Genomic DNA, 144,179 nt, shown 5'->3' on the forward strand with positions numbered 1-144,179 from the left:
TTCTTCTGATTTGGTCAAATTCTGATGATCTTTTTTTTAAAAGAAATATTTTGATTTTGAATTATTACGGTTTGGACCATCAGCCAACAAAGAGAACTTCTTGTTAATAAGGCCTTCAGCCATGAGTGTAACTTAAGAAATTTTAACTAGACAAAATACCTTAACACTGAAATTTTCATGATTGTTCTTTAAAAATCTGCGAAGAAGTTTGATTGCTTCTCAAAAATTTACTATCCAGGCCTTCAGCCGTCAGATTGTTTTTGAGTTACTACTGTTGGGGCCTTCAGCTGATGAATAATTTAAATTTCTTGTCAATAAGGCCTTCAGCCGTGAATGCAATTCCACTTAAGATTTTTTAATTAGATATTGTCTCTTAATAGTGAAATTTTGATGACTTTTTTAAAAATATTTTAACATCTCTTGGAGAAGTTTAACTGGTTCTTAAGAATTTGCTATCCAGGCCATCAGCCGTCAAATTGTTTTTTGAGTTATTACTATTGGGGCCTTCAGCCGATAATTTGAAATTTCTGGTCAACAAGGCCTTCAGCCATGCGTGCAACTTGCTTAGGAATTTTTTAAATTAGACATTATATCTTAACAGTCACATATGATAATTGTTCCTTATTGTCAACTTTATTTGCAATTGTTTCCAAATAAAGTACAAGTGATTTTTTTTTAAAAAAACTGAGCAAGCAATGAGTACTGATTATGGCGTCATCCACACCGAATCCTGCCTTTCCCTAAGTACCAGGTCACAATTGCAACTGGTGAGCTGTTTCTTGACATGGGATATCTTGTTATTCCATTCACACCGCCATTTCGCAGTACAATCGGGCTACTTCTTTGCACCATCTGTAATAGCTTCACACAGTCAAAGAGAAAGACCTGACGTGAAGAACGCTCGAAATGTAGTAAGATTCCTTCACACAGTGAAAGTAAAATTATGTTCTACTGCAGCTTCAAAAGAACAATTTCAAATATTTACCGGAAATTGTGAAAAAAAGTATAACATAAAATGATATTAACATTTCGATATCGATATATCGGTGCAGAGATGTCCGATATATATTTTCTGGAAGGATTATCGATATTCTATCAACAGCTCTGGTAATTACCATCCAATGTGTAGGCTGCCATTAACACAACAACACAAACGACTGCGTTTGGTGTGGTGGCGTGTATGGACTGCTGATGAATGGTGTCTCGTTGCGTTCAGCGACGAGTCGCAGTTCTGCACTACTCAGCATGGCGGCGATCTGTGGACAGATTCCATGGTCTGGGGAGCCAAAGGATATGACTTCAGGTTGCAGTTGGAGGTGACGGAGGCGCAACGGTATTTCACAGGCATCTTTCGTCCTCGTCTGTTACCTCTCACGCGACTGTATTGTAGTGCCATTTTTCAACAAGACAACGCCCGTCCACACACGGCACCTACCTCTGCCAGTTGTCTGCGTGCTGTTGACGTACTGCTGCGGCCAGCGAGGTGCCCCGATCTGTTCCCCGTAGTACACATGTGAGATTAGCTCGAACGTCAACTCCGTCCCATTGCCAGTATTCAGGTTTTCAAAAACCCGTAACAACAATTGTGGACCAGCTTGCCTCAAGAGAGGATACAACAGTTTATGACATCCTTCCCAACCAAATCAGTGCATGCGTTTAGGCCAGAGCGGGTGTGACGTCTAATACTGATAAGTGGACTCATGCTGACAAGTTTCTCGTAAATTTGACTCAATTTTGTAATCACTGTAATAACACCACGCACCCTCTCAACCTATGAAGTTTCATTTCGTTTCCGCCTCAACCTCACTCCGGGTTCTTATCATTTTGTCAGGCAGTGTATATGGGAGAGGAAACAAAATCTGATAAGATCAGAGCAGGATAGAGGACGCAGACTCGTGAAAAATTTCCCAGAGAATGACAGGTCCGAAATGCACCGTAGCGGAGCTATGGACATGAGTCATCAACCTATCAGCGACGAGCGCACGAATTCTGTCTGAAAGTGTCTCTAGCAATGTGAATTTGTCCAGCTAAGTTGCTGTCGTATTAGGGCTTATGCTGTGGTTCTTTTGCTCTAGACTTGTTTGAATAAAATTTCATTCATTCAGTCTGTACATTTGCAAAACTTTAAACATGTGGCATTCGCTTTTCATTATTTATAACGTTGCAACTTACAGTACCGTATGTCGAGTATCTTTCAGCAGAACTGTTTCTTAAACGCAGCTCGTTATCGTAACAATTTAATGAAATTACGGTACTTTTAGCGTAACTGATTTAATAGTCAAGCTTTCACAGTAAACATCAAAGAAAATTCGCAGCTAACGTAAACAGCCATGGACAGGTGTTTAAAGTTTGCCTCACTGTGACTGTTCAGTTAATTTGTTTAGTAACTGCAGTCTTTGCCACATCGGTTATTGGCTGGAGTTTGACTGTTTGAATGCACACATCAGAGCACGCGCGATGGCGATTGGTGTCGTTTTATAAAACACGCACACACACACACACACACACACACACACACACACACACACACAACCCCGCAAATACACATACTGCATAGGTGGAAGGGATTCTATTACGTTTTTTAAGAATGCAACAGTTACGATAAATAGCAACAGAAACAGTTAAGCTAACAAATAAGTTCATATCGCCGTTTACAACCTCCACTGTCTCCTCCCGTCCTCTGCCAGTCAAAGACTACGACTTCCTTCATTTCTTTATCCAAGCAGTTGGGTGGTCTGCATTGTATTCTTCGCCTTTCCTCAGCACTTCACTGTAGTACTGCCTTCGTCCAACTTCCTTCTAATTTTCGGGCGATGTGTTTTGTCCATTTCGATTTCAGAGCCTTTACTCTTTCCAAAACATCCTGAACTCCTGTTCTTGCCCTTATGTCTTCACTTCGTTTCTGTTCCTCCTTAGTGAGACCTAGAAGTGACCTATCCGTAGCTCACTGAAGTGTTCGAAGTTTTCTTTTGAAAAACTCGTGTCTAAACGAAGTTTTACAGCCATACGTTAGTATAGGATTAATAGAATAAAAGTTGCCACCAAATAATTGTGGTGAACATAAATGTGTGAAGCCAGGCGGAACTGTAGATATTCACAAAATCATCGATACACAGCAAACTTGTATCAAGTATCAGTCAAAGCTGTGGTGCTGCAGGGATAGTTCACGGTCATAAAATTATAAAAAATGCGCACTAAGACAAAAAAAAAACAGAAAAACAGAAAACGCGCACCACGAAGGAATTATCCGAATGTTACGGGGATTGGTAGATGTTATGTAGACCTACAGACAAACAAATGATTACCATTTCAGAAAAACTGGATGATTTATTCAAGAGAAAGAGCTTCACAAATTGCGCAAGTCAACAACGCGTTGGTCCACCTCTGCACTGTATGCAAGCAGTTATTCGGCTTGACATTGATTGACACAGTTGTTGGATGTTCTCCTAAGGGATATCATGCCCAATTCTGTCGAGTTGTCGTGTTAGATCCTCAAAATCTTGATCTGGCTGGAGACCTACCCATAATGACAAACTGCCTATTGGCTTCTGTCTCGGGTTCTTCGGCCGACGTTCATCTAATGATTTTTCTAAAGTAATCGCTGACAGCACGAAGGATGTCACGCGACTGTCGTGCTGTCAGCGATTACTTTAGAAAAACCATTAGATGAACGTCGGCCGAAGAACCCGAGACAGAAGCCAATAGGCAGTTTGTCAACAAGTGGCCACGAAAGCCTCAACAATTTTGTACTACCCATAATGCTCCAAACTTCATCAATTGAGAAGAGTTCCGGCGAACTTTCTGGCCAAGGTGGGGTTTAACAAGAAAGAAGACAAGCAGTAGAAACGCTCAACGTGTGCGGGTGGGTATTATCTTTCTGAAATGTAAGTCCAGGAAGGTTTACCATGGAGAGCCGCAAAACGTCGCGTAGACTATCGTCGGAGTACTGCTGTGCTGTAAGGGTGTCGTGGATAACAACCAAATGCGTCTTGCTATAAAATGAAATGACACCCCAGACCATCAGTCCTGACCAGCGACGGTCAGGTTGGTCTTCCATCAACATCTGGGGCTTCTCCAAACACGTCTTCGCTGGTAATGAGGGATCAGTTTGAATCGGGGCTCATCACTAACGAAAATTCTGTTCCAGGCCGAATGCGTCCGACATCATTGTAAAAGGGCTTGTCGGTGTACAGAGATCAATGGTGGTTGGCGCTCAGGGCCCTGTGAGTTCAACCCCCTTTCTGTGAGCCGTCTATTAAGCGCTCTTGAGTTCACTGAAGTACCAGTTGCCCGTCGGATGATGTTGGTGACTCCGGGACTCTGAAGACGTCCCTGACGATTGCTCTGTCCTCTCGTTTGTCATCTGTCTAGGTCGACCTCTTCCATCTTGACACTGTATTCGGCCGTGGTACACCCATTTCTGTCATCTTCGACGAATAGGGGTATCGCTCCTATTAAAAACGTCGAATGGTTCCCCGATCACTCCAACCGGCTTCTTTGAGCCCAACTACACGTCCTCTCTCAAATACTGACATCTGCGTGCATTGTTCAAGCGCCTGTCTGCGAGGTATAGTTCCTGTCCAACTGAGTACACGGAATGCAATTTGTAAGAATTTCATGCTTTGGTGTGAACATGTACTCTGTTTACTATCCTTTCCTGCCGTAGTTTACAGTTTCGAATTGTCCGTCGATACCTGTATAAATATCAACTTGTGAACAGTTTACATAGCTTTTTTCGTCGTGCGCGATTTTATTTTGTTTCGCACTGTATTTTTTATCGTCGTTTCGTTTTCAAAGGCGACCCGTTTCACCATGGGCTGTATAGTGTGACGCTGGTTGACCTCTGAGCATTTAGAACGGCGTATTTTACTTTCAGAACGTACGCACAGTATTTACCAGAAACTAATGACTGCCATTGACAACTTCACCCCAGCCTCAACTGAACAGCCAGTAACAGGTACTACACTGCAGTGTTCACTGGGCTTTCAGCGAAATTGGATGCAATAGTTAGAAAGGATACAGCTCTTTAAGGAGAAGCGCAGCGTCAGAGGAACCAAGGTTACTGGAATACGGTCACTCTGACAGCATTCTCATTACACTGATAAACAAGCTGTACGTAGTGGTAGCTACTTTTTCTGACGTAGTTTTCTATGCTGATTACAGAAACGTAAACGATTTTGCTCTGACACGTCTGGCATTGAAGATAACGGCAAAAATTAATATTACGGGAAACGGTTCGTAAGTTTTTTTTTACCCCCACGTTTTTAGTAACTTTTCATGCAATGTCACTCAGCACCTTTGTCGTCTATGGAAATAATAACATTTAAGGAAATATGTCAAACATCTGGATACCTCATTACTAATCTTTCAGTTTTTCTTATTTATTTGTAATTCAAGGCGACATTATGGCGTACAGAGGCTGCTTAAAATGACTAGATCTGTTTCACCATGTGTGCCGGTATTTAACAGATAAATATCGCAGGGAAACATTTACATCATTCCTGAAGAAAGCATATGAACTGTACTGCTATTCAAAGGTGGACTCTCATAAATCGGCAGCACCACAGTTCATCTGTTTGAGATGTGCATGCTTAAGGACGGGTAAGGAAGGAGAAGAAGAACAATGATCTGGCATTTGGAGTTCCTATGATACAGCGTGAGTCGAGCAACCACACCACAGACTGTTATTTCTGACAAATTTCACAGCATTTTCTACAAAACTCGTGTACCTCTAAAGCATCCAGGCGTCCCCTCTGTTCCTGAAACAGTTCCACATGATCCTATCGTTTGTGCGATACCAATAGCATCTACTTAATATACAACTAACGAAACACAGCAATAAGAAAGTTCTCCTTCATCTTCCAGCAACGTATCAGACCATTACTACCAATATGGAGAACTTATTCATTTAATGAACAGCACTAATCTTTGTGATCTCGTACGGGGCCTGGCACTAATAAAAGGTCAGGATGAGCTGCTTAGTTCACGCGTTTAAGTATTTAATTTGCTGACACGGGGTGATTTTGACTGAGCACAGTCGATGCAGCGGTATTGTTAATTAACTGTGTAATATTGATTAGTCAGATAGAAGATTTGGTTGCACAAATTTAAAACAATTTAAACAATATCACTGTTATAGGATCAGGTGTTTATGGCATAACTATCGATGTGATCGGTAGACACTGAAGTTATGATTAAAAGAACACTACAATGCTACACTGCGCTTTGCTTTGCTATTTGACGCTGAGAGCGCCACTGTGGACAAACTAGTGCACCCAGCTGGTAGCCTTAGGCTCATTTTGATTTCACGTTACTTGCACCGTCAGTCTGCCTCTGACAGTTATGTACTCAGCTAGTGCTGAACACTGTGATGAACATGGTATATGTTCATTATGTTGTAACAAATGTTTGTGTTTCTTCATACGGCATGTCACTGCTGTTAGAATTTTTACTTTCACGGCAATGTACGCCTTTATTTTTTTTTAAGTCATCTGCTCTGACTGGTTTGATGCGGCCCGCCACAAATTCCTCTCCTCGGCCAACATCTTCATCTCAGAGTAGCACTTGCAATCTACGCCCTCAGTTATTTGCTGGATGTTTTCCAGTCTCTGTCTTCCTCTACAGTTTTTGCCCTCTATATCTTCCTCTAGTACCATGGAAGTCATGCCTTAATAGATGTCCTATCATCCTGTCCCTTCTCCTTGTTAGTGTTTTCCACATATTCCTTTCCTCTGATTCTGCGCAGAACCTCCTCATTCCCTATCTTATCAGTCCAATAAATTTTCAACATTCATCTGCAGCACCACATCTCAAATGCTTCTATTCTCTTCTTTTCCGGTTTTACCACAGTCCGTGTCTGTGGTTGGTTATTCTGCTGCCAAGGTAGCAGAATTCCTAAACTTCATCTATTTCGTGACCATCAGTCCTGATGTTGTTTCTCGCTGTTCTAATCGCTGCTACTTCTCATTACTTTCGTCTTTCTTCGATTTAGTCTCAATCCATTTTTGGTACACATTAGATTATTCATTCCATTCACCAGATCATGTCATTAGCGAATCGTATCATTGATATCATTTCACCTTGAATTTTAATTCCACTTCTGAACATTTATTTTATTTCCACTATTGCTTCTTCGATGTACAGATTGAACAGTGGGGCGAAAGACAACATCCCTGTTCTATATAGTTTTTAATCCGAGCATTTCGTTCTTTGTCGTCCACTAATATTATTCCTTCTTGGCTCTTGTTGTATATTAACCATCGCTTCATGTAGTTTACCCCTATTTTTCTCAGAATTTCGATGATCTTTCATCATTTTACATTGCTGAACGTTTTTCCAAGTCGGCGGATCCTATGAACGTGTCTCGCACTTTCTTTTTCGGTAATCTTGCTTCCATTTTCAACCGCAACGTCAGAATTGCCTCTCTTGTGCCTTTAACTTTCGTAAATCCAAACTGATCGTCATCTAACACGTCCCCAATTTTCTTTTCCATTCTTCTGTATGTTATTCTTATTCTACTTTCAAAATATTTGATCTGATTTTGTCCATTCTAAATGATTTTTTCGGAATCTTGAGACTCTGAGAAAAATGGGTTTGTTTATAAACAACTTTTCTGCTACCACTCTCAATTTTCTTTTATTCATGTATCATACGATTCTTTTCGGGAAATGATTCTCATTTTCAAGTGCATTTTCTCTTTGTAGTAAGCCATTTTTATGTACTGTTTTCGGTGTGTGTGGTTCTGCTTCTTTTTGTTGACTTTACCGCAACGTATAAAAATTGCGCAATTTTTAGCTGGTTAACGATTTTTTTATGTAGTTTAAATTTGGAAGAACTTGAACTTACAGTTTTCTTATGGTCCATTTCTGCAGAGTCTCATACATGTTAAACGTCACACACAATTTTCAATGCACAGTATACATCTAGAATAACTTACAAAAACAAATATTTACGAAGATGTTTTAAGATGTAGTTGACTGAGATAATGTTATAGGTCTTGCATATGGTATATGCTTTTGTACAGAAGATATTTATCATAACAATATGGATTATAAATTACTTTTATCTATTCTACAGTGGTGCTTATTTTTGTTTGATTATATTGTCAAAGCACCTGAAGATATTCACTGATTCCCTTTCGAGTTATTCATTTAACATTTTGTCTTCATATACCTTCTGATGTGAATATGTCTCCAGTTCTTCTAACAAATCTATTTTATGCCTTTATTTAGTCGTTGGAGTACTTTAACATTTTGCTCTATATTTCCAAATGGATGTCTGTATTGCGTGTGTTTGTAACTATTGCTAATGTTGTGTGTCTGTCGTGTGTGTAGGCTTTAATGTGCTCTGCGTACTTGGCATGATTGGCCCTGTGGTGTATGGATTAATTCTGGCATGTTACTTTGTACAGTCTGAGTACAGGTCGTGATTACACGCTATATTATGTATTAGCTTTTGTTGTAGTTTATTTGATGTATGAAACCCAACTTTCACTTTGTGATTTTTGAAAATATTTGCAATCTTCTGTGATATATTGCCGATGTGTAGGTTGCTACATATACATTTGTTTTTGTCTTTCTCTTCTGTGGTGCTTTTTGTGTTTGAATCGTTATAAAAAGTCATTTGTCCACGAACTGATGACATTTCATTAGCTTTTGTTGTAGTTTATTTGATGTATGAAACCCAACTTTCACTTTGTGATTTTTGAAAATATTTGCAATCTTCTGTGATATATTGCCGATGTGTAGGGTGCTACATATACATTTGTTTTTGTCTTTCTCTTCTGTGGTGCTTTTTGTATTTGAATCGTTATAAAAAGTCATTTGTCCACAAACTGATGACATTTCATTCAGTGACCTGTCGAGCATTTTTGCCCTACAGTGCAACTTATGCATTTTGGTTGCATGTTCCTCACACGACTTTTTTAGCACATACAAGGTGAAAGTAGGTGCGTTCGTAGGTGCACAAATAAAGAAGGTAATTGCTTAAAACAACATCCAAGATTTACTGAATGATACTGAAAGAAATGCCTGAGTGGTATACTAATCAGTTGTAGCCAGTTTCCCTGGAAATTTTAAATCTGATGACTAAGTAAATGTTGTGAAGAAGTGCATCAGAGCATACAAAAATCTTAATGTCAACAAGTCCCTAAAAATTCGTCTCGTCTTCCCCGAAAAGCTGAACATTTTCACCAGGACATCTAGGTTATCAGGTCACGGTATGATGGTCTGTGGAGTGCAGCAATGTTTGCTGACTACTGCTGGACGCCACAGCTTGATACGCGAAATGGTCAGCACAAATGCCAGTCTACAGCAAAAAATGAAAAAAAAACACATCGTAGATCAAGAAAGTCTTTTCAATTTGTACGCATTTTGTATGTGTATTATATCTTGAACTAGATATTACTATATAATATATGTGTCATGTGAGCCAGTCCCACTATTTTCTTAGCTAATGCCATGTCCATTACCACTCCAAATAACTGTTCTAGTGAAACATAATTGTTCTAGTGAAATATAAATGGTTGGAGTAGTATACCTAAGCAACAATGAGTGTTGGAGACAAATGGTTTAGATATTTGGAATCCGCATGTTTCAATTGTCTTAAAAAATGTTGAATACAAAGATATCCGTCAATTTTCAGAATTTGTTTTCCAGTGTTATCTGTGATATTGTGCCGTATTTTCAGGATCTCTTAGTTCTAATAGCAATGGTGAAGCAGAATGAAACTAATATTCTTTTCCAAATTCCTACCTTTCCTAGGTGTGAAGGTTCCTCGGATGGAATCAGTTCATTCAAAAGTTTTCTGTCCATTTAGTGACGATTATCTGACAACACGAGCGGCTCTATACGAGGAAAACCTTTTTTTTTTCGCAACTGGACGTTTACACTGCGTCTCGTGTACATGCAAAATGTTAAACAGCGTCAGTCACAGAGTAACGGCGCGCAATGAGTTAGATTCGGCTCTGCAGATGTGAAAAATTAATTTGAAACTGTAATACTGACGTGGATGCTTGCTTCTGAAATGAATATTAATAATACAATTAGAAAATAATGTCTGAAGCTGCAAGTTGTGTTTACTTTGTCAGACGAAACAGTGCTCAGTTCATATTACAGTTTAAAGTTGGCTGGGTATCCCATATGTACAATAACAAACATTCAAGACGCTAACTTCTATCACGCTCCAGACAAAATATCTGCTGAGACGAAGATACCGTCTATCTATAATCTTCAAACAGGAAACTGTTTGGGCACCAAAACACATGAGTCTTTGTAAGCTTGTTGAGAGTAGGAACCGATGACTTCGGGTGTCGAGGAGACACAAGTATTACCTTTGTGAGAATAGATATCTCTTCCCCAGATGACCGTGAATGAAGGGCAACAACCTACTCCCGATGAGCTGTGTTGCTCTGGGCAATGCGCACTACATCATTCTTATATATGTATCGTGAAGGTCTACTGATCATTGCTATCGCATATTACTCATCGGCTGTCAGGGAACACGGAGCCCAAAACCAGTTGTATATTGCCTTTCTAACGGTTTCCAGCGGCAACAAAAATTTGATTTTCAGTACTCGTGTAATTATTGATCGAATTAAAAATTTGATGTGCTGGTATAATCTACTCTTTAAGAGGCATAACACTATGTTAACACAATAAGACAGATGGCATGAAATATCTGGACTTACTTGTCCTTTATTTGAGGAAGAGAGCACTTACCGATTTCCGACAAATCTTTTCTAAAGTTTTTCTCTCTTACATGTTAACGTCAAATATGTAACACATTACCTAGTTTGTAAAATAATCAGGTGTTTAAAGCTGTGTTACACATGGGAGTTCGATTTCTTCAAAATCGGGGTTTACTGATTACTTGCTATATCATTAAAACTGAAACCACGTTCTGAAAGATAAGTTGGTTCTATGAGTCATAGCTTCTGGAATTCAATTTTCGATGCCTTTTTATAGTTACAATCATTTTGAAGGTTGTGAGGCTTGCACTTTCTGTAAAACGTGGTCACGTATTGTGTGTCCGTAGAATTCGGCCACGTCTATGTTTACATTGTGATTGGACCCCTGACTGGGTATGGGTTCGCCTCAGTATAGATTAATCTGAATTTGTAGTCACTAGTCCACACGCCAACTGCATAATCTTGCCTAATCCTCGAGTTACTTGTTCCCTTGCTCAAGATTATGCCGTTTGTATTGGATTGTGCCGTACTTCAACACACCAGGTAGACAAATGTTCTTTCGTTCAGCGTATGACGTACGTTTGTCACTGTATGAATCACTAGATGCGTAACAGGTGCAAGGAGACATCCCGTTGCACAAATTATTTTCGGATGTTGATTCTCGTCAGGACTAAGAGAGTTGTGGGACTCATCCAGTTGTGGCGGTAGTGTCGAATCTCAACAAGCAAGTAAAAGTATAACAGTTTCACTCACCTACCAGCAAGAAACCAAGCAATCACAAGTAAATTAATGAAAGTTTCAGTGTTCACTTAAAATAGAGATGTGTAGTTATAAAACTTGCCTCTAGTAGCGGCACAGTTCACACTAGAAACACTCTTTTAAAATCATAGTTATTGCCGCAGCGTCGTCGTCACTTAGATTGGAATATCCTTTTATTTCTTGGTTTTGCTGCATTTGTGTAGACATTTACGAGTGTATGGTAAAGCCCGCCAAACGGACATATTTGGGCTACAGTCGAAACAATATTTTATTACATGTACGGCCAGCCACCAAGCTGCATTTTAACGATATGTAAGAGCATATGGACTATCAGACCAATTGTGTGATTGGATTGAAGAGTTCCTAGATAACAGAACGCAGCATGTCATTCCTAATGGAGAGAAGTCTTCCGAAGTAAGAGTGATTTCAGGTGTGCTGCAGGGGAGTGTCGTAGGACCTTTGCTATTCTTAATGTACATAAATGACCTTGTGGATAACATCGGAAGTTCACTGAGGCTTTTTGCGGATGATGGTGTGGTATATCGAGACGTTGTAACAATGGAAAATTGTACTGAAATGCAAGAGGATCTGCAACGAATTGACGCATGGTGCAGGGAATGGCAATTGAACCTCAATGTAGACAAGTGTAATGTGCTGCGAATTCATGGAAAGAAAGATCCCATATCATTTAGCTACAATATAGCAGGTCAGCAACTGGAAGCAGTTAATTCCATAAATTATATGGGAGTAGGCATTAGGAGTGACTTAAAATGGAATGATCATATAAAGTTGATCGTCGGTAAAGCAGATGCCAGACTGAGACTCATTGGAAGAATCCTAAGGAAATGCAATACGAAAACAAAGGAAGTAGGTTACAGTACACTTGTTGGCCCACTGCTTGAATACTGCTCAGCAGTGTGGGATCCGTACCAGATAGGGTTGATAGAAGAGATAGAGAAGATCCAACGGAGAGCAGCGCGCTTCGTTACAGGATCATTTAGTAATCACGAAAGCGTTACGGAGATGATAGATAAACTCCAGTGGAAGACTCTGCACGAGAGACGCTCAGTAGCTCGGTACGGGCTTTTGTTAAAGTTTCGAGAACATACCTTCACCGAGGAGTCAAGCAGTATATTGGTCCCTCCTACGTATATCTCGCGAAGAGACCATGAGGATAAAATCAGAGAGATTAGAGCCCACACAGAGGCATACCGACAACCTTCCTTTCCACGAACAATACTAGACTGGAATAGAAGGGAGAACCGATAGAGGTACTCAAAGTACCCTCCGCCACACACCGTCAGGTGGCTTGCGGAGTCTGGATGTAGATGTAGATGTAGATATGTGATCAATCTTAGTTTTCACCGGGACCCTATATAGCTGTGTAACGTCTACACAGGTGGAAGTATAGAGCTGTGTGAAAGACAAAATAAAAGGGTATTCTAATCCAAGTGAGGACATACTGTATGGTCAGTTATTGCGCTACAAAAGTACGTTCCGGTGTTACGAGTTGCATAATTAAAGATGATCGCCGCTGCTAGGTATTTTGTAATCCGTAGGTTGTTATGGAAGTCCTAACTAACCATAAGTGAAAGGTGTGAGAGTAATGACAGCATATGTCAGTAACATGGTGAGATAACGCCACTGGACAGCGGAATTAACGCCGATCGTCAGTCACAGATGACTTGCCTCCTCAACACTGCCTCCCTAACTCTCCCCCGGGTCACACACAGCACACACATACACACACACACATACACACACACACACACACACACCACAGCACAGCTCGGCAGTGGGCGGAAACGTCAATAAGCCAAACAATAGGTGCGTGGCATACGCTATTGTGCGAGATGACAGATTAATCCCGGCAATTAACGCATCCGACTAAATACATACAGGTAGCGCGCGACGCGTGCGGCCGAGTCAACGCAACAGTGCAGGGGTGCCACGCTCAATTTGGTGTGCAAACCCCCGCGCCCGCGGCGACAGCCCTCAGGGCGGTTGGCAGCCCTTCCCCGCAGACCGCAGTTAGCGGAAGCGACGCCCGGGGCGTTGAAATGCGTCTCCTGTTGCCAATTGAAAATACACACGTTATTGTGGTCAGTCACATTTACTGTTCTTTCCGCTAAGCGTTTCGAAGCAGTATATCCCCATCACGAGGTAGGTCCATTTCAGTTAACAAAGCATACACAATTTGAATATACGATATTTTGTGGGCAACCTGAAACAGTGTCTGGTAGCAGAGGACAAAAAACTATTTTAGCCGATGATGGAAGCATAGGTGCTCTCATTGCGTATATGAAACAAGAGGATAAGTAACTTCCCGTAGTCAACGGTTGCTTCTCAAGCTGAATTCACTTTACATTTACTTTTTATTAACTGAACTGAGCGAAGATGGCGTACCCGAAACTAACATGTCAGACATTGGTAATCGTTAGTTGTTTACGGTGTGCCGGCCGGTGAGGCCGAGCGGTTCTAGGCGCTTCAGTCTAGAACAGCGCGGAACGACTTAATTACGTTGTCAAGATGGTCGTGGCCCGTTCACTGCAACAGGAAGCCGCTTGCTACACCAGTTTCGACCGGCGACTATTGTCTGATAGGGAAATAAGAGAATGATAGCCTCATGTTACGTGTGATTTTTAAAATGTGTTCAGTCTCTTCGCGACCACTCTCGAATCCAGTTCACTTTGCGGACTAGGCGACTAAACGTTGTATATCACTGGTGGAAATAAATTGTGTTAAAGCGTTTTGTGAAGCGAAACTGATATTTTTTCCCGACGTGTTTATAGGCTTACATTGCATATCCACGAAGGCAATCTTTCCAGTTGTGCGTTTTGTGAAACTTTAACCAACTGATTAGCTGGAAGTGAAAAAGTTGTTTACCTTTGTGAAGTGACGAAGTCAAAAGTGTACATTTTGATTTATAACACTTCGACAAAAGAATTTGTGTGTCAAGGAAGAGAAAGAGACACAAACAAATCTGTCGATGTACGTTCGTATTACTGGGGAAATAATCCTATGGTATAATGATATTGAAAAATATAAATTTCAAATGTTACTGCTAGCACGGAAACCATCGATTCACCATTTTGTTGAGATCCCAAGCCGGCCGCTGTGACCGAGCGGTTCTAGGCGCTTCAGTTCGGAATCGCGCTGCTGCTACAGTCGCAGGTTTCAATCCTGCCTCGGGCATGGATGTGTGTGGTGTCCTTAGGTTAGTTAGGTTTAAGTAGTTCTAAGTTCTAGGGGACTGATGACCTCAGATGTTAAGTCCCATAGTGCTCAGAGCCATTTGAGCCATTTGTCTACTGTGTGTTGTCTGTGCGTACGCCCTCTTTTGGTGTCCTGGTTGACGCAGCCGTGTTACCGAGGATTTAAACACACCCTAACTTACAGTCGGAAAACACCTGCTAATTTCCGTAATACAGTGCGACAACAGATCACCAAGCTAACACTAAACCACGAGGGTGTGCTAAAACTAATGCCTCCGAATCTTTTTATCTGAAAACTCTTAAAGCTTTTTAAATAAACCGAACGTTACTAACATTTTGCATCTTTAGTCTTCATGTCCACATATTTATATCACAACACAGTCACCCTGGAGACATTTCTCCCAACGAGTGAGACTCTGTTCATACCATCTCTGTAGATTGTTTGTCGAGAGGGCTACAATCTCACCTCTACTTGCACCGCTTCATCACTGTCAAAGTGAGGTCCTCGAAGGTCTTTTTTAGTTCTGGAAACAGATGAAAATCGGATAGGGCCAAGTCGGGACTGTATGGAGAATGATCGTTGACAGTGAATCCAAACCGTCGGATTGTTGCACACGTCGCAGCGCTCATGTGTGGCAGGGCATTGCCACGCTGAAGGAAAGGGTACTCCTTGTGTGGATGAAGTATTCGAATTGGAAACTCGATTACAACAAGCTGTTTGTCACGCACCGTTGTAGTTACGTTACACACCCCCACGTTATACGCTACAATTCAGAGCCCTCTAGCGGTAGAGGGGTGCAAAAATGTTGACATGTGGAATGATGATGCAGAAAGTTAATAACGTTTGTTTTATTAAAAGTATCTTAAGAGTTTTCACATTAAAAAATCGGAGGCATTACTTTTCAGTACGCCATCGCACACTCGCGAAACGACATCCGAAACGCCGGCCGCGGTGGTCTCGCGGTTCTAGGCGCGCAGTCCGGAACCGCGCGACTGCTATGGTCGCAGGTTCGAATCCTGCCTCGGACATGGATGTGTGTGATGTCCTTAGGTTAGTTAGGTTTAAGTAGTTCTAAGTTCTAGGGGACTTATGACCACAGCTGTTGAGTCCCATAGTGCTCAGAGCCATTTGAACCATTTGACATCCGAAACATGTGAATAGTATCGTTTAAAAATGAGACACTAATTTTTCATTCAGCAGGTTTCTTAAGGACCACAGGAGGCACAAAACAATACATTACAGGACTGTTTACTTATGATTTTCTCGTAACTTACAAATGTTTACTAAAGAATAATGAATGTTTCCATTGAAGAACAAGAAAGAGATAGTAAACAGCAGAAGACATGCTGAACTGCGTTTACCTACATTTTAACGTGAAGTGTTGTTTACTACCCTAGGAAACAAGTTAATTAATGCGTAAAATAGGAAACGTATGGAATGCAATACCCACTTTACTTAGAGTACCTGATAAGCCAGCATAACTATAACCGAAGAGCAAATTTCCAGACAGACGTGATAATAATACAACAAGTATATTAAACAACAAGTATAAACAACAAATACATTAAACAAATATTCGTGAAATATAAGTCTGAGTAAAGTTTCACAATGCCAAATCTTTAGAATTCGTTTAAAATTGTTGCGCGTCAAAGAGAGCGAGAATGATATTAACAGTTAGCAAAAGGAATATATGATTTTTATGATTCAAAGACTAAGTATATACTCTCTTTTTTTTTAAGTCAGATAAGTTACAGTTATATTAAATTGCGGGAGCATTTCTTCATGAAGACATTGCATCTTATATAACTTCATTTAATAGCATTAGTTCTTTTTACATTTATTTCATTATTCTTCAGGTCTCTTGATATTTTATTAATATTCTGAGCGAAAAAGTATCACTGCTTCGTAAAGTAAGTAGAGAATTGGAAACGGAAATGCCGTGTGGCTAGGGCCTCCCGACGGGTAGACCGTTCGCCTGGTGCAACTATTTCGACTTGACGCCTCTTCGGCGACTTGCGTGTCGATGGGGATGATATGATGATGATAAGGACAACACAACACCCAGTCCCTGAGCGGAGAAATTCTCCGACCCAGCCAGGAATCTAAACCAGGCCGTTAGGTATGACAGTCCGTCGCGCTGACCACTCGACTACCAGGGCCGGACAGTAGGGAAACAATAACGTTAATCCTATGGCATATATGACGCTAACTGATGAGTGGCCTTCTTGCCACTAGTGGCGCTAGTGTGCTTCCAACTGTCAGACGGTAACAACTTTCACAGCAATTAGTGTCGCGGCTGCAGATGTTAGACTGTCGTTCAGATTTTATTTTGTAAAATTTCACTCTCAGCTCTCTTGTAGAAATCTGTTCTGAGAGATTACAGCTGGAGTAAATAATGTACTTATTCAGCAAAAGGGAACATAACAATACCGTGAAAGGTTCGTTAGCCGTACTTCTTACAGTGGGAGCTACAAGGGTTCTGAAATTCTTATACTGATTTCTAAGTACATTTACGTCTTGACTGTCTTGACAAATACACTAAAAATTACTTTCATATTAATTACGGTTCTATTTATTACGTACAATAACACCAGCTCAGGATTTGGTGTGAGATTTTGTGTTCTGGTGCTTCCAGAAATAAAAATAATAATTTGCTAATCCAAGCTAATAAAAAGTAAAACTGAAATAACTTATTAATCATTATTTTGAAAAATACGTGATAATCAAGAAAGAATGATTTAAAACTCTATTAGCAGCGCAAAGACGATTAATGGTAACTGCAAACAGGCTTGCTAATTTATAGGATATATCTGACGTATCAGTAAGTCTTTATATAATATACGTAGCCCTCAGATGTCTGTACCAGTTTAACAGTACTTTCAACAGCAGAATTATTAATAAATTTTAATATGATTACGCAATAGAAGTAGCGATAACAATATTTTTTTAAAACTAACGATGGAGATAGCAATTAATTTTAAACTATACTTCTAGTTACCCGTATCGGTCTTTCAGACCTTCCTCAGACCACGGCTTCAGACGACGTGTGGGACCACATAGAAGTAGCGATAACAATATTTTTTTAAAACTAAGGATGGAGATAGCAATTAATTTTAAACTATACTTCTAGTTACCCGTATCGGTCTTTCAGACCTTCCTCAGACCACGGCTTCAGACGACGTGTGGGACCAGTGCACGGAGCTGCTGCGAGTACCGACTATTACCTGTCATGAAATGCGCAATGTAATAATGAAAGAGAAAATTAACGTAAGTTAAGCCAAGATAAGTACAAAACTATAACCTTTCCAGTAATTTTCATGTAGCAATTCCCTATCTATGTCGTTGAGTCCCTCCATGTAGGGGAAATTCGTGCAATGCAAATGGAGCTGCACGTGGTATCCTACAATATCCAGTAACTGGAAATAAGAATCGTCGTCTTCGGCACCACAAACAAGTGCCTTCAATTTCAACTACGGCACACATTTACCTTATTAGCTGAAAATTATATTGAAAAATAAAATAATGGTTCTACTAGAGACAGATCATTCACTTTCTTCGTTATATACAGTGAAATTGGATCTAATTCTCTCGTTAATGAGGATCTTAAGGGAGCACATGTGATGATTTAAACAAAAATCAGAGCATTGGAAAATAACTTCGTGGCAAAGTATGTGAAAACAGCGTAAGCATTTATATAATACGCAGAAGAAGAATACAAAGCCTCATGTCTTACAGGTAAGTGCGTTTCAACATACAACGTTATTTTACATTACTATATATTTACAAAAATCATAAAAACAACTCTTTAGTCACATAAAAGTACATAATATTATTTAATAAAAAGAAATGTAATGGTAAACTACTGGCAGACTCAGGAGAATGAATCGAAAACTGATATCCTTTCTCACGTGTACCAACAAAGTCGCGAAACCGAACAAGAAAGCTAACATAGGTCACTCGAAATAAATCCAAAAATTCAATTTAGAAATATCTCGCGCGAATAATTCTGGAAACGAAACGTAACTGATAGTTACGCAACGTTACGTAACATTAGAAAACTCCCATCTCACCATAGTGCTGGACGATATCGCTTCATTATGCCCAGTTCCGTATCACAAAGGTCTACACCAAATATTTCGGCAAGTGCAATGAACAGGAAGCAGACCTTGTTCACGGCAACAGCCTAAAATTAATTGCGTTCCTTTGTCCCACATTCTATGTGTAGCCTCGGAAGCCCATTTGTGTGCCAGACCCATCCACATTTCTAGGATTCGGCTTCTAGGTGAACGGCCCCTAACAAGCAGCAGAAGATCAAATAGAACATCAACACTTGAAAGTACAGTGCGTTTCAGGAGGATTCATCCTGTTTCACAAGATTGTATCTTCTACGTCAATGAAGACAGAAACTTGGGGTGAATTTTAACTTATAGAACCCCATGTTTATTTTTATTTTTAAGGGAACCAACAGATGGTGTATTTCCAATGAACGCACATAGACGAATGGATTACTTCTTACAATAAGATAATTTTAATTTACTTTTCAGAAATGTTCAATGTGCTCTTTGCCGGATGTACGACAACAATCCAGAAGATTATCAAACTCGTCCCAGACGTTTTCTAACGTGTCTCGAGTTACTGCATTCGCTACGTTGCTTTAAGGCGTCGCAACTCATCCAAAACTCTTGGCAGGGTAGAGACAGAGACAGAGTCTTTCACAAACCCACGCAAAGATTTCACACACCGTGAAATCAGGCGCCCTTGGGATCGATAGTGCAACAAGATACCTCTTGCTCCTAATCCGTCAATGAAGCAGCATTCTTAAGAAATTCATATACAGGTGCCAGTGAAGTGGTGCTCCATCCTGTTGAAAAATGAAATATTCGCAGTTGTGAAATGAACAAGCGAACGAACGTCGGGGTGAGAAAATTGACAGGCTATGTGGCTACCTTATCGGTAATATAGGCTTGTAAAACCGGATCAGTCTTTTAGAAATACTTTGTGATATTCAGGGTGAACCATAATTTCAGCGACAAAATTTCTGAGGACGATCAGGAATATTTTCTGAGTATTTTGGTACGAGATATTCGTCTCCGGTGGCTCCTTACTGAACTATTGCACCTCGTTTTTCTTCCTGTTCTCATTTATCTCTCCGTCTGTATTTTCATTGAAAAAATCTGCACATAGGAAAAATTGTCGGTGGTATGCGCTGTATATTGTTCTATTCCCTCACAGTAGCTGCTGTTGACAACAATTAACGTCCACTTTACTCACTGTCCTCCAGCTTGGATTTAGTGTGGGGTGGTTATGATTAATCTATCGCTACTTGAGAGGGCCTCCGTGAAAAACATATGATCGTAGGACAATGAAACTTTGTTAAAATATTTGTAAAGGCATGTGGAAGAGAAAAAAACCGAAAAAACACTGAAAAAAACGCATTTTAATTTCCACATGAGGGGTAACATTTGCTAATTGCGCACCATGTTTCCACTCCAGGTTAAAACAGTTGGTCAGTGCGACGACCATCAACATCCACAACAGCCTGGCACCTCAGTGCTGCTGCCCTACACAACGGTGGACCATGGAATGTTCAGTTGTCGTGACACAGTTGGTGCACTGCTTGAGGATCGCACATTGCATCCAGCATTCTCAACCATGACAATAGTAGCTCCTTCAACAATTCGAGGCACAATCGGTTGCGGCCTCTGAGGAGCAATTCCCAAATCACCAGTTAATATACCGAATAATGTTCTTCAAACCTGGTGCGATATGAAATGAAATGAGCGTTTGGCGTCTTTGGCCGGGAGGCCACTTGCGGGGCAGGTCCGCCGCCTTGGCGCAGGTCTTATAACATTCGACGTCACAGTGGGCGACCTGCGCGCCGGACGGGGATGAAATGATGATGAAGACAGCACAACACTCAGTCCATGAGCGGAGAAAATCCCCGACACAGCCGGGAATCGAACCCGGGCCCTTAGGACGGCAATGCAATCCACTCACCTATCGGGGCGGATACCTGGTGCGGTAAGAGGACCGCTTCGTATTGCTTCAACGTGTCGATACTCGGGAAGAGCAGCAGCAATATTGCTGTTGATTGGACAGAACAGATTCACGAGTAAAGCCCTGCTCACTTTGTCCAGACCCACGTTGACTACCTGCAACTGTGTTACACACTGCTTTTGTTTCAAAGCTACGGCGACGCACCAATACTGGCACCTAACGGCAGTCATGACATAAACACTAATTACAACGTGAATCTTGCAGCGCACAATCTGAAAATCATTCCTACAAAGTTGTTTGAACTTTCTCATTATGAGAGTGTTGAAGGGCAATCTGTTTTAATTTTTAAAAACCATTCAAAAGCCAAGATCGCAAAAAATATTTTTTATTCACGACAAGCGGTTCCAACAGTCTTCGGTGTCATCCTCAGATCTTAAACATATTTTTGTAGTAAAATATCTTCATTTTACGCTGAACTTCATGGACGAGATGTCAATTGGATAAAACTCAGCATATTATAAACGTTTGTCGTCGCTAAAATATTTAAAAGCACACAGCACCTTGTCCAAAAGGCCATGTTCGTATACATATTGCTCACAGATGCTTGTTACATAGTTCAAATGGTTCAAATTGCTCTGAGCACTATGGGACTTAACTTCTGAGGTCATCAGTCCCCTAGAACTTAGAACTACTTAAACCTAACTAACCTAAGGACATCACACACATCCATGCCCGAGGCAGGATTCGAACCTGCGACCGTAGCGGTCACGCGGTTCCGGACTGTAGCGCCTAGAACCGCTTGGCCACACCGGCCGGCGCTTGTTACATGATACAAAAAAATGGTTCAAATGGCTCTGAGCACTATGGGACTTAACATCTGAGGTCATCAGTCCCCTAGAAGTTAGAACTACTTAAACCTAACTAACCTAAGGACATCAGACACATCCATGCCCGAGGCAGGATTCGAACCTGCGACCGTAGCAGTCGTGCGGCTCCAAACTGAAGCGCCTAGAACCACTCGGCCACCGCGGCCGGCTACATGATACAAATACGGTACACAATAGCACACCTGTTTATACATGCTGGACACATACTAAGCAGTGCGAATCCACTTTAAATGCCATATAATGTCTTCAACTTTATCCACTTGACATCTTGTGTATGAGGTTCAGATTAAAATAAACACGTTTTACTGCTAAAATATATTTAAGATCTGAAGATGACAGCACAGACTGTTGAAACCGGTTGCGTCGAATAGAAAATATTTTGTGCGATCTTGGCTTTTAAATGGTTTTTAACCCATAAAGTTGGGTACTCATATGGTAAACAGTTTTCCATCTACACTGACTCAAGTAGTCAAAGGTTAGTTACAACCACCCAGTACTTCTCGGTTCTGCCTAGATCTTTTTTTTTTTTTTTTTTTTGCTTTTCATTTTTTAAAAAAAGAACTGTTAGTTGTAGTCTATGATACACACTGGTATAGGGAAGTTTACTGAGAAAGACTTGCCCGATATGCATCTCGTGTAAGGGTCTAGAGAAAGCAGTACGAAAGTGGCATAACGACACTACACTGAGCTTTTCGCCACCACATCACAGTACTTTTGCATATGAGATTTGTTGCATTACTCTGTATTTTCCGTTGTACGTTTTAGTGATTCATATTACAGGCTTTTTCAATATTATGAGCTATTTTCAGAGAAACAAAGGTTATTGGAGTAACCAATGGTTCAAATGGCTCTAAGCGCAATGGGACTTAACATCTGAGGTCATCAGTCCCCTAGACTTAGAACTCCTTAAACCAAACTAACTTGAGGACATCACACACATCCATGCCCGAGGCAGGATTCGAACCTGCAACCGTAGCAGCAGCGCGGTTCAAGACTGAAGCGCCTAGAACCGCTCGGCCTATTGGAGTAGGTCCAAATAAATCGAAATTATTTTGTTACTCTGTAACGAGCCATCGGAGTCCGATGGTATCTTATACCAATATGCTCAGAAAGTATTCGTGCGTCGCCTCCTAAATTTTGTCGATGGCTCTCAGGTTCATCTCGTATATATGTATACGAACTTCCGGCGTGCTGGAGGATCTTGGGTCAGCAATATCTGTTAATCATAAGAACGAAAGAACAGTCCAAGTTACAAATTTTTACTTTTTATTCATTCGATGACTAGTTTTGGGCCGAGAATGGATATGTCAGTTATCTGTATGCTCTGTAAATATTCATTGAACATTTTTGACTCCTTCGGAAACGCCATTTTCGACATTGTTATGATGACTTGAAAATGGTTGTCGGCCCGAAACCAGTCATAGAATGAATAAACATTAGAATTTACAACTTGGACTGGTTCTACGTATAAATGTATTTCACTGTATCATTATTACTTTCACAGGAGAGCAGAAGGCTTTTGTAACAGAGCGAGTCTAGACGTTCTTCGCTTTGTGGAAGTTCGTTGACCACGTAATTAATGCAAAGGATGCTGCTCTCACACGGCTTGCCTGTCACGGAACTGAATCCAGTAGCGAAGATGCAGCCGCTAATTGCACTGTTGCAACGTTGAGGTAGGGAAGGAAGGAGGATGTAGAAGGGGGGGCGGGGGGCAGAGGGAGGGGACAGGCGAACCACCTCACAGCGTATAAAAGACTCCCCGCCGCTCGGTAGAGCATCAGTCATTGCTCGCTCACAGCAGAACATCGCAGCAGCAGCAGCAATGAGGATCCTGGTAAGTCGAGCAACATCACTTATAAGTTACTGAGGGGCAAACTGGGCAGTGTGGAGCGTTGTTGTATTTTGCTGGAATGCTCTAGGGTTTACATCCAGGTAGCAGTGCTGAGATAACGCACCGTTCCTACGAGTGTCATACTGATTATCTTCAGTTCGTCAGAAGACAATGAGCACGACACTCTTTGAAACGTCGTAGAATCTCATTTCCGTTACCTGGCTGGAAATGCAAGAGCCTTCCATCAGCAGTACACACCGGGAAAGTCGATTTTCACACATGTCGTACATCACAAACTCACAGCGTATATTAATTGGCGCAAATTCGAAATTTTTTTGGCTATATTGTTCCTTTTATCCCGCACTTTACTAAATTTACTGGTCACTATATCTTTCATAGCACATAGCATTTCTTGAGCTAAGGCTGACCAGCAAAAGAATATTATCTTCGCTTCTTACCTCACATACACTCACTAAGCGTTTAGATGGTTAAGTATAATCACCAGGTTGATTGTTGCGTTCCAGATTTCATTTTTGAAGTTCCTCAGTGGTGTTACTTCAGCAGACAGCGATGTAACGAGTAAATCCCGTTCCCACTGAGCTGCTGGTCTAATGCTAAGGTTAAATTAGATCACTGAAGACAGCAATTTTTTGCATGTACGTGTTATGAGTACTAACTCTATAGTTAAACAGGACGCGACCTGTACGATGCTCTAGCCGTACTCTCACATTTTGCTACGGTAACATGAGGAGACAAAAGCTGTTGCATCAAATTTTGCGCAACTGAATTCAAACTATATCAAAGAACTGAAGCCTGTCTGCTCATAAGAGGGCATCGCCTACGAACAATTTTGCTGTCTTTCGGTGTTATAGGTCTATCACACGAAACATTAAATTTTCCGCAACTACAGTACGTAGAGAGGTGGCGCAGATGTTAAGACACTGGATTCCCATTAAGAAATTCATGCTTTAGGTTCCTTGTGATTTCCCTTGATCTCTTCGGTCGGTTGCTAATATTTAAGAGAGAAATATTACACCAAAAGAGCTGTCCTCTATTACACCTACCGTCATGAGAATGGTCTAACGTCTGTAATTAAGATTAGCTCTGTTACAGTGAATGTTATGTCCCATTTAACGTGTATTTATTGCACCAATATCCCATGTAAAATGATTCAATTCGCCAACATAAATGACTATTGCTCTTATTAGTTAAATAGAATCTCTGCTGTCTATATTTCTCATGGGTAAGTTAACGACATCGGGTTTTCTTCAGAGGCTGATCAATGATTAAGAATCACTGGTGTATTTGAGCCAGGATTGTTGTTTTTATTAGCTGCTGAAGAGCAATCACTCTGTAGACAAGTTGCAAACCAACTTATAAACATCAGTGACGACCTTCATTTGACAATGACTAATACCACAAGGAATGTATCTGAGTATTTATACCATCAAAACTGTGACGCGCAGACAACAAGAACCATACATATTCACTTGTAGGTGGCAGTGGGTAGTAGGCTGCCTAGAAATTTAAAATGTTCTCGGGTTATCAGCCGAGTAGTGGCGCTGTCTTGTCGCAGACCTTCCATGAGTTTCGTACCCTTCATCTTCTGCGAAACGTTGCGACGAGACGACACCACCACTCGGATGATAACCCGAGAGGAATTCATCAGTGGAATACGCCGAGAAAGACTGTAGTCGCATAAATTTAAAAGGAATTTGCCACATCAGAACAGGTCACGATGAAAATTCCTAGTACCCTGCATGCAATGTACGATGACATATTTATTACCTATGACGACAGCATCTCATATATTCATATTGTCTCTCATTACCTCCTGAACAGGTGTGTGTGTACCTGTGCGGTCTAGCCCTCGCTGTCCTCGCTGAGGAGGAGCAGAAGGTGAAGACAGAGAAGAGAGGACTCTCTGGCTCCCTTGGTGGATACGGTGGCAGCTTCGGAGGAGGCTACGGAGGCGGCTACGGTGGTGGCTACGGAGGCGGCTACGGAGGCGGATATGGAGGCGGCTTCGCTGGTGGACTCGGAGGCGGTCTTGGCGGTGGCATTGGAGCTGGCATCGGTGGTGGGGCTCCTCAGGTCACTGTCAACAGCGTGCCTGTCCCTGTCCCAGTGCCTGTGGAGAGGACCATCCCAGTTCCGGTGAGAGTCCCCGTCACAGTCCCTGTGGAGCGTCCTGTCCCTGTGCATGTACCACAGCCGTACCCTGTCCCTGTAGACAACCCTGTGCCCGTCCCCGTCAAGGTCCCCACCCCAGTGTCCGTCCCAGTGCCTCAGCCCTACGTCGTTAAGCGTCCAGTGCCCTACGTCGTCAGCGCTGGCCACGGTGGTCTCGGAGGAGGACTCGGCGGTGGTCTCGGAGGAGGCCTCGGAGGAAAATTCGGTGGAGGCTACGGCGGCGGCTTCGGCGGAGGATACGGCGGAGCTGTCGGTGGCTTTGGAGGACTTGGGGGCTACGGAAAATACGGGCACTGAAATCTGATGCTGAACCCAAGAACTTGACCAGTATGCACCACCAGAATCCATACCATCTGGATGTAAAATCTTTGAAAAATAAAATACTCGGAATAAAACTTTTCTGTCTTATCTTACTTGCTGCCCCACACTCACAAAATCCCACATTTTTCAGAAATATGGAGGTAATTCTACAGCCTGATAATTATTATCAATCCTTCTAGGGACGTAAAATAGAATTTATTTTCCTGTATGTATAATTTATTTTGTCTCTGACTATATGATAAAGACATTTCATCTAAGAATATCGAACTTGTTCTAAACTGTTGATAATTCTTCAATAAGTGCAGATGAATATTATATTTTCCATATATCCAGACAGCACAAGGCAACTGGAATATCTGGTGAAATTACTGCATGTTAAATGTTTGATACCACAAGCTGGGCTATATTATTTTTCAAAGAAACTTTATTTTTTCTCTTTATGACTCTTCACATCTTTTGCATGGCTGATTCAAGCATCTGGTTTACAACTTTAATCTCTGTAATATTTTCTATTTTATTTAAATGTCAAATGTAATTATATCGTTATTATTAATATGTCACTATTTATTCTTCAAACATTTATTACTGCACTCACTGCTAGTCATTTTAATTCCTACAACTCAGTCTTTTCTTTTATACCCTAGACTCTTCAGCGAAAATAACGTTCAAAATCCTAATAAACTTTCTGGCTGTGGTACTGTGATACATTAATCTATCATGTTCTCATTTCCACTGGGACGACAAATAGAAGATCTTCTCCATGACCTATTAACAGGGAACATCGTAGCATATTTAATCGGAATCAGTATATGTGGACCACACAAAAAGGTTGTAATCTGATGATTTATAAGTCAGCATCTTTGATGCATGATCATTTTTCGTACATCCAAGTACATTCTGGCGATATACAATTACAGTAACAATGGAAAGCAGGCATACAGTACTAAGAAATCGATAGACTTTCCTGCTGTTTCACTCATTTCTGTTTACCACATAACGCAAATAAGTGGACACAATCTTCTCCTGTAGGAAATAGAAAACGACTGCAATGGAGAAATTCTACAATATGAGTTTCATGACATGTATCTTGTTACTAACATCCTTCCCCAATTGTTGATGCCTGTTGAACCTCTCTTACGCACTGTGCTACACAGTGGTATGCACAGTTATTAAAGATCTGCTACAATATAAACACCGTTGCTCTACTTTGAAATAGAATTTGTTTTGTGATAATCTTCTCGTGGTTGCTGAAAAATCTTCAAGTCTACTTGACACAAGGTTTCGCTGGTTTCCTTGGTCATCATCTTTAGGTTAAAGGTTTCTGTTCGACGAGAGTAGGCAACAGCAGCGTTTCGCCTAAATATGACAGCTAGTAATACCATCGAAATATTGTCAAGTAGACTTGAACCTATGGCTGAAAGACTTGAGAACAGAATCAAAATTTATTCTACAAAGTTCACGAAGCGAAACTCATTGTCTTCCAATGAAACAAAAAAATACTCATTATGCAGGTAGCAAGGGCCTTAACGACCATGTACCTGTTGCACGAGCATCTTCCATTTCTATTTATCGAGTTTACCTTTTGTCTCTTTGGTGTTGATGTTCATCCTAGCTGTGTCCTTAGGATGTTTTCTCACTACCTAATCCTGGGTTTCCCCTTCCTCTAGTTCATATATTGTACTGTCGAATGCTATTTTAGGCAGTCGATTTTCTGTCATTGTTACTATAAGACCTGCCCAGTTTAGCCTTCTCTTCTTTAGAACTTCGGCGATGTTACGGTGATAGTGCAACTTTCTTAATTCTTCATTTTTCTTATCCTCCATTCCACGTTATTTTCGTTATGTACCGATCCAAAATATTTTCTTAGTATTTTTTTCGAATATTAACAGTTTCCTTCGTGTTTCTTTCTAAACATTAATACTTCACATCTGTGTAATTTTAACAGTATAGTAGGCGATTGATAAAAGTTGATTTTGAAGATAGTGCGAAGTGATATTTACTTGCAGATTTTGATAAAACTAAAAAGTGTTTTGTTCGATGTTGCTAGAAGGACATCTGTTTCTATATCGCTCTATTATTGTTACGAAAAATATTCTCTAAGTGCTTGAAGTGGTCGACTGCCTTGAAAGTGAATTCTTCTACATCCAAGGATAAATTACTGTGGATTTTCTTCCTTATGACCGGGTATCTGTCTTTTCTTCATTACCATGTAATTTTTTTCTCAGAGATTTTGTAATAATTTTGCATTATTCTGATTAATTCTGTTTTGTAAATACTTATTAACGCTCACCATCCGCGTTTGGGTCCCTTGTGGAACAGTTTTCCTAAATTCTCTATCGATCTTCACTAAGATGGGGTTAAATGAAATTGCTGAAATTACATCCCCTTGTTGCAGTCCAGTGAGCACCTTATAGGTTTCAGTTTCTCGGCCATGTGCCTTTATACGACATAAAGTTTCAGATTACCTCGTAATATTTAGGAGTGTGTGTTGGTGTAAGCTATCATAGGCCTTTGTAAATCTATGTATAATATGTGGACACATGCACTGAATCCTCCCACCTTCTCAGTTACCTGTCTTAGAGTGAATAGATGACCTATTGCGGATCTATTTCTGAGGGAGTCACTAATTATTTCTTCAATTATGGGGATAGTCTGTTTAACAGGCACATAGATGGGTTATTGTAACAGATATCTAGTAAAGCAATTCCTCTGAAGTTATCACAGATAAGGGGAATAATTCTTCTTAAATATGTGCGTATAGCTGCAATTTTCTAGTCAGCAGGTATGGCTCCTGTCTTCCAACATGTTTCTGTTAGGGATTGTAATTCAAATTCCAGATGCGGTCCTCCATTCTTCAATACCTTAGTGTATATCTTGTCTTCACTACAAGCCCTGTGATTGTTTAATTTCTTTTTTGCTTGATGTACTTCATTTACTGATGGGGCGATGACTTGTTAATTACCTGCACCAAGTTCTTCAAATTTTAAGGGAAGATTGAGCATCATTGCAGTTGAGTAGTTGTGAAAAGCACGTCTTCCACCTTTCTTTGTATGTCACTCGCGTTTTTCAGTATTCTCCCATGCTGATCATTTATAAAATAGCTTCTTTTAGTAAATCTATCAAAAGATTTTTTTTTGTATTTTGATACATCTGCCTTGCTAGTGAAGCTTCCCTTTAATTCTGTTGTAGGACTCCCTTTTCTCTTGTCTTTGAGTCCATTGTGTTTCCTGGCGAATTTCATAGTATCTTTCCTTCAGTATCATAATGTTTCTTTCTTGAATCCACGCTTTCCTCGCATTTCTTCTCTGCAGCACGTGTACTTGGCAGTTTATATTACACCAAATTTTGTTAGATTCTATTCTTTTTCTTATAACTGTGGAAATTACTACTTGAATACTGTTCTTCAGATGTCGCCATCTGAATTGGACATCTTGTTGTCCCCTTTTGGCAAGTCCACATTATGTAAAGTTACTTTCCATTTCTTTTGCAAAATTTTCTTTTGTATTTTCTTCAGTCATATTTCCTATTTTGTATCTAGTATTTTGCATTGTTTAGTTTCCTTTTGAATTTTATTTTCATTTCTGGTACGATTATCGTATAGTCTGTGTCACAGTCTGCAACCCTAAAGGTTCTAACATTTTTAATACTGTTTCAAAATTTTTTGTATAGCTACATGGCGATATCCATGTCCCTAAATCATCGTGTTTTTGTTGAAATTTTGTGATATCATTACACAACAAGAAAATTCAATTAATAGTAACTACTCTTAAAAGAAAAACTAAGAACAGAACCTACGCATCGTAGTGGGGTTCGTGCTTTCAACATCTTTTTCCCGAATGGCAGGCGCAACAGCGATCAGCCTACGATACGCAGCGGACAAACACCAGTCGGCAGCGACGCTTTTCATACGTAAAAAATCACCTAGAATTAAATCCTTTTCAAATTAAAATTTAAAATATTAAATAACAGTGCAGAAAAACACAATATTTATCTAATTTTAAACACTTTTGTAACTATACGCCAGTGCAGAATGTCGTTAACATGTAACTTAGCCTAGAGTCTACCTCGTATCACTGCATCCAAACATTTGGAGTCTATCTCTTCACCAATCATCAGAAAGATTGTCATCGCGAACTGAATTGCATGTAACAAACTGGATGTTCTGTGTTTGATTGCTTCTAAGAATAGTCTTTTAAATGTGAATCAAAAGTTGTTTCTCGCCAAAACGAGGTTTGATGCATTATTCAGTTCCCGATTTGAATAATTATTTCCCATGTTTGTGTACGCATCAGATTGTCCTATGATGCGCTGTTTCATGAATACTATTCTTTTCACATTTTTTTCAGTTGTATGAAGGTACGGAAAACGCGCAAAGGACCAAGGGATCCCCTAGATTAAAGGTTTTTCCCTATACTAAGCACTTCTCACGGTGCGCTCTGTACGAATGTTATTTTAGTAACGTAGTTTAGATTTCTGCTGCTCTGTTGCCTCTATACAGCATAGCAGTCCTATAGAAATGTATTTTGTAGCTTGGCGACATAAACTTTTTTTCTGAATGCGCAGTACTGTCACAACTTGAACACTGGTTTCAAAGAAAGCATTCGATAGCTGATATGATTATAAAATAATTAAAAATAGATCATTGAAATATTCTGAATGAGAAATTCAAACGTATAAAGACAGATGTACGTATGTAAACGTGCATACACGCGCGCGCGCGCGCGCGCGCATGTATGTGTGTGTTTGTGTGTGTGTGTGTGAGTGTGTGTGTGTGTGTGTGTGTGTGTGTGTGCGCGCAGCACGTACGTATGTTCCACATCTCCTCCTAATTCACTGGATCCTTTTGCACCAAACTTGGTATACATATCCCTTAGTGTCAGGCAATAATCACTGGGTAAGAACCACTTACCTATCACAGTTCAGGGGATATGACGTCATAAGCAATGAGATGCCCGAAAAACTGCTGCATCGTGCATGATGTTTAAATTTATTACTTCCGTGCTACTAACTCTACTCACAAAAAATTTCGCACACAGAATCCACAAACTCCGCTAAATGCACTTGAAAAATTATATCGTAGTACCAAACATAGCTCACGAGATACAAGACTGAAATGCATGAAAAAATGCCGAACCATGCATTAAGTTTTAATCATGGAGGTAAAAAAAAGAAGGGAGTTGCCGTTACACCACATAATTAAAGCCCAACTCTGGCATATTACGTAGCCCAAAACATTAGGTTCACCACCGTGATCTTTCTCCGTGATGTCATTCAGACGCGCCCGTGCCCAGTTTCGACCGTGCTCCGTGCTTTGAATGTATGGAGACGCAGTTGTTTCATCGAAAATGCCAGATTGTATTATTTACGAGTATACTAAAAGAATCGGTCGTAAATTAAAGTATATAGGAATCACATTTCATTCGTAACTGGAGCCGTTCAAGCAATATCTTCTTTCGTACGCATGAATTGTGGCTGCACTCTTTACCTTTATTCCTGTCATTGGACTTCAGATTTGCTTTACTGTACACAGCGTCCTTTCTCTCTCTTCTTCCCTGTGTTTCTCATTGCCTACCACATCGCAAACGCTCTGACATCCGAGCCACCCTGTATCAACGGTTTCGTACCCGCTCGCACACGGCTGCGTAACCGCTCTGGTTGCTGGGATGGCATCTCATGCCCTAAATTCCTCCCGCCGATCATTATTCATTGTTCACATTGCCTCCCGCTCAAAAAAATATTCTGGCTTCAGCAGCCGGAGACAGCGACCGTGTTTGTGTAAGGTTTATGTGCACGATTCTGTGAATGTGTATGTGCGCTTTACTTTCTTCTGAAGAAGGCTTTGGCTCAAAACTTATGTGAACACTCTTTTCGTCGTGCCTGCCTGCTGCTCGGTGTGTAAGTAACAGTCTATCCATTTCACAGTATAGTTATTCCCTCATGAAGTTTTTTGTAAATAATCGACTACATTTCAACAGGAACATTGATGTATATAATTACAATATCAGAAAAAATGACATTCATTAGGCCACATTAAGATTTTCTACAGCACAAACAGGATTTCACAACGCTGCTATCAAAAGTTTTAATCGCTTACCCACTGATATAAAATGCCTGACAGATAGGAAAGTAAAATTTGAAACTAAAGTAAAAAAGTCTATTTTTGTCAACTCCTTTTATTCCGCTGAAGGTTATTTGTTGCTGTAATGTGTAAATGGTGATGGGTAGGAATTATTAACATATGTCTGTCTCTAACTAGAAAACGAAAAAACTATAAATGATCAGCGAGGCGGCATGCTCACAAAAAAGAAATTGATGAAAGTGTGCAATGAGCCGTTCCACCTCATTACGAATTATCGTATAAATGACACATGGAACATAAATCTAACTACTCGTGTATCATAAAGCATGGTGCCCGCTTTTATACTTCGAAACCACAAAATGAAATTCAAAAGTAAAATCAATCAGATGATCAAAGTAGATACACAATAAATTTTTCTGAAAACCTGACAGAGTTACTAACGATAAATATTATGGGGAAAAAAGCAAATAGCCAACTCTTGGAAAGGTAACTCTACATATTACACAGGTTGGGCTATCATTACTAGAAAAATTACTTACATAGATATTAAAGCAAATTATCCATTTTACTGGGTCTTAAGCTTTAGGGACCATTCCCTTCGTCATGTCTGTAGCATTCCACAATGCTGGAAGATATTTAAAAATTACATCTTTTTTTCCCTGGTAAATTGCTGTTATTGGCCACACACTGAACGACTCGTTACAGGTAACGTTTCAAGTTGAGAAGATATGCAAACTGTAGTGATACTAATGCACTGATAATCTAATAAAATAATACTATTCTGCATGGAGATATAACTCTATACAGTTCTGTTTCTTTGACATTTCAATAATCGACACTTTCCCGTCATGCGCAAGATGCGGTGGCTTCTTTCCTCATTGTACACATTTATAGGCTAACAAAGCACAAGTTCGCAAATTTCTTGCAAACGCGAACATAAAAATGTTGTGCTTACGAGTTGAAAAGCTGAAAATGTAACGAACAAGGAGCAGTAAGCACACAAGCATTGGTTTCAGAGTTCCAGCTTCATTTGCTATCGACACAAACAGAGTAAAAGAAACAGAGTAAAAGTAGAATTAAATGGATTACGAATGCATGTTTTTCGAAATATATGAACAAAATACAAGTTAAATTAACGAGGCCAAATGAGTCGTATTACTAGAGAAAACACGATTTCAAGATAAAAAAACGATCGAAATATTCTCCCTGGCGCTGTGTTATTCATGTAAGCACAGAAATAATGAGCAAAAAGCAACCGTAGCCTGCTAATATTTTGGGTCACTTAGAATCGCGACAGGCTCCGCCCACTCCGTCTTCAAAACAAGGTACAGCATAAGTCTATAGTGCCATCTCCGTCCTTTTTTTACATCCTTGATTTTAATAGATTTATTTTCACTACTAAGACACACCTACAGTCGAGTCAACTTTGGGAAATCTCTGACTCCTGCCAGCGCTTTTGACAGTTTTCAACTGCGAAATGCAAACGGCTGTAGGCGAAAACAATAGCCTTCTACAAAGCTATGAAGAGACGTTGCCGTAAGGATGCTCAAAACCTCCCATTATAGTCACGTGAAGCAGTTTCTACCAGCTACTGAACATGTAACTAGAAATACTGCTTCTAATAAATTTATGAGCTAAATAAACATTATATAGAATTTCTATTTTGCATACTATGTTTCTATATTTCAACATTTGTACATTATGTACATTTCATGTATGACTGTTTCATAATTTCAAAGGTCTTATCACGAATACAGGGAAACGAATTTTTTTCACTATTACATTAAAAACACAGTTGTTTTTATTTTTCGTTTCTAATAAAAAATTGGTAAAATGAACACCCAGGCAATGCCGGATTTGTCAGCTAATACAAATTAAAACTGTGCTTTATGTGTAGTTTTTTCAAGATGGAGTACTATAATAAATGTGGTGTAGTTTTTTCAAGATGGAATACTATAATAAATGTGTTATCGGATGCTTCATAAATAAGTGTTTGTAAATGTATGCTAATGGTTATACGCGCAGTCTATAAATTATGCTGCACTACATAAGTAATGCCACCATAATTCCTGGCAGTTACTGCCCGTCATCATCAGGCTTATTCTCTGAGGAGAACTGTTGGTCTCAGACCTGCCCTTAAGTATTGGAGTAGATGTCGATCTGCGCCTCCATCGCCGAGCTAATGTCAAGCGAAAGTTTTATTGGATCTAGACTGTGGATTTTGGTTCATACATTGCCGAGGTAAACCAACGACAGTCCGATTGGATCTACAGTACCTAAGCTGTTACACAAGTGACAAAACCATCCTAGATAATGTCTGTGTAAACAGCAAATACTTTAATGTAGAATCTGGTTACTTTCAAGTGCATATGGTTCCTGAAGCAAGAAAAAGGAGAGGACAGTTTCCTAAGTACAACTGGAGGAGGTCAGGAAATCGTCAGAGAAGCTTTGGGGTGAGGAATAAAAAAGGAGGGGAGAGCTGCGAAAGTGCAGCTGCTAACACGGAAGGGTAGAAACATAAGGCGGTCAAACGGCTTCTTGAAGCAGACAAAATCCAGATTTCGCCAGCTAACAGAGTAGAGCTCCAAGTAGTTGAAATTCAGCGAAAAAGCTGCTGTCTTCGAATACAGGGAGGATACCTGGGTTAGGGAGAATACGAGGGACAGTAAATTCTGCTCCTAGGCGGAACCCATTGGGGTGCTTATCAGCTGCATTTGGCACCATGTTGGTTTAATATTTAGACCTAGAGCAGGACTCTTCAAGTGATAGTGGACATCCAGGCACTGTGTAGAGACTTTTCGAAAGAGAATTGTGTGGGGATAGTTGATAGGGTGCGGACATTGTCACAAAAGTGCTGCACCGAGAATGCATAATGGAATACAATGATTCTGGGCAATGGGGTAGAAAATACTACACATATGAAATGAAAACGGATATATACATTTCAATAAGCAACATTTATTGCAATGCATGAGCCAAGTAGGGACCTCTTAGCATGTCAGTTGAACTTCAGATAAAACTTATGTCGCCATTTATATTTCATATATCGATATGTAACCGATGTTGTAACACAACAGGAAGTTCCCAGTTTTAATAGCTGCAAAAGATTCAATCTGAATATATGTCCTCAAGAAACGTTCAATAAACTAAGTTTTATGAATAATCTAAAAACGGAAATCAGACTAACGTAATGCTGACTCGTCGAAAGTTCTGGGAACTACGAGTTCTTATCGCGTATTGTTGTTCACAGACGCTAACTGCATCAGATTATTTTTGAAGTGGATTAAGTTAATACATGTAAAGCGTTGCAGTGTGTGCGGCAGATGGAAAATGAAAAGCGATCTGTGTTTTATGTGTTGGGATTTTCATATGAAAATGTGGAACTACATGTGAAATTTGTTGTGAGATGATATATAAACTATACTTTCTGAGAAATTAACTATTAACTCCACTGAGTCATTTAGCGCCCAGGGACTCAAATACGACATTACCCACCGTTCCAAAGCCTCTGGATATTGACGCCATCTTAGAAATTTAAGTGAAATTTTTACAGTTGTTTCATGTCACCTTTCTTGCACGTGAATATACGTACATTGCCTACTAAACGGTGTACGTTTTATGCGCTCTCAACGTGAACTACAAACATTAATTTTTTAACTGCTGAAGGGAGGGAAAGGCGTCACAATTGGGCAGTACGATGTGTAAATGGAGCCTGTATCCTCAAGGAGCGAGACGGGTTGTGCGGCTGAGAGAAGGTATTAAAATCTAGATCTAGAGTAGGACTGTAGCTGATAGGGTAGAAGATAGGGCGAACATCGAGGTCAGGAAGAGAGAGATCACGTTAAAGTTGTCTTTGCATGGGATATCAGGCCTGTATAGGTGGAGGTGGCAGCTGGACAATTTTTGAGAGAGTTGTGGAGACAAATGGGTTATAATCTTCACATATACGGTCTGCCACAGGCACCTTAATAGGCAACTGCAATTGATGGAAAGTTTCTAGTTATAACGTAAAGTTGGGTTGCTGCCGGCGGTCTTCTAGCCGCCACATTCTGACGCACGGTAACTACACCGTAGTCAGTCACTACACGTTTGGAGCCCAGGTGCTACGGGGAGAAATGGCTAGTTCGTGTTGAGGTACTTGAAAACACCCTATCGATTGTTGAGGGGCAAAGGACAAATCTTCCGTTTACTGAGGTCGAAAGATTGAAGCTGTCCAAAAGGTGATGCAGCACCCGGATGGTAGCCCTCTGCAGATACATGTACCCACTTCATAAGTCAATCTGACAGGCGGCGGCATCTTCAGCCTCGGAGTTGAGCTGTATGATGTCGTTGGCGCAGGTGTCGACTGAAGCTGCGGCAGTAGTCAAAATTGCTTTCAGTGGTGCATAGACGTTTGATAATTCAAAAGACTATACTGGCGGGGTCCCTGAGTTGCCAGCACCTTTGCTGGAAATCGTCCAGTATATGTGAGTGGCAAATCCAGACCATCGTGCCCAGCGTGTGTAGAACGAGGGTGCTGGTAGGGTGCGGATGAGGCGGGCACCACAAGGGGTAGTAGTGTGCGGGATTAGCGTCAATGCAACAGTTCCATTGTACTCTAGTTCCCCAACGTGCACCTCTGTAAGAAATGAGGAACGTGCTGAACACTACGTTGGCGGAAGTTGTGTCACAGCGCCCAAATTCACCATTCGACCTTTGATGAAAATGTGCCTCGACAAGATGATTAATCCCTTGCTGTTTGCAAAGGGTCTCTGAAATGAATTGTGGGCATTGTCTTTCAAAAAAAAAAAAAAAATTGGGTAGGTCTTCGAGAATGAATACTTGGGAAAAAGGTATGATCATTGCATCGTAGGCTTCAGATCTGGTCCTATAGCCATCAAGAAAACGAGTATGTACATCACTCATTATAATCTACATCAGAAACGAAAAAATAGTAAGACACGCATTTAGATCTTCGTGGGCAAAAGATAGAGTATAAGATGATCAGACAGCTAAATGGAACAGACAAAGATACTGTAAAGGTAAATATCATCCACTCAGAAGACTGGATAAGAAATTAAATTCTGGATGCAGAAGAGCCAGCGAAAGTAATATCAGAGGAAGAATCTAATACGGTTGACAGAATTAAAACAGACATTCAAGAAAAAGAAAAATAGAAAGACACCTGGATTAAATGGAATTAACTCAGAAATGGTAAGACACGGGAAAAATTTCTAGAATGCTTCATCTCTATAATATGTATTGGCGTACAGGTGAAATAGGAAACAAATGGATATGTGCTAAAGTTATCTCCACGTTTAAAAAGGAAGATAGAAGTAACACAACTACTTATAGGGGAATCAGTCTTCTGAATGCTTCGTATAAAATGCACAGCAAAATAATTAATGGAAGGCTTCGAAACATCCATGATTTAGTTTTATTAGAACAGCAAGCAGGCTTCTGTCAAAGAAAATACTGTTTCAACGTGGTTCAAGGGTAAAAAATCTTATGCTCGACCTACTAGTTCGAAGCGCATAACGTACACGAATGAACCAATAACTGATCGAGATCTAAGTTAGGGAGTGGCCATTAGACACTGCGGTATGGGGCTGATTCCTGACTGGAAATGCAGGAAAATAGTCCTATCAACATGTTTCCGCAAATGCATCGTTGCCACAGTAGATGGCGCTGACGCTGACGAATGAAAGTTCCTCTGACCACGTGCTGTACGTTCCTCATGTGCTGCAGGCTGTGTGATTAACGCAGCGTACTGTAAGTGCCAGAATGGTCCGGTATTCATGTCGGGAACAAGCAGACATGGTGTCTATGTACGGCGAAGGAGACTGGAACGGCTGACAGGCAGCATGGCTTTACCAAAACAAGCAATCTCACAGACACTAACCGCAGCACACAATAATTCAAGCCTTGAAAAGTCCAATGATCTCACAAACGATCAAAAAGGGCTCCAGATGTTGTGTGATGTGATAAAGAGCTCGAGATGTTGTGTGATGTGATGATGTGATTTGTGTCTTTGAGGTTTCTTTTTTCTTTTTTTTTAAGCCGTGCTGCCTCTCGACCGTTTTCATTTTCCATCTGCTTAACCGTACACAAAAACCATCTCGGCTTGTTCCCGACAAGAATACCAACCATTCTGCTTCTTACAGCACGCTGTGTCAGTCACACAGCCTATAACACACAAGGAACGCATGGCACATGATCGAAGGAACTTTCATTCGTCAGCGTCAGCGCCATCTGCCGTGGAAACGATGCATTTTCGGACATATCTTCGTCGGAGTCGGACCTTTTTACCTCCATCTCCAGTCACGAATCCGTCCCTACAGTTAGTCGGTTTTCTTAATATTCACTCTGTATATATGTACCATGTATATTAAAAAAGCATGCAGCCATCATCCATCTGAACTGTTGTTACAGTATCATTTAAACAACTGAGGTAAATCAGTCAAGTACTTTTCGAGTTTCTTTGATAACAACGTGTCCTCTTTAGATATTACACATATATATACACTCCTGGAAATTGAAATAAGAACACCGTGAATTCATTGTCCCAGGAAGGGGAAACTTTATTGACACATTCCTGGGGTCAGATACATCACATGATCACACTGACAGAACCACAGGCACATAGACACAGGCAACAGAGCATGCACAATGTCGGCACTAGTACAGTGTATATCCACCTTTCGCAGCAATGCAGGCTGCTATTCTCCCATGGAGACGATCGTAGAGATGCTGGATGTAGTCCTGTGGAACGGCTTGCCATGCCATTTCCACCTGGCGCCTCAGTTGGACCAGCGTTCGTGCTGGACGTGCAGACCGCGTGAGACGACGCTTCATCCAGTCCCAAACATGCTCAATGGGGGACAGATCCGGAGATCTTGCTGGCCAGGGTAGTTGACTTACACCTTCTAGAGCACGTTGGGTGGCACGGGATACATGCGGACGTGCATTGTCCTGTTGGAACAGCAAGTTCCCTTGCCGGTCTAGGAATGGTAGAACGATGGGTTCGATGACGGTTTGGATGTACCGTGCACTATTCAATGTCCCCTCGACGATCACCAGTGGTGTACGGCCAGTGTAGGAGATCGCTCCCCACACCATGATGCCGGGTGTTGGCCCTGTGTGCCTCGGTCGTATGCAGTCCTGATTGTGGCGCTTACCTGCACGGCGCCAAACACGCATACGACCATCATTGGCACCAAGGCAGAAGCGACTCTCATCGCTGAAGACGACACGTCTCCATTCGTCCCTCCATTCACGCCTGTCGCGACACCACTGGAGGCGGGCTGCACGATGTTGGGGCGTGAGCGGAAGACGGCCTAACGGTGTGCGGGACCGTAGCCCAGCTTCATGGAGACGGTTGCGAATGGTCCTCGCCGATACCCCAGGAGCAACAGTGTCCCTAATTTGCTGGGAAGTGGCGGTGCGGTCCCCTACGGCACTGCGTAGGATCCTACGGTCTTGGCGTGCATCCGTGCGTCGCTGCGGTCCGGTCCCAGGTCGACGGGCACGTGCACCTTCCGCCGACCACTGGCGACAACATCGATGTACTGTGGAGACCTCACGCCCCACGTGTTGAGCAATTCGGCGGTACGTCCACCCGGCCTCCCGCATGCCCACTATACGCCCTCGCTCAAAGTCCGTCAACTGCATATACGGTTCACGTCCACGCTGTCGCGGCATGCTACCAGTGTTAAAGACTGCGATGGAGCTTCGTATGCCACGGCAAACTGGCTGACACTGACGGCGGCGGTGCACAAATGCTGCGCAGCTAGCGCCATTCGACGGCCAACACCGCGGTTCCTGGTGTGTCCGCTGTGCCGTGCGTGTGATCATTGCTTGTACAGCCCTCTCGCAGTGTCCGGAGCAAGTATGGTGGGTCTGACACACCGGTGTCAATGTGTTCTTTTTTCCATTTCCAGGAGTATATATATATATATATATATATATATATATATATTAAACAAATGTATAGTCTATGTCCATCTAGTGTTCATTAGAGTATCATATAAAAATTTGCCAAATATGCCAACACAGATGTTCTCTCTCGACTTCGTTCTGACCCCACCTGTGACCAGGAACAACCAATCCGTCTCTACTTAGATGCCAATCTTTACTACGCTTTCGGCTCCGTCTCTGTACTTGTAGCTACACTGGCTACCGAAACTGGGACGGACATGGTACTGTACCTAATAGCTAGATGAGTGAGAAAAACCTGGTTCGTACGAACGTTTCGCGTAAACCCGCTATTCGGGTTTTATGTCACAGTCCTGAAACGCTTTACGAAGGACAACATTTTCAGCCTGCACTGTCATTACATGTCTTTATTCAGCACGATCATGATGTCGGCCTGTTGTGTCACTTTCAAATGTTAGCTTGTTATGAATTGCATCAATGTGTTGCTTCTTTTAAGAGATCACTATCCTCGTGTCAAGAATGTTTACATATGCAACGTATAAGTACACAAATAGCATATTTAAACATCCCATGTGTATAGAAATGACGAACAGTCCTGTCTTATTATACAAATGGCAAAACACTGTCTTCCTTAAAATAGCAATGCATTAACGCACTTCATAGTGAGTGTCACTTGAAAATGACGCTGGACCGAATCGTGATCGTGGCGAATAAACACATTTAATAATTGTTCACGAAAATGTTGTCCTACCTTTCGTTCAGTCACCATTTCACAAACAAGTAATACTACAGGAGGGTTATAATTAAAGTGCAGCTACTCAGAGAGGTCAAGTGTGGGCTGTAGTTATTGTATGACAGCGAAATTTCGTAGATATTCTAATGCGTTAAAGCGGAACCAACTTACGCTGGAAAAAATTGGTCCATTTTTAGCCAGCAGGAGCAAATCTGTCACTGTGCATACAAGAAAGCAATATAGGAATGTTTACATATGTAACAGATTAGGAATGGGACGTAGGTGGGAAATGTCAAACAAGCGAGTAAGGCATAATGTTGATTTTATTATGAAGTGCCTCTTGCACAGTTCGTTCAGTAAGAGCATCGAAGACAATGACGAGATCCTTAGAGCGCAAATTTTCACCTGTTTGCCAAAACTGGAATGAATTTTTTTAGCGTAAATTGGTTCTGGATTAACGCATTAGCATATCTAACACGTTTCGTTGCCGTACGATAGTTACAGCCCACACTGGACCTCCGTGAGTAACCCATTACTTCTTGCCATGCTTCGACTCTAATGTTAGTGTCTTCCTTTAACGCTGCAGTCAGTTGCAAGGAAATGTTGCCTCAGTACATGGCCTAAAATATTGGCTCATTCACGATCTGCACTTCGAATCAGCAGCTCGAACTTATGATATTTTACCCTTGGGCCATGCCTACTGAAACTGGGGAATGCATTCATTTGGACTTTTTTATCTTCTTCTCTCAATCAAGGGTTATGTCTTATGGTCTATTCAGGCCTCACCGTTTCCTCGGCATTCCCACACTCCTTTGTCCAGTAGAATTACGCAACACACTAGGATATATATATATATATATATATATATATATATATATATATATATAGAGAGAGAGAGAGAGAGAGAGAGAGAGATGTTCTCAAAGAAAACTTGATAAGTCCTGCACTGATTTACTTCAAGTTTTTACCCAGTACTCTAACAAACAATCAGACTTAGGGTACATGTTTTAATATATACATCATAAAAATATATATAATACAAAAGGAGAAACGTTGTCAACAAATGTCTCAAAAAGTTTTTGACCAGTTTCTTTCACATATTCACACGATACTATAACAGAAAATCAAGCGGATATACATAAAGGGGAACGTCGTTAGCAAAAATCTCGGAAAGTTCTTCTTCGGAGGACTTCAAATTTTTGGATGATACTGTAACAATAATTCACATTGACATAGGCTACATGTTTTTTAAGCAATTATGCACTGGTTTTCTGTCAAATCCAGTTGCGAGAAAAATGTAACAGTTGGTGAGAAAGACTGAATCCATCTTTTTCATTTTAATCCTAACACTTCTTATTGATTCTTACGCATGTTGCATTTTCATATTCTTTTTCTATAGTTTACATCTATGTTTCTGTAAATTTCGAACATTTTGCATAATTTAACGCTGTCAACCCGCTTTTTCTGTGTATACAAAACCTAAGAACGCATCTTGATTTCTTATAAGTTTTATACTCATTATCAAGCACAACGACAGCAGTGCGTTTAATGGAGCCAAAAGGTGTGTAATATTTGGTATGAAAGGGAGCTACTGATGTGGTTTAGTAGAATAACAGTCGCGTCCTGTCAATTATAGATAGAGCACTGATAGCCTTAACATCCCAACAAGCTCTGAGAGATACATCCAGTTTTGTGAATTAATATAAAAGGTGCTACCCACGGGCTGGACTGGATTAGATAGAGAACCTGTTTTAGTTGTAGATGTTCTAGTTCAGCCTCGATATTTTCAAGTAAGACTTGACAAATAGTAGGTCGAGAAAGCTGTGAGCGAATTGATTTTTATTTCATAATCTTTGCTGCGAAATCACTGACGCAACCCAAACAATATAGATATCACTATCGCTATCAGAGGGAGTAACAGTACTTGCCTTATTAACACTAAACAATGCATGAATATTTATACCACCCATAACTATTTCCTCCCCCCCCCCCCCCCCCCCCCATGAACCATGGACCTTACCGTTGGTGGGGAGGCTTGCGTGCCTCAGCGATACAGATGGCCGTACCGTAGGTGCAACCACAACGGAGGGGTATCTGTTGAGAGGCCAGACAAACATGTGGTTCCTGAAGAGGGGCAGCAGCCTTTTCAGTAGTTGCAGGGGCAACAGTCTGGATGATTGACTGATCTGGCCTTGTAACATTAACCAAAACGGCCTTGCTGTGCTGGTACTGCGAACGGCTGAAAGCATGGGGAAACTACAGCCGTAATTTTTCCCGAGGACATGCACCTTTACTGTATGATTAAATGATGATGGTGTCCTCTTGGGTAAAATATTCCGGAGGTAAAATAGTCCCCCATTCGGATCTCCGGGAGGGGACTACTCAAGAGGACGTCGTTATCAGGAGAAAGAAAACTGGCGTTCTACGGATCGGAGCGTGGAATGTCAGGTCCCTTAGTCGGGCAGGTAGGTTAGAAAATTTAAAAAGGGAAATGGATAGGTTAAAGTTAGATATAGTGGGAATTAGTGAAGTTCGGTGGCAGGAGGTACAAGACTTTTGGTCAGGTGATTACAGGGTTATAAATACAAAATCAAATAGGGGTAATGCACGAGTAGGTTTAATAATGAATAAAGAAATAAGAGTGCGGGTTAGCTACTACAAACAGCATAGTGAACGCATTATTGTGGCCTAGATAGACACAAATCCCATGCGTACTACAGTAGTACAAGTTTATATGCCAACTAGCTCTGCAGATGACGAAGAAATTGATGAAATGTATGAAGAGATAAAAGAAATTATTCAGGTAGTGAAGGGAGACGAAAATTTAATAGTCATGGGTGACTGGAATTCGTCAGTAGGAAAAGGGAGAGAAGGAAACATAGTAGGTGGATATGGATTGGGGGGAATAAATGAAAGTGGAAGCCGCCTTGTAGAATTTTGCACAGAGCATAACTTAATCATAGCTAACACTTGGTTCAAGAATCATAAAAGAAGGTTGTATACCTGGAAAAATCCTGGAGATACTAAAAGGTATCAGATAGATTATATAATGGTAAGAGAGAGATTTAGGAATCAGGTTTTAAACTGTAAGACATTTCCAGGGGCAGATGTGGATTCTGACCACAATCTATTGGTTATGAACTGCAGATTGAAACTGAAGAAACTGCCAAAAGGTGGGAATTTAAGGAGATGGGACCTGGATAAACTGAAAGAACGAGAGGTTGTAGAGAGTTTCAGGGAGAGCATAAGGGAACAATTGACAGGAATGGGGGAAAGAAATACAGTAGAAGAAGAATGGGTAGCTCTGAGGGATGAAGTAGTGAAGGCAGCAGAGCATCAAGTAGGTAAAAAGACGAGGGCTAATAGAAATCCTTGGGTAACAGAAGAAATATTGAATGTAATTGATGAAACGAGAATATATAAAAATGCAGTAAATGAAGCAGGCAAAAAGGAATACAAACGTCTCAAAAATGAGATCGACAGGAAGTGCAAAATGGCTAAACAGGGATGGCTAGAGGACAAATGTAAGGATGTAGAGGGTTGTCTCACTAGGGGTAAGATAGATATTGCTTACAGGAAAATTAAAGAGACCTTTGTAGAGAAGAGAACCACTTGTATGAATATCAAGAGCTCAGATGGCAACCCAGTTCTGAGCAAAGAAGGGAAGGCAGAAAGGTGGAAGGAGTATATAGAGGGTTTATACAAGGGCGATGTACTTGAAGACAATATTATGGAAATGGAAGAGGATGTAGATGAAGATGAGATGGGAGATATGATACTGCGTGAAGAGTTTGACAGAGCACTGAAAGACCTGAGTCGAAACAAGGCCCCGGGGGTAGACAACATTCCATTAGAACTACTGACAGCTTTGGGAGAGCCAGTCCTGACAAAACTCTACCATCTGGTGAGCAAGATGTATGAAACAGGCGAAATACCCTCAGACTTCAAGAAGAATATAATAATTCCAATCCCAAAGAAAGCAGGTGTTGACAGATGTGAAAATTACCGAACTATCAGTTTAATAAGTCACAGCTGCAAAATACTAACGCGAATTCTTTACAGACGAATGGAAAAACTTGTAGAAGCGGACCTCGGGGAAGATCAGTTTGGATTCCGTAGAAATGTTGGAACACGTGAGGCAATACTAACCTTGCGACTTATCTTAGAAGAAAGATTAAGAAAAGGCAAACCTACGTTTCTAGCATTTGTAGACTTAGAGAAAGCTTTTGACAACGTTAACTGGAATACTGTCTTTCAAATTCTGAAGTTGACAGGCGAAAGGCTATTTACAATTTGTACAGAAACCAGATGGCAGTTATAAGAGTCGAGGGGCATGAAAGAGAAGCAGTGGTTGGGAAAGGAGTGAGACAGGGTTGTAGTCTCTCCCCGATGTTATTTAATCTGTATATTGAGCAAGCAGTAAAGGAAACAAAAGAAAAATTCAGAGTAGGTATTAAAATCCATGGAGAAGAAGTAAAAACTTTGAGGTTCGCCGATGACATTGTAATTCTGTCAGAGACAGAAAAGGACTTGGAAGAGCAATTGAACGGAATGGACAGTGTCTTGAAAGTAGGATATAAGATTAACATAAACAAAAGCAAAACGAGGATAATGGAATGTAGTCAAATTAAATCGGGTGATGCTGAGGGGATTAGATTAGGAAATGAGACACTTAAAGTAGTAAAGGAGTTTTGCTATTTAGGGAGTAAAATAACTGATGATGGTCGAAGTAGAGAGGATATAAAATGTAGACTGGCAATGGCAAGGAAAGCGTTTCTGAAGAAGACAAATTTGTTAACATCGAGTATAGATTTAAGTGTCAGGAAGTCGTTTCTGAAAGTATTTGTATGGAATGTAGCCATGTATGGAAGTGAAACATGGACGATAACCAGTTTGGACAAGAAGAGAATAGAAGCTTTCGAAATGTGGTGCTACAGAAGAATGCTGAAGATAAGGTGGGTAGATCAATTAACTAATGAGGAGGTATTGAATAGGATTGGGGAGAAGAGAAGTTTGTGGCACAACTTGACTAGAAGAAGGGATCGGTTGGTAGGACATGTTTTGAGGTATCAAGGGATCACAAATTTAGCATTGGAGGGCAGCGTGGAGGGTAAAAATCGTAGAGGGAGACTAAGAGATGAATACACTAAGCAGATTCATAAGGATGTAGGTTGCAGTAGGTACTGGGAGATGAAGAAGCTTGCACAGGATAGAGTAGCATGGAGAGCTGCATCAAACCAGTCTCAGGACTGAAGACCACAACAACAACAACTATTTCCTGACTGAAGGGCCGGCCGGAGTGGCCGAGCGGTTCTAGGCAATTTAGTCTGGAACCGCGCGACCGCTACGGTCGCAGGTTCGAATCCTGCCTCGGGCATGGATGTGTGTGATGTCCTTAGGTTAGTTAGGTTCTAGGGGACTGATGACCTCAGAAGTTAAGTCCCATAGTGCTCAGAGCCATCTGAACCTTTTGAACCTGACTGAAGAGTGCTGAACACATTGCAATGGTTCCAGTGCTACAAACACCGGAAGTGCTCAGTTGCTAGACACAAGCTACGCAACTACTGGGAATCTGACGAATCATAGCTCTTTCGCAGTCAGACAGAAGTTAGGAAACAGAGTGACGTATATAACACTATGCTACACATTGAGACGATCGTATCCATTATTACTTCTACAAGTGATTGCCATGGTAGACAGCTAAACGTGAATACATTTTACCCAGTGGAAGATTTAAACTATGAGCATCTCCTGTTGACTCTTGAAGATGTCAAGAGATAATTTGTAAGGCAAAGTAAACAAAACATAGTAGTGAAAGAAACAAAGATCTACGGCCGTTAAACCAAGATTGCCCAGTATGACACTGAACCTCTACTCTGCACTGCGTGTTTCTAATTACATTGACGGCCTTCAGAGTGGTGCAGTGCGGACTGTATACATCACAGGATGCTGAAATATCGTAGGTGCATTCGCGTAGCATGCTGAAATAAATTATAGCTCCACTGTCCACCATCATGTGAAAATGTGGCTCTGCAAGCCTTCAGAATGTATTGTAGGTGCAGTCAGGCGACATATGATGTCGCCCCACTTACATGAAAATAATGGTGTGGACACAGTTTCTTTCTTGCAAAGCTGGAAACAGGTGTTGCACGAGGAGGTCCTTATAACATGTAGATGTCACTGTACACCTAACAAGTCCGCGAGGTGTCATCTCCTAAAGAAAAAAAAAAAAAAGGACTGAGAATCAAGGAGCTTGTGAAACCACACCACAGTCATATCAACTGGGTGCAGTGGATGTCCATGCACAACATATGGTGGAGTAGAGTCCCCAACGCGGTATTTCTGATGGTTCAAATGGCTCTGAGCACTATGGGACTCAACTGCTGAGGTCATTAGTCTCCTAGAACTTAGAACTAGTTAAACCTAACTAACCTAAGGACAGCACACACATCCATGCCCGAGGCAGGATTCGAACCTGCGACCGTAGCGGTCTCGCGGTTCCAGACTGCAGCGCCAGAACCGCGCGGCCACTTCGGCCGGCCGATATTTCTGAGCATCCATGGAACCGTGCATAGTGGAATGTGCCTTGTACGTCCAAAGATTCTGCCCCGGCCACATTTCATCCATTTATATGTGTGCAAATAAAAACAAAGGACAAAGTCACGGTGTTGTAGGCTGTCTTTGGGCTTCATTTGGTGCACATTCAGAATCTTCTAGGGACACCAGTGTAAAATGCGCCGCAAAATCTTTTGCACTGTTGACAAGGAGGGAGACGGTACCTTTGACACAGCTCGAGGATTGGCTGCAGAATTCGAGGCAGGTTTTGTACAGTGGGTGACAGCTATAGCAACAGCAACGACTTTCATGTGAATGAGCCGTCTCCCTCTCCCTACTGCACTGCCTAATTGACCAGTTTCTTCAGAATCCTTCATCATATACACTCCTGGAAATGGAAAAAAGAACACATTGACACCGGTGTGTCAGACCCACCATACTTGCTCCGGACACTGCGAGAGGGCTGTACAAGCAATGATCACACGCACGGCACAGCGGACACACCAGGAACCGCGGTGTTGGCCGTCGAATGGCGCTAGCTGCGCAGAATTTGTGCACCGCCGCCGTCAGTGTCAGCCAGTTTGCCGAGGTATACGGAGCTCCATCGCAGTCTTTAACACTGGTAGCATGCCGCGACAGCGTGGACGTGAACCGTATGTACAGTTAACGGACTTTGAGCGAGGGCGTATAGTGGGCATGCGGGAGGCCGGGTGGACGTACCGCCGAATTGCTCAACACGTGGGGCGTGAGGTCTCCACAGTACATCGATGTTGTCGCCAGTGGTCGGCGGAAGGTGCACGTACCCGTCGACCTGGGACCGGACCGCAGCGACGCACGGATGCACGCCAAGACCGTAGGATCCTACGCAGTGCCGTAGGGGACCGCACCGCCACTTCCCAGCAAATTAGGGACACTGTTGCTCCTGGGGTATCGGCGAGGACCATTCGCAACCGTCTCCATGAAGCTGGGCTACGGTCCCGCACACCGTTAGGCCGTCTTCCGCTCACGCCCCAACATCGTGCAGCCCGTCTCCAGTGGTGTCGCGACAGGCGTGAATGGAGGGACGAATGGAGACGTGTCGTCTTCAGCGATGAGAGTCGCTTCTGCCTTGGTGCCAATGATGGTCGTATGCGTGTTTGGCGCCGTGCAGGTTCGCGCCACAATCGGGACTGCATACGACCGAGGCACACAGGGCCAACACCCGGCATCATGGTGTGGGGAGCGATCTCCTACACTGGCCGTACACCACTGGTGATCGTCGAGGGGACATTGAATAGTGCACGGTACATCCAAACCGTCATCGAACCCATCGTTCTACCATTCCTAGACCGGCAAGGGAACTTGCTGTTCCAACAGGACAATGCACGTCCGCATGTATCGCGTGCCACCCAACGTGCTCTAGAAGGTGTAAGTCAACTACCCTGGCCAGCAAGATCTCCGGATCTGTCCCCCATTGAGCATGTTTGGGACTGGATGAAGCGTCGTCTCACGCGGTCTGCACGTCCAGCACGAACGCTGGTCCAACTGAGGCGCCAGGTGGAAATGGCATGGCAAGACGTTCCACAGGACTACATCCAGCATCTCTACGATCGTCTCCATGGGAGAATAGCAGCCTGCATTACTGCGAAAGGTGGATATACACTGTACTAGTGCCGACATTGTGCATGCTCTGTTGCCTGTGTCTATGTGCCTGTGGTTCTGTCAGTGTGATCATGTGATGTATCTGACCCCAGGAATGTGTCAATAAAGTTTCCCCTTCCTGGGACAATGAATTCACGGTGTTCTTATTTCAATTTCCAGGAGTGTAGTTTAGCACATTTATTCAATGGGGTATCTCCACAGCTGTTTCTGTCTGCGATGTTCCCGCAGTGCAAGGCTGCTACTTTTTTTTAAATTCAGCACTTTCCGCAAGCGCACCAATTAATGAATATCACTTTAATGTATACAGAAGGCACTACATCACGCATAACGAGGTCAGTTTACTTGTAACCACTCGGTGTGGCCGGCCGGGGTGGCCGAGTGGTTCTAGGCCCTACAGTCTGGAACCGCGCGACCGCTACGGTCGCAGGTTCGAATCCTGCCTCGGGCATGGGTGTGTGTGATGTCCTTAGGTTAGTTAGGTTTAAATAGTTCTAAGTTCTAGGGGACTGAGGACCTCAGACATTAAGTCCCATAGTGCTCAGAGCCATTTGAACCATTTTTGAACCAATCCAGATTAACGTCATTTGCAGCGTAATGCTTCCTGTATAAGAATAAATCTACATTTTCATTAAAAATGTTGTTGTGACCTTCAGTCCGACGTCTGGTTTGATACAGCTCTCACCAGGATCGTTTATCTATGCATAACTATTGCAATCGATCTCCACTTGAACGTGGTTGCAGAAAACAAGTCTTGGTCCTCCCTTTCCAGTTTCCTCCGTTACCAAATGAAGTACTTCTTGATGCCTGGAATGTTTATTATAAACGAATTTCTTTAGTATACATTTCTTTCCTCCCCAGTTCGATTAAGTACCTCGACATTTTTCTGTGGCACTATATTTCAAAAATTTCGATTCTTTCCTTGTGTGAACTGTTTATCGTCCGCGATTCACCTTTGTACAAATCTATGCTCCAGTTTTCGAAAGTAGTTCCTAAACTTTAAATTTATCTTCGAAATTAAAAATTTTCTCCTTTTCGAAAAACTCTTATGTTGCTATGCCGCTCTACATTTCGCAGTCTCTCTACTTCAGCCATGGTCAACTATTCTGCTGCCCAAACAGCACAAATTATTAGTAGGTACGACATTTAGTGTTTCATTTCCTAATAGAATTCTTTTCCTATATGAAACTGTTAGCTCTTGAAAATAAATATTGAAGAGGTGGCAACGTTCACAGAACTACACTGAAGAACCAAAGAAACTCGTACACCTGCCTAGTGTCGTGTAAGGACCCTGCGACCACGCAGAAGTGCCACAACACTACGTGGCATGGACTCGACTTATGTCTAAAGCATTTCTGGGTCGAATTGACGGGGTGGAGATCATTTCTGAACAGCACGTTGCAAGGCATCTCAGATATGCCCAGTAATGTTCATTCTTGGGAGTCTGGTGGCCAACGGAAGTGTTTAAACTTAGAAGAGTGTTCTTTGAGCCACTCTGCAGCAATTATGGATGTGTCACATTGTCCTGCTGGAATAGCTCAAGTCCATCAGAATGCACAATGGACATGAATGGATGCAGGTGATCAGACAGGATGTTTACGTACGTGTCACCTGTCAGAGTCGTATCTAGACGTATCAGGGGTCCCATATCACTCTAACTGTACACGCCCCACACCATTAAAGAGCCTCCACCAGCTAGAACAGTCGCCTGCTGACACGCAGGGTCCATGGATTTATGACGTTGTCTCCATACCCGTAAACGTCCATCTGCTCGATACAATTTGAAACGAGACTCTTCCGACCAGGCAACATGTTTTCATGCATCAACAGTCCAATGTCGGTGTTTACGGGCCCAAGCGAGACGTAAGGCTTTGTGTCGTGCTGTCATCAATGGTACATGAATGGGCCTTCGGTTCCGAAAGGCCGTATCGAAGACGTTTTGTTGCATGGTTCGCACGCTGACACTTGCTGATGGCCCAGCATTGAAATCTTCAGCAATTTGCGGAAGAGTTACACTTCTGTCACGTTGAACGATTATCTTCAGTCGTCGTTGGTCCCATTCTTGCAGGACCTTTTCCACCCGCAGCGATGTCGGAGATTTGATGTTTTACCGGATTCCTGGTATTCACGGTACACTTGTGAAATGGTCGAACGGAAAAATCGCCATTTCATCGCTACCACGGCGATGCTGCGTCCAATCGCTCATGCGCTGACTGTAACAACGTATTCAAACTCACTTAAATCTTGGTAACCTTCCATTGTAGTAGCAGTAACCGATCTAACAGCTGCACTAGACACTTGTTGTCTTGTATAGGCGTTGTCGACCGCAGCACCGTATTCTGCCTGTTTACATACCTCTGTATTTGAATACGTATGCCTATACCAGTTTCTTCGGCGCTTCAGTGTCATTCAGTTCAAATGGTTCAAATGGCTCTGAGCACTATGGGACTCAACTGCCGAGGTCATTAGTCCCCTAGAACGTAGAACTAGTTAAACCTAACTAACCTAAGGACATCACAAACATCCATGCCCGAGGCCGGATTCGAACCTGCGACCGTAGCGAGTGTCATTCAGTCCACATATTATTTCCGCAAGTTGATTATACCACTGTTTATTAGCATGTGATGACAAAAAAAGAAGGGAAGAATTACTTTTACATATGTATTGTTTCAAATAGCTGTCACCACATTCGGCTGCATTTATAAAAAAAAAAAAAACACCTTGGCATAATTTCTTCATATACATTTATATTCCGCGAGCCAGCTTACGGCGTATGACGGAAGGTACTTCAGGTAGCAGCGCTGTTACTACTGTCTCCCCCCCCCCCTTACCATTCCTGTTCCAGTCGTGAATCGTGAATGGTTCGCGGGTAGAACGATTACCGGTGGGCCTCCGTGTGGCCTCGAATCTCTCTAATTTTACCTTCGTGATCGTTTCGCGATAATACATAGGAGGAAGCAGTCTATTGGATGACTCTCCACGTAATGTGTGATCCCGCAACTTGAGCAGTAAACCATATCATGATACAGAACGCCTCTCTTGCAACATCTGCCATTGGAGTTGGCTGAGCACCTCCGTGGCGCTTTCGCTCTTGTTAAACGAACCTGTAAAGAAACTCGCTGCTCTTATTAGTATCTTCTCTGTTTTCTCTATCACTCCTATGTGGTACGGATCCCTGGCTGACTAGCAGTATTAAAGTACAGGGTTATTACAAATGATTGAAGCGATTTCACAGCTCTACAATAAATTTGTTATTTGAAATATTTTCACAATGCTTTGCACACACATGCAAAAACTCAAAAAGCTTTTTAGGCATTCACAAATGTTCGATATGTGCCCCTTTAGTGATTCGGCAGACATCAAGCCGATAATCAAGTTCCTTCCACACTCGGCGCAGCATGTCCCCATCAATGAGTTAGAAAGCATCATTCATGCGAGCTCGCAGTGCTGGCACGTTTCTTGGTAGAGGAGATTTAAACACTGAATCTTTCACATAACCCCACAGAAACAAATCGCATGGGGTTAAGTCGGGAGAGCGTGGAGGCCATGACATGAATTGCTGATCATGATCTCCACCGCGCCGAAAATTCAAAGCGTTTGACTTTGTCATCGGGTGTCAGGGCTTGTAGCAATTGTAAACGGTAAGGCTTCTGCTTTAGCCTTTTCCGTAAGATTTTCCAAACCGTCGGCTGTGGTACGTTTAGCTCCCTGCTTGCTTTATTCGTCGACTTCCGCGGGCTACGCGTGAAACTTGCCCGCACGCGTTCAACCGTTTCTTCGCTCACTGCAGGCCGACCCGTTGATTTCCCCTTACAGAGGCATCCAGAAGCTTTAAACTGCGCATACCATAGCCGAATGGAGTTACCAGTTGGTGGATCTTTGTTGAACTTCGTCCTGAAGTGTCGTTGCACTGTTATGACTGACTGATGTGAGTGCATTTCAAGCACGACATACGCTTTCTCGGCTCCTGTCGCCATTTTGTCTCACTGCGCTCTCGAGCGCTCTGGCTGCAGAAACCTGAAGTGCGGCTTCAGCCGAACAAAACTTTATGAGTTTTTCTACGTATCTGTAGTGTGTCGTGACCATATGTCAATGAATGGGGCTACAGTGAATTTATTAAATCGCTTCAATCATTTGTAATAGCCCTGTATTGGTCGAACGAGGTCTTCGTAAACGACCTCCTTTTTGGATGAAATAAACTTCCTGATGTTTCTCCCAACGAATCTCAGTCTTGCCTCTGCCAAATCTACCATTCATTATTATCATATCCTTTCAGCCCAAAGCGATATTTATAGAATGTCATGGGGAAAGGTATCTACTGCCGCATACGGATGTACCTTGTGAATATTTTTAACATGGTGCAGCAGAGTCAGCAACTACAAAACGTAATTATGTTAACTTTTCCTAGGTTTCGGCTATAATAATGTAGCCTTCTTCTGAAATGTCACGATATAAAATTAATACATGCCAGATATTGGCCTTGTCAAACTTAAAATGTTAGTACTACAGTAGGCGGTGCGGGTCTCCCGCATCGTTCCCCTACGCTCTGTAAAGAAGCATGGGATTTCATTTCCATTTTCACATAGTCATAAGACTGCGTCACTTCTACTAATGTTCTGCCGATAGACCACACAAACGTGCCAGACAGGTGGGCCGCGGGCGCTGAGTCGTAACATCGATGACGGCGTTTGTGGAGACCACCATCGACCTAGTGTAAGAAAAATGTGATTCACACGAATAGCGGACAAGGTTTACATTGATCGACGGTCGAATCCCGATGGTCCCGTGCTCACTGCAGTCGTAATTGACGATGTCGTTGGGTGTGCATGTGATCACATGGGGGATGGTCTGTGTAGAACGGCTGAACGTCCTGTCTACGAGGACATTACTGGAAACAAAGTGCACACCCTGACTGGATAAGGATAAGTATAAGGATACGGATGGATACTGGTTGTGATCTTTTCAAAATGACTAGTAGTCGCTTTAAGCGCTCCAGGTAAAACACAGTACTGTGACTTAGAAATTGTGCTACCTCACTTGGTACTCTAACAGTTGCTCTACACTTACAAGGGAACCTCCCCATCGCACCCCCCTCCGATTTAGTTAAAGTTGGCACAGTGGATAGGCCTTGAAAAACTGAACACAGATCAATTGAGAAAACAGGAAGAAGTTGTGTGGAACTGTGAAAAAAATAAACAAAATATACAAACTCAGTAGTTCATCGGAACGTAGGCAACATCAAGGACATTGGAAACGCAGGAGTGCCGTGGTCTCGTGGTAACGTGAGCAGCTGCGGAACGAAAGGTCCTAGGTTCAAATCTTCCATCGAGTAAAAAGTTTAATTTTTTATTTTCAGTTTATGTGACAAACTCTTATGTTTTCATCACTTTTTTGGGAGTGATTATCACATTCACAAGAAAACCTAAATCGGGCAAGGTATAAGAATCTTTTTACCCATTCGCCAAGTGTACAAGTTAGGTGGGTCGACAACATATTCCTGTCATGTGACGCACATGCCGTCACCAGTGTCGTATAGAATATATCAGATGTGTTTTCCTGTGGAGGAATCGGTTGGCCTATGACCTTGCGATCAAATGTTTTCGGTTCCCATTGGAGAGGCACGTCCTTTCGTCTACTAATCGCACGGTTTTGCGATGCGGTCGCAAAACACAGACACTAAACTTATTACAGTGAACAGAGACGTTAATGAACGAACGGACAGATAATAACTATGCAAAAATAAAGGAAGTAAAATTTTCACTCAAGGGAAGTCTTGAACCAAGGACCTCTCCTTTTGCAGCTGCTCACTCTACCACGGGACCACGGCGCTCCTGAGCTGACTGTGTCCATGATGTTGCCTATGTCGCCCATGGACTACTCAGTTTGTATATTTTGCTTATTTTTTCACGGTTCCACACAACTTCTTCCTGTTTTCTCAATTGATCTGTGTTCAGTTTATCATGGCCTATCCACTGCGCCAACTTATGACTAAATCTGAGGGGGGTGCGATGTGGAGGTTCCCTTGTTAGTGTGTATTCCCCAAACGGAACAGTTGGTGTATCTTGGACTCTTGAACACTAATAGAAACATACTGCAGGATCTATTGGTGTTTCTGTATCACCTTTTGAGTCTGTAGGAATACTACGATAACAGGTTGAGATATTACCAAAAGTGAGTTCCCCATCCCCCTACAAAGTCTCTTGACTGTTGAGGACAACTTACGTAATACGTATAGCAGTCAGAGAAAAGGTCTTAGCGGAGACAGGTTGCTATTGCATCGCTTCAGATCCTTATGAAGAGGACAGCATGTATTTACATTGTCTAGATGACTCTGAAGAGTGCGTAGTCGTTGTAGTGTTCTGTTTGTGCTCCCTTAGCCTAATATGCAATTAAATGATGATATACAGTGCTTCTGACAGGCTTCTGTCTGTTTTGATGCGGTTCTCTACGAATTGCACCCATGCTTACCTCTTCATCTAAGAGCAACACTAGCACCCAAAGTCCTCAATTGTTTGTTCTAAATATTCGAATCTCTGTCTTGACGTACATTTTTCAGCCAGCCTCCAGTATCCTTTAACTTATTTCTTGATAACACATGTTCCTGTTGTCACTGATTCGGTGAAGTAACTTCTGATTTCTAGCCCTACCAGTCCACCAAATTTTCTGTAGCATCACATCTGAATCGCTTTGATTTTATTTTACGGTTTTCAAGCAGTCACCACCACAAAAACCATATACTCCAAATGTGTATTATTAGAAATTTCTTCCTCCGATAAAGGTCGATGTTTTACACCAGCAGACTTCTGGCCAGAATTCCCTGTTTAACTGTGCCCATACCCATACATTTTTATTCCTTGTTTCGTCCATCATGTGTTATCTTGCTTCCATGTAAAAGAATTCCTTCGCCTCGAGTACATCACGGTTCTCAATTAAATTTATCGCTAATCCCGTTGCTGCTACTCTCCATTACTTTTGTCTTTCTTCGACTTACTCTCACTGCATAGTCTTCGCTCTACATTGTCCATTACATTCAACTCGTTGTGTAATTCTTCCTCATATTTTTATATATGTGCATATTTTACAAATGAGCATAAGTACATATTGTATGTTACCAGTCTTTCTCCATATCTTAAGCTGCTTTCCTCAGAATTTTGAATATTTTATACCATTTTGTATTGACATATACACTCACTAATAATCTCGCGATAGTACTCATCCGAAGGTATATTCATTTAGTAATAATTTGCTCGTTTTATGATTATTTAATGAAAGCTATACATAATGATAAACAAATTCTAAAGCAAAAGCTGTGCTATATCAGTGATATTAATTTTAGCCGCCTGCTATTATCTGATTTTACACATTTCAGCAAACTTTAATTCATCTTCTTTCTTACGTCGTCCGTAGATACTAGAGCATTACCTACATTGGAATAACTTGTATGTTGTAGTCATTTAAGTCGTAGTTTTGCCGCGCGAAGTGGCCGCGCGGTTAGAGGTGCCATGTCACGGACTGCGTGGCCCCTGCCTCCGGGAGTTCGAGTCCTCCCTCGAGCATGGGTGTGTAGCGTAAATTATTTTAAGTAGTGAGTAAAGCTAGGGACCGATGACCTCAGCAGTTTGGTCCCTTAGGAATTCACACACACCTGAACATTTGAACACACTCGAAGTTCATTTGAAAACTGACTTTTGTCACAATTCTAATTTTATTGTGCTATCAGCATAATTATGATCCGTGAACCGATAGTAGTTTTCTTACGTTTTGTAAGATGTCGCATGTTTTTGTTTTCCTCCTTCTATTGCGAATAATTCTAATTTTTCAATAATATATTAAGTAATAATCCACTGATTAGTCTCGATCTAAGACTACGTAAACTCATAGATAAGTTTCTCCTTACTTTCTTGTTTGCTTTTCCTTCTGTTGAGGAAGACGAAGTTTACCCATGTTTTAGTCCGATTCCACCATCAGGTGGTGCATGCACAATTAATGGTCTAAAGTCGTCACTGTTTCAGGCTGCATAATTAAGCTTATCTAGTTGGAATTCATTAAGACTGAAGAAATTATTTATGAAACGGTCTGGACTTGTAGAAGAACGAAAATGTTATTTAATAATAATTAAACATCGCATGCTCAAACGTTGTGCCGAGTCTTCGTGAACAATAAAAATAAAGAATGGTATATAAAATACTATTATTATTGTTTTACATGTGGCACTATTCCCACTTAAATTTGTGTACCCAGTACCTTTCTCTACTCTGTAGTCCAAAGACTTTTTGTAAGATCTGAGCCACATTTAACTGCCTTTCGTCGTTCTCACGGAGCTTGAATTACGCTGATCAACCAAAACATTATGACCACCTGCTTAACAGCTTGTTTCTTCGTCTCTGGAACAAAATACATCAGTGATTCTGCTTATCAAGAATCTGACAGTTTGTTGGTAGGTTGTGGAGGTATGTGGCCTTAGATGTCCATCTACAAGTCACGTAATTCATGCAAACAATGGTCCGTTGATTGGCGTACGCGTTGATGACTCCCGTTAGCGACCCATACATTAGCCGAATTCGATCCCAAGACATCAACGTCAGTTCATTATAATGCTCCTCAAACCGCAGTAACGCGGTTCTGGCCTCGAAATACGGACAGTTATACTGCTGAAAGTTGCCATCGCAGTAAGGGAAGACATCAAGAGTGAAGGGATGCAGGTGATACGCAGTTGTCAGTGTGTCTTCGATTACTGTTACAGGCCTCATCCAAACACAGGAGAATGTCACCCATACCATAATGCTGCTCCCACTAACCTGCGTCCATGGCGCGCTGCACGTTTCGAACCGCCGTTCACCTCGATGACAGCGTTTGTGGAGACTACCGTCGGCCCAGTGTAGCAAAAATGTCACTCAACCGAAGAGCCGACACGTTTCCGTTGATCGACGGGTGAATCTCGATGGTCTCGTTCCCACTGCAGTCGTAAGTGACGATGTCGTTGGGTCAACATGTTAACACGTAGGAGTGGTCTGCTGAGCAGCTCCATGTTCAACACTGTACCACAACGAAAGGTGTGGTCCGAAACTTTGTACGTGTACCAGCATTGTGCTCTTTCGGCAGAGATGTCACAGATCACCATCTATCCTATTTTGCAGAGCAGACGAGCTTCCGAGCCCCACGTTCTGTCAAGAGTCGCGGACGTCCAATCATTTAGCGCCTAGTGGTAGTTTCACCGTTCCGTACGACAGTAGCACATGAATATTCGACCAGCTTTGCCGTTACGAGATACTCCTTCACAGGCTCTGCGTAATAATAATCTCCAATTTGTCAGAATCCGTATCTCAATGGATATCCTCATTTTCAGCCCATATTTTCGCTAGAGTGATCTCCTGTCTGCGTCTGCTCCGTGAGCCGTGGCGAGCTGGCGCCAGTTTTATTTTGTTCATGTATCGTTGAGATCGATTGTGGTTGAGGTAAGCTATCTTTGCTTTTCGCGTGGCTTCTCTTGCGGCTACGCAGACGAAGCGAGTTGGTTGTTAGCCTTCGACGGGAACCCTCGAGATCTCGTGTCATTCACCGGGGATACGTCAACGGCTGCCGAACGAGTGTGAATACCGTTACACGTTCTGGCGTGAAATTGGTTGGACGTTTTGCCGACATGGGCAGCTTGGAGATACAAATTCTGTGACTTCGCTGGGAACAAAATTTGAAGGGAAGCGGTGAAGCGGTGGAAACCGATCCCTCGTATTGTGTACCTGATATGGAGTAAGTCGTCGTAATTGTTTGTTCACCGACGCACTCAGAGATTTTGATCTTTATTATTACGGGAGACTTTCTTGGCCTAGTTAAATAGTGGCCGTTATTTGAAAATTTACTCAGAAGTTTTTTTGTGTCTCTTGCAATCAAATGATTTTATGTTGCTGTTTTTAAAGTCTGCACTCTATTAATACTGTCGTCTATTTGTAATTGAGCCAAAGGCTCTGCCCAGAGTTTCTATGTTTCAGAGTTATTGGAATGTCTTGGTGATTCGGGCTGAAACTTTTAATTGTGGCGGGGAGTGAAATGTCATCCGATATCTAGGCCTGGCAGTGTTTAAGAACCTGGCCACTACCAGAGTTGATCACATATGCCCTTCCAAAGTTTAGTATTTTTCTTCCTTCCGTCAAGGCGGGTTAAGCTGGTTGATATATTTTTTGTATGTAACCTGTTTGTATATGAACTTGTTGTCTTCAATATTACTGACTGGCAACTGGCTAATCTTTAAACTGCATAGCATCCGCTGAGTTCCTTGTGCAGCTTTTTCTAGTAATTTTTTTATTAACACGTCTGAATACGTAAACATTTATTTTTTTAAGCTCACTGTCTCTGTTGCAGTTACTTTTTAACTAAATGATTCCATCATGTTTGTAATGGCATCTTAGTTTGGCATTAGTGCTGAAGCGTCACCCTTTACCTGTAATTGTCTCATTATATCGATTTTGAGGGAAGTCCTACATGGGAGTTTGAAGTTCTCAAGTTTGTCTGTAAGCCCCTTTTCTTAATTTGAAATTGTTAGAGTACTGAGTACGTTGGTTTCTAATTGTATTTGCAAAGTTTTATCTAGTGGCTCGTTCACAATTTGTAATTCTCAAATAATTTTTTTAAAGGCGTAATGCCAATAAAATAACTTAATTATAAAGTGTGACTACCAACCATGATTCCATCCCGCTTCCTCTTTTACGGTATTTAAGATACACTGTGCAAGTGCTGTACGACTAAGGAAATACGTATCACTCCGCTTACATATTTTTGTTACCGCGTCACGCGACCCTAACGCCACCAGAAGGCATCCAACGTCGCAGTGGACAGAGACCATAATGTCTTGGCTTATCAGTGTATACTTCATGCTAGTAGGAACGGATCTTTGGCTTTCTTAGCGCAAGAAGTCCACAACTTCCTGCAGAGCAGTAGCCTTTCCCCTTATTCATCATTATCCGACATCTTCGTCTAACAAACAAATCAGATTAACGAAGTTGGAACTATCGCTGATAGTTATCTCTCATAATTAGCGCAAAACCTGTAGAGAATCGCACTAATTTTCACCGAGTAATTCTCAACCCGTTACCGACAGCTTACAACGTCCCATCACACCGCACAGCTTTCGTATCAGCGAAGGTTGTTACGCTGTTGTGCAGTTTCTGTGAAACAGGACGCCGTAATTGTGCTGTGGTGAACACGGTGCAGGCGGACGTTAGCTTGCTAGAGGTATAAAAGCTCACCACCGCCTCGCAACAGCATCAGTCATTGCTCGCTCTCAGAAGAACCCACAAGCAGCAATGAGGATCCTGGTGAGTACTGACGGTACATTCTTGCGATAATATAGCAACCTCTTTCAGGTAAGATGATAACAGATACCGTACAAACTGCTTGTACGAACCGTAATGCACTTCTGTCACTAGATATGAGCTCCAAGGTAATAGGACTACCAGAAGCACATCGAGAAAATACAATGAAGGGCCAAATGAAGGTTTATAGGATGGAACCTGGATAAAGTCATCTTTGGCATTAGACAGCGTCTCCTGTAAAACTATAGAATAAATACAAAGCCAAGACAGATCGTGACAAAAATGCTGAAAAATCTGAACTATCAGGCATTCGAAGCAAAAGGGCCTAATGGCCAACGAAAACACAATTACAAGAATACTTCCTCCGACAGACACCTAGAAATAAAAATATAAATTAAAATTCAACATAAATTTAACGTCGAGATTATTAGAACGTTTTTCTTGTTAAAATTAGATCAGTAGAGGAAGATTTCGACCACAGGTTGTTCTGTCAGCCATCCCAGTAGTTGATCTAATTTATGTTAACCACTTCCTTTTGGGCTAATCTGACTTGTTTCCTCAATAATACAGGTCCTCGAATTTAATGAATCATCTCGCGTGATGAATGTGAATGCTTCAGATACCGGTCCCCTATCATATCGCTGCAGTTCAGCTTAGACTAATAAAAACTATAGACGAGAAAATTGACTGCCAGTCATCCGAGAGGCATTCATGAAACGCAAAGAAATGATGGAGACGTGTCGTAACAAAACTACCATTTTCTACAGATCTTAAACATAGTTACGATGTAAGGAGCCAGAGGTAGTCATCAGCTCGAGAAGTGAAAATCAAATACTATACTTTAACATCATTGATATATGGTGCTAAAATATTGAATATGAATTGCACACATTTTCAGTTACATTTCGTTCGTCAGCCAGATAGTGAAGTAGTATTTCAGTGTATCATTCATGGCTTCACTTTCAACATTTTGTGAAATACATGCTCTAATTTTCCTGCTTGAAGGTGGGATAAAAGGTTTTGTAATGATGTCTCTACCTATAACACGCAGATTTATAGGTAAATAACTTCAAGTTTCACTAGCGCCACAACCCCTCACTTTCTGTCGTAGTTTCTCTTACATATTTTCTATCAGAAAACCGTGAAACTTATTAAGCACATATTCATTATTTTAACAAGATTTTGTTTCCAATGAGTCTTTCAGGAACGTCCATCATTGATCCTAACATCACATGATGGATATTATGCTTGAATATATATATATATATATATATATATATATATATATATATATATATATATATATATATATATATATATATATATATATATATACAGGATGGAAGACTCCAGAACAGCAAAGAAATTATTCAATATTATAACAAGGAGTAAATGTGGCACGGAATGGCTGAAAGAAGTCCAGAGGGATCTACAGCAGATCAACATAAAAAATCTCGAAGATCGCACCGAGTGCCGGCATAAAATCACAAGTGTGAAGTTTGGGGAAAGAACATCGTGTCAGCCTGGTAAAAAATGGACAGAGGAACGGAAGAAGGAGCATTCTGAGAGGATGAGGAGGTTTTGGGAAGCAAAGAAGAAAAACATCCGAAGATGAAATTATGAATTCAAGTTCAATCGCTCTCCTAAGGGGGAACAATCGTTATAATAGTAATAATATATATATATATATATATATATATATATATATTAATGCTTGAATATATCCACTGTGGACCGAACCACTGAAGGCTACGGTGGGACGAAGCCTCTTCGTCGTTTCTAGGTCCCCAGCTCAATACGCAATAGACAAACTGCAAATAGATCAAAAAGTCGTATGTAAAGTTGGCAGTCTTACGGGTATTTATATAAGAAAAGGCGACTGGAGAGGTATCTTGCTGTATGATATTCGTGCATTTTTGTGTAGTTTAATAGTAAAGCAGTTATGACCATTTTAAACTGAAATTTGTACTGTTCATAGTATCAGTTCAGATGTCTTATGAACAACAAAAGAATGATGTAACACAGACATTTCTCTATCAAAATTGTTGAGAAATGTGCAGAAGTTGAAATTAACGGTGGCTAATGTTGCAGTTTAGTTTCGCTCAGTTGTACGATATTTTCTTGGCATCGGAACTCATAATTCCTTGACGACAGGATTCCAGGCTATTTATACCAAAAACTACAGTTGATACGAGACTGAGCACTATAAAACTGTGGTCAGAGTACACGCTCGTTTCAAGCAGCCACGGCTCTTACGGTTGTTGTACGAAAATGTATTTAAAAAATAGCAAAGAGTAGCGAGAGTGATCTTTACATCAAATTATTTGTAAATTATAAGTCGCACGAGTGAAAATATTGTCAGTTAATTTTTTTCCCTTCGGACAGAATCTTGTATAATGTTACTATGTAGGTTTTCATTGTCATTTAAATTAAATCTTCTGGGCTGAGAGACTGTGGTCGATCTATAAAACTATTCCCCAAACTTTCATCTGCGTCTGTGAAAGACGTCTTCGGAGGTTTTAACCGAAGGAAATCTGATATATTGATGTATTCTACGGCAGTACTCGTTTATTTGGATATATCACACACCAGCAAGGACAGTAAAGAATCAAAAATGTAATACTTAGGAAATCTCGCAGTAAAGAATTAATTCTGTAAAAGTTACATTGAAATAGCGTAACCTTTCTTCAAAATTCCCGTACATATAGCTGGAAGTAGGTTCCATTAGATACTTTGTATACTTAGGGGCACTTTACACGTATTTTTCAGTGACATAATCTCAAGAAATAGTTCTTGCCGGGTTGCAAAATGTCGTAATATTTACAAATTTTCACAGTTTTATTGAAAATTTAACTGCATACACAATAACTCTTTGAGTTAGAACTGATTTTCTGCAATAGAAACAAGTTCGACACGTAAATCAGTCAACAAATATCAATAAAAGTAGCTTCTACAGCTAAATGAGAACGTATCAGTAGTGTTTAAGCATATAATATTACAAATTTGTATCCACAATCTTAGCATCATAATGGTTCGGTTACAAATATCTGAATCTCAACAGGTGTGCGTGTATCTGTGCGGTGTGGCCCTGTCCGTCTTAGCCGAGGAGGAGCAGCCAGTGAAAGAGAAGCGAGGACTCTCCGGTTCACTGGGTGGTTATGGTGGCGGCTACGGTCTGGGAGGTGGCTACAGTGGCGGCTATGGAGGCGGCTACGGTGGCGGCTACGGAGGTGACTACGGAGGTGGATACGCTGGTGGACTCGGAGGCGGCCTTGCAGGCGGCATCGGGTCCGGCATTGGAGGGGGACAGCCACAGATCACTGTCAACAGAATACCTGTCCGGGTCCCAGTCCCTGTGGAGAGGATCGTTCGAGTGCCTGTGAAGGTCCCATTCACGGTAACTGTGGACCGGCCTGTTCCTGTCCAGGTACCACAGCCGTACCCTGTCCCTGTAGACAACCCTGTGCCCGTCCCTGTCAAGGTCCCCACCCCAGTGTCCGTTCCAGTTCCTCAGCCCTACGTCGTTAAGCGTCCAGTGCCCTACGTCGTCAGCGATGGCCACAGTGGTATCGGAGGAGGCCTTGGCGGTGGTCTTGGAGGAGGCTACAGTGGTGGCCTTGCTGCAGGATATGGCGGAGCTGCCGGTGGCTTTGGAGGACTTGGGGGCTACGGAAAGTATGGCCACTGAATTCTGGAGCCAAACCCAACAACTGGACCCATACACGACACCAGTATCCATAGTAATGGAATGTAAAAGCTTTAAAAATAAATTTTTCAAAATAAAATCTTTTCACTTTTGCTTTATATTGTCCCACCATGGAGTAAGTGCACTTTGACACACTCATCTTTCACAGAAATGAAGGAAAGTAAGTTATGTAATAATTCTGCCTCATATTCACTCTGTCAAAACCTGTTTCATCTTCCAATGTATGACACTGACGTTTATCATCCAAGAAAGTAATGTATTTTTAATGTTTTTGTTGCTGCAAATTAAACATGTTTAGCATATATTTATTCTGTGTGGTTGACACATATGAGCACTCGAGTAGCCTTCCTCGTGTTGTGGAGGGAAGACCTAAAGGAATTTTATGTGCTTATACATTTTTTTACACCTTCTCTTCTTACTGTCGGTTTCAAGTTATCTGAGAACAAAAAATTTAAGGATACCTAAATATACTGAACATACGTACCAGTAATGCAGCTAAAGGCAAATTTTTGGAGATAAAAGTTGACCGAGAACGAAAAATTTTCGAAATATCTAAACCTAGAAAATACACCCCCCCCCCATGAACCATGGACCTTGCCGTTGGTGGGGAGGCTTGCGTGCCTCAGCGATACAGATAGCCGTACCGTAGGTACAACCACAACGGAGGGGTATCTGTTGAGAGGCCAGACAAACGTGTGGTTCCTGAAGAGGGGCAGCAGCCTTTTCAGTAGTTGCAAGGGCAACAGTCTGGATGATTGACTGATCTGGCCTTGTAACAATAACCAAAACGGCCTTGCTGTGCTGGTACTGCGGAGGTAAAATAGTCCCCCATTCGGATCTCCGGGCGGGGACTACTCAAGAGGATGTCGTTATCAGGAGAAAGAAAACTGGCGTTCTACGGATCGGAGCGTGGAATGTCAGGTCCCTTAATCGGGCAGGTAGGTTAGAAAATTTGAAAAGGGAAATGGATAGGTTAAAGTTAGATATAGTGGGAATTAGTGAAGTTCGGTGGCGGGAGGAACAAGACTTCTGGTCAGGTGACTACAGGGTTGTAAACACAAAGTCAAATAGGGGTAATGCAGGAGTAGGTTTAATAATGAATAGGAAAATAGCAACGCGGGTAAGCTACTACAAACAGCTTAGTGAACGCATTATTGTGGCCAAGATAGATACGAAGCCCACACCTACTACAGTAGTACAAGTTTATATGCCAACTAGCTCTGCAGATGACGAAGAAATTGAAGAAATGTATGATGAAATAAAAGAAATTATTCAGATAGTGAAGGGAGACGAAAATTTAATAGTCATGGGTGACTGGAATTCGAGTGTAGGAAAAGGGAGAGAAGGAAACGTAGTAGGTGAATATGGATTGGGGCTAAGAAATGAAAGAGGAAGCCGCCTGGTAGAATTTTGCACAGAGCACAACTTAATCATAGCTAACACTTGGTTCAAAAATCATGATAGAAGGTTGTATACATGGAAGAACCCTGGAGATACTAAAAGGTATCAGATAGATTATATAATGGTAAGACAGAGATTTAGGAACCAGGTTTTAAATTGTAAGACATTTCCAGGGGCAGATGTGGACTCTGACCACAATCTATTGGTTATGACCTGTAGATTAAAACTGAAGAAACTGCAAAAAGGTGGGAATTTAAGGATATGGGACCTGGATAAACTGAAAGAACCAGAGGTTGTACAGAGTTTCAGGGAGAGCATAAGGGAACAATTGACAGGAATGGGGGAAAGAAATACAGTAGAAGAAGAATGGGTAGCTTTGAGGGATGAAGTAGTGAAGGCAGCAGAGGATAAAGTAGGTAAAAAGACGAGGGCTAGTAGAAATCCTTGGGTAACAGAAGAAATATTGAGTTTAATTGATGAAAGGAGAAAATATAAAAATGCAGTAAATGAAGCAGGCAAAAAGGAATACAAACGTCTCAAAAATGAGATTGACAGGAAGTGCAAAATGGCTAAGCAGGGATGGCTAGAGGACAAATGTAAGGATGTAGAGGCTTATCTCACTAGGGGTAAGATAGATACTGCCTACAGGAAAATTAAAGAGACCTTTGGAGATAAGAGAACCACTTCTATGAACATCAAGAGCTCAGATGGAAACCCAGTTCTAAGCAAAGAAGGGAAAGCAGAAAGGTGGAAGGAGTATATAGAGGGTCTATACAAGGGCGATGTACTTGAGGACAATATTATGGAAATGGAAGAGGATGTAGATGAAGATCAAATGGGAGATACTATACTGCGTGAAGAATTTGACAGAGCACTGAAAGACCTGAGTCGAAACAAGGCCCCCGGAGTAGACAACATTCCATTGGAACTACTGACAGCCTTGGGAGAGCCAGTCCTGACAAAACTCTACCATCTGGTGAGCAAGATGTATGAAACAGGCGAAATACCCTCAGACTTCAAGAAGAATATAATAATTCCAATCCCAAAGAAAGCAGGTGTTGACAGATGTGAGAATTACCGAACAATCAGTTTAATAAGCCACAGCTGCAAAATACTAACACGAATTCTTTACAGACGAATGGAAAAACTGGTAGAAGCCGACCTCGGGGAAGATCAGTTTGGATTCCGTAGAAATACTGGAACACGTGAGGCAATACTGACCTTACGACTTATCTTAGAAGAAAGATTAAGGAAAGGCAAACCTACGTTTCTAGCATTTGTAGACTTAGAGAAAGCTTTTGACAATGTTGACTGGAATACTCTCTTTCAAATTCTAAAGGTGGCAGGGGTAAAATACAGGGAGCGAAAGGCTATTTACAATTTGTACAGAAACCAGATGGCAGTTATAAGAGTCGAGGGACACGAAAGGGAAGCAGTGGTTGGGAAGGGAGTAAGACAGGGTTGTAGCCTCTCCCCGATGTTATTCAATCTGTATATTGAGCAAGCAGTGAAGGAAACAAAAGAAAAATTCGGAGTAGGTATTAAAATCCATGGAGAAGAAATAAAAACTTTGAGGTTCGCCGATGACATTGTAATTCTGTCAGAGACAGCAAAGGACTTGGAAGAGCAGTTGAACGGAATGGATGGTGTCTTGAAGGGAGGATATAAGATGAACACCAACAAAAGCAAAACGAGGATAATGGAATGTAGTCGAAGTAAGTCGGGTGATGTTGAGGGTATTAGATTAGGAAATGAGACACTTAAAGTAGTAAAGGAGTTTTGCTATTTGGGGAGCAAAATAACCGATGATGGTCGAAGTAGAGAGGATATAAAATGTAGACTGGCAATGGGAAGGAAAGCGTTTCTGAAGAAGAGAAATTTGTTAACACCGAGTATAGATTTAAGTGTCAGGAAGTCTTTTCTGAAAGTATTTGTATGGAGTGTAGCCATGTATGGAAGTGAAACATGGACGATAAATAGTTTGGACAAGAAGAGAATAGAAGCTTTCGAAATGTGGTGCTACAGAAGAATGCTGAAGATTAGATGGGTAGATCACATAACTAATGAGGAGGTACTGAATCGGATTGGGGAGAAGAGGAGTTTGTGGCACAACTTGACCAGAAGAAGGGATCGGTTGGTAGGACATGTTCTGAGGCATCAAGGGATCACCAATTTAGTATTGGAGGGCAGCGTGGAGGGTAAAAATCGTAGGGGGAGACCAAGAGATGCATACACTAAGCAGATTCAGAAGGATGTAGGTTGCAGTAGGTACTGGGAGATGAAGAAGCTTGCACAGGATAGAGTAGCATGGAGAGCTGCATCAAACCAGTCTCAGGACTGAAGACCACAACAACAACAACAGAAAATACACGCAGCACTAGTGCAGATATTATGCGGACAGTATATCGTGGCAGTCAGCCGCGACCGTTAGCAAACGAGAAGTTTGACTGCCCGAGCGGAGAGGAGCGGTGCGGGGGAATAAGCACCACCTCCTTCTCGAAGGGTTGCCATCCTACGCTCACTTTCTGTGTTTCCACGAAAGCAGATCTGACATAATGGTCGTAGAAACCGCCGATTCCTTTTCTTATTGTGAGAGTCGCATTCGATTCTCTTTACGCACGAAGCTTAGTCTCTTCACTCATTTCAGGATAAGAAAAAAAGCATTCCACAACACAAAGCAAATTGGCGTTGACAAAGCATTTGGTAGTGGCTACAGTGCAATTGTTTGCTTCGGTTGGCGTTGGTAGTTCAGGCCCGACCTCTACCGGCATCTTACGCAACCATAGTTCAAAACACCTCCCCACTCAAAACTACCACTGTAAAGTGTCCGCATAACAAAGACAAATGTCTGTGGCCGGAAGTTACCTGAGAATAAAAGAAAAGAAAGTTTTCAAAATACTTAAACTTGTATAATACAAGCACTAGTAGTAAGGTTAGAGACTATCATTTCTAACCAAAGGGCCACGCCAAGGGGCCCGCGTTCGAGTCCCGGCTAAGGCTGGAGACTTTCTTCGCTCAGGGACTGGGTGTTGTGTTGTCCTCATCATCATTCGCCCAATTCGCCCAATGTGGCGTCGAATGCAATAAGTACTTCCCTCGGCCGAACTTCCCCGAATCGGGGACTCCCGGCCCACAATGCCGTACGCTCATTTTCATTCCCACCATAGAGGCTGCCCCAAACGTTTACAACAGCTTCCTGGTGCTCCAAGACTACACTGACTCGGTAGTACGAATGCCGTAATTGAACCCTCTTTCTGCATATACTCCACGATGGCAACATTTAAAAAAATGGCTCTGAGCACTATGGGACTCAACTGCTGTGGTCATAAGTCCCCTAGAACTTAGAACTACTTAAACCTAACTAACCTAAGGACAGCACACAACACCCAGCCATCACGAGGCAGAGAAAATCCCTGACCCCGCCGGGAATCGAACCCGGGAACCCGGGCGTGGGAAGCGAGAACGCTACCGCACGACCACGAGATGCGGGCTGGCAACATTTACATCTGATACCAGTGGCGAGTTCATCTCTCTAAATCTGTAATTTTGTGCTTGACACAAACTTGTACAAGATTTTGGAATAAAAGCTGCAGGTAAAATGGAAATGAGCGTACGGCATCGTTGGCCGGGAGGCCCCATGCGGGGAAGTTCGGCCGCCAAGCGCAAGTCTTATTGCTGTCGACGCCACACTGGGTGACTTGCGCGTCAGTGATAAGGATGAAATGATGATGAGAACAACAGAACACTCAGTCCTCGAGTGAAGAAAATCTCCATCCCAGCTGCGAATCGAACCCCGACCCGCGTGCATGGGCGGCGAGCACGTTACCACTCAGCTAAGCAGAAGGACCTTTTTCAGGTTAATGCAGCTGCAGTGAGGACACAGCGGCCACACAAGATAAGCACGTTGTAATTCGGCAGTCGGGATATTCTATTTAAGTATACTGTCAAACTACGAGTAACCACAGCGGGCACATCGGATACTGTAACCCCGTTTTACAACGAAAATTTTTATAAGCACACATGGAAGGCGTACTTTACTCCTGAGAGCAAAATTTCGAAATTGATATTAGAAGAAAAAACAATATTACGTATATCCTAACTGGAACGTTAATGTAGATATCGCCAATCACTTAGTATCTTCCAGCTCTGCATTTGCGTAATAATAAATTAACATAACAACAGAAAAGCATTCATAGAGCCATTAATACGAACTACATTCATAATCATGCATAAAGACACTAATGCAAACAATCTTGAATATACTGTGCAACTAGTAACATTCTGTGAGCTGCTGTAGTGACTTTTAAATACCAAATATTATATTGGACGGCAATGTGGAGGGTAAAAATCGTAGATGGAGACCAAGAGATGAATACACTAAGCAGATTCAGAAGGACGTAGGTTGCAGTGGGTACTGGGAGATGAAGAAGTTTGCACAGGATAGAGTAGCATGGAGAACTCCATCAAACCAGTTTCAGGACTGAAGACCACAACAACAACAAGAACAACAACTCTACACAATCAGTGATTTAATTTTCAAATGCAAAAAAAAAAAAAAAAAAAAAAAAAAACGAAAGAAAATAAAAGAAATTTCGATACAAGCGTGTCACTACACATATTTATTGTATTTAGCAATGAGCGAGTACTTTCCAATATCTATTTTAGATACTGATAGCTAAACCCACTCTGACAAAAGCACTGAAAGAGGTAGTATTAACGTTTTAACAAAGCTAGCTTACCATAGGTACCCTGACGTTTAAAAGAAAGGTTCTTCGCTTCATATTTTCCACTCTCAAGTTGTCATCAGTAGAAAATGGGAAAATGATATAAAAATCAATAGTTCATGAAATGACAGCTCGACAATGTAGTACTCCATCCGTCACCAGTACAGGATTTCTCGCTTCATACAACAGAATTTACCTCTAGCGACTGTTTACATTACATTCATGTAGTGCAGCACATCGCATCAAGTTGTGGAAATCCACAACACGTATATGCTTCACAATGAATTTTCTCTCTGCAGCGGAGTGTGCGCTGATGTGAAACTTTCTACCAGATTCAGCACTGGTTTGGAAGGTAGGAAAGGAGGAACTGGCGAGATTAAAGCTCTCCTTGGGAAGCTGTCTTGGTACTTGCCCGCAGAAGGTAGAGGTCCTGAGTTCGAGTCCCGGTCCAGCATACATATTTAATCTATCAGGATGTTTTATATGTGCTTCAGTTTGTAACAGTTATAAGGCATAAGGAAATATCCTTTAGTAACAAAGACCATGATTTTCCGCTCTTCTGGCCATCAAACTACTAAAATCGTGTCTTTCGTCCCCATACATATTTCATGTTTTTTGATTAAAACATCGTAAGTGATCTGAAAACTGCACACACGTACCTTACTTGCTTCTCTTGTTGTGGGGGTACAACATATGCTCGTTTATCAAACTACTGAAGTGGCATTGCAGCATTTCTTCGCATGTTTCTTGCTTACATTATGTTAGCTGTGCGCTTTTATGTACCTTAATTTTTTCCCTATGTTGCCCACAATCAGATAATGTACATGTTGGTCACTATTAACATCAATTTTTAGAAGGTCCTGCCTTCTGTAATCTTCAACAGAATTTGAGGATGGCATTTAAACTGCTTGCAATTTTACTTCGTTTACCTTGGTCACTATTAACACCAATTTTTAGAAGGTCCTGCCTTCTGTAATCTTCAACAGAATTTGAGGATGGCATTTAAACTGCTTGCAATTTTACTTCGTTTACCTTCCAGTCACCTATAACCCGTGTCTTTATGACAGTATCACTTTTTTACAATTTTCTTCATTTTTGAGTTTTATGTTTCACGTTCATTTATTGTAGTGCATTAAGATATAAACTGATAAGTTAAAACATTATGATTACTGACCACTGCGACGTTAGAAGACGCCTGGTGGCATTGCTGGTTCCTGACGTCCTAACAAAGGTGTGTAATCGGAGTGGACAAGGACGGGGGATCACACTAGCAAAGATACGGGCTCCAAATAGGAAAATCTATTGAAATAAGCGACTGTGACAAAGGGAAGGTTATTATAACGCAGAGCCTGCAAAAGTTTATCACGATAAACGTCGAAGCTGTCGAAAGTTCACATTACACCCTCGAGAGAATCTACGAAAAGTGGTAGAACTGCAATGGAACTACCACCTGTCGCTAAATGGTTGGACATCCACGACTCTTCACAGAACGTGGTGTTCGTATGTTATCTGCTCCGTAAAGTAGGATAGATGGTGATCTGTGGCATGATGCTGGTGCACACGCAAGTATTTCGGAGCACACAGATCATAATACGTTGTTGAACATGGAGCTCCGCAGCAAAGCATCCATAAGTGTTTACATGTTGACCCAACGATATCGTCAATTACGATTCCAGTGGGCACGGGACCATCGGGATTCGACGTCGATCAACGGAAACGTGGCAGTTCTTAAGGTGAATCACATTTCTGCTACACTACGTCGACGGTCGTCTCCACAAACGGCGTCATTGAGGTGCATGCCGGCTCGAAAAGTGCAGCCTGCCATGAACGCATGGTGGTGGGAGCAGTATAATGCTATGGGAGATATTCTACTGCGCTTGCGTTGGACCTATGGAAATAATCGAAGATACACTGACAGCTGCGAACCATCTGTGTGCCTTAATGCTTGATGTCTTCCCCGACGGCGATGCCATATTTTAGCAGTATAACTGTCAGTTTTAATATAATCCATTATGGAGACGAGGTAGCAGTTGTCACTGTTAGCATTCAACCGCGATTCTTATACATATACAGGGTGATTCAAAAAGAATACCACAACTTTAGGAATTTAAAACTCTGCAACGACAAAAGGCAGAGCTAAGCACTATCTGTCGGCGAATTAAGGGAGCTATAAAGTTTCATTTAGTTGTACATTTGTTCGCTTGAGGCGCTGTTGACTAGGCGTCAGCGTCAGTTGATGCTAAGATGGCGACCGCTCAACAGAAAGCTTTTTGTGTTATTTATTTATTTTTATTTATTTATTTATTTATGCATTTATTTTACCTGGCAAGATTAGGGCCTTCAGGCCCTCTCTTACACCTAACCAGGCATACTCAGATTCAACAAATTTCAGTTTCTACAGAACATTAAGGACATATTACATGTTATACAGTATTAATGTTAAGAAAAAAATAGAGATTATAAACGTAGTACAATGATAATTATAACAATCAAAAATTAATTATAACAACAAGAATAATAATAATAGTAATAATAATAATAATAATAATGACTATGTATATGAAAGTAAACATTTTTCTTTTATGAATGTCAGTCCTATTGCTAGTTGGGAATTTTCTCGTTATATTCTTGCAGCTTGTGAGTTATTCTCATCAAGCAGAGACATAAGACGATAGAATGGGGTGAAAGAGATATAGAAGAGGTAGATAGGTTAGAGGAAGAGAAATAGAATGGTAAAATTCGAAGCTATGATGGAGAGGAGAAAGAAAGAGATGAGAGGGGCCCAACAATGGTGGCTATACCGTCCCTAATATGTAAGTCTTGAGTTCACTCTTGAATGTTGAGTGGTTCCGGATAAGACGCAGATCACAGGGGAGCGCGTTCCATAGTCGTATGGCTGAGATGGAGAATGTACGGCAGAAGTGAATCGACGACAGTTGTTCAGCGTGCATTTCGAACGAAGTATGGTGTTAAACCTCCTGATAGGTGGTGTATTAAACGTTGGTATAAACAGTTTACAGAGAATGGGTGTTTGTGCAAAGGGAAAAGTTCTGGACGGCCGAGAATGAGTGATGAAAATGTAGCACGCATCCAGCAAGCATTTGTTCGCAGCCCAGGAAAATCGACTCGCAGAGCTAGCAGAGAGCTGCAAATTTCGCAATCAACTGTATGGAGAGGCCTACGAAAAAGGTTAGTTACGAAACCTTATCGTCTGAAATTGGTTCAAGCACTGTCTGCAGCTGATAAGATTAAAAGAATCGATTTCTGTGATTTTATCCTTCCTCAAATGGAAACAGATGAATCTTTAGTTTCAAAGATTGTGTTTAGTGATGAAGCAACTTTCCACACTAACGGGAAAGTCAACCGTCACAATGTCTGTATATGGGGCACTGAGAATCCGCGGGAAACAACTCAGTATGAACGTGACTCGCCTAAGGTGAACGTTTTCTGTGCCATTTCAGCCAATAAAGTTTTTGGTCCCTTTTTCTTCGAAGGTGCTACTGTAACTGGACTACAGTATCTGGAGATGTTAGAGAATTGGCTGTTCCCTCAGCTCGAACAAGAAGCACAACAATTCATATTTCAGCAGGATGGAGCGCCACCACATTGGCACTTATCTGTCCGTAGCTACCTGAACGTCAACTACCCGAGGCGATGGATCGGCCGCCAGGCAGCCCGTGACAGAGCACTTCATCACTGGCCTCCAAGAAGCCCTGATCTTACCCCCTGCGATTTTTTCTTATGGGGGTATGTTAAGGATATGTTGTTTCGGCCACCTCTCTCAGCCACCATTGATGATTTGAAACGAGAAATAACAGCAGCTATCCAAACTGTTACGCCTGATATGCTACAGAGAGTGTGGAACGAGTTGGAGTATCGGGTTGATATTGCTCGTGTGTCTGGAGGGGGCCATATTGAACATCTCTGAACTTGTTTTTGAGTGAAAAAAAACCTTTTTAAATACTCATTGTAATGATGTATAACAGAAGGTTATATTATGTTTCTTTCATTAAATACACATTTTTAAAGTTGTGGTATTCTTTTTGAATCACCCCGTATTTTAACAACGCGTTTCAAGAGACAATGCTCCCATCATCAGGTTGTAAAATCTATGTCATGAAATTAAACGGACTAAAAAGACAAAATACCATGACAAATAGTTGGAAAGTCCATAGAATAAAACAGAACTAAAAGTATATTGGACTGTGGGTCCTCGTCTTACATTGAAGTTGTTGACACCAGTCGATGGCCGTCCCATAGCTACCAAATATGCTGTCGCACTGTGCCGGCTCGGTAGCTGTTGTGGACTGACGTGCCTAGGTGTTGTGGCTTGGTTACAGCAGTGTGCATGACAGTAATGCTATGCTATTGGGCGCCTGATTTCCTTATTGCATTGGTCTGCTATTGTTAGCCTCTCGCCACTCCGTCAGTGATATGCTACAAGTTTAAAGTCGCATACCTATCCTAAAATAATTCTAAAAACCCGCTAAAAAATCTCATTTCTTTAAAACTGTCAGTGTTACAATGGTTTGAGGAGCATTATAGTGAACTCACGTTGACGTCTCGGCGACCAAATTCACCGGATGTAAAGCATATGGAATCCGTTAGGATTGCTATCGGGTGCCATCACCGCGTATTTTTTCACTGATTTTACCCAGATACAAACTTTTCAAGATCGTCTTCGAAAGACAGACATAAATATGAGGCTGAACAATTAGCACAGTGCTATAGCCAAATAAATATTCTGACATCAAATGGTTCAAATGGCTCTGAGCACTATGGGACTTAACTGCTGAGGTCATCAGTCCCCTAGAACTGAGAACTACTTAAACCTAACTAACCTAAGGACATCACACACATCCATGCCCGAAGCAGGATTCGAACCTGCGACCGTAGCGGTCGCGCGGTTCCAGACTGTAGCGCCTAGAACCGCTCGGCCAATTCTGACATCTCTTTACACAAATAGCACAGTGCTATATTTAAACAAATACACTAATATCATACGTTGAACAATGAACACAGCATGATATTTTAACAAATACACAAATATCTCAATTTAAACGAATAGCACAGTGCAATAAATCATATGCTGTCTACGTTATACCCGCATTATTGGTGTCTGATGTCACTATAACGCTGCCCCTAGTAGCCCCTAGTAGAATTGTAAGTAACGTCGAAAACCCGAAGTACGTACACAGGCACGACATCGTTAAATTTATACTCTAAACAAGAACCACCAAAAATAAAAATGTGATGTCACAGTATGTGAAAACAATGAATTCGCTATAAGAATGCACACACCACATTAGTAAATAATGGTGGGAAATAGTAGTATATACCTCCACAACACATCGCTATGCGTACGCTGTAAACAATTTCCCCACAACTGATACTGAATCTATGAAGAAACGCACAATATTTTAAAAACAGAAAAAACCTGTGCATATATTCCTCACCATGCTCACTCGCGGTTTTCCAGATCGCTAGCTGAGGGCTGTCACCACCTTCTGCCCACAATAGTATCTCCAGCCACAAAGTAGGTGGCAGGCCGCAACAAGCATCTCGCACATGCTACCAACGGTCACAGAATTCAATGTACTGATTATGTTATTGGAGACACATACTGACAGGGAGAGAAGAGAGAGACAGTCACCCATGGTCAACGTACCTCAGCTCACAGAAGACAACGCACCTTGAATTCCAGGAGCACACATATGCATTTACTTATGAAACACACGACGGTGGCATCTGTGGACAATGATAAAACACACGAACGTTACCTATACATACGCGAAGCAGGGCCCAGAGGAGAATACAGCCAGTCTTGAAGAAAAATACAATTTCTTTTGTTGCATCTATCTTTAATACCTGAGACTATTACTTGCAAACGTAAGCATTGTCCACAGCCCCTGGTGGGCCCATTTGCACCGACCGACCACCGTGTCATCCTTCGCCAATAGCGTCATTGGATGCGGTATGGAGTGGTGTGGCGTCAGCACACCGCTCTTGCGGCCTTTATTAGCTGTTGTGACGTGTAGTCTCTGCTACTCGGTCACGTAGTTTCTCAGCATCATGAGACTGAGTGCTCCCGGTCGATTTTTCCCAACAAGGAAAAATTCCTGGCAGCACTGCGGATGAAGACCGGGTTCTCCGCATGACAGTCAGCTCCACTAACCACTCAGCTATGGGGGCAGACAATAGTGCCAGTAATGACTTGAACTTAACAACAACCTAGATGTACTGCTATTATCACCAAAGTATCCTGTACGGCAACAAGCTTTTCTAAGTCAACTGTACTTAAAAAACAGCTCGCATTCGCCAAGGCAGGTGGAAAACCGCCTTAAAAACCATCCACAAACCGGCCGGCACCCCGGACCTCGACACTAATTCGCCGGGCGGATTCGTGTCTGGGATTGGCACGCCTTCCCGCCCAGAAAGCAGTGCGTTAGACTGCACGGCTAACCGCGCCGGCTTCCTTATGTAACTTATTTCTGTCTCGTATTTCCCACACTCTTGGAGTGGATGGCCTGTATTGAAACTCTTTACAGACACTTATCGGTGAATTTGAAGATGATTCTTATCTGGGAGGCGCAAGAAAACCTGATGCACACGCATACAAGTTGAAGCCGCGGGGTGGGGCTCACCGATTCGGCTCAAATTGTGTGAACAGAAGCAGGCAGATGCCTCTTTAAATTTAATAGAATATCTCACCTAAGTAGGCCGGAACGCTCTCAAAGATTTTCGAATAGAGTGTAACAGATTTTTCAGTACTTTCTTTTAAAGGGCCAAAGCGCAACAGTTCCGCACACGCTGCTACCGTTATTTTATTTCTTCGTAATGTCATTGCTCATTGTTGTAATGCCCTGGTCGTCATTGTTCACAACACCCTCGTGTGTCGTGAAAGCTTCCCATTTTTCGGAATTGATGAATGTAGTTTTGTCATTTGTAGTGCCACGTTGTATTATTTCTTTCCTCCAAATCTGAAGGCTTTTTTCCGAGATTGGGAACTTCCACTTTGGATGAGCATCAGCAAGATCGACGCCTTTCGTCTTATCATCCAAGGACACCAAAGTGCGAGAGAAATTTTCATTAGGAAGATAAGCACTGTCGTTCACGTCTGTACTTGAAGAAGGAACCCATCACAAATAAAAAAAGGCTGCGTATAACGAAAGTGTGGTTGAGCAAAGAGAGAGAGAGAGAGAGAGAGACAGAGAGAGAGAGAGAGAGACAGAAAGAGAATGACAAAATCCGCATACTTATTCACAATGATTTTGTTCATCAGGTTCGATATGCTGTATAGTATAATATCTTCATCATTTATTATGAACTAATCATTCATAATTTCAGTAACCTCCTCTACAGCTGCTTGACACATACCTATTACTAATTGACCCACAGACCAGAGGAACTTTTGAAAACAATACCTTTTTCTTTCTGAATTGCCCCGGTAGCTGAGTGGTCAGCGTGACAGACTGTCAATCCTAAGGGCCCGGGTTCGATTCTCGGCTGGGTCGGAAATTTTCTCCGCTCAGGGACTGGGTGTTGTGTTGTCCAAATCATCATCATTTCATCCCCATCGACACGCAGGTCGCCGAAGAGGCATCAAATCGAAAGACCTGCACCAGGCGAACGGTCTACCCGATGGGAGGCCCTAGCCACACGACATTTCCATTTCTTTCTAAATTGAAAATATGTAATAAAAAGCAATAGTGAATTTTTTTTCTTAAATCTTTATCAACAACTATTGTTTTTATGTTGTCACCAATCACTTCACAGCTATAAATATCTTGTTTGGTTTCCACTTTCCAATAAAATAAGAAGTTTTCACTGAAAATAATCATAGATGCGTGAGGAGACGCTCTTCATAACAGTAGAGACCATCACAAAATGTAAGAAAAGAAATATGGTAGGGACCGACTTAAGAGATTTGAAACAGCTGCCAGAGTCATGTGCTCTGAAAGCACGAAAGAGAACAAAGGAAAAAACAGAGTGGGGATATGACTACAACAGAACGTTACTACTGAAGAACAGTTTAAATCACAAACCGTCAGAAATGTATCATTTAAAACCATTCTTGTTTACATGTATTATTTAATCAAGTTTAAGTAATCGTAACTAAATTGAATGTAATATTTTTAGATATATAAATTTAACTGTTTAAGTAAATTTAAATGTTATATTTTACTCCTTTTTGTTGCTCAAAAATACCTCTACCCTATTCCGAAATCTCTTTTCTCTTTTCCAGCGGCTTACTCAAACGAAATATTCTAGGAACCTGAAAGGGGCTTCTGCCCACTTCTACTCACATAGTATGAGCCAAAACGGCGAGCCTCGTCCCCCCCCCCCCCCCCGCCCCTCCCCTTGTAAGTTCACATCTCCAATTACGTGGCCTTATTTACCAATTATTTTGAATGAGCTTACTTTCTCATAATGTCTCGTAACCTTTTGCATTTCTGCGCCACCAGATAAATTAATTTGCAACCAAACACTCCAACGGTACTCTAGAGTGACTGCTTTTTCTTTCGAAATGCATCTACAAAATTAGTGTAATATTACAAAGGAGTCTGACATATGGATGAAAGCAGCACCTAGCAAACAATCGATCGCCTAATGTCATTTTATTAGTAGTTTCAGTTAGATTTATTAACCGAATTTTCAAAAAACGAGCGAGCATTATAGAGATGCTTCATAACCTCGGATAGAAATCCCTGGAGGGAAGATGAGCTTCTTTTCACGAAATACTATTGAAAGTATTTACAGAAACGCCATTTGTAGCTGACAGCAGAGCGATTCTACGGCCACCAATGAACATTTTGGGTACGTATCGCAAAGACAAGAGAAATTAGGGCTTTCACAGTGCTTTTGGACAGCCGATTTTTCCCTCGCTGTATTCATGAGTGGAGCAGAAAAGGAAACATCTCGTAGTGGTTCAAGGTATCCTCGGCTGTGCTTCATACGACTTTTTGAGTCTATTGTCCTTAAAAAGCATTTTTGAATTTTGTATCTGAATACAGAATTTGGATGAATGTTATACCAATTTAATAAGGTCCAGGATTAAAAAACTATATGTTCCCCCAGCTCAAATACAGGCATTATGTATATAATACATATACTGTTTTTAATATCACCTCCTAGTTTATAGGTACGCAATAAAAAGGATAGCTGATAACTTTTTCTTGCTCTCCATTGTCTGCGAGAGTAGAGGTACTTCTACATAAGTCAAATTTCAGATGTCGTTATTACCACTCCAGTAGACAAACTGCAGATCTGAATCCCTAATAGGAAATGAAAGCATGTTAGATATGAAGTGTCGGCAGAAGTGCCAACACCGTGTTGTTTGAGGAAGCCGAAATGCTCGCTATAAGCTCACGCAGGATGGCGTGAGGTCTGAAACAGGATACTTAATGAATGCTATAAAGAAAAGTACGTAGCTGCTGGAATACTTAACTTTAATCCACAATTGGTGAACATTGGTCTTGTTACTGTACATGCTTCATTAGATACATAGCAAAGGATAAATGGCACCTTGCTAGGTCGTAGCAATTGACTAAGCTGAAGGCTATGCTAACTATCGTCTCGGCTAATGAGAGCGTAATTCTCAGTGAACCTTTCCTAGCAACGTCGGCTGTACAACTGGGGCGAGTGCTAGTAAGTCTCTCGAGACTTGCCGTGTGGTGGCGCTCGGTCTGCGATCACTGACAGTGGCGACACGCGGGTCCGACATGTACTAATGGACAGCGGCCGATTTAAAGCTACCACCTAGCAAGTGTGGTGTCTGGCGGTGACACCACAAGATACACATTGTTTTCTTGATGCACTGTCCGTCACAATACAGAATTTAGATACATGCTGCCTTACTTTAACAAGATCCTGGACTGAAAGAAGTATGTTTCCCCAACATTAACACGGCGCCTATGTAGAATATCTATGTCGTCTGTGTTGGAGTCTACACTAGGGGTGTCAGCGCGCGCCCTTTTCAGTGGTGTATCCTACAAGTTAGGTTATGAGCAACTCTCAGACCCCTATTTTTAGCAGACTAAGGCCATGCTGGATCCCGTCAAGCAAATGTTCCATTGCAGAACTACATTTTATTGCCGCGTGTACACCCACTCCTGATTTTGTAACTAATTCCACTTACAATAGCCTGTACTCGACTAGTGCAATGGAAACTGATTCGTAAAATACTTTTCAACCAAGAGTTAGTCTACATTATGGGTGTCAGACCCTTTTCTTACTAGAATTTGCTGTGTAGTGCTACTTACTACAGGTAACAAAATGTTCCATAAAAACTACATCATATACAACCCATCCTGATTTCGAAATGCAATTTGCTTACAATAAATACCGAGCAGAGCATCAGATCATTGGAACTGGGAGCATAACAGATTTTCACATAGTTTACAGGCAAACAATTAAAACTGTTGGCAGAATGAGCATGGTTTACATCTCCTTGTTTAGAAGGTGCACTTCTACATTAACAAACTTTTGTGTGTTCTTATTACTGCAGAATGACAGTAGTGCTATATATATATATATATATATATATATATATATATATATATATATATATATATATATATGTTTTGTGTTTTGCACTCACAAGCAGCTAGTCCTCAGCCAGTTTCGTTTTGTAGCAACAGTGTATTTGTTAAACATTAAAACCATAGGATGCTACCAGGCACTCGCTGACTGTTCGGACATATAACATTATTATTTTCAGCCATAGTGGCTATGTTTGTGAACCGTGGCTGTGTGGGATAATTATTTATATATAGTTTCTGCTACCAGTCACTTTTTTATTTTATGTTTAATCTAACATAATACAACGCGTTTCGAACGTGTTCTGTTCATCTTCAGGCGTTTAAACATACATACATAAAGAGAAATGTTACTTAAAGTTAAACAGTCTTAAACTAGATTAATCTAGAACTCTTTGTCCATTGTTTGTTACTGTAGCGGCTGGTGTGGTACTTTGGGGAGGGGGGAGGAGGGGGCAGTGTATGGCTAGAAATTGAAATCAGTGATGTCTTCTGCTGGTTTTCTTCCATGTGGTTGACTCTGTATGATATCAGAGCCTGTATAACATGCAGATAGATTTGCATCACTTGTGTGTTACGAAAATAGTGTGAAAGGCTTTTATGACAGTTGATCACTTACAATTTCACCATCTTGCTGCTTCACTTGCATCACTGGTGTAATGGCGGAGCTGTTGATTGACATTACACTATTATACATTGTATTTTGTCACTGATTGTCAACGTAATTCACTGCACAAATTTATTCGACGTTATGCACACAGCACAAGATTGCGGACTGTAGCATGTGAGTCTGTATCGATTATCGAGGTTTTGTATCGATATTCTTGGTACTGACAGATCTGTAGTCTATTATTTACATTGAAATATATTGAATCTCTTGGGTTAGGACTGGCTTAAGATATTTGAAGAATTTTGAGTTTTTGAATTCGGTTATTTCATTAAGAAAACTCTCTCCATGCTTTGTATTATGTATGAAAATTTCCATTTCTTCAATAAGATCCATTCTTTTACTTTTTGATGTTTTTTGTTAAATTTCGAGGTTGTCTTCGGTTTTCAGAGAGTGGCCTGTGTCTTTAATGTGAGTTGCTACTGCTGATTTATTACATTTATCAAGCCTGTAGCAGTCTAAACGTTCTTTGAATCGGGTTCTGAAATTTCTGCCTCTTTGGCAGATATAATATTTATTACATTGGCTGCAGGTAATTTTGTAAATTCCAGATGCATCAAGCCTTGCATCTGGTGGTTTTATATTGTGAATAGCCCACAAACTCAGAGCACAACCAAAAGTTCATAAACCCGACTCACCTATCTGGCCTATTGTGAACTCAATTAATAGCCCAGCCTACAAATTAATGAGAGAACTAAATGACATACTTGTAGAGAAATACACATTTGAAAAATCAAATTCGATAAACATAAACTATGAACTTATTAACAGTTTGAAAGAAATGTCAGTACCACCTCAAGCCAAGCTTCTCTCCCTAAGCCCGCATCTCGTGGTCGTGCGGTAGCATTCTCGCTTCCCACGCCCGGGTTCCCGGATTCGATTCCCGGCGGGGTCAGGGATTTCCTCTGCCTCGTGATGGCTGGGTGTTGTGTGATGTCCTTAGGTTAATTAGGTTTAAGTAGTTCTAAGTTCTAGGGGACTGATGACCATAGATGTTAAGTCCCATAGTGCTCAGAGCCATTTGAACCATTTTTCTCTCCCTATGTACCGAGCGAGGTGGCGCAGTGGTTAGACACTGGACTCGCATTCGGGAGGACGACGGTTCAATCCCGCGTCCGGCCATCCAGATTTAGGTTTTCCGTGATTTCCCTAAATCACTCCAGGTAAATGCCGGGATGGTTCCTCTGAAAGGGCACGGCCGACTTCCTTCCCCATCCTTCCCTAATCCGATGAGACCGATGACCACGCTGTCTGGTCTCCTTCCCCAAAACCAACCAATCTTCCTATGTGTTCACATGTTGAGTGCAGTGGGCACGGAACCATCGGGATTCAATGGAAACCTTTCGGCTCTTTGGATGAATCACATTTTCGATACACTAAGTCGATCGTCGTTCCCCCAAATGCCGTCATCGAGGTGTACGGCGGCTCGAAAGGTGCAGCATGCTTCCAGACACAGGCTGTTGGGAGCAGTATTATGATATGGGAGACATTTTCATGCACTTGCATGGTGCATTTGTAGTTATCGAAGACACGCTGACAGCTGCGAATCACCTGCGTGCCTTCATTCTTGACGTTTTCCCCCACAACGATATCATGTTTCAGCAGTACAATTGTCCGTGTCTCAGAGCCAGAACCATGCTATCAGGGTTTGAGGAGCATTATAGTCAACTAACGTTGAAGTCTCGGCGACCAAATTCACCTATGTAAAGCCTATGGACCGATATGGGTCGCTATCGGGAGCCATCAGCGCGTACACAAATCAGCGGTCTGTTGTTTATGCGAAATACGTGAGCTTTTAGTAGATATTGAAACTTCTTTGTTTTTGTCTACTGAAATAACTGAGTGGGTGAAACTTCTCAGTTTGTACTGAAACTGCTGAATGCAACTGAACCTACTGTCTCGTTACTTATTTTTATCATTACAACACTAACCTACAGAATTTTCCCTGACAAGGACGACTCAGACTTAGCCATTTCATTTATTACCCACAACATACACGAGCAACGCAGTCTGACTGCTCTAAAATGACAACCTGACTTCAAATAATTAACACAAAAGAATGGCTCTAAATTGGAAGAAATCCTAAGAATAATCCATTCTTTTTCTTAAGTCACTTACCTCACAGAAAATCTTCATAACACGAACTACAGCAATTACAGCAAGCAGCAACTATAGCCAGCTAAATAAAAAAATTCTAACTACTATAATCTCTAACTACTAGTAGGCATGTGGTTAGCAAAAGAAAGATTTTGTTGAAGGGCAAACAATGTATTTAGTAGATTTTACCTTAATTATGTGACATCCAGTTCTGAAAATTATACGAGGGTTGGAACTTAAATAGTGGCAACTATTTATTCACAACCGATAGAAAAGAGATACATGTTTGCGCCTGTTACTGTCCTTCAAATTAGTCACCAGCGTTGTGCAGAACCCGTTGCCAGCGATGTGGAAGGCGTAGCATACCGTTAGCAGAGCCTGTTATGTTGATGGTGCGAATGGAGCGGTCTAAAGTTATGGTGATTCTCGTGTATGACTGTGATGGTGTTATCCTAACGCATTATTGTCCACCATGCAGACCGTCAGTGCACAGTATTACTGTTCGGTTTTGGAGCATTACCTGCGACCAGCTTTGCGCAACCCACTCATCATTTTGCACGACAATGCTCGGGCGCATACAGCGCAAGCTGTGGCAACTCTGTTCGGTCGAGGGGACTGGGAAGCACTGTACCATCCACCATACTCCCCGGACTTAAGTCCTTGTGACATTGAATTGATTCCGAAGATGAAGGAACGACTTCGTTGCATTCGCTTCTGAACTGCTCCAGAGATTCGACAGGTAGTAGACCGCTACATTCCACACCATCAACAGAACATGCTCAGCTAACGGTATACTACGCCTTCCACATCGCTGGCGACGGGTTCTACACAACGCTGGTGACTACTTTGAAGGGCAGTAACGGTGTAAACATGTAACTCTTTCGTATCGGTTGTGAATAAATAGTTTCCACTATGTATGTTCCAACCCTTAGATAGTCGTCAGTAATGCCACTCCCCGAACATTATCAAATACATCAATCATCATTTTACGAGGTGCAATCAAGTTCTAAGGCCTCCGAATTTTTTTCTAATTAACTACTCACCCGAAATCGATGAAACTGGCGTTACTTCTCGACGTAATCGCCCTGTAGACGTACACATTTTGCACAACGCTGACGCCATGATTCCATGGCAGCGGCGAAGGCTTCTTTAGGAATCTGTTTTGACCACTGGAAAATCGCTGAGCCAATAGCAGCATGGCTGGTGAATGTGCGGCCACGGAGAGTGTCTTTCATTGTTGGAAAAAGCCACAAGTCACTAGGAGCCAGGTCAGGTGAGTAGGGAGCATGAGGAATCACTTCAAAGTTCTTATCACGAAGAAACTGTTGCGTAACGTTAGCTCGATGTGCGGGTGCGTTGTCTTGGTGAAACAGCACACACGCAGCCCTTCCCAGACGTTTTTGTTGCAGTGCAGGAAGGAATTTGTTCTTCAAAACATTTTCGTAGGATGCACCTGTTACCGTAGTGCCCTTTGGAACGCAATGAGTAAGGATTACGCCCTCGCTGTCCCAGAACGTGGACACCATCATTTTTTCAGCACTGGCGGTTACCCGAAATTTTTTTGGTGGTGGTGAATCTGTGTGCTTCCATTGAGCTGACTGGCGCTTTGTTTTTGGATTGAAAAATGGCATCCACGTCTCATCCATTGTCACAACCGACGAAAAGAAAGTCCCATTCATGCTGTCGTTGCGCGTCAACACTGCTTGGCAACATGCCACACGGGCAGCCATGTGGTCGTCCGTCAGCATTCGTGGCTCCCACCTGGATGACACTTTTCGCATTTTCAGGTCGTCATGCAGGGTGTGTGCACAGAACCCACAGAAATGCCAACTCTGGAGGCGATTTGTTCAACAGTCATTCGGCGATCCCCCAAAACAATTCTCTCCACTTTCTCGATCATGTCGTCAGACCGGCTTGTGCAAGCCCGAGGTTGTTTCGGTTTGTTGTCACACGATGTTCTGCCTTCATTAAACTGTCGCACCCACGAACGCACTTTCGACACATCCATAACTCCATCACCACATGTCTCCTTCAACTGTCGATGAATTTCAATTGGTTTCACACCACGCAAATTCAGAAAACGAATGATTGCACGCTGTTCAAGTAAGGGAAACGTCGCCATTTCAAGTATTTAAAACAGTTCTCATTCTCGCCGCTGGCGGTAAAATTCCATCTGCCGTACGGTGCTGCCATCTCTGGAACGTATTGACAATGAATGCGGCCTCATTTTAAAACAATGCGCATGTTTCTATCTCTTTCCAGTCCGGAGAAAAAAAATCAGAGGCCTTAGAACTTGAATGCACCTCGTATAATGCATGTCCTACCAACACTTACTCTCCATGACGGACACACTTCCAAGCCGTCCACTTGCTAACTGCAAACTGCTAACTGCTAACTGCAAGTCCGTCTAACCACAGAGTCTCTTACAGAGAGCGCTGTCAGTGATATTAATACAGTATATAGCGCTGCCAACATACAAACATATGATCAGGCTACTTACGACAGCTAATGACACACACCTCCACAAACCTACCAAACAATTGTCAGACCCCTGATACTGAGAATCAGTGATGCATCTCGTTGCAAAGACGGACAAACAAGGTATTAAGCAGACGGGCATAATGTTTTGGCTCATCAGTGTATGTCTTTTACTATACGATTAGTCTTTGAGTATGACAGTACTGATAAAACATTTATTTAGAAAACCAACATACCATCGCACTTATCTTGTAGTGCACAAAATCTGCAGCATGCTGCGCCATAAACTTGCTCTCCGTCAGTTATCGAGAGCTGCTTCGGACGACGCGCCTGTAGTACTAGTAATGAACGTAACCCTAGATAGATCGCTTTCAAATATCGCCAACTTTCTTATATTAATTTCAGTTTCCTCCCCTATACAGGGTAGTCAGAAACAGTCTGAAAAGCATGTAAGGGCGTTTCAGGGTAGGTTTTTGCTGAGAAATAAATGTTGAGAAAAAAATTCGATAGGTAGCGCCGTTTCCGAGTTAGTAAGCAGTGAAGTTAGGTAATCAGACTATTGTGTGCGCAGTTTCAAGCGGTCCGCCGGATGCAATTAGAGTCAATTGTTCTCATAACGTAGATGATAGCCCACCAGATTACTCAGTCTTCTGCTCGGGTTCGATCCTTACAACTGTCCAGTTTTCAATTTTTGTATCGCTGTGTTGTTCGGTTTTAGGAAACCAAACGAACAACACGTTTGGCAATGCCGTCCCTCGTGGGCCGCTTGAATGTGCGCGCGCAACGACCTGATGGACTAGCTTCAATGCAAATTAACTCCGAAATGGAGCAACATATCGAATTTCTTTCCCAACAATTATTTCTCAGCTCAAACGATTCTACAACGCCCTTATAAGCTTTTAAGAGTGGTCTAGCGGTTCTAGGCGCTCAGTCCGGAACCGCGCGACTGCTACGGTCGCAGGTTCGAATCCTGCCTCGGGCATGGAAGTGTGTGCTGTCCTTAGGTTAGTTAGGTTTAAGTAGTTCTAAGTTCTAGGCGACTGATGACCACAGATGTTAGGTCCCATAGTGCTCAGAGCCATTTGAACCATCTGAATTTGAATACTATGGAAAATACGGCTGATGGGCGAATAACGAAATTTGATGCTGATAACATCCTTGTAATTTTTTTCCGACCCACCGGTGGAAAGACAAAACGCAGCCATAAGGGCTATAAAGACGTGTACAAGCCACAGCTCAGCTGGTAAGGTCCTAGATTTTAAAATTAAATATAAGTTTCCTCCATTACAAAACCAGAACTGGCAGTAACAGATCCAAATTAAAAGATTAAAAAACAGCCGACCAGTTGCAAAGGATAAAGTAATCTTTACCTAGGTTTCAATAGATATAAATCTATCTTCTTCAGAAGACGGCAGTATTACATTAACATGGAGTGAAGTATCCTAGTCGTTTTTGCAAACATTTACATAACTCAGTTAATCCAAATAAAACATAGCCCTGAGAACAGGGTTTGTCAGACATATAAAATTAAGAACATAGTAGTTGTAGAGCGCATGGGCGACTTTATTTTATATGTCTGACAAACCCTGTTCTCAGGGCTATGTTTTATTTGGATTAACTGAGTTATGTAAATGTTTGCAAAAACGACTAGGATACTTCACTCCATGTTAATGTAATACTGCCGTCTTCTGAAGAAGATAGATTTATATCTATTGAAACCTAGGTAAAGATTACTTTATCCTTTGCAACTGGTCGGCTGTTTTTTAATCTTTTGACGTGGAACCGTTGCTGTAGCGCAGCTATGTTTAAAATACTGAGATCCAAATTAATTAACAGAAAAAGGGCTACCATTCCCCTAACTAGTTCGGTTACAGTGAACTCACACAATCTGTCTTTAAGTCATCTCCACAGACATATTAGCAACTAAAACTCTTTTGCAGCGTTTGCCTAGTTTTAAGTCACTTACCGATTTCACTGTATGCATGTTAGCTTACATGACAATTCAGACTTGATGTTCACAGAATATAAGTTGGTGTTTTGGATATTCTACATAGTTTACACTACATTAGAGGTACACATTTGCGGATTCTGAAGTCAGTTCCTCAGAGACACTAAAAGACGTGGTACACACAAATACAGCCCACAACATACAACATAGGTTAACAGCTGCTGCCAATAAATCGTCAGAACCATCCAGCAATGCTATCTATCCAAAAGTAAGTGAGTGACTGACGGCGTCCTATGGTTTTAATGTTTAATAATTAGCATAGTGCAACAAAAACGTTCTTGCTATAAGGCTTAACTGCCCAAGGATTAGCTCCTTTCATGCATAAAACACATACGTAGCACTACCGTCATTCTGCTTAACAAGAACACGCGGAAGTTGGCAGATATAGAAGTACACCTTCCACGTCATCAGGATCGCAAAAAAATATAAACTATGCTCTTTCCATGTATATTCTGGTTATCTGCCTATAAACAATGTGAAAAAGTGTTATACAGTTGTCCGCTGGAGTAGGGCTATTCTTCATAAGTATACTGTATTTCAGAATCAGGAGGATGTGAGTATGCTGCAAAAGACTGTAGTTTTAATGGAGCATTTTGTTAATGGCGGTAGACTGTACCACCCAGCAAAGTTTAATAAAAAGGGGCCTGACAGACGTATCTCAAACTATCTCTTCGTGGCAAACTGTGTTACCCATCCGATTCCACGGCTCTGCTTTCCGGTTCCATGGCTCTGCTGGAGTAATGACTATTCTTCATAAGCAAATTGAATTTCAAAGTCAGACTGCAGTTTTTGAATAGAACAGTTCTTAATCATGAGATGTAGCACTAAACAGCAAAACAATCAAACACAAAAATTGCACCTTGAACTCAGTGTTAGCTTGTTTGTTGTTAAAGTGAAAAACCACGCTGTAGTCATTACAACAGAGGGTCGACAAATAAATGGTACATTATACTGGAAACTAAGTTGTGACATGCTCAATAATAGAACAGGGGTACTTAGAGTTCGGTGCTCATTACCAGTCGTGGGTCATCCGGTAACATGTCCCTCACGATGTGGTTGAATCGTGGGGAAATCTCGTGAAACTTGGTATCCAGAACATAAATAAAAAAGTGGCATTCAGGGCAATATGTGGTGGGAGGAGCAATATCGAATATTACTATCTTCGAACGCGGGAACAGCAAACGATACAACCGAGAATTGTCAGATGCAGGAACTATGAACACCTACTAGATGAGAAGAGCAGCATCCAACACCTTACAAGAGAACAAAAAAAAATGTAAATAGAGATTTGCACGTAATTTCCTGTCTGCAGACGGGTACAAATATGTTAGCTGGGTGGGGATCAAAGAACATTTCTATGGGCTCTATGGCACAAAGCCATCTGATGATACATGATTTTACGTATGTGTATCAGTCGAAAGTACTACTACTTTATCAGAACCAGTATCCGAAGAAGAATTAGGAGACATAATAATAAATCATGCCAAAAAAATGGCTCTGAGCACTATGGGACTTAACATCTATGGTCATCAGTCCCCTAGAACTTAGAACTACTTAAACCTAACTAACCTAAGGACAGCACACAAAACCCAGCCATCACGAGGCAGAGAAAATCCCTCACCCCGCCGGGAATGGAACCCGGGAACCCGGGCGTGGGAAGCTACCGCACGACCACGAGATGCGGGCAAATCATGCCAAATCACAGGAGTCCCACAACTGAAGGTACCCCCTACGAATTTTATAAAACTTTCAGACCGGTCATCAGGAAAGATTTCATGGAGTTGGTGAGGGAGAAACAATACTGCGGCACTTATACTCCGAAAAAGGACCCGGAGTAATCATACTCGATTCCCCAAGAAAAACAAACCACAATGGATAACAGGTTTCATACCGACAACGTTGTTATGTGCAGACTCGTGAGTCACATTTCCTGTCATAGTGACAAAATTTAAACTGACCTCTGAAGACTCTCTCAGGCCATAAGAAATGTATAGCATGCCCACCAAAAGCATCATAGGCGAAATTGTTCATTAAGAGACACTGCATTCTCATGCCAGTATGACAAAAACATTTGCGCTACTGAACATCGATTTAGAGAAAGCAGTCGGGTAGGCTAGCCATCAGTACCTAAGGAATGTGTTGCTCGAATTCCGCGTAATAACCTATGTCACATTTACAAACCTACATTTACATCTGCATAGCTACACTACAAGCAAGAGAACGGTGCGTGGCGGAGGGCAGTCATTTTCTTTCCTGTTCCACTCGTAAATAGAGCGAAGGGAAAGCGATTGTCAACATGCCCCTGGATGTCCCCTTATTTCTTGTATCTGATCTTTGGGGTTCTTACGCGCAATGTATGTTGGCGGCAGCAGAATAGTTCGCCAGTCAGCTTCAAATGCCGGTTCTCTAAATATTCTCAATAGAGTTTCTCGAGGAGAACGTCGCCCTCCCTCCAGGGATTCCCATTTGAGTTCCTAAAGCATCTTCCTCACATTTAAGTGTTGCTCGAACCTACCGGTAACAAATCTAGCAGCGCGCCTTCAGTTGCTTCAAAAATGGTTCAAATGGCTCTTAGCACTATGGGACTCAACATCTTAGGTCATAAGTCCCCTAGAACTTAGAACTACTTAAACCTAACTAACCTAAGGACATCACACACACCCATGCCCGAGGCAGGATTCGAACCTGCGACCGTAGCAGTCCCGCGGTCCCGGACTGCAGCGCCAGAACCGCTAGACCACCGCGGCCGGCCTCAGTTGCTTCAATTTCTTCCTTCAATCTGACCTGGCACGGATCCCAAACACTCGAACAGTACTCAAGAATAGATTGTACCAGCGTCCTATGTGCTATCTCCTTTACAGGTGAACCGCTCTTTCCTAGAATTCTGACAATAAACCGAGGTCGACCATTCGCATTCCTCACAAGATTGTTCCATCCTCATATCGGTTTGGAATGGTACGCCCAGATACACTACTGGCCATTAAAATTGCTACACCAAGAAGAAAAGCGGATGATAAATGGGTATTCATTGAACAAATATATTATTTTCACGCAATTTGGGTGCATAGATCCTGAGAAATCAGTACCCAGAACAACCACCTCTGGCCGTAATAAAGGCCTTGATACGCCTGCTCATTGAGTCAAACCGAGCTTGGGTGGCGTGTACAGGTACAGCTGCCCATGCAGCTTCAACACGATACCACAGTTCATCAAGAGTAGTGACTGGCGTATTGTGACGAGCCAGTTGCTCGACCACCATTGACCAGACGTTTTCAATTGGTGAGAGATCTGGAGAATGTGCTGGCCAGGGCAGCAGTCGAACATTTTCCGTATCCAGAAAGGCCCTTACAGGACCTGCAACATGGGGTTGCGCATTATCTTGCTGAAATGTAGCGTTTCGCAGGGATCGAATGAAGGGTAGAGCCACGGGTCGTAACACATCTGAAACGTAACGTCCACTGTTCAAAGTGCCGTCACGTGTAATCAGTGGCACCCCGTACCATGATGCCGAGCGATGACGAATACACACTTCCAATGTGCGTTCACCCTGATGTCGCTAAACACGGATGCGACTATCATGATGCTGTAAACAGAACCTGGATTCATCCGAAAAAATGACGTTTTGCCTTTCGTGCACCCAGGTTCGTCGTTGAGTACACCATCACAGGCGCTTCTCTCTGTGATGCAGAGTCAAGGGCAACCGCAGCCATGGTCTCCGAGCTGATAGTCCATGCTACTGCAAACGTCGTCGAACTGTTCGTGCAGATTGTTGTTGTCTTGCAAACGTCCCCATCTGTTGACTTAGGGATCGAGACGTGGCTGCACGATCCGTTACAGCCATGAGGATAAGATGCCTGTCATATCGACTGCTAGTGATACGAGGCCGCTGGTATCCAGCACGGCGTTCCGTATTACCCTCCTTAAACCACTGATTTCATATTCTGCTAACAGTCATTGGATCTAGACCAACGCGAGCAGCAATGTCGCGATACCATAAACGGCAATCGCGATAGGCTACAATCCGACCTTTATCAAAGTCGGAAACGTGATCGTACGCATTTCTCCTCCTTACACAATGCATCACAACAACGTTTCACCAGGCAATGCCGGTCAACTGCTGTTTGTTTATGAGAAATCGGTTGGAAACTTTCCTCAAGATAGCACATTGTAGGTGTCGGCACTGGCCCCAACCTTGTGTGAATGGTCTGAAAAGCTAATCATTTGCATATCACAGCATCTTCTTCCTCTCGGTTAAATTTCGCGTCTGTAGCACGTCATCTTCGTGGTGTAGCAATTTTAATGGCAAATAGTGTATTTAAATGCCTTGACTGTGTCAAGCAGGACACTAGTAATACGGTATCCGAACATTACTCGTTCGATCTTCCTACATCCGCATTAGCTTATAATTTTGCACATTTACGGCTAGCTGATATTCATCAAACAAACTGGAAATTTTGTATAAGTCGTCTTGTATCCTCCTACAGTCACTCAACATCGACACCTCACCGCACACCAGTGTAGCATGAGCAAAAAACAGCAGACTGCTGTCTACTCTGTCCGCCAAATCATTTATTTATATAAAAAACAGTGATCCTATCACTCTACTCTGGGGCACTCCTGACGATATCCTTATCTCTTGTGAACACTCGCCGTCGAGGACAACATAACGGGTTCTGTTATTTAAGAAGTGTTCGAGCGACTTACGTATCTGTAAACTTATTCCATATGCTCGTACCTTCGTAAACAGTCTGCAATGGAGCACCGTGTTAAGTGCTTCCCGGAAATCTAGAAATATGGAATCTGCCTGTTGCCCTTCATCTGTAGTTCGCATATATTATGTGTGGAAAAGACAAGGTGAGTTTCGCACGAGCGATGCTTTCTAAAACCATGCTGACTCGTGGACATAAGCTTCTCAGTCTCAAGAAAATTTATTATATTCGAACTGAGAATATGTTCAAAGATTCTGCAGCAAACAGGCATATTGGTCTGTAATTCTGCTGTTCCTTCATTTATCATTTTTACGTACTGGAGGCACCTGCTCCTTCTTTCAGTCGCTTGGGATTTCGCACTGGGCGAGTGATTCACTATAAATGCAAGCTAAGTAAGGGGCCAATGCTGTAGAGTACTCTTTTTAACACCGAACTGGGTGATTAACTCCACCTTGCTTCATCCGGCACCTGGTAGTTTGTTTTCAAGATAGCAAAATTCTTTCACTTCGTCTACTTCATGGACCTCAATTTTTGGTGTTAAGTTTATTGATAATCCAATTTCTGCTACTCTTCCTGACTTCCGTGTTACTCCGGTCTACTCTCACTCCTCATAGCGTGTGCTCATAAATTGTTCATTCCATTCAACAGTCCGACAACACTTCCTCATACTGTTACGTGTGTGTGTACTGTACATGCATACATTGTTCACTACTGTGTCTTACACATTTTTGCAATAGTTTACTCCGCTTTTCGTCAGAATTTCTAACATTTTACACCATTGTACGTTGTTGGATACACACACTAATGATCTTGTGACAGTTTTGATGCCATGATAAATTCATTTATTCATCATTTTATGATTATTAAATGAACATAGCCCTTTGTGTGAAGCAAATTCGAAAGCATAACCTGTGCTGCATCACTGTGTTTAATTTTTATCATCCTGCTATGATGCTGCTTATAATTTGTTTTAATTGTATTCATTTCAATTTTCTGAATGTCCACATTTCCATGAATATTACTGAAACTCTTTTCTCACTCTGAATCCTACATAAACTGCATTGCTCGTATGCCATGTTTATAAAAGTTGTAAATCATTTGAAATCTGACTTTGATTACGATGTTAATTTTATTCTTCTATTGGTATAACTATGAGCTGAAACTGGTTGTTCCTCTGTGAAGAGACATTAATTTCTTCCGTAGCCTTCCATCTTAGGTAGAAATTCTGTTGTAAGTTTTCAATAAAATATTAAGTAATCATTCAACGAGTAACCTTCATCAAATATTACGTAAACTGACAGATAAAGATCAAATATACCTCTCTTCCTACCTTCTTATGTTTTCACTTCAGTGGAGGAAGATGGCGTGTATCTATATTTTCAGCCGTCAAAGAGAAACACGAAAATAATGGTTTGTAGCGGGCGTTGTATCAAACTGCACAATTAATTTGATTTCGCTGAAATTCGTTAAGACTAGTTAAATTAATTATGAGATGCTTCTGAAGTGTAAAAGATTGAAGAAATTATTTAATAATTAAATTTCACATAAACAAATGTAGGTACAGGAGCCTTGCAGAACAATAAAAATGAAAAAGGTATATATTATTATTATATATGACACGAATCCCCTTTAAAGTTTTATTCCCGAGTCCTTTCTCTATTTCGTGGTCCGAATTACTTTTACAAGATCTGCCCCGCAGTTAAATGCCTCTTGTGGGTCGTAGGATTGTAAATTATAAAATTTCAGGCAAACAGCAGCAGATCTATAGTTACTTAGCGCAAGAAGTCCTGAACCTTCTGCAGACCCCCTGTTCATCATTCTCTTACGTTTGTCGTCTAATAGGTGGATAAGAGACAGTATACGTGGTCTAAGGGAGCCGGCACGGTAGCTCAGCGTGTTCGGTCAGAGAGCCGCTTGGCCTCTGTAATAAAAAAACTGAGTGGAAGGAACAACCACCGAACTTGAACAGGATGTCTTGCGACGTCCGCAACGACCTAACACAACGATCAACAAGGAACAAAATGAAAAAAAAGAAAAAAAAAGAAAAAAAAGGGGTAGCGTCGTTGATTCATAATCAAAACGTCTTCGGTCCCGGGTTCGATCCCCACCGCTGCCTAAATTTTGATAAATAATCAGCATTGGCGGTCGAAGACTTCCGGCATAAGAGATCAGCCTCATTCCGCCAACGGCCTTGTCAAAGAGGGCGGAGGAGCGGATAGAGGTTCAGGGCACTCTCTTGTCCTAGGGGTGGGAAACTGCCCCTAAAGGCGGAAGAATCAGCAATGATCAACGACATGAGGATGCAGAAGGCAATGGAAACCACTGCATTAAAGACACGTAACGTGTATCCACAGGACATGTGGCCTGTATTTGAAGAAGTGTCATGATGATCTCTCCATCGGCAAAAGATTCCGGAATAGTCCCCCATTTGGATCTCTGGGAGGGGACTACCAAGGGGTAGGTTACCATGAGAAAAAGATTGAATAATCAACGAAAGGATAACGTTCTACGAGTCGGGGCGTGGAATGTCAGAAGCTTGAACATGGTAGTGAAACTAGAAAATCTGAAAAGGGAAATGCAAAGGCTCAATCTAGATATATTAGGGGCCAGTGAAGTGGAAGGAAGACAACGATTTCTGGTCAGATGAGTATCGGCTAATATCAACAGCAGCAGAAAATGGTATAACAGTTGTATGATTCGTTACGAATAGGAAGATAGGGTAGAGGTTCAGTGACTGGGTTGTTCTAATCAGAATCGACAGCAGACCCACACCGACAACGATAGTTCAGGTATACATGCCGACGTCGCAAGCTGAAGATGAACAGATAGAGAAAGTGTATGAGGATATTGAAAGGGTAATGCAGTATGTAAAGGGGGACGAAAATCTAATAGTCATGGGCGACTGGAATGCAGTTCTAGGGGAAGGAGTAGAAGAAAAGGTTACAGGAGAATATTGGCTTGGGACAAGGAATGAAAGAGGAGAAAGACTAATTGAGTTCTGTAACAAGTTTCAGCTAGTAATAGCGAATAACCTGTTCAAGAATCGCAAGAGGAGGAGGTGTACTTGGAAAAGGCCGGGAGATACGGGAAGATTTCGATTAGATTACATCATGGTCAGACAGAGATTCCGAAATCAGATACTGGATTGTAAGGCGTACCCAGGAGCAGATATAGACTCAGATCACAATATAGTAGTGATGAAGAGTAGGCTTAAGTCCAAGACATTAGTCCGGAAGAATCAATACGTAAAGAAGTGGGATACGGAAGTACTAAGGAATGACGAGATACGTTTGAAGTTTTCTAACGCTATAGATACAGCAATAAGGAATAACGCAGTAGGCAGTACAGTTGAAGAGGAATGGACATCTCTAAAAAGGACCATCACAGAAGTTGGGAAGGAAAACATAGGTACAAAAAAGGTAGCTGCGAAGAAACCATGGGTAACAGAAGAAATACTTCAGTTGATTGATAAAGTACAATCACCCACAATGCGACAATCTTCCAAAGAAGAAGGACCACTTGCCTTCACCCATAAGTGAATACTAGAATCAGAATTTATCTTGATACGTCTACGACAAGACAAAGACAAATTCCCGTGAGGTAAAAGGTAGGAACCCTAACTAACAATAATAATCTCGGAAACAGGAATAGTACGGTAGGCTAAGATTTCCCGAGTTTCAAAGGATTCCAAACCGGCTCTTCCCGCATTGTTGCAAGCAACGAAAGCTACAGTTACCCATCCGTTACCCAAACTGGAGGAAGAAGAAACTTTCATTAAGGAAAAATTTAACCTCGCACCACAAAATAAAGTAGGTCCATTAATAAGAACAAATTGAGTAGTTTTACCTACTCCTCTTGTTTCGTTCTTTTTACCCTTCGCAGAAGATGTCGAAGCACCAAGAGTGCCGTCCACATTGACAAGTGATTTGTAAACCAGCATTCGCCGGTGACGACGAAAACAACGTTTACAAATCACTTGTCAATGTGGACGGTACTCTTGGTGCTTCGACATCTTCTGCGAAGGGTAAAAAGAACGAAACAAGAGGAGTAGGTAAAACTACTCAATTTGTTCTTATTAATGGACCTACTTTATTTTGTGGTGCGAGGTTAAATTTTTCCTTAATGAAAGTTTCTTCTTCCTCCAGTTTGGGTAACGGATGGGTAACTGTAGCTTTCGTTGCTTGCAACAATGCAGGAAGAGCCGGTTTGGAATCCTTTGAAACTTGGGAAATCTTAGCCTACCGCACTATTCCTGTTTCCGAGATTATTATTGTTACTGAGAGTTCCTACCTTTTACCACACGGGAATTTGTCTTTGTCTTGTCGTAGACGTATCAAGATAAATTCTGATTCTAGTATTCACTTATGGGTGAAAGCAAGTGGTCCTTCTTCTTTGGAAGATTGTCGCATTGTGGGTGATTGTTGAGAACTGCTTCCAGGAAAATCAGGAATACAGAAATACAAGTCGCTGAGGAATGAAATAAATAGGAAGTGCAGGGAAGCTAAGACGAAATGGCTGCAGGAAAAATGTGAAGACATCGAAAAAGATATGACTGTCGGAAGGACAGACTCAGCATACATGAAAGTCAAAACAACCTTTGGTGACATTAAAAGCAACGGTGGTAACATTAAGAGTGCAACGGGAATTCCACTGTTAAATGCAGAGGAGAGAGCAGATAGGTGGAAAGAATACATTGAAAGCCTCTATGAGGGTGAAGATTTGTCTGATGTGATAGAAGAAGAAACAGGAGTCGATTTAGAAGAGATAGGGGATCCAGTATTATAATCGGAATTTAAAAGAGCTTTGGAGGACTTACGGTCAAACAAGGCAGAAGGGATAGATAACATTTCATCAGAATTTCTAAAATCATTGGGGGAAGTGGCAACAAAACGACTATTCACGTTGGTGTGTAGAATATATGAGTCTGGCGATATACCATCTGACTTTCGGAAAAGCATCATTCACACAATTCCGAAGACGGCAAGAGCTGACAAGTGTGAGAATTATCACACAATCAGCTTAACAGCTCATGCATCGAAGCTGCTTACAAGAATAATATACAGAAGAATGGAAAAGAAAAGTGAGAATGCGCTTTGTGACGATCAGTTTGGCTTTAGGAAAAGTAAAGGGACGAGAGAGGCAATTCTGACGTTACGGCTAATGATGGAAGCAAGGCTAAAGAAACATCAAGAGACTTTCATAGGATTTGTCGACCTGGAAAAAGCGTTCGACAGTATAAAATTGTGCAAGCTGTTCGAGATTCTGAAAAAAGTAGGGGTAAGCTATATAGAGAGAGACGGGTCATATACAATATGTACAACAACCAAGAGGGAATAATAAGAGTGGACGATCAAGAAAGAAGTGCTCGTAATAAGAAGGGTGTAAGACAAGGCTGTAGCCTTTCGCCCCTACTCTTCAATCTGTACATCGAGGAAGCAATGATGGAAATAAAAGAAAGGTTCAGGAGTGGAATTAAAATACAAGGTGAAAGGATATCAATGATACGATTCGCTGATGACATTGCTATCCTGAGTGAAAGTGAAGAAGAATTAAATGATCTGCTGAACGGAATGAACAGTCTAATGAGTACACAGTATGGTTTGAGAGTAAATCGAAGAAAGACGAAGGTAATGAGAAGTAGTAGAAATGAGAACAGCGAGAAAACGTCAGGATTGATGGTCACGAACTCAATGAAGTTGAGGAATTCTGCTATCTAGGCAGTAAAATAACCAATGACGGACGGAGCAAGGAGGACATCAAAATCAGACTCGCTATCGCAAAAAAGGCATTTCTGGCCAAGAGAAGCCTACTAATATCAAATACCGACCTTAATTTGAGGAAGAAATTTCTGAGGATGTACGTCTGGAGTACAGCATTGTATAGTAGTGAAACATGGACTGTGGGAAAACCGGAACAGAAGAGAATCGAAGCATTTGAGATGTGGTGCTATAGACGAATGTTGAATATTAGGTGGACTGATAAGGTAAGGAATGAGGAGGTTCTACGCAGAATCGGAGAGGAAAGGAATATATGGAAAACACTGATAAGGAGAAGGGACAGGATGATAGGACATCTTCTAAGACATGAGGGAATGACTTACATGGTACTAGAGGGAGCTGTAGAGGGTAAAAACTGTAGAGGAAGAAAGAGATTGGAATACGTCAAGCAAATAATTGAGGATGTAGGTTGCAAGTGCTACTATGAGATGTAGAGGTTAGCACAGGAAAGGAATTCGTGGCGGGAAGCATCAAGCCAGTCAGTAGACTGATGACCAAAAAAAAAAAAAAAAAAAAAAGGTGGACCAGTTCAACGAATCAGGGAGTATCACTAATAGTCATGTCTCATTACTATTTCCAAACAATCTGTAGTAAAATACAACACTAACGTTAACCATGTAGTTCTCCACTCGTCTGTTAACTACTTACTACGTTCCGTCACACTGCACAGCTCCTGTATCAGCGGAGGCGGTTACGCCGCTGTGCAGTTGCTGTGAAAGCGGGTGCCGTAACTGCGCCTTAGTGAATGTGGGGGAGCCGGATGTTGTCCTGCTAAAAGTATAAAAGCCTCAGCGGCCTGGCAACAGCATCAGTCATTGCTTGCTCTCAGCAGAACACACAAGCAGCAATGAGGATCCTGGTGAGTACCACAGTAAATACTTGCTGCAATGTACCACACTCTTTCAGGTCAACCGCAGATGGGAACGGATACCGAATGAACGGCTTGTGCGACCTGTAGTTCTCGAAAGAATTTTTTACATGTCGGAAGATTGTGAAACTAATCAAGTGTATATCCATCATGTTTAGCAACATTTTATTTCCAGTTAATCTTTCAAAAATGTCTATCATTATTCCTCCACATGGCGAACACATTTTTTGATATCTTAGTGTGGTTAGAAACAGTCTGCAGGGTAGGTTTGCTGAAAAATAATTGTTAAGAAGAAAATTCGATATGTGCTTGACAATTGATATGTTGTACAGCTCTATGGTCTGCATTGAAATACACATTTGCAGGGGACCATTCTATGTCTAATTTTCATAGTTTCGTGAAAATTTAACTGCATCCACTATAGCTCCTTGAGTAAAGTTGATTTTCTGGAACAGAAACAAATGCTGCACGCAAAACAGTTAACGGATAACAGGGAAAGTATTTTCTACAGATAAATGGGAACACTTCTCTAGTGTGTAAGCATACAACATAACAAATTTGTGTTCACAGCTCTGTTATCTATCATAGTATTTTCGCTACAAATGTGTGACTGTCAACAGGTGTGCATGTATCTGTGCGGTCTGGCCCTGTCCGTCCTAGCTGAGGAGGAGCAGCCGGTGAAAGAGAAGCGAGGACTCTCCGGTTCACTGGGTGGTTATGGTGGCGGCTACGGTCTGGGAGGTGGCTACAGTGGCGGCTACGGAGGCGGCTATGGTGGCGGCTATGGTGGCGGCTATGGAGGTGGTTACGGAGGTGGCTACGCTGGTGGACTCGGAAGCGGCCTTGCAGGCGGCATCGGGTCCGGCATTGGAGGGGGAGAACCACAGATCACTGTCAACAGAATACCTGTCCGGGTCCCAGTCCCTGTGGAGAGGATCGTTAGAGTGCCTGTGAAGGTCCCATTCACGGTAACTGTGGACCGGCCTGTCCCTGTGCAGGTGCCACAGCCGTACCCTGTCCCTGTAGACAACCCTGTGCCCGTCCCTGTCAAGGTCCCCACCCCAGTGTCCGTCCCAGTTCCTCAGCCCTACGTCGTTAAGCGTCCAGTGCCCTACGTCGTCAGCGCTGGCCACGGCGGTATCGGAGGAGGCCTCGGCGGCGGTCTCGGAGGAGGCCTCGGTGGAAAATTCGGCGGAGGCTACAGCGGCGGCTTTGCTGGAGGATATAGTGGAGCTGCCAGTGGCTTCGGAGGACTTGGGGGCTATGGAAAATACGGCCACTGAATTCTGGAGCCAAACCCAACAACTTGACCCATACATGCCACCAGTATCCATAGTAATGGAATGTAAAAACGGTTGAAAAAATAAATTTTTCTGAATAAAAACTTTTCACTTTTGCTTTATTATCCCACCACTGGAAGAGGATGCTTTGATATCCTCTCAGGAAAATGAAGGCAAGTAAGCTATGTAATCATTCTGTCTCATATTCACTTCTTCAGGCAACACCCATTTCATCTCTCTGTGTACGAAAATGTTTGTCATCAGATTAAATAATGTATTTTTAAGTTTTTTGTTGCAGAAAAGTGTACAAGTTTAGTTTAAATTTATGTGATGTAAATGACACCAAAGTCCACTCAAGAAAACTGAAATCCTTTCAAGACAATCTCATGTAACCTGAAAGGAAGACTTAAAGAAAAGCTCTGTGCTAATACATTTTCTTCATAACCTCTTCCTCTTTTTTCTATTTTATGTTTGTAATTTATCGCTTTACTTGCATTTGAAAAGTATATATACTTTATATCGCAGTGGATACTGCCTTATTACCTGCCATCCATGGTCGTTGTGTCAGCATTTAGCTTGGACATCACTGCCACTGACATCACAGCAACTAAGAACAAGCACCATGACATGCACATCCATTCCCATGTAAGTCTCCAAACTAATTATGACTACTGAGAGCTCACTACATACTAGCATAGCTAACTGGGCAGGCTATAGGTAGAAGTATTAAAAGTCAGTGTCAGACTATCTATAGTGCCTTACAACATGTATTCTGATCACTGAAGTCAATATCTGGTACTTTTTTAAGGATTAAATCATTTACGTTATAAGAATATGGAATTCCTAATAACAATAATTATATGTGTATTTGGTTTCTTAATTTCTATCATTGAATATGAAAACCAACAAATTCATACATGTTGTGTGTTATTTGGGATTTTTTCGAAAAACTATTCGCATTTCAGTTATTCAAATCCATATGTACAACAGCAAAAACGTAATAATAAATGAACGGATTGTCCAAATATATTTTCCAATTTGATAGTTAATTAGCGGCTCCGAGGATCACTTTTCACTATAAACAGTGACGTGGTGATACATATTAGTTTACAGAACATTAACATTTATAGCATTTCACCCTTGGAAGCATGAGTGCCTCAAATCACAAAACATGCATGAGAGGGGTCCATAAGACAAAATGAAAAAGTAATTATCAGAGCAATGTTACCAGATTTAATAGGTTTGGTAACAGAATCAATAATAAAGTAATTACGATATTGTAACTTTCATTTTAGTAACAAAATACAATGTCAAATATTGCGTTAAAGTTTTTCTGAGATTAAACAACAAACTTACAATTTTATTGAACACACACCAGAAATTCTTCTCATGAAAAATATATGCCTCAATTTGTTGCATGTTTGATAACTTTTTCTGTCTAATCTATGCGAGCTCGCAGAACATATTATTTTTGTTGATCTTCATGTTTCTGCAATCTCTGGTTAGTGGCAATACAGTCCAGTGATCTGAGCAATATTACACATTTGTTCGTTTTGAGCACATAACCTACAATTCTAAAATTATCTTATAATGCAGAAAAACTGGTCTGGACTTGGAAGCCTTCATTTATAGTGAAATTCCTTAGCTCCCACATTGTTTCGTTTCCAAATGCTGTAATATTTAGCTGCATCACATCTTCAAATAAAAGATCACTTGTGAGAAACTTTTATAATGTTTGTTGATGTGTCTCCCAATGGCTTTATTAGTGTCTTTAATGTAGTAGAAGCAATATTCGTATTGAGAATGAGATTTGCACTCTGCAGCGGAGTGTGCGTTGATATGAAACTTCCTGGCAGATTAAAACTGTGTGCCGGAACGAGACTCGAACTCGGGACCTTTGCCTTTTGAGGGCAAGTGCTCTACAAACTGAGGTATCCAAGCATGACTCACGCCCCGTCCTCACAGCTTTACTTCTGCCAGTACCTCGTCTCCTACCTTCCAAACTTTACAGAAGCTCTCCTGCGAACCTTGCAAAACTAGCACTCCTGAAAGAAAGGATACTGCGGAGACATGGCTTAGCCACAGCCTGGGGGATGTTTCCAGAATGAGATTTTCACTCTGCAGCGGAGTGTGCGCTGATATGAAACTTCCTGGCAGATTAAAACTGTGTGCCAGACCGAGACTCGAACTCTAGTTCTGCAGGGTTCTCAGAAGAGCTTATGTAAAGTTTGGAAGGTAGGAGACGAGGCACTGGCAGCACTTGCCCGCGAAAGGCAAAGGTCCCGAGATCGAGTCTCGGTCCGGCACACAGTTTTAATCTGCCAGGAAGTGTCAATACTCGTATTTTTTTCTCTGATCACAGTCCAAAAAGTGAGCTCGTTTCATCAAATGTAATATTCTGCTGTTTTTTCTCGATACTAGCAATGCACTTACCTTCTAAACTAGCGCAATGCACGGCTCCCTGTTACATTCTTTGCGAGATGAAGTACTGCCATGGGTTCTCAGAGTGGCATCTGCGCAACGTGTTACTGCTTCAGGGGAAATTTTCATGGTATTTTGTACTCGAATTCTGCTGTTTGGTGGCGGTGTTTTTTGCTTCACACAATCCATCGTTACCAATAAATAAATCGACATTTCTACAATCTGTGTTCACTTGGAGTGCTAGAAGACACGGTTTGCATAATGATTCTAATCGTCAAACGAAACGTATGGTCACCTGAAACAATTCTGACATAAAGAAATAAATTTAACTTCCATGAGAATACTCAGTTGTAGCTTTTTCAGAACTTCTGACTTCTCACGTATACGTGTAGGTGTGTCCGCCCCGATAGATGGATGGTCAGCGTGATGGACTGCCGTCCTATGATCCCGGGTTCGATTCCCGTCTGGGTCGGGGATTTTCTCCGCTCAGGGACTGGGTGTTGTACTGTCTTCATCATCATTTCAACCCCATGCGGCACGCAGGTCGCCCGATGTGGCGTCGAATATAATGAGACCTGCGCCAAGGCGGCCGGACCTGCCCTACAAAGGACCTCCCGGCCAATGACGCCAAACGCACATTTCCATTTTCAGTGTAGGTGCACCGTGCTCGTAACCGTTGTCAGCAATCTTGTCAACATAATGTGCCATTCAGACAGATGTAAATAAACTGTCCGACAGGTGGTTTTTTCATATAGAGTTAAAATATCTCTGTCATTCATTACACGTGTAGGAATAAAAAATTAATCAAGATAAGTAATTAATATGAATTGCACCAAATAATATTATTCCTAAAGGATGTTAACTGCTTTCCCAAGGATTATACAGAATGTAAACAACTGCAATACAGTTTATCCATAAAATCGAAGACTCCTGTGTCAAAAAGACCCCTGTTTGGCATCAAAGGGTTGAATAAGACAATTACTGGCCATTTACGGGTCATTTCGCATAACATAATACAATATTTAGTTTAATAACACGAATAAGTATGCGACGCTTTCGTACTAAATAAACTAGTATGTCAGGGAATGGCTGTCGTGATAGAGGGGACTGTAGAGTAACAAAACTAGAGGGAAACAAAGAGAGATGAATAAATCTAACAAAATAAATGCGGAGGACCTCGGTGAAGTGCGACAAAGAGGCGGAGAAGGTGGCACAGAAGACGACGTCGTGGTGCGCCCCATCAAACTGGGTGTATTACTAACGATCAAAGTAAGCCAGTTTCTAAACATTACTCCTTCAGTGGAATAAACTGAACTGCCTGTAAAAAACTACTTCAGCTAGTTTCGGATCAAGTCCTGCTGCGAGAAGAGTTGCTAACCTGTGTTCTGAACAAAATTGTGATGAAACTGGAGCTTGCTTCGTAAAAAGAATAACCCTTGTTATAACAGATATTGTATTGCATGATCTACGGGGTACAGGTGGAATGGTGCCTGGGTGAAACCAATGGACCCATTCCCACTGACGACCGCATGGGCAGGCACCTGGTGTGCATGACGATTACAGACAGAACTGTCAGATCAGAGTTTCAGCACGGCTGTGGCGCGGCGTATGACTGCCTCTGCAAGCACCATTCGTCGCCGCCTGAAGACGCAGTGAGCATTCATCACGTTCCCATTACTGCTGCACCGAATGTTTACGGCACGGTTCTGGTGCTGCAAGAGTACAACGAATGTCTAACGTGGTGGGACGAATGCCACGTCGTCATCGAACGCTGTTCCTGCATATCACGCCACCTTGGGAACGTTTGGATCTCATACCAACGCGTAGCACATCTGTCGAATTTCATAATTATGTGGAAAATAATTTGTATTTCTTAAAGCGAACATAACAGTACAGTTCGAGAAAATGGAGTCAAAGTTGCAGATTAATGCCACTGACGCCTAACTTAGCTGCAGTGAGGACAAAACGGGCACGCCAACTGGGGAGGTTATAGGGCAACCGTTAGAATTTACGAGGGCCTTTCATTAAGTAATACCCCATATTTTTTTTTTTTTAAGTCGTTAATGTACGTAGACAAACGGCCTGGTTGGTGCTTCATATTTGATGTTTGTTCTGTGCGCCGAAGAAGTTTCGAACCGTTCTGGCATATGGCAGAGCCGAAGTACAGCTTCAAAATGGCGTCTAAATATGACACGTTACAAGCAGCGTGCTGTTATTGAATTCTTGTGTGCACAATAAGAAACCGTAGTGAACGTCCTCAAACGTTTGTGTGCAGTGTATGGCGATGCTGCAGTTGATAGGAGTACAGGTGAGCGATAGGTAAAGATAGTTACAGCCTCAGGAAATACAGAAACAGAGCTCCATGATCAGCCACGCTCGAGACGTTGTGTCACAGCCACTGCTCCCGACATGCTGAATCGTGCGGATGACATTATTCGTGCCGATTGCCGCTTAAAGATTCTCTATGGGGAACATACTTTGAAGATGACGAGAGTGTGAGTCGTGCAGTGAAAACATGGCTACATCTACAGGACAAGAGCTTTTACCATCAGAGAATACATGCTCTTCCACAACGTTGGAGAATGGCCATAGGACGCGATGGAGACTACGTATTAAAAATATGAAATGGGCAACACATGTTAATGTATATTGTCACCAAATTCTGACTCTTAACAACAAATACGCTCTGAGAAAAAAAATGTTGGACGTTAGTCGCTGAACGACCCTCGTACTTCTTAAGTATGCTGTTTCAGAATAATGACTGCAGGCATGTCGTACACTCTAACGCCTTACTATGACAAAAATTTGAATAAACACATAGTGAGAGAACTTTACTTTCATGTGCACAATTTTGAATTTTAAATGAGGAGAAAGAATAATTTCGTTCATACATTAACTGGAAGGTTGATGCCGATAGTGTCGATGAGTTACTGTCCTCCAGCAATGCATTTATGTGATGTGTTTTGTGTTGTGGTCTTCAGTCCTGAGACTGGTTTGATGCAGCTCTCCATGCTACTCTATCCTGTGCAAGCTTCTTCATCTCCCAGTACCTACTGCGACCTACATCCTTCTGAATCTGCTTAGTGTATTCATCTCTTGGTCTCCCTCTACGATTTTTACCCTCCACGCTGCCCTCCAATGCTAAATTTGTGATCCCTTGATGCCTCAAAACATGTCCTACCAACCGATCCCTTCTTCTAGTCAAGTTGTGCCACAAACTTCTCTTCTCCCCAATCCTATTCAATACCTCCTCATTAGTTACGTGATCTACCCACCTTATCTTCAGCATTCTTCTGTAGCACCACATTTCGAAAGCTTCTATTCTCTTCTTGTCCAAACTGGTTATCATCCATGTTTCACTTCCATACATGGCTACACTCCATACAAATACTTTCAGAAACGACTTCCTGACACTTAAATCTATACTCGATGTTAACAAATTTGTCTTCTTCAGAAACGATTTCCTTGCCATTGCCAGTCTACATTTTATATCCTCTCTACTTCGACCATCATCAGTTATTTTACTCCCTAAATAGCAAAACTCCTTTACTAATTTAAGTGTCTCATTTCCTAATCTAATCCCCTCAGCATCACCCGATTTAATTTGACTACATTCCATTATCCTCGTTTTGTTTTTGTTGATGTTCATCTTATATCCTCCTTTCAAGACACTGTCCATTCCGTTCAACTGCTCTTCCAAGTCCTTTGCTGTCTCTGACAGAATTACAATGTCATCGGCGAACCACAAAGTTTTTACTTCTTCTCCATGAATTTTAATACCTACTCCGAATTTTTCTTTTGTTTCCTTTACTGCTTGCTCAATATACAGATTGAATAACATCGGGGAGAGGCTACAACCCTGTCTCACTCCTTTCCCAACCACTGCTTCCCTTTCATGCCCCTCGACTCTTATAACTGCCATCTGGTTTCTGTACAAATTGTAAATAGCCTTTCGCTCCCTGTATTTTACCCCTGCCACCTTCAGAATTTGAAAGAGAGTATTCCAGTCAACATTGTCAAAAGCTTTCTCTAAGTCTACAAATGCCAGAAACGTAGGTTTGCCTTTTCTTAATCTTTCTTCTAAGATAAGTCGTAAGGTTAGTATTGCCTCACGTGTTCCAACATTTCTACGGAATCCAAACTGATCCTCCCCGAGGTCCGCTTCTACCAGTTTTTCCATTCGTCTGTAAAGAATTCGCGTTAGTGTTTTGCAGCTGTGACTTATTAAACTGATAGTTCGGTAATTTTCACATCTGTCAACACCTGCTTTCTTTGGTATTGGAATTATTATATTCTTCTTGAAGTCTGTGGGTATTTCGCCTGTCTCATACATCTTGCTCACCAGATGGTAGAGTTTTGTCATGACTGGCTCTCCCAAGGCCATCAGTAGTTCTAATGGAATGTTGTCTACTCCCGGGGCCTTGTTTCGACTCAGGTCTTTCAGTGCTCTGTCAAACTCTTCACGCAGTATCTTATCTCCCATTTCATCTTCATCTACATCCTCTTCCATTTCCATAATACTGTCCTCAAGTACATCGCCCTTGATAACAATTTAATATATCAATAAAAATGCACACACATTCATATGAACGACATTATTAATCATACATAAAAATAATACAGTAAACAATCTTAAATACATTATGCAGCCAGTAATATTCTCTGGCGTGGCTGTAACGACTTTTAAACATTAAATATTGTCAGGTAGAAATCGTGTAGCGAAACAAAAAAAATTTTAGTGCAGTTACGAGAAGTAGAGTCCTTAGAATAAAAGTGTGGAACAGATTAACTGAATTGTTAAGGCTTTCGTACCCACTTGTTCACAAACTGCCTATTGGCTTCTGTCACTGCAAGTTGGGGCAGGTGGAGAAATCGGCCGTGGCAAAACAAGCACTGATTGAGACCGACCACGTAATAAAATTCGCCGATAAGAAAGTTCTGGCTAGCCGGCCGCGGTGGCCGTGCGGTTCTGGCGCTGCAGTCCGGAACCGCGAGGCTGCTACGGTCGCAGGTTCGAATCCTGCCTCGGGCATGGGTGTGTGTGATGTCCTTAGGTTAGTTAGGTTTAAGTAGTTCTAAGTTCTAGGGGACTTATGACCTATGATGTTGAGTCCCAAGTGCTCAGAGCCATTTGAACAATTTTTTTGAAGTTCTGGCTGTAGAGAAGCACTATCACATACGCTTGTTCAGAGAAGCTGTAGAAATACAAAAACACGCAAACAGCTTCAACAAGAAAGAGGAAATCCCTAAGGTAAACGGATCCTGGCTTCCAGTTCTGCAGCGAACGACCGTCGCAGGTAGCAAGAGGAGAACCGCACCGGAAATGACCGCGGAGAAGCCCTCAGACATCGGCGCGACAGGTAAGTACAGCCTGCGGCCGCAAGCTCGGCTCCAGTTCACCACCGGCAATGAAGGGAGAAGCTTTGACAATGCCAGCCACTCATGCTGGCGAAACGTCAGTAAAATCATCAGATGAACGTCGGCCGAAGAACCCGAGACAGAAGCCAATAGGCAGTTTGTCAGGTTAACTGAACTTGGGTAACCAGTGCATTATTTATCTATTTACTAGCTGACCCGACAGACTTCGTCCTGTCAAAAAGATTTGTAATATGGCAGTTTTTTTGCCTACGTATTTAAAAAAATGATGCTACTTAGTTATGCCATCAATCTAATATATAAAAATGAATCGCAAAATGTGTTGGTAAGCGCATAACTCAACAACGCCTCGACCAATTTGGCCAAATCTTTTTTTAAAATGTTCGTTGAAGTTCAAGGATGGTTTTTACGGCGAGAAAAATTAGAATTATTGCTGGAAAAACCCTAAAAATAGCCCTTTTCTTTTTCCTATACAAATGATTTGTAACTAAAACGTAGTCAATTTGAGCTTTATTGCTATGGTATAAAGTTCATATTAAAATGAATCGCAAAATGTGTTGGTAAGCGCATAACTCAACAACGCCTCGACCAATTTGGCCAAAGCCTTTTTTAAAATGTTCGTTGAAGTTCAAGGATGGTTTTTACGGCGAGAAAAATTAGAATTATTGCTGGAAAAACCCTAAAAATAGCCCTTTTCTTTTTCCTATACAAATGATTTGTAACTAAAACGTAGTCAATTTGAGCTTTATTGCTATGGTATAAAGTTCATATTAAATTACAAGCACACACTGTTGTCTAAGCAATGTAGGTGTGTTCCTAACGTCAAAGATCATATCTATCAAAACAATGTGCGTGTGTGCGTTGGAGCACAGAATACATAGTTGGAGAAGTTTAATGTCGCGTTCCGAAACTCGCGTTTCTTTTGTATTAGTTTCGGCACGCGAGATAAAATGCATCAGTTTCCACGTCATTACATCAGTCAAACAAAAATCGCGTTACCAAGAGTTGCATCGAGAAAAACTCTATGATCTCAACGCTTTGAAAGAATTAATTCAAACAAATCTTCCACTGTTAACTGAACAACAGAAGTATGTATTTGAAACTCTTATGAAAGTAACAAATGATGAAACTGGAGGGATTTACTTCTTAGATGCACCTGGTGGTACAGGAAAAACTTTTTTGATTTCATTAATATTAGCAACAATTCGCTCACAAAATAAAATTGCACTTGCACTCGCTTCGTCGGGAATCGCAGCAACTTTGCTTGAACGTGGTCGAACAGCCCATTCAGCACTAAAATTGCCATTAAATATGCAAAGCAATGAAACTCCAACCTGCAACGTTTCGAAGAACTCTGCAATGGCAAAGGTTTTGCAGCAATGTAAATTGATTGTTTGGGATGAATGCACGATGGCACATAAAAAATCTTTGGAGGCTTTAGACAGAACCTTAAAAGATCTACGGAGCAATAATAACCGATTTGGTGGTGCAATGATTTTATTAGCAGGAGATTTTCGTCAAACATTGCCACTGATTCCACGATCAACGCCAGCTGATGAACTCAATGCATGTCTAAAATCCTCCAATTTGTGGAAACATGTCAAAGTACTTCATTTAAGCAAGAATATGCGTGTCGAGTTGCGAAATGACCAATCTGGAAACATATTCTCTAAACAACTCATTGACATTGGTAATGGCAAATTTCCTATAGACATGTTGACTGGCTGCATTAACTTTCCTCAAAGTTTTTGTCAGTTACCTCGATCAAAAGATGAACTTATTCAGAAGGTGTTTCCAGATGTTTCTCAAAATTACAGAAACCATGATTGGTTGAGCGAACGAGCTATACTGGCTGCAAAAAACATAGATGTAAATGAATTAAATTTCAAAATTCAAGAACAAATTACAGGCGAATTGAGGATATATAAATCAGTTGATTCGGCTACTAATCAAGATGATGTAGTCAACTATCCACCGGAATTTTTAAACTCGCTGGATTTGCCAGGATTGCCACCTCACAATCTTCAATTAAAGGTTGGATCGGTGGTTATAATGTTGCGAAATATCAACCAACCGTGTCTTTGCAACGGTACACGGTTAGCGATAAAAAAATTACTAAACAATGTGATAGAAGCAACTATACTCAAAGGAAAGTATAAAGGAGAAGATGTTCTCATACCGCGCATCCCAATGATTCCGACTGATGTGCCATTTGAGTTTAAACGACTACAGTTTCCAGTGCGGCTTGCTTTTGCTATGACTATAAACAAGTCCCAGGGGCAATCATTAAGTGTTTGTGGTATTAATCTAGAAAACCCATGTTTCTCACATGGTCAATTGTATGTTGCCTGTTCCCGTGTTGGAAAACCATCAGATTTGTTTATCTATGCGCCAGGTAATCAAACAAAAAACATCGTATACCACAAAGCACTACAATGATAATAATAATAATTATGATTCACATGATTAACAATAAAGCGATTACTTACTTTTAAATCCTTATATATGTTTTATTTAATTATTTTTTATTCACAACGCCCCATCACCAGGGTGACGGTTCTGTTCAGGAGAATTTTTTTAAATACGTAGGCAAAAAAACTGCCATATTACAAATCTTTTTGACAGGACGAAGTCTGTCGGGTCAGCTAGTACAAATATAAATTTGATTTATTCTCAGCAATAATTGTGTTAACTAAATTTATTCAAATTGAATATCATGCTTCCTGGCCTAAATTTTACTTGAAAGCGATAAAAAAGGAGTGATAGTAAAATATTTATTTCAATTTCGCATCGTGTATAATATTGTATAGCATAGCACAACAAGCCATTGCTAGCAAATTTACAGCTATACTAAATTGAAACGAATCAAATGATTTACTATGCATACAATTAAAAATAACAGAGAACAGTAAGAAGATAAGTGCAGTTAAATGCGATTAAGAACGAACCTTCCCTTTGCAGGAGCCAGGATGTTTCCCGTCTGAATATTGCTGTCACATATACCTTGGTACTCGAATCTCAGTCCACCAACACTCCAAACGAGTCAAATAATTTACTATGCATACAGTAGCATCAGTTAAGAACAGTAAGAATATAAATACAATTAAATGCGATTAAGAACGGATTTTCCTGTTTGTAGGAGTCTCGATATTTGTCGTCCGAGTTCTGCTGTCACATTCACCTTGGTATTGGAAGATCAGTCCACCGATATATAAAGGCACTATAAATACCTCAAAAACTAACCTGAAACAGCTCAGTGTTAGCAACAAAAATAACTGTGCCTTCCACTAGTAAGAGAACTACTGCAGGTGCAGGTGAGCAGTAAAACAGTACTACTAGTCGTAACATGCAAAATTTTGAATCCCAGCTGTCCACTGACCACAAACACACTTTCAAGTTCCATTAAAATTATACTCCTCAGTTCGGTTAATCATTGCCATCCTCTATAGATAGCTGTTAGATAATTACTGTTATACAGGGTGATTCAAAAGGAATACCACAACTTTAAAAATGTGTATTTAATGAAAGAAACATAATGTAACATTCTGTTATACATCATTACAAAGAGTATTTAAAAAGGTTTTTTTAACTCAAAAACAAGTTCAGAGATGTTCAATATGGCCCCCTCCAGACACACGAGCAATATCAACCCGATACTCCAACTCGTTCCACACTCTCTGTGGCATATCAGGCGTAACAGTTTGGATAGCTGCTGTTATTTCTCGTTTCAAATCATCCATGGTGGCTGGGAGAGGTGGCCGAAACACGATATCCTTAACATACCCCCATAAGAAAAAATCGCAGGGGGTAAGATCAGGGCTTCTTGGAGGCCAGTGATGAAGTGCTCTGTCACGGGCTGCCTGGCGGCCGATCCATCGCCTCGGGTAGTTGACGTTCAGGTTTCATAACTAACCTTTTTCGTAGGACTCTCCATACAGTTGAGTGTGGAATTTGCAGCTCTCTGCTAGCTCTGCGAGTCGATTTTCCTAGGCTGCGAACAAATGCTTGCTGGATGCGTGCTACATTTTCATCACTCGTTCTCGGCCGTCCAGAACTTTTCCCTTTGCACAAACACCCATTCTCTGTAAACTGTTTATACCAACGTTTAATACACCACCTATCAGGAGGTTTAACACCATACTTCGTTCAAAATGCACGCTGAACAACTGTCGTCGATTCACTTCTGCCGTACTCAATAACACAAAAAGCTTTCTGTTGAGCGGTCGCCATCTTAGCATCAACTGACGCTGACGCCTAGTCAACAGCGCCTCAAGCGAACAAATGTACAACTAAATGAAACTTTATAGCTGCCTTAATTCGCCGACAGATAGTGCTTAGCTCTGCCTTTTGTCGTTGCAGAGTTTTAAATTCCTAAAGTTGTGGTATTCTTTTTGAATCACCCTGTATTATCCATCAGACTACAGTACCTGTTCAGAATTGAATGTTGCTTTCTACGATCAGTTATGCACACGTCGCGACCACAATGTAACTCCGTGTATGTGACGTACGTGGATCATAGACACACGTACTTCCAATTTCTCAGTCAAGGCATCTCGCACTGCAGAACATAAGATTTTCATCTTATTTTTCAAAAATTTATCGAAATGAGCTAAATGCTCCTCTAATGAGTATGTGTCCCCAAGAGTAACTGCGGGCTAAACCGCAGTGGCACTCTGACCAGTGGAGAAACACATGTACCTCAGCAGTAAAATCCGCCTCCAAAACACACTTTGCCGATGACCTTTACGCCAGTCTTCCATGAAAAGTGGTCTTATCTGACCTTGATTCTTAAACACCCTTTCACAATCAAACTCAATTTTTCTGTAGTCAAATATTGTCACTTATCTACTACTAACCTTTCCTACTGATGTTCCTATAGCAACTTACAATAAACTGCAGAGATCATGCTGCCAAAATTCCAACAACGTGTAGATTGGTTCATTATTTAATGCCGTGGCCGTGCATACAAACGGTAAAAGTGGACTTCCTTTATCCTTGAAGACACTAAGCAACCTACAGTGTCATTGCTGTAATCATCGTAAATCTTGTTTTCGGCCCTCCTTCCCAACACATTTCCTTTTCACAGTTTTGAGCTTGCCACAGTTCCAACACATCACCTTGAATGAGTCTCTTTACATACGTCCTATGAGTTACCGTTTTCTTTGAGTGCTTTTCTGTAAAAGTTTTTCCCAAGCGTCACCTCTTATGGTGTAGTATCCCTCCGATAATCCACAAATTCAGTTGCATGTATTTGCTGTACTACTTCTTATAATTGAACCAATATCTCAGGGATTCGACAAAATACCGCTCTCTGTCTACACTCGAGATTCAACATCTCTAAAATATGACTTTCTATATGCTCGGTTTATTTCAGTTCCAGTGCCACCATACTCCTTTCAGCTCGCTCCATATAATTTTTTTATACTTTGTCAATACCCTATTCACTACCTAACTGACGACAGATTAACTCTTGTATAGCTGTTGCCGGATTTAACCTACAAATTCTAGAACGGAATTTTGTCCATATACGAGTATTATTTTCCGTTAAGGCCTCCTATACTTCTTCATGCAATTTATCCTTTACCTTAACAGTAAATGATCTTAATGTTCCGGCGTAAAGTCAAGCGCCGGCACGCCAGTCAGGAACGCTAAAGCAGAGAGGACTGTAAAGAAGACGTCAGCCAGTAGTCTGCTGACTGACCCCTCTCTAGGACAATGAGACAGCAGCGGCATCTAGGCAAAGAGAACGTAAGTGCGGCCCAGTTGAAGACTAGCCGTTCTACGAGCTCTACAGCAGCGACTTACGAACTATATAATTTCACTTGTATTAGGAATTGCCTATACTGATGGGATTTCTTATTTTCTCTGTCACAAATTGCTTGCAACACATTTGTTGTGTACATAGTTCCGCGTAGTCAGCGCGTACACAACTTTCCCACTAGAGCACGCCCCGCTAAGCACAACAGCGCAGGCGCAGCACTCGTCCGTCTCCGCACTACGAGATGGCGCTGCCTTAGAGACGGACCAAATTCTGCTTCCGCCGATCCGCATATTAATATGTAACGCAGCCAATGAGATTGCTGCTTTTCTCCTCACGGATCACACTCGTGCAGTGATACCTGAACGCATGAGGTATTATAACGAGTGTACAGACCTCCGATCAGTCAGTCTGCATTAGTCTGTACAATTCTGCATTTATCTGCACCTGTCTGTACCAGTCTACATTAGTCTGTACCAGTCTATAGTCAAGTTTCAGTCTGCACCTAATAAGATTACCATATTCCTGTACATAGCCATGAAGATAAATGAATAGACACTTTGTCAAGTATCAGAGATATGTGGGAATAAGATTAACGTACTAAGACCAAAGGAACTTCAGATTGTCAATTGTAAACAGTATCCAGAATCAAGTTACGTAATGTCTATGCTTTTTATTATTTTAATAAATGTGTGTGAAAATTAATCAAGTTCTGTTTAAAGTTGGTCACCATCAATCTGCTACTCTAAGCGTGCAAGTGGCATTTCTATCGTCTGACCTAACGGCAGAAGATAAACACGCCACGGTAAGACCACGAGACACATTGCCTTCTTTGTTAGAGCGACAAGTCAAATAATCTGATGGTGTGTGTGTACCGAAGGTCTTACAGTACGCACACCACAACATCATTGTGAATTCTCAAAGTTAAGTATTGCCATTTATTGTAACAAAAATTCATTAACACCTTTTTTTTGAATTGTTGTCTAGCGACCCGAGAAGCAGATTTCCTAGGCAACACATACTTGGTGAGTAGGCAGCATCAACGTCACTCTTTTCCAAGGCACGCACTATAGTATGAAACGCCACCGTAAATTACAAAAAGTCTACTGCATGGTCTACTGAATTCAGACTTAAATGAGAACATTAATTCAAAAAATCCTGTAATGCATTCTGCAATATAGCAAACGAGGTATCAAGGATCATTTACCCTGACTCATTAATGTGAACTCTCTGATTAACTTCACTGCCAAACTCACTCCGTTTACGTTTACAGGCCTGAAACAATTCGATAATAGTATTATTGTAGGTCTAACAAACACTGTTTGTGATTCTTGCTCACGCCGATTAGCTCAGTCATTCTGTCCCCATAATGATTAAAACGGGCCTGCAACTGAGCATTCAACTGTCGTCTTCTTGCATGTGCTCAAACATTTCGTCGAACGGAGCACAAGTTGCGGCAGCAGCCAAAATTACACTGGACTCAGTAATTGGTTGCACCACTATGATGCATGACTATTTTGACACATTTGTACGACCAGATAACGGATAATACATATGGGCACTAGGTTCGAGCACTGTAATTTGTACATTAACTCGCCTTGTCTCAGGAAACCCTGATCTTTAAATGCGAACATTTTAGGTTAGGCTTTACCGTGACTGTTACTGACATTAAATGAAACAACAAGTTTACTGTTACCAGTCACCGTTTTATTTATTTCCACGACGCGTTTCGAAGGTTTAAACCTCCATCATCGGATGGATTTACATTAGTAAGTGTTACATTTGTGTGTGTGTTGTGTTACGATTTTTGGAGGAACTTGTGGCACTGCCTAGTGGAGAAACGAGACGCTATTTCAGAATATGGTTTAGGATTACTTTTGACGAAAAATTAAACTGATATCTAAAGGTAAACATTAAATAAGTAAACTACAGTACCTTCAGTGATCACAGGTTCCTTTAGCTGTCGTAACACATCACATTTATACTGCCACATTTGTAAACAAATATGGCGTCTGGAATCAGCTGGGTGCAAGGTTCGTATAGCAGAGGTGAAGACATAATCGCAAAGTACAAAGAATATACATCATAACAATATTATTACAGAATAATTGCTTTAAGCATTTGGCAGTGTTTGTTTTGAGGTGTCAAATATATGTGTATGTACTTCAGGTGGTATATAAATCCAATTCTGACAAGTTAAAACAGCAAACATTCGTACTCGTTTATACAATCTGGTGAAATGTTAAAATGGCTTAAACTTCATACTTATTGATAACAATTAGGTGAAATGTTACAGACTATAATTACAATGATCATATTGGCTACAACAGTAAAATCATACATACATTACACTCTTTGATTGGGGTTAATAAACAGATGTGAAGTGGGGGGCTGGAGGCAGAAGGAGAGGTAGAGAGAGAGAAAAAGTGTGTGTGTCTCAGCTGGGTGGAAGGTTCGTATAGCAGAGGTGAAGACATAATCACAAAGTGCAAAGAATATACATCATAACAATATTATTACAGAATAATTGCTTTAAGCATTTGGCGGTGTTTGTTTTGAGGTGTCAAATATATGTGAGTGTACTTCAGGTGGTGTATAAATCCAATTCTGACAAGTTAAAACAGCAAACATTCGTACTCGTTTATACAATCTGGTGAAATGTTAAAATGGCTTAAACTTCATGCTTATTGATAACAATTAGGTGAAATGTTACAGACTATAATTACAATGATCATATTGGCTACAACAGTAAAATCATACATACATTACACTCTTTCATTGGGGTTAATAAACAGATGTGGAGTGAGGGGCTGGAGGCAGAAGGAGGGGTAGAGAGAGAGAAAAAGTGTGTGTGTGAGTGAAATGGAGAGGGAGAGGGAGAGGGAGAGGGAAAGAGAGAGAGAGAAAACAGAGTGATTATATGAGAGGAAACATTTTATGGCAAGGAGTCTTAATATTGCATGTTGCATATATTAGCTGCCTAAAGGTTGGGGTAATACATTGGTTAATGTTATAAAATATGCAGATAGATATACATTTGTGCCAGTAGTTGATGTACATATAGTTTTAAGCTGACAAGGGGTACAAGCTGTTGGTGTGATGAATTATCTGTGCACCCAGCTGATTCCAGACGCCATATTTGTTTACAAATTTGGCAGTATAAATGTGATGTGTTACGACAGCTAAAGGAACCTGTGATCACTGAAGGTACTGTAGTTTACTTATTTAATGTTTACCTTTAGATATCAGTTTAATTTTTCGTCAAAAGTAATCCTAAACCATATTCTGAAATAGCGTCTCGTTTCTCCACTAGGCAGTGCCACAAGTTCCTCCAAAAATCGTAACACAACACACACACAAATGTAACACTTACTAATGTAAATCCACCCGATGATGGAGGTTTAAACCTTCGATACGCGTCGTGGAAATAAATAAAACGGTGACTGGTAACAGTGAACTTGTTGTTTCATTTAAAACCCTGATCTCTTACATTTCCAGGCACTCTACAAAATATCAGCAGGAAAAGTAACAAGGTACATAAAATTAAGACCGAAGCTTTCCCTTTCCAGGAGCCTGGATGTCTGTCATATGAATACTGCCATCACATACAATCGATCAAAGTCCGTAAAATTATACAGGAAACATAAAACACTGTGGGCCACTAGCTCAGTACCGGCAGTTATCAACAAAGTCTATCGACACACTGCACATGGCTAAGTTATTATATAATTAGAGTTATTGTATCCATCAGATTATAGCACCTGTTCACAACTGAACGTTGCTTATCACGATCAACACATCTTGTCCAGGATATAGCTCCATGTGGCTGACGCAGATGGAACATATACACTATTAACAAATCCATAAGCCACAGGTTACAGCGTCTCATGAGTGCTTAGTATTGCAAGTCCACACTAACTCCGTGTGTGCGGACGGTCACATATCAACAGAGCCGCTTTCAACTCCCGACAATCACCTTTGTCCCCATGGCTCCACTCACTGCCCACAGGACACAGACAGAAAATCAATTCCGAACCAGAGAGACAAGCTTCATTCGCTAGCAGCAAAGTACAGGAAGTGCTGCCAACTTAGAAGGCTATATCCAAACAGTGCCACACTCGGCACAGGGTCAAGAAACATTGTCGAAGCAAATTTGCTTTTCCATTTGAAAACAATAATTAATATTGTTTTAGTACCGTGGGTTAAAAACTATTTACATCGTGTGGCGTCACCTGGAACTATCTAATGTATGGCGCGATTGGCAGCGCGGTGTGGCCGCACGGTTAGAGGCGTCATGTCACGGATTACGCGACCCCTTCCGCCGGAGTTCGATTCCTCCCTCGGGCATGGGTGGGTGTTGTTCTTAGCATAAGTTAGTTTAGGTAGTGAAAAGTCTAGGGACCGATGACCTCAGCAGTTTGGTTTCTTAGGCAGTCTCACACATTTGAACATTTCTTTTAATGGCGCAATTTATTCAACCGATATGAATGTAATGTAAACAGAGACAATAATGCCGGTAACATTATATGCCATTTCCTCGAGTCTAATAATATTATGTGACAAATATTATAAATATTTTTCATTACTCGAAAAGATAAAGAATACTATATTTCAGTAGGTTTCATGAAAGAATGGAACTTAAAGTGTAATATAATGTTGGTCACATCTGTTTGTTCTCTGTTTGTCGCTTTTTATCTCTCTCCTGTGGATCGACGTATGTATAACAAGCTATCTGTATGAGCTTCAAGGTTACAGTTTATTGTCAATTGAAGTATCTTACGTTTCCTTTCAAAAATACCTCTCCCTCCACGTGAAATTATGTAAAGGTAATAATAATATTGCTGTCGTTTGCCCATCTGGCTTCAACTGTTTCGATGACGCCTAGTCCACCATTAAGTGAACTAAAAAGTGTATCAGTGTTTGCGAGATTCACTCACAAAGGAAAATAATTCTAAGTAATTTTATGAATTTTTACAGTCAGTTTTCAATATTAAAGTTAGTTAATATTTTTGATTACGAAACTAATTCAGAGATTTAACACCGCAGGGCTTAGGTAAAGCTTCACCTCTGGTTTAAAATATTTTCAGTTAACTGAAAGGTTTAAAATGTTAACCCAATTCTTAAAGAGATAAAGTTAAAGAAATTCTTTGCAAGTATTTCAAAAATACGCCGGTGTATGTACCATAATTTCTTTCTGCGTGATATTAGATTAATTTGCTGGGAAAAGAAATCATTTCATGCTCTATATTATCGCTGAGTTAGTTGCAGTTTACGTTTCATTGTCATTCAATGAAAGAGAGAGTAACATTTCCATTAATAATAAATAACTTTTTGCCTGCGTATTGAGATTAAGTCACGCTACACATATTTTAGACGCATTTACTCGCATTCAAAATATGCGTGGTGTTCCAAAACCAATATTCAGAATATAAACAGCTACGTTACATTATCATTGCAATAGGTTGCGACTGACGCCTGCAAGCGTATTTAAAACCGCACGTATCAATCTGCTCTGATTTTTACGAAATAACCACAAAAATTACGCAGAAAGGAGGAAATGGTACAACAGGTAAGTTTGCTGAAATCATTTTTAATTGATGAAAATCGAAGTTCAAAGTAATGTTTCAGAACTACACTTTACGAGGTTTATTGCCTATTTATCTTTGCAGGTGCGTTTTGAAGTGGATATCATGACTATAGTGTCTGACTAGCATTTTACTCTCTCTTCCTCATTGTCTCTGTGTCGAGTTGATGGTTAATAATCATTGTGATAAACATCTTCCTCCATTATCTCAATATATCACCTCAATACATCACCTCCACACGTATTTATAAAACTATATGTTTTCCACAAACACACACAGCTGCATGGAAAAGCACACTAATTCCCTCACTGCCTGAAACAGACGGCTCATCTCTTTCAAAAATGCTAAACGTTTTTGACCTGTTTGCTGTACTTAATTTCTAAATGTTAGCAAAAACGTTTTTCTTTAATCCTTAAAGAAAAGTATAAAAAGTGATAAAGAGAAAAATTACAACTTTGCACAGAAAGATAAAAACATTTACATAAGCAGTTGATCACGACACTAACATATAGCGCTACATTTTATGCTCACAGAATATTTGTATGCATATTGAGATACTTCAAAATTAATTAAGAAATTAACAAATAATGGAAATAAAATAATGTCTGTTGATACCTCGAATTTATACATGTGTTGAATTTGCATGTTGTCTTGAATTTACTGTCTTATTGCAAGAAATCCCTTACAGCATGTTTCACATTCTTGAGAAGCGGAGAGAAGGGGCAGACGGACTATTTGGAGCCATAGTAAAGTCAAACTATCTAAAGAAGCAATGTTAACGTGGAGATTGCAAAAATGGAAGTCCGCTACTTGGTTTACTCTAACAGCGTTCATAATTCCACTATGGAAGGTACGCTAGATAGCTTCAAGTAGCGGGGTTTGTTATAACAACAAAATATCACAAAGAGGTTAAAAATTTTGAAGGACGAGAAAAAGTTGTAGGAGGGATTTAGCAGTAGTATCAGAAAGCAAATAGAAACATCAGATGTATTAGGACATGTCTGATTATGTTACACAACGAGGTTTCACGAGAGTAGCGTGCCGTAGCACGTATATCTGCACTAACAGACAAGCGCTGCTGACATATCATCATTTGCTGTAAACTTTTAGTTAAACAGAAGTAAAATGGGAAGAGGTATCTAACGATATTATCCATGTGCACTTAAGAAGATAGAAATGATCAAGATAAGTTTACGACAATAAGGAGCACGTCTTTTAAATTAATACTTAACTTCATTATTAAATTTTTGTACTACGAAAGAGAAAAGAATTTTTTTTACTAGTACACATTCATAGGAAATCATGGAAGTACAGACGAATTAAATCGAACATTATTACACTACAGTACACACAATTACCTGCATTAATACACAGGATATCCCGGGAGGAATGATTAATATTCAGGGATGTGACAGGAGCGATCATTCGGCCAGCCGATGTGGCCGAGCGGTTCTAGGCGCTTCAATCAGGAACCGCCTTAAATAATCTCGATCTGTGATTACACAAACTATCAGATGAGGATCAGAAACACATGTGTGACTGCCTTCTTAAGTTTTCCTTTCTTTAGACAGAGAAGAAGAAGTGTATCAGTTTTTAGGGAGCTCCATTCCGCCATTAGTGAGAAACGGGAAAAATAATGGTTATAGTCGTCACTGTATCAAACAGCACAGTTAATTTGATTTGAGTGAAATTAATTCAGACCAATGGAATTAATTATGAGTAGATCTGAAGATGTAAAAGATTGAAGATATTATTCAACAATTAAATGTTGCATACTGAAACGTGCGAATTTTGGAGAAGATTAAAAAGAATAAAGGTACGTAAAACATTGCTATTATTATTTTATATGTGGCACTAATCCTATTTAAAGTTGTTTTCACAGGTCCTATCTCCACTTCGTGGTCCAAATTATTTTTGCAGTGTCTGTTCCTTATTTAAATGTCTTTCATGAGGCATACGAACTATAAATTGTAATGTTTCACGTCAGTAGGAGTGGATATTACATTTTCTTAGCGCAAGAAAGCCACAACTTCCTGCATAGCATTAGCTCCGACATCTGTCGTCTAAATAGTAGACCAGATTAACGGATCTGGAAGAATCGCGAATAGTCATCTCTCATAAATAAAGGTTTGTGATCAAGAAGGGGACTAGTTTATCAGCAATTTTGAGAAAAACAACAAGAACTTTATAAAATACATAATTTTGCAGTAGGCTTAAATTTTTTGTACACTTAGGCTGCTGTAAATCGTTACATCCTTAGAAGAAATCTTTGAATTCGAGGAAGTTTTACAGTCTGTAAAATGAGTTCAAAAACTGTCAACAAGTTCTCCTTTTGCACTGAACAGGAAGGCCCATTTTTAATAAGTACACAGTATGAAAATTACCAGTACTTAATAGTTAATCGCTTTATACAACGACACACTCAAGTAAACATAACTGAACAGAATCAGTCTTCAGTTAAAATTTCCGGGCTGAGAGGCCGTGGTTGATGTATAAAGTTTCCACCTGACGTTTCGTCTCCATCTACGGGAGACATCTTCTGAAGTCGTCCGGCTACTGCCACTGAGGCTCCAGGAACTCTAGCATTTATAGAGCGCATAGAGGGCACCACCATTCGTCACGTGATGCCGACGGTATGCCTATCTTTGGAAGGCGTCATCATTCTCGATTAAGAGTAATCGATTGTCATTCTGCTGGCGCAACGTCGACATCCATGTTTTGTCTAACTTTAAAACTTCCTCTTTTCTATTAAAATTGTTATGGTGTTTGTAAAACTCTATTGTTTCTCTATAGATGCGCGCATGATAATGGGATGTTCGTACTAGAACGCTTGTGGTGTGGACTCATGGTGAAGAAGAGTTGGATGTCTTCTTGGTGCATCTGAACAGCATTAACCCGAAGATACAGTTTACGATGGAGAAAGAGAGCAACGGTTAACTCAATTTCCTGGATGTGTCGGTAATTAAACGGGTGGATGGGATGCTGGGCCACAAGGTATATAGAAGGAACACCCACACGGATCGATACCTCCACAAAGAATCTAAACATCATCCTACGAAGAAAAGAGGTGTCATGAAAATCTTGGTGGACAGAGCAAACAAAATCAGCGAGCCGGATTACTTACAAGATGAACTAAATCACCTAAGGTCAGCCTTCATGAAAAATGGATATACCAGCAAGGAAATTGATCGAGCCCTCCACCGAAGAAGAAAAGAAGCCAGAAGTCCAGAGAAAGAACGGTCACCTACTGGAAAAGTTTTCTTGACGTTCATTAATAAAATCACCGACCGTATCGAGAAAGTTCTGGCAAAGTTTGGGATCGAAACAATCTTCAGACCCACCAAGAAAATTAAAGAATATTTAAGAACTGCAAAAGACGCCCGACACCCCCTAGCAACACTTGCGGTATATAAAATTCCATGCAGTTGTGGACAAGTATATATTGGAACAACGAAAAGAAATGTAAACACCCGCTTAGCCGAACATAAAAGAAACTGTCGCTTAGGATACATCGAAAAATCGGCCGTAGCTGAGCATGTTTTTCGAGAGGGGAATCACGAAATTAAATTTAATGAGACAAGCGTTCTAGCACGTATATCCCATTATCATGCGTGCATGTATAGAGAAGCAATAGAGATTCACAAACACCATAACAATTTTAATAGAATAGAGGAAGTTTTAAATTTAGACAAAATATTGATGTCGACGTTGCACCAGCAGAATGACAATCGATTACTCTTAATCGGGAATGATGACGCCTTCCAAAGATAGGCATACCGTCGGCATCACGTGACGAATGGTGGTGCCCTCTATGCGCTCTATAAATGCGAGAGTACATGGAGCCTCAGTGGCAAAAGCCGGACGACCTCAGAATATGTCTCCCGCAGATGGAGAAGAAACGTTAGGTGGAAATGTTATGCATCAACCACGGCCTCTCAGCCCGGAAGTTTCAACTGAAGACAACATCGGCCGCGAAAGCCTACATTGTATGATAGAACAAAATCAGATTCATTATAGTAGTTTCAAAAACAATATTACAAGCAAAACTGGAATCAGTCCGTATCCCACGCTTCACTTTCTGAATCTTGCGGTTTGGTTGTCCTCTGTCAGAAAATCGCCCAACAATGATCTTGAAATAATCATGGTGTTCTAAAGGCATGAATTCAAGCATTTTAGCAACATCATTGGCCTTGGCAGTTTTTATTGGTAATAAGTCAAAGTAGTCTGGGGGCGCACCTGACGTAGTAGGATGCCTACCAGGTTTTAGAAGTGAGAAAACGTACGTAACTATGCCGCTGCAATGGGGAGCTATTATTACACATTTTACTGTTGCAGAGAACGCAAACATTTTATGTAAAGCCACAGCTCATTTATTCCCATTCACTACAACAAATTTTTTGAAAAAGGAATTACAATTATTAGCAAAATCGAAAATTATACCATTAGTACATATTTGGGACACTTACATTGTCGGATTAGTACGTAACATGTCATACCATCGACCATTGTCAAGGGGTATACGCCGTATCTTGATTTTTTTTTTTTAATTACAAAAAGTATCGATCGCGTGCCATGCATGAACGACCATGTGAAGGAAACATATGGCGTACTACAGAAACATTACTGTTGTAGACCAAACTGTACCAAAATAAACAACTGTTTGATTCCTATTTTGGCCCGAAGAAGCCTCTAAGAAAACAGTTTTCTTACAGTAGTAGCTATATGATTTTCAGTAAAACTCATTAGCAGAGAAGCAACTTAGTTTGGGCTTTTCCTAGCAGGTGTCTCATCATGCATATAGAAGAAGGCTGTATCATGTGAAAACCTGTGTATACCAGAAACAAAAATTCAATGTTGCTTGTAATACAACATCTCCCCAACGCTTATATGTGGCACTCGAATGTTCTGCTTTTGCTTTCTTCTGCCTTTAATTAGTTCTTCACAACTTTCCACACTGAAATAAAACGCTTTCACTCTTAACTTGTGAAGTTATACCTCCTTTTCCGTTTGTACCTTTGAAGCTATATTTGTTTCAATGTTGAGTTTAAATTGTTCACAATTGCCACGTACATCCACTTTAGGTCGGCTAAATCCGTAGCTGAAAAGATCTGTGAAATAACAGTAAAAATAATCGTATTTCTCTTTCGGATTGAATGTATACTTATCAGCTCCTCTAGATTTCATATATTGATAAATTAAGTACATATCTGTAACATATTTCTGCATGAATATCTACCATAACCTCGTAACTGATAAGTCGCAAGACAGATACTTCTTTCTTCTACCAGTTTTCCCATAATGAGCAACTCTGTACGAAAATGAACGAATAAATTGCCCTATTAAAACATTGGTATCCTGTGGAATCTTGCGCTGTTGGTTGTGCTTTCCTAGACCATCTGATAGGGAACACACACCCTCCTGGACAAAGTCTTTCCAGTGACCGCTTCATAATGCCAGGAATTGCGGGAAATGCCTTTTTGCAGACGACAGGGTCTCGGAAACCAACTTTAACCTAAGTCGGAATAAAACTATTATTCTGTTGTTTTATGATCTTTGACCTGTAAGGCCCTATGAGGTAACTCAGATAAGTGTCCTGTGCATTTTTACTTTCTCAATTAAACTTGCTCAATAATAAGACCGTTGAATCATTAGATATTTTAATGAAACATTTTCTTTTGCATCTGTATATAGGAAAAACGGGACAATTACTATTTGATATTGATCTTTTAAGGGGACATTGCAGCCATCACTCAGCAATGTATTCGGTGGGTTCGTGAACGAATAAGGCGGCATGAATTCAATGTTTATTTTTCTCATAAATGGAACATAAGTATGTTTTAAGATTACATTAATGTGAAAAGGAGCGAAAGTTTCGTAAATATCAATAATTAAACTTCAGTATACAACCCGAATAAATGAATAATATATTATTAAACATAATTATCTGTAATCTGCACCTGTTTGGAACAAGTTCTTCTTTCGAATGCTCATGTTCCTCGATATTTACTTTCTTCAATTTCAGGCCTTCAGTTTTTTTTAACGAATTCAGAGCTTTTATCGTTACTATCAGTGCCATGGTTGGCTATTTTGCCACTGCTACAAACACATGAAAGGGAGTGCGCAGCACTTTTCCCATCAAGCGGCAGAGAGGTTCGTGCAAGAAGAGGAGCTGTCAAATGACAAGTCCTCTTTTTTCCAATTTACCTCAGGAATTTTCCTAAGAACCCAGTTGGCAATAAGTCTCGTTTTTACGTTAAGTAATGTCTAATGCACTAGTCCACCGCACAATTCTTAACTCAGATACCGTAAAATAGTGAAAAAATCCCCTACTTGAATTTGAGTGCGAGGCCGCGAGTCCAGTCTTTAGTAAGGCTCATTTGAAAGTGTTGTGTTAACACTTACGACAGTAAAAATATTAGTTGCTAATAATTCACCACGTGCATCAGGAGGGTGACAGAAAATGAATGTCCAGGAGGCACAGAGATCAACATTCTATGGGATGCACGTAAGAAACGACGCACCATAGCCATCGCAAAGTTTCGCACCATCAAAATCAAAGGCGAAATCCTTGGGAGCTACAAACCGTGCACGACATTCAGTTAAGTATCAATTAATAAAGAATGCATATAATAATCATATCGGTGTAAGGGGTGGATGAGAACTGATAGAATATGATGGCATGAAACTGAATGTGAAATAACCTGTGTTGGAGCTTATCGTGAAACTGGCTATCTTTCAAGGCGTAGCTGCAGACAGTTCAATAATATATTTTATAGGCACGGAAAAAACAAACATCCAGAGGCTGAATTTGTCCAGTGCTTCCAGGTGGTATGAAATGCAATGTCGCACACTTTTCAAGATGGATGGTTTGCTCTAAAGGAGTATGATTTTTATATGCAGTCCAGGAATCAAGAAAAAGCAAGTTATTTCGAACAGCTATTGGTCAACAGCAGTGTTCATACCGTGGTTATAGTTATCTTGCGGTCATTTTCCCCCTCTTGTTGCTGCGACGTAAATATTCCCTACTGCCATTGAAACATATCGAACACGAGAAAGAATCATAGGGGGCAGAGCGCCGCCAACATCTCGCTGCACAGTAAATAACTTTCCACCCAATTTACGATCCAGAGTAACAGCTGGCATAACTGTAGACGATTGCGTTAAGGCATTGATGGTAGTAGACCTAATTTACAGGGTTCCTTTCATATGCATTTATTCTTCAAATCCCCGTTGGTCAGACTTGAAAACAAATTTCTTACTGACGATAGGACAAGTTTGTTTACCTCAGTTATATATTTTCAGTCGATTCCTCAGTTTGCCACGCATCAAGCTGACACTTTGTTTCTTACGTCTTCCAATTCTGTGGCACTGTTTGAGGTTACGCAGCCATCCACTGCTTGCCTTAGAATCACTGTAATCTATGTCGCGAGCAGTTTGATGTGCGTAACGTACTAGGTCAATATTATGGACATCCTGTGAACTCTATAGAGCAGCCTTGAAACGCACAAAAACCAGTTTTTGTAACAAATCCGCCTTGTACTTCCTTGAATATCCGTAGTTTTCCTTATGCACTACACGATGATATTTCTAGGGACTTATTCGAGATGTGTTCATAGTTGGTTTTTTTACTTTTCTGCGGATGATCTTCCGTGTATGTAATTATGTTTAGTACCCGCTCCTTGGAGAAAGATCTTTACTGCTTATCACTGGGGGTACTTCGATGACATTGTAATTCTGTCAGAGACAGCAAAGGACCTGGAAGAGCAGTTGAACGAAATGGACGGTGTCTTGAAAGGAAGTTATAAGATGAACATCAACAAAAGCAAAATGAGGATAATAGAATGTAGTCGAATTAAGTCGGGTGATGCTGAGGGATTTTGCAAAAACAGACATAATGTCTTACGGGATAACCGCAATCAGTGATTTTATAATGTTACTTAAAATCCGTCTTGATTGCAAATTTTTTTTATTATTCATATGACCGGTTTCGGTTAATTCAGAACCATCTTCAGATCTAATTTACTATTTCACGAAAGCAAATCTTTTTCATCCTATCTAATCAACATCAAATGTACCAGAACGTACCTGATATTTCAGTTACAGGAGTAACCCGTCCAAATCCAGCAACTTTCACATGCTACGTCACATAAAATTGGTTGGCAGAGTGCACGTCATTTATATTAATTGTAACACTATTACCGACAGGTGGCGTCTGGTACATTTGTTACATTCCATTTGCACATACTGTATTCAGTAGATCTTTTTTATATTAAAAATATTTAATTAAAATATGTAGATGTCAAAGTGGCGGGAACCACGGAAGCAGACCGTAGAAGAAAACATGTTCACACCAGCACCATAGATATATAAATCGCCCTATGCCTTTTAGATCGTATAATAATGATAATTTTACTGTACAAAGTGGCGGGAACCACGGAAGCAGACCGTAGAAGAAAACATGTTCACACCAGCACCATAGATATATAACTCGCCCTATGCCTTTTAGATCGTATAAAAATGATAATTTTACTGTTTTTAATCCTGACAAGTACAAAAAACCGCGAATCCCCGAATTACGATCACAAATAAAGCTCCATAAAGTTGAAAAATCGATTCGCCCAATCGTTAATAACACCAGCAGCCCAAGTTATAAATTAAATAAAGAGCTAAATAACAGATTGAAGGCGGCATATACATATCGTCGGACTTTCAACATTAGCAACAGCTACGAATTTGCCGAGCAAATTAAAGACGTACTTATACCTCAGAATGCGTCACTAGCTTCATTGGATGTCACCAATCTGTACACAAACATTACCGTAAAAGAAACGATTGAGATAATTAAGAAAAATCTCCTCACTCATGGTAAATTGGCACTGGGGGAAGTGATTGAACTAGTGGAAATGTTGGAACAAGTCTTGTCGTTCAATTACTTTACTTTCAATGGTAAAATTTATCAACAAAAAGACGGGCTGGCAATGGGGAACAGTTTAGCTGGGACGCTGGCTGACATTTTTGTAAATCACTTAGAAAACAAATTCTTTGATGAAAATCCTAATATCGCTGAGAAAATTGTATATTACAGGAGATATGTGGACGACTCCATTTATTATACAAAGGAGATAAAAATGATATCGAAAACTTAGCACAAAAAATGAGCTCTCAACACCCGAAAATTAGATTCACCATGGAATTTGAAGAAACAAACCGTATAGATTACTTAGATTTAACACTAATAAAGAAAAATGGGAAGCATGAATTTAGCATATTCAGAAAACCTACGTGTACAGATCTAGTTATCAATGAGCGCTCTTGTCACCCACCGCGATACAAATGGGCATATTTTACTTCGATGGTATACAGGCTACTAAGATTGCCACTAAGCCAACACGAAGTAGAAAAGGAGTTAAATATTTTAAAACAAGTGGCCGTAGCGAACGGATATACGTGTAAGCAGGTGATGAATATTTATAGGAAGATAAAGAAGAGGCAAATGGAACAAACAGAAGGAAGTCAAGTAGCAGTTAAGAGGAACAACAAGAAAAAATATGTAGCTCTCACTTACAATGGAAGAATTGCAGACAAAATTGAAAGATGCTTTCGTAAATCCGACGTTAAAATAGGGTTCCGAACAAATAACACGTTAAAATTGAAACTCCGGCATAGAATATGTAATAGTAGGAATAAATTTCAGGATTCAGGTGTATATAAAATCAAATGTAATGACTGCTGTAAACAATATATAGGGCAGACTGGTAGGAACTTTGAAACCAGATTCAGGGAGCACACCTACTCTCAAAACAAAACAGCTTTTGGGGCGCATATGGCTGCGACAAAGCACTCAGTCACGAATATTGAAAACAACTTAGACATCCTGCATAGAGCTCACAAGGGACGGTTTCTTAACATTTTAGAAGAGATCGAAATATACACCCACAAAAATAAAGATCCAGATTTAATCCTCAACGAACAAAGCGAATTCAATCATAACACCTATTTTAGCATTTATGACGACCTACTAAGATGACAACTGTTGCGTATGGAGATCCAGGCCGAGGGATGAGAGATGGTGCGCGGTGAAGAAGCCGGAAGACACGTGCAACGCCTGGCGTCGTTGACGGGGCCCTCCTGTGCGGCCCTCTTGCCCGCGGCGATGGACAGCAGACGACTGAGCGGACCGCGGCACAACACCAAAGTGGCGGGAACCACGGAAGCAGACCGTAGAAGAAAACATGTTCACACCAGCACCATAGATATATAAATCGCCCTATGCCTTTTAGATCGTATAAAAATGATAATTTTACTGTTTTTAATCCTGACAAGTACAGAATTTTCGCTTTGACATCTACATATTTTAATTAAATATTTTTAATATAAAAAAGATCTACTGAATACAGTATGTGCAAATGGAATGTAACAAATGTACCAGACGCCACCTGTCGGTAATAGTGTTATAATTAATATAAATGACGTGCACTCTGCCAATCAATTTTATGTGACGTAGCATGTGAAAGTTGCTGGATTTGGACGGGTTACTCCTGTAACTGAAATATCAGGTACGTTCTGGTACATTTGATGTTGATTAGATAGGATGAAAAAGATTTGCTTTCGTGAAATAGTAAATTAGTATAATTACTTTTACAGATCTGAAGATGTTTCTGAATGAACCGAAACCGGTCATATGAATAATAAAAAAAAATTTGCAATCAAGACGTATTTTAAGTAACATGATGCTGAGGGAATTAGATTAGGAAATGAGACACTTAAATTAGTAGATGAGTTTTGCTATTTGGGGAGCAAAATAACTTATGATGGTCGAAGTAGAGAGGATATAAAATGTAGACTGGCAATGGCAAGGAAAGCGTTTCTGAAGAAGACAAATTTGTTAACATCGAGTATTGATTTAAGTGTCAGAAAGTCGTTTCTGAAAGTATTTGTATGGAGTGTAGCCATGTATGGAAGTGAAACATGAACGATAAATAGTTTTGACAAGAAGGGAATAGAAGCTTTCGAAAAGTGGTGGAACTGAAGAATGCTGAAGATTTGTTGGGTAGATCGCTTATCTAATGAGGAGCCACTGAATAGAATTGGGGAGAAGAGTAATTTGTGGCACAACTTGACTAGAAAAAGGGAACGGTTGGTAGGACATGTTCTGAGGCATCAAGGGATCACCAATTTAGTACTGTAGCACAGCGTGGAGGGTAAAAATCGTAGAGGGAGACCAAGAAATGAATACACTAAGCATATTCAGAAGGATGTAGGTCGCAGTAGTTACTTGTAGATTAAGAAGCTTGCACAGGATAGAGTAGCGTGGAGAGATGCATCAAACCAGTCTCTGGACTGAAGACCACAACAACAACAATACTGGATACGGGATTTGTGGCTCCCTGCCCGACAAGAGTGATGAACTACATGGCTCGACATCTGTTTCAATATCACTTTCACCCTATTGGGCACGTATCGTCATCATTGTACTCCTCATGTACATTGTCCGCACAGTCGAGTGGATACGACAGCACGTATTCCACTGGCTCATCTTGCAGAAACGTTAATAATGCATCTGCTTCTTCTTTCTCACTCTGTAAAATTCATTGCCGGCCGGAGTGGCCGTTCGGCTCTAGGCGCTTCAGTCTGGAACCGCGTGACCGCTACGGTCGCAGGTTCGAATCCTGCCTCGGGCATGGATGCGTGTGATGTCCTTAGGTTAATTAGGTTTAAGTAGTTCTATGTTCTAGGGGACTGATGACCACAGATGTTAAGTCCCATAGTGCTCAGAGCCATTTTTTTGTAAAAGTCCTTTTAACGAAATGTGAACTTCAGAAACTGTCGTTGTAGATGTAATGTTTACTTTGTTTATCGTTGCCATTGCTCCGCTTTCTATCAACACCACCAGCAGTGTAGCACTGTTTTGTGTTACTCGTCGACTAAGAAGTTCAACCACGCTTCGTAACCTCTTGCTGTGCTCACTATTGGATATTTCGAGTCCCGCCCGTATTGCCATTAGCAGCCAATATTTCGATTGCATAGTAGAAAATATGTTGGGCGTCGAATGTCGTAAACATCACTGGCCTTCTGCAGCTTCTCACTCAAGGGGTTCCTTGTCATTGCTTCAATTTTCGCCAAACATTCTGAGGTAAAGTAAGGGACTTGTTTTTACCAAGAAGTTCTACATCTATATCTACATCTGTTCTTCTCAAGCCAACTTGCGGTGCACGACGGAGGGTACTTTGTGTTTCACTGCCTCTTCCCCCCTTTCCCGTTGCAGTTGCGAACAGTTCGAACTAAGAATGATTGCGAGAAGCCTCTGTGTGGGCTCGAATCTGTTTAATTTTGTCTTCATGATTTTCTGGCGAGATTACGTAGGGCCAAGCAATATATTTGATGGCTCTTCTATACACATCTGTGCTGCAGATCGCCTCTCTTGCAGCGTCTGCCATTGGAGTTGGGTGTTCATATCTGTGATGGTTTCGTGCTTTCAACGTTAACCTGTAACGAAACGCGCTGCTCTTGATTGGATCTTCTCTATTTTCTCTGTCAGTCCTATCTGGTACGGGTCCCAATACTGTCGAATAACATTCAAGCCTGATCGAACGTGTCGATTACCACATTTCCTGAGGATTCTTCCCATGAATCCACATTAAATTACTCCGTACTGCATACTCCGAGACATTTCATGGATGTAGCTTTTTCCATCGTTCGTTCTATACCCGTGCAATCACACAATAATGGGTCTTTGTGTATGCACAATACGTTACATACAATGATGATCGAAAGCATTTTGAGCACGTGCTTAATAGCTTGTTTGTGCGTCTTTGGAATGAAATACATCACTGATTCTGTATATCAGGGGTCCGACAGTTTATTGGCATGTTTGTGGAGGTATGTTCCATTAGATGTCTACGAACAGGTCATTTAACTCGCGTAAATATAAGGCCACTGATCTGCGTACGCCGTGATGACGACCGATAGCGACCCAGATGGGTTCCATAGGATTTGCCGGAGGCCAATTTTGTCGTCGAGACATCAACGCGAGTTCATTACAATGCTCCTCAGACCATTGTAGTGTCATTCTGGCACCAAGATACGGACAAGTTATACTGCTGAAATATGACATCACCATCGGGGAAGACATCAAGCATGAAGGGATGAACGTGGTTCGCAACTGTTAGCCTGTCTCCGGTCACCACCACTGGTTCCAACCAAGCGCAGGAAAATGTCTCCCATAGCATAATACTGCTGCCATCACCCTGTGTCCGTGGCGCGCTGCACGTTTCCAACCGCCGTTCAGCTCGCCGACGGCGTTTGTGGAGACGACCATCGACCTAGTGTAGCAACAATGTGATTCACCCGAAGAGCCGACACGTTTCCATAGATCGACGGTCGAATCCCAATGGTCTCGTGCCCACTGCAATCGTAATTGACGCTGTCGTTTGGTCAACATGTAAACACATAGTGGTCGTCTTGTGCGGAGCTCCATGCTCGACATTGTACAATGGACACTATGCTCCGAAACACTTGTGAGTTCAATAACATTGTACTCCTTCGTCACAGATGCCAAAGATCTCCAGCTATCGAACCCCAGTTTCTGTGAAGAGTCGTGGACGTCCAACTACTTGCAAAAACAGACATAATGTCTTATGGGATAACAGCAATCAGTGATTTTATAATGTTACTTAAAATCCGTCTTGATTGCAAATTTTTTATTCATATGACCGATTTCGGTCCATTCAGAACCATCTTCAGATCTGATACTTCAGTTACAGGAGTAGCCCGTCCAAATCCAGCAACTTTCACATGCTACGTCATGTGACATAATGTCGCGCTGGGCAGTGGTCACAATGTTTTGGCATTTCAATATATGTTTATGTTGAGGGTCAACGGCCAGTCCTTGCACCAAGCGTCGATTCTCTGCAGGTCTTCGCTATAATTTTTTAGCGTTGCGTCTTCTCCTTGTACAATAGTACCACCCGCGAAAAGCTTCATGGAACTTCCGATGTTGTCTACTATTTTTTAAGGTAATGGACCTATAACGCTTCCTTGGGGTACCCCTGAAGTCAGTTTTACATCTGAAGACTTAACTGAGAATAACTTGTCTTCTGTTTGCTAGAAACTATTCAGTGCAATAACACAACTGACCTGATATTCCATACACCCGTGTTTTGTTCATTAGACGGCAGTGCGGAACTGTATTGAATGTCTTCCGAAAGTCAAGGAACACGGCATCCATCTGAGACCTGATATCTACCGCCTTCTGCTTATCTTAGAGGAACAGAGCGAGGTGGGTTTCAGACGCCCAATGTCTTAGGGACGCATTTTCAGACGGCGGAGATTTTAGGTCCCAATAAATACACTCCTGGAAATGGAAAAAAGAACACATTGACACCGGTGTGTCAGATCCACCATACTTGCTCCGGACACTGCGAGAGGGCTGTACATGCAATGATCACACGCACGGCACAGCGGACACACCAGGAACCGCGGTGTTGGCCGTCGAATGGCGCTAGCTGCGCAGCATTTGTGCACCGCCGCCGTCAGTGTCAGCCAGTTTGCCGTGGCATACGAAGCTCCATCGCAGTCTTTAACACTGGTAGCATGCCGCGACAGCGTGGACGTGAACCGTATGTGCAGTTGACGGACTTTGAGCGAGGGCATATAGTGGGCATGCGGGAGGCCGGGTGGACGTACCGCCGAATTGCTCAACACGTGGGGCGTGAGGTCTCCACAGTACATCGATGTTGTCGCCAGTGGTCGGCGGAAGGTGCACGTGACCGTCGACCTGGGACCGGACCGCAGCGACGCACGGATGCACGCCAAGACCGTAGGATCCTACGCAGTGCCGTAGGGGACCGCACCGCCACTTCCCAGCAAATTAGGGACACTGTTGCTCCTGGGGTATCGGCGAGGACCATTCGCAACCGTCTCCATGAAGCTGGGCTACGGTCCCGCACACCGTTAGGCCGTCTTCCGCTCACGCCCCAACATCGTGCAGCCCGCCTCCAGTGGTGTCGCGACAGGCGTGAATGGAGGGACGAATGGAGACGTGTCGTCTTCAGCGATGAGAGTCGCTTCTGCCTTGGTGCCAATGATGGTCGTATGCGTGTTTGGCACCGTGCAGGTGAGCGCCACAATCAGGACTGCATACGACCGAGGCACACAGGGCCAACACCCGGCATCATGGTGTGGGGAGCGATCTCCTACACTGGCCGTACACCACTGGTGATCGTCGAGGGGACACTGAATAGTGCACGGTACATCCAAACCGTCATCGAACCCATCGTTCTACCTTTCCTAGACCGGCAAGGGAACTTGCTGTTCCAACAGGACAATGCACGTCCGCATGTATCCCGTGCCACCCAACGTGCTCTAGAAGGTGTAAGTCAACTACCCTGGCCAGCAAGATCTCCGGATCTGTCCCCCATTGAGCATGTTTGGGACTGGATGAAGCGTCGTCTCACGCGGTCTGCACATCCAGCACGAACGCTGGTCCAACTGAGGCGCCAGGTGGAAATGGCATGGCAAGCCGTTCCACAGGACTACATCCAGCATCTCTACGATCGTCTCCATGGGAGAATAGCAGCCTGCATTGCTGCGAAAGGTGGATATACACTGTACTAGTGCCGACATTGTGCATGCTCTGTTGCCTGTGTCTATGTGCCTGTGGTTCTGTCAGTGTGATCATGTGATGTATCTGACCCCAGGAATGTGTCAATAAAGTTTCCCCTTCCTGGGACAATGAATTCACGGTGTTCTTATCTCAATTTCCAGGAGTGTATCTTAATACCCGAGCTACAACTGACCGATGTCAGAGGCATATGACTAAAGATTGTGCATGTGTTCGATAATCCTTCCTCAAAACAGAAATGATCTGTACTTTTTTCCAGACATCAGGAACACTTCTCTCCTGCAAACACCTACAAAAAAATGGTTCAAATGGCTCTGAGCACTATGGGACTTAACATCTGAGGTCATCAGTCCCCTAGAGTTAGAACTACTTAAACCTAACTAACCTAAGGACATCACACACTTCCATGCCCGAGGCAGGATTCGAACCTTCAACCGTAGCGGTCACGCAGTTCCAGGTTGAAGCGCCTTGAACCGCTCGACCACAACGGCCGGCAAAAAGCTACAGTACACTGCTGTTAGAAACAGGGGATGTTCTTTCGCACATTCTCTGTAGAATCGTTTCGGTATCCTATCAGGTGCAATGTTGGGTCATTTCAATTTATTTTCAATCTCATGGCTTCTTATTTCATTATCATCCATTCTGCCGTTCACGCGACGAGTTGAAGGAAGTACTACAGTGCGATACTCCTCTGTACAACAGTTTTGGAAAAAGACTTTTAGTATTTGGGCCTTTCATGTGTCGTCCTCGGTGTCAAAGCCATTATGATTGCAGAGTGTCTGCAAAAATGGTTTAGGTTAGTTTACTGATTTGTCACAACGCTAAAACTTCTCAGGGTTTTCTGTCAAGTCGGTAGACAGAATTTCGCTTTCGAATACGTTGAAAGCTTCACGCATAGCTCCACATGCGCTGTTTTCTGTTTCCTTTGATATTTGTTTCTCTGTGAGGCTACGTTTAAATTTGCTTGAAGCTTTCTTTGACTTCGTAGCAGCTTCCTAATATGGCTGGTGAAGAACAACAGGTTTTTTTTTTTTTCATCCCTCACAACTCTGCTCGGCTCATAGCTGTAAAGCGTATTGTATGAGGGCGTGCTTAAATGTAAAGCATCCGAATTGTTTTTGCGAAAACTCTTAAAGCTTTTTAAATAAAACACACATTATTAGCATTCTACATCTTTACTCTTCATGTTTACAGATTTATTTCCCAACTTAGTTACCCTGGTGACGAATATATTCCTCGAAAGGAGAAAGCCGCCCTGGGTGGCCGAGCGGTTCTAGGCGCTACAGTCTGGAACCGTGCGACCGCTACAGTCGCACGTCCGAATCCTGCCTCGGGCATGGATGTGTGTGATGTCCTTATGTTAGTTATGTGCCGGCCGCGGTGGTCTCGCGGTTAAGGCGCTCAGGTTAGTTAGGTTTACGTAGTTCTAAGTTCTAGGGGACTGATGACCACAGAAGTTAAGTCCCATAGTGTTCAGAGCCATTTGAACCATTTGTTAGGTTTAAGTAGTTCTAAGTTCTAGGGGACTGATGACCTCAGAAGTTAAGTCCCGTAGTGCTCAGAGCCATTTGAACTGTTTGAAAGGAGAGACCAGTTTGTTGATACCACCACTAAATAATTTTTTACTTTGTTGACGGAACCCCAACTTCACCTTTACTTGCACCGCATCAACACTGTCAAACTGAAGCCCTCGATGGTGTTCGCTTGCTTGGGAAACAGATGAAAATCTGATGGGGCCAAGTCGAGACTGTATGGAGGATGATCGATGACAGTGAACCAAAGGCGTCCTATTGTTACAGATGTCGCGACCCTCGTGTGCTGTTTGCCATTGTCATACTCAAGCAGAGGGCGCTCCATGCGTGGACCGAGCCTTCGAATTAGAACTTCAATAACAGGACATGTTTCTCATACACCGCCATGTTACACACTACAATTCGGAGCCGTCTCGCAGTAGAGGGTTGCAGATATCTAGACATGACGAATAAAGATGTAGAACTTTAATAACGTTTGTTTTATTTAAAAAGCTTTAAGAGTTTTCACAAAAGAAATTCAGAAGCATTAATAGTCAGCATGTCTTCGTACAACGCTGTTGAATATGCCTACATCTACATCTACATCTACATGGTTACTCTTCAATTCACATTTAAGTGCCTGGAGAGGGTTCATCGAACCATTTTCATACTACTTCTCTACCACTCCACTCTCGAACGGCGCGTGGGACAAAGGAACACCTAAATCTTTCCGTTCGAGCTCTGATTTCTCTTATTTTATAATGATGATCATTTCTACCTACGTAGGTGGGTATAAACAAAATATTTTTTTCATTCGGAAGAGAAAGTTGTTGATCGAAATTTCGTAAATAGATATCGCCGCAAAGAAGACCGCCTCTGTTTCAGTGACTGCCACCCCAATATGCGTATCATATCAATGACACTCTCACCCCTATTGGGCGATAACACGAAACGAGCTACCCTTCTTTGCACTTTTTCGATGTCCTCCGTCAATCCTATCTGGTAAGGATCCCACACCGCGCAGCAATATTCCAATAGAGGACGGACAAGTGTAATGTAGGTTGTCTCTTTAGTAGGTTTGTCGCACCTTCTAAGTGTTCTGCCAACAAAGCGCAGTCTTTGTTTCGCCTTCCCAGCAATATTATGTGGTCTTTCCAATTTAAGTTGTTCGTAATTGTAATTCCTAGGCATTTAGTCAAATTGACAGCCCTTAGAGTTGTGCGATTTATCGTATACCCAAAATTTATCGGATTTCTTTTAGTACCCATTTGGATGACCTCGTGTTTTTCTTTGTTTGGTACCAGTTGCCACTTTTCGTACCATACAGAAATTCTCTCTAGATCATTTTGTAATTGGAATTGATCGTCTGATGATTTTACTAGACGGTAAATTACAGCGTCATCTTCAAACAATCGAAGGGAGCTGCTCATATTATCACCTAGATCATTTATGTAAATCAGGAACAGCAGAGGGTCTATGACACTACCTCGCGGAACGCCAGATATCACTTCTGTTCTACTCGATGATTTAGCATTTATCACTACGAACTGTGATCTCTCTGAGAGGAAATCACGAATCCAGTCACACAACTGAGACGATATGCTCGCAAACTGATTAATAGTCGCTTGTGAGGAACGGTATCATAAGCCTTCCGGAAATCTAGGAATATGGAATCGATCTGAGATCCCTAGTCGACAGCACTCATTACTTCGTGGGAATAAAGAGCTATCTGCCGCGCGGGATTGGGCGAGCGGTCTGAGGCGCTGCAGTCATGGACTGTGCAGCTGATCCCGGCGGAGGTTCGAGTCCTCCCTCGGACATGGGTGTGTTTGTCCTTAGGATAATTTAGGTTACGTCGTGTGTAAGCTTAGGGACTGATGACCTTAGCAGTTAAGTTCCATAATATTTTACACACATTTGAACATTTTTTGAAAGAGCTATCTGTGCTGCACAGTAAACAGTATTTGCTGAATCCGTGTTGGTTTTGCATCAATAAGTTTTTTCTTCAAGGTGAATCATAATATTAGAGTACAGTACATGCTCCAAAATCCTGCTGCAAATTTAGGTCAGTGATATGGGTCTGTAATTCAATGGGTTACTCCTGTTTCCTTTCTTGACCTGTGCTACTTTCCAGTTTTTAGGAACAGACCTTTCGTCAAGTGAGCAGGTGTATATGATTACCAATAAAGGCGCTAGTGTGTCTGCATACTCTGAAAGGAACCTGGTTGGTATACCATCTCAACCGGAAGACTTGCCTCTCTTAAGTGATTTGAATTGTTTTGCAACACCTAAAATATCTACTTTTATGTCACTCATGCTATCAGCTGTTCTGGTTTCGAATTCTGGAATATTTACTTCGTCTTCTTTCGTGAAGGAATTAAACTGTATTTAGTAAATCCGCTTTAGTGGCACCACCATCGGTAACATTTCCGTCGCTATCGCGCAATGACGGTATTGACTGTTTTTTGCCACTGGTGTGCTTTACATACGACCAGAATCTCTTTGGGTTTTCTATCATATTTTGAGACAATGTTTCATTGTGGAAACTATTAAAAGGATCTCACATTGACGTCCGCACTAAATTTCGAGCTTCCGTGAAACTTAGCCAGTCTTGGGCATTTTGCGTTCTTCTGAATTTGGCATGCTTCCGCAACAGTGTTCTGACGTGTTTTGTGTACCACGATGGATTAGTCCCATCTCTTATTTACTTATGCGGTATGGATCTACCTATTGCTGTCGATACTGTATCTTTGAATTTGAGCCGTATCTGGTCTGCACTTACATAATTAGCTTGGAAGGAATGGAGACTCTCTCTTAGGAAGGCATCAAGCGAATTTTATCTGCTGTTTTAAATGGATATATTTTGTGTTTATTTTTAGTGGTTTTGGTTGATATGGTTTTGAGCCTCCTTGTGTTCCCTAATCCCTGTATCCGTCATGACGCTCTCTATTAGATCAGGATTATTTGTGGCTAAGAGGTGAAGTGTGTTTTCGCAACCATTTACAATTCGTGTGGGCTCATGAAGTAATTCTTCAATGTAATTCTCAGAGAAACTCAACGCTGTTAGTGCTCGAGATGATTGCTTCGTGCTGGCCGTTCAGTTAATTTGAAATCTGTTTCTTGTCACTCCTCCTAAGCTGGAAGTTCTTCCTGCCTTTCTTTATATTAATATTTACAGCCATATTCAGTGATGCCGTAACGGCGTTGTGATCACTGATTTTCTGTTGTACTCTGAGTACCGGCAGATCTGAGATCTTCTTCACTTTTGTATTGACAAATTACTACTTTCCATAGCTCCACATAGCTCCTGTATCAGCGGAGGTAGTTACGTAGCTGTGCAGTTTCTGTGAAACCGGACGCCGTAATTGCGCTCTGGTGAATGTGGGGGAGTAGGCGGGTATTTGGCCTGCTACGGGTATAAAAGCTCACTGCTGCCTCGGAAGAGTATCAGTCATTGCTCGCTCTCAGCACAACACACAAGCAGCAATGAGGATCCTGGTGAGTACCGACAGTAAATACTTGCTACAATAGAGCCCCCTCATTCGAGTCTAGTGTAGATGCGTTTATGCACCTAAGTATGTGATACACATTCAATAGAAACATCGAGCGAACGCAAAGGAAGACACATGAGTCTTATCAAGAACCTCAAGAAAGACATTTTTGGCATTAGACAACGTCTTCCGTAAAACTAATTAAGGATTACAATGCCAATATTTTGAACCATATGCAGCACTCCTCCACGAAGCGAAGAAACAGGTCAAGGTTTCTTTGAGGAGAGATCACGGCAAAAAATGCCGAGAAAGCTGAACTATAAAACATTCTAATCAAAAAGCCTAATGGACAACGGAAACACAATTCGAAGAATACTGAACTGTCAGTCAGGCGAAGCAATAGGCCTAATGGCCAACGGAAACACAATTCCAAGAACACCTCTTCAGACACCCATTTACAAATTAGAATTTAACACAAATTTGACGTCAAGGTTGCAAGAACGGCATACTTGCTACGACTGGAACGATGGAGGAAAAGACTGACCATGGGTTTTTCCGGCAACCATCCCAGTAATTGTCTGCTCCAATTTACGGAAACCACGGAAAACTTCAGATAGGGTGGTACAGCTTATTCTTTTCGCGAATACAAATTCTCGAAACCATTGCACCACCTCGCTTGATGAATTTAGGTACAATCCGAATGCTTCAGATACGGCCCCGATTATCGCTGGAGATCGACTTGGACTAATAAAAAAATGTAGACGAGAATAATAAACTGCTAGTCTTCCCCGAAGCCTTCACGGAGCGGAAAGAAATGATTAAAATGTGACGCAGCTGACCTGGAACATATTTACAGTTACGGAGTCAGAGATACATATTTTGTCTAGAAATGAGAATGTAATGTTCCTATACTTACCATGTCAATGCTACCTGTAGATTAAGTACTGAATGTGACTATCATATATTCTAATTTCGTTCGTCAGTTACGTAGGAAAGCATTATTTCGATAGGTTATTCATGGCTCACTTTCATTAATACATAAAATTTATGCTTTAATTTCCCTGCTTACAGACGGTATAAAAAGATTTACTTTATTGGCTTTACATATATCACCTAAGGTGCGCTGATTTATTGCGAAATAATTTTGAGTTTTGCAAACGTCACAATCCTGTATTTTTTGTCGTAGCTTTTGAAACTTGTAAACTGGTTACACATATATTCATAGTCTTTAGCAAAAGTTTCTTTTCAGTGAGTTAAGTATTATTCCTCCCACCACATGCTGGACATTAATTATTTGAACATGGAAGAAACCACTTAGATACAGCAGGGCTGCTCCTTTGTAGCAGGAAATCTGGTTCCAATTACTCTCCAAAACCGTTGCCCTGTAAAAGAGCTTAACTAAGTCATTTAAACGGTGAAAACCAGTGTAACAGTAGTTTTCTGTTTCCTAAAAAAAAGAGTCAAATTTCTATATCATCACATAATGAAGCATCATTTTCTCTTTACCCTTCCATATCTTTTAGCACAAGAAACGTGCACTGTTTCTTTAAATTTTTGTCATAAGTATAAGTAGTATCCAGCAAAATGCTCTATAAGTAAAATTCGAGCATTTTCTGTGTAGTCTACATCAGAGCAGTTGCAACTATTGTAAATAGAACTATGTACTTTTCTTTCTGACATTTCAGAAGTCTTGCGAACAACAGTGAATGATATAATAGTGACATTTTACTGCAGCAACAGTTGCGAAATATCAAAATGTGAAATTAAAGGCTAACGGTCCAGTTATTTCACCTAGTCCAAGCGCAGTTGCACAATGTTTACTCCGCACTGGAACTCACAGTTCCATGCCGTCAGGTTTCAACATAATTCATACGAAAATATACCGTTGAAATATTATTAAGCATCATATCACAGGGTCAGAGTACGCCGTCGCACCAAACGCTCCCGGTTGCTACGTCCAATCTGTGTATCAGTAGGCAAAACAAGTCGTGAGTTGAAACAGTACAACAAACTATTCCTAAATACAATTCACATGCATGAAAATTTTATCAGTTAAAATTTCTTCATTTCAGATAAAATCTGATATCATAATGCTACGTAGACTTTTATGACTAGAGTATATTTCTGTTGAAACTTTCGGGATCAGAAGCTTCAGACGTCTTCTGAAGTAAAAACGCAACTGCCATTTTACTTTCAAAGATGTCTCCCGCAGTCACAGACGAAACGCCAGAGAATAGTTGTATATTAGATTGTTGCAATAGTTCGTAGGGTTTTTTCGTTAGTTTAATAAACACAGCGGATACAAATAACAGAGACTAGTCTTCAATAATACAGTATATTCTCCTTCATTGCTTACAACAGTCTGCTAGCGCTGGGTAACATTTCTATTTCGCGACTGTAGTAATCACGTGGTTTTAAAGCGAAAAACTCGTCAACGAATGTTCGCAGCGTATTTTCATCAGGAACGGACGTTTATTGAAGGCTGTTCAATAGAGAGGGGAACGGCTGAAAATCTGAGGACGCAAGACCAGGCGAATGCGATGGATGCGGAACGACTTTCAAATCCAACTACTGTTAGTCTGGCAGAATGCGGGCTGGCGTTATCGTAGAGTGGCAACATTTCACGAAGTCTTCCTAGTCATTATTATTGGATTGCTTCTGCAAGACGTCTCGGTTGTGGACAACAAATGTCAGCGGTGATGGTTACACCTCGGGGAATCAATTCGTAGTACATTACACCAGATAAATAACATTATCTTTTATGTATGCGCACAGGATTTTGTATGGGGAGTTGCTGCTTTGTTTGGACCTCCAAATGACAGAAGGATAATATGTAAATTAGCAGCAGCGAACTACAAATAAAAAGTGACAATCGATAAATAAACCCATAGTAACCAGAATACCAACATCCGACCCATAGATCTGTACCTACAGATTGGAAAATTGCAAAGGTCGCACCAGTGTTTAAGAAGGGTGGTAGGAGTAATCCATCGAACTACAGACCTATATCATTGACGTCGGTTTGCAGTAGGGTTTTGGAGCATATACTGTATTCAAACATTATGAATCACCTCGAAGGGAACGATCTATTGATACGTAATCAGCATGGTTTCAGAAAACATCGTTCTTGTGCAACGCAACTAGCTCTTTATTCGCACGAAGTAATGGCCGTTATCGACAGGGGATCTCAAGTTGATACCGTATTTCTAGATTTCCGGAAAGCTTTTGACACCGTTCCTCACAAGCGACTTCTAAACAAGCTGCGGGCCTATGGGGTATCGTCTCAGTTGTGCGACTGGATTCGTGATTTCCTGTCAGGAAGGTCGCAGTTAGTAGTAATAGACGGCAAATCATCGAGTAAAACTGAAGTGATATCAGGTGTTCCCCAGGGAAGCGTCCTGGGACCTCTGCTGTTCCTGATCTATAAATGACCTGGGTGACAATCTGAGCAGTTCTCTTAGGTTGTTCGCAGATGATGCTGTAATTTACCGTCTAGTAAGGTCATCCGAAGACCAGTATCAGTTGCAAAGCGATTTAGAACAGATTGCTGTGTGGTGTGGCAGGTGGCAGTTGATGCTAAATAACGAAATGTGTGAGGTGATCCACATGAGTTACAAAAGAAATCCGTTGGAATTAGATTACTCGATAAATAGTACAATTCTCAAGGCTGTCAATTCAACTAAGTACCTGGGTGTTAAAATTACGAACAACTTCAGTTGGAAAGGCCACATAGATAATATTGTGGGGAAGGCGAGCCAAAGGTTGCGTTTCATAGGCAGGACACTTAGTAGATGCAACAAGTCCACTAAAGAGACAGCTTACACTACACTCGTTCGTCCTCTGTTAGAATATTGCTGCGCCGTGTGGGATCCTTACCAGGTGGGATTGACGGAGGACATCGAAAGGGTGCAAAGAAGGGCAGCTCGTTTTGTATTATGTCGTAGTAGGGGAGAGAGTGTGGCAGATATGATACGCGAATTGGGATGGAAGTCACTAAAGCAAAGACGTTTTTCGTTGCGGCGAGATCTACTTACGAAATTTCAGTC

General features: G+C 41.5%; 3 protein-coding genes across 3 annotated transcripts in view; all 3 read left to right on the plus strand.

The window, feature by feature from the left end:
• Positions 1 to 23,329: 23,329 nt before the first annotated feature.
• On the plus strand, positions 23,330 to 63,904 carry LOC126235516 (uncharacterized). The gene is made up of 4 exons (XM_049944234.1): positions 23,330 to 23,380; positions 25,220 to 25,864; positions 60,027 to 60,119; positions 63,178 to 63,904. Exons 1-4 carry the CDS (start codon positions 23,369 to 23,371, stop codon positions 63,802 to 63,804), a joined length of 1,377 nt encoding a protein of 458 aa, XP_049800191.1. The 5' UTR covers positions 23,330 to 23,368; the 3' UTR covers positions 63,805 to 63,904.
• A 35,811-nt stretch (positions 63,905 to 99,715) lies between these two features.
• LOC126235518 (cuticle protein 79-like) lies at positions 99,716 to 100,372 on the plus strand. The gene has a single exon (XM_049944235.1). The coding sequence runs from the start codon at positions 99,716 to 99,718 to the stop codon at positions 100,370 to 100,372; it is 657 nt and encodes a 218-aa protein (XP_049800192.1).
• A 39,756-nt stretch (positions 100,373 to 140,128) lies between these two features.
• The window catches only part of LOC126235519 (ctenidin-1-like), a 5,314-nt gene continuing 1,263 nt past the window's right edge, over positions 140,129 to 144,179 (plus strand). Inside the window, exon 1 of the mRNA XM_049944236.1 lies at positions 140,129 to 140,140. Coding sequence (XP_049800193.1) covers positions 140,129 to 140,140 — 12 coding nt within the window. The remainder of the gene's footprint in view (positions 140,141 to 144,179) is intronic.

This window comes from Schistocerca nitens, chromosome 2 (assembly GCF_023898315.1).
Source record: "Schistocerca nitens isolate TAMUIC-IGC-003100 chromosome 2, iqSchNite1.1, whole genome shotgun sequence".
Taxonomy (NCBI): Eukaryota; Metazoa; Arthropoda; class Insecta; order Orthoptera; family Acrididae; genus Schistocerca; species Schistocerca nitens.

What these genes read in the sequence shown, in the direction of transcription:
- LOC126235516 (XM_049944234.1), top strand. An exon ending in GCTACGGAAAATACGGGCAC is followed by an intron (nt 25,865 to 60,026) that starts TGAAATCTGATG and finishes GGCGGACGTTAG; the next exon opens with CTTGCTAGAGGTATAAAAGC. An exon ending in AAGCAGCAATGAGGATCCTG is followed by an intron (nt 60,120 to 63,177) that starts GTGAGTACTGAC and finishes GAATCTCAACAG; the next exon opens with GTGTGCGTGTATCTGTGCGG.
- LOC126235518 (XM_049944235.1), top strand. Translation starts at nt 99,716, where the DNA reads ATGTATCTGTGCGGTCTGGCCCTGTCCGTCCTAGCTGAGGAGGAGCAG.